This window comes from Acipenser ruthenus, unplaced genomic scaffold (genome assembly GCF_902713425.1).
Source record: "Acipenser ruthenus unplaced genomic scaffold, fAciRut3.2 maternal haplotype, whole genome shotgun sequence".
Classification (NCBI taxonomy): domain Eukaryota; kingdom Metazoa; phylum Chordata; class Actinopteri; order Acipenseriformes; family Acipenseridae; genus Acipenser; species Acipenser ruthenus.
Window position 1 is genome coordinate 1 of NW_026708149.1, and position 131,737 is coordinate 131,737.

Consider the following 131,737-nt stretch of genomic DNA (forward strand, 5'->3'; position numbering starts at 1 on the left):
TAGTAATGAAAATCAATGAAAATTCCTGGCTGTTTATCCCAGCCCCGGCAGCTGCCTCCATTCACGCACCTCCAACAATGACCAGCCGCCCCCCGCTCCCTCCTCCAGGCCCCTGGCCCGGCCTCTCACGCACCTGCCGCTTTGAGCGTCGCTTTTACAGCCATTGGGATTAGGCGATCGGGCGTGACGCTCACAATCGGGTCCTTAATACGGTCTTGTGAAAACTCTTATGCGTGAAAAGAGCACCATTCATTTCCTTTTGTGCGACAGAGTTTTATGAGGCAACATTGGCCATTATGAGGTTTGAGGATTTCCACGGGACTCCATTGAGGGGCTAATCTGTGAAAGTATCGAGGGGTATACAAGTTTAAAAGCGTCTGTTTTCATATTTATTAGCTGGTTAAAGCAGGAGGCGGAGGGCAGCTGAGGGATGAGCTGGGCAGGGGCGAGGTGTCACGGGTAATGGATCCCGAGACAAGGCGATAATAATTACACGCAGATAGAGTTATACAATACAGAGCACACACACACACTGTGAAACACGCACACTGTGACACACACACGCACACACACACAGGCACACACACACACACACAGGCACACGCACACACACACTATATATTGTAAAGCGCTATATATTATAAAGACATGTCAGAGGGCTGGATCGCATCAATATCAGGGTCTAGTGCTATATATTATAAAGACATGTCAGAGGGCTGGATCACATCAATATCAGGGTCTAGTGCTGTATATTATAAAGACATTTCAGAGGGCTGGATCGCATCAATATCAGGGTCTAGTGCTATATATTATAAAGACATGTCAGAGGGCTGGATCACATCAATATCAGGGTCTAGTGCTGTATATTATAAAGACATTTCAGAGGGCTGGATCGCATCAATATCAGGGTCTAGTGCTATATATTATAAAGACATTTCAGAGGGCTGGATCGCATCAATATCAGGGTCTAGTGCTATATATTATAAAGACATTTCAGAGGGCTGGATCGCATCAATATCAGGGTCTAGTGCTATATATTATAAAGACATTTCAGAGGGCTGGATCGCATCAATATCAGGGTCTAGTGCTATATATTATAAAGACATGTCAGAGGGCTGGATCGCATCAATATCAGGGTCTAGTGCTATATATTATAAAGACATTTCAGAGGGCTGGATCGCATCAATATCAGGGTCTAGTGCTGTACATTATAAAGACATGTCAGAGGGCTGGATCGCATCAATATCAGGGTCTAGTGCTATATATTATAAAGACATATGTTGTAATGTCGGGTACAGCAGCGAGGATTCAAGGTTTCTTATTCCTTCTTTCTCTCTCTCTCTGTCTCTCTCTCGCTCTCTCCCTCTCTTCACACAGCCCTCCAGGCCACGCCCCCTCGCTGTCAGAGCCGCTTGTTTCCGCGCTGAGAAGCTGCTCACGGTCAGGGGCATTGTGGACTGGAGGCTGCGCGGCCCTCCTCTGTCACAACGAGTTAGTGCAGCAGAGAGATAGAGAGAGAGGGGGGGAGAGGGAGAGAGAGAGAGAGAGGTTCCTGTAAACTCCCCCCAACACACACACACAGAGATTAGTGACCAACCGCTAAACTGTCCCAAGCTGCAGCAGCACTGCCCCCTAGTGGAGAAAGCGAGCTCTGCAGCGGTCCTGTCATCGCGCTTCACATAGTGAGTGTGTGCTGCTCTGCTCGCCGCATCTTCCCTTAACCCCTTCCTCCCCGGATCCCTTAACCCCTTCCTCCCCGGACCCCTTCACCCCTTCATCCCCAGATCCCTTAACCCCTTCCTCCCCAGACCCCTTAACCCCTTCCTCCTCAGACCCCTTCACCCCTTCCTCCCCGGATCCCTTCACCCCTTCATCCCCAGATCCCTTAACCCCTTCCTCCCCAGACCCCTTAACCCCTTCCTCCCTGGACTCCTTAACCCCTTCCTCCCCGGACCCCTTAACCATTTCCTCCCCGGACCCCCGCCCCCATTGAAATGTGACTCGGATTGAACAAGCCCAGTTTATTGAGTGGCACAGATAAGGAAACACACAGGACTGCGCTACACAACCTGCACACAAGCCTCAACACAAAACACTTGAAAGTAAAAGTTACAATATTTTACATAGCTTTCTTTCATAGACTTTCCATTATATATATTATATACCTATATATCTATATAAATATTATTACAGATAGACGTACTGAACAGGGCAGATATATCCCGGGTCGCTCCAGTGATGTCATCAGTCTCGCACTGACAGCGGGCTCTGTTCTGGTCCTTCAATGCTGCACCTCTCTGTCTCTCACTCAGAGGAGGGTCTGGGACCGCACAGTGCTCTGGGCTCTGTTCTGGTCCTTCAATGCTGCACCTCTCTGTCTCTCACTCAGAGGAGGGTCTGGGACCGCACAGTGCTCTGGGCTCTGTTCTGGTCCTTCAATGCTGTACCTCTCTGTCTCTCACTCAGAGGAGGGTCTGGGACCGCACAGTGCTCTGGGCTCTGTTCTGGTCCTTCAATGCTGCACCTCTCTGTCTCTCACTCAGAGGAGGGTCTGGGACCGCACAGTGCTCTGGGCTCTGTTCTGGTCCTTCAATGCTGCACCTCTCTGACTGTCTCTCACTCAGAGGAGGGTCTGGGACCGCACAGTGCTCTGGGCTCTAGCAGGTTTTCTGGGGTTATGTCATTAGGGTTTTGATAATGTGTTCAGCGTCTGCAGAGTGCAGCTCTTTGGAAGGATACAATAAGCTAGGCTGTCCTGGTTCTAGTGGAGGCAGGTGAAGGAACAGATGATATTCACAGGACTGCTGAACGAGTCGCTCAGGAACCCCCCCCCCCCCCCCCCCCCCCCCGCCCCCTCTCTGCTGCTCACCGGCGCCCCCTGCCTGCCGCAGCGAGCAGCTCCTTGCGGTTCTGCAGGATGATGTCGTAGCTGTGCTGCAGCCGGCCCTGCTGCTCGGAGACGCTCTGCTGCAGGCTGCGCAGCCAGCGGATCAGCGCCAGGCGCCGGTACATGGTGAGCTGGACCTGGTGCCGCTGCTTCTCCTGGGCCTTGAAGCGCTCCTCCTGCTGCAGGGTCCGCACCGCCCCCAGCAGGCCCGGCAGCTCCGCCGCGGGATCCCAGTCCGGCTCCGAGTCCCCCCTGCCCTGCCCCGGCTCCACACTCACAGGGCTGGGGAGCTGTGCCTTGTGAGCCCCTCCGAACACCCTGCCCCAGATACAGCTACCGGCCGCCTCCCCACCATGCCCCGCCCCCTGCTCCTCCCCCTCTCCCTCCCCCTCCCCCTTCCCCTCCCCCTCCCCTCCCGGGCTGTCGATGCTGAGAGACGAGGAGGAGCTGCTGGAGCTGAGCTCGGTGCTGCTCTCCTCCTCCCCCTCCTCCTCCTCCTCTCCTCTCTCGCTTCTCCCCTCCCCCTCCTCCCCCTCCTCCTCCTCCTCTCCTCTCTCGCTCCTCCCCTCCTCAGCTCCCTCTAGGTGGATGCGGGCACACTCCTCCCCTGCCTCGGGCACGGCGGGCAGGCTGGCTCTCAGCAGGGAGGCTCGGAGGAGGAGAGGGTGGCTCTGCCTGGTCCTGGTCTGGTTCAGGTTCTCGTTACTGTCCGAGGGGGAGGGGGAGCAGCGAGGCAGCAGGCTGGGCTCCCCTCCCTCACCATCCAGGAAGTTGAAGTTGCTGTCCTGCTGCATGCACTTCCTGTTGGGCTGGTTGCTGAGACACAGCGAGGACACGGTCCCCCTGTCCATCTCCGCTGGCGACGGCACGGCGAACATCGCTCTCAGCTCAGCTCAGCTCAGCTCAGGTCTCCTGTCAACAAAGGGCACAGTGTAGCTCAGAGTGACGCAGCAGTATGAAACAAACCCACACACACTCGGCTACACAGACTCCCATGTGCAGAGTGGAAAGAAACACACGGGGTACATCTGCATTTTAAACACATATCCGGGACTGCACGGGGAAAAACAAACCGGGGTTTGAGTGAGTTTCACATTTAGTCGCACTTCCTTCCTTGGTCACTAAAGCCGAAGCAGAGATCATGTTTCTAAATGGAAATCCAGCCATTAAACCAGGAGGAATCAGCAGCTCTCCTAGCTGCAAATCCATCTCCTCTGCACACAGCAGAGCAGCGAGGAGGGAGGGAGGCCCTTCAGAGACACGCTCAGGAAATCCTGTGAGGAGAGCGGGGCTGAGCCGCCAGCTGTGTGGGTGAGATAAGCAGCAGGGCTCGGGCTCCACTTATATAACTGACTGTACACTGATCTGCACAATCAGGAGCTGGGTGGGGGGTCCTGTAAAATCACAATCACCCAAAACAATGCTTCCTGCAAATCCAACGCAGCGAGCGGGGGCTCAGCTTTCAGTGCCAGCACCCCGAGGCAGCGGAGCAGCAGCAGGGGCTCAGCTGGAAGGAAGCCTCTTGGACTGAGATGCTCCTGGCTCAGGGCAGCTCACACTTCTCTTATAAGCTCTGTCAGTCTGTGCAAACACGCCGGTGGACAGCATAGTATTGTAATAATGAAGACAAGGACTCCCACGCGTGCAGGTGCGCAGGGAGCTGGAGCGCAGCGCTGATGTTCTACTCGCCGTGTCGTGCGTGACCTGTGACGTACCTGCGCGTCTGTCAGCGAGAGCGGGGCGCTGGTGCTGAAAGGACAGCGACAGTGAGGCGGGCAGCGAGGACTACAGAAGGAGAGGAAGAAGAAGAAGAAGAAGAAGGAGAGGAAGAAGAGGAGGAAGAAGAAGAGGAAGAAGAAGAAGAGGAAGAAGAGGAAGAAGAAGAGGAAGAAGAGGAAGAAGAAGAAGGAGAGGAAGAAGAGGAGGAAGAAGAAGAGGAAGGACATTCGCTGAACTACGAGTTTAGAATCACAGCGCAGTGACGCTATTGTCGCCGCGGTTTGCCAATGATAAAATACCGCGATCAAAACCGTCAAGACCGCCCTGCGTGAGTCCGTGTCTGCCTGCGGGTGCATCGGGGATGCATGCGACAGATTTGAAAACCCAGCCGAGTATAGAAATACAAACACTGCCGGGCCTGTATCGAATAGAAACAGAACAGGACGCGGCTTCCATCGAGATGACAGAAATAACCAGGCTGGACTCTATACGAATCAAACCGGGGCGATTTCACATGAGCAGCGCTATGAAAACACTGACGTCATTCAAATAAACGACCCCTCAACGTCCGCTGTGCCTCTGTACATATCTACCAACGAAAACGATACAAACAGTAAAAAAAACAATTCGCAGAATCAAACTGGATGGCTTACCTCGAAGCGCTCCGTGTTGCTGTGAATCGGATAGAGGCGGCGCCCCCCCCTCTCTCTCTCCCTCCCTCTCTCTCTCTGTCTCTCCCCCCCCCCCCCCTCAGGAAACGACTGCTTTGAAAATACACATCAGGAGTGACGATCCAGTAATTAGGACGAGAGAGGGAAAACAAACGAGAGAGAAAGATCATTGTGATGGTGCCCCTCAAATCAAACCACGGGGCGCCCCCTTATTATGTAAGAGCAGCCTGGCCTCGGGTTGCCCTTCGGGACGCGCTGACGCACACGCAGCCGCACACGGATCCGCTGTGCGGGTAACACGCGCTGTCAAAGTGGCCACGCATTCGAACACGTTGAGATCTTGGTTTAAAGGGCTCCCCCCCCCCCGCACTGAGATTACTTACCTAGGGCACGGTAAGATGTGTGCTATCAATCATTCATCCATCGCTGTGAAACACTCAGCAGCGCTACACTGACAAATGCCAAAACAAACGGAATGCATTCAATGCCTTCCGAATACTGTGTGGGTCTCTAGTGTGCACTTTCGAAAGAACCACATGTTCAAGTGTGTGTAAATAAACCAACACAAACCACGGGCTTAAAGAAAGTTTGCCGTTTGCTTGTGCCTGCCTTGCTCCTTCCAGAGTCCGGTGCTGCTTCACTTCCTGGGTCGGGTGACCCCAGCAGCAGAGCAGCTGAGTGAAGGTCCGCGGGCCGCGTCTCTGTCTGCTCAATACGGTAGGGCTTCACCTCCTTCCTCCGCTGAGCTCTGCCCCCAGGGGTCTGCCTCAGTGGTGTTAGCGGCACGCATCGAAAACACAGAGACGCTTATTGATGCAATCAATCCCCACGCAGTCCCATGCCAGCCTCTCCCCTCACCCCATCACTCACCCCCCACTAAACAAGAAGCAGTCATTGTGTCTCCCAGGCCCGACTCTACATCAAAAATACATCAAACAGCCCTGTGACTGCAGGGCACGCATCACATGAATTATCATCAAGGAATTAAAAAATAAACCTACACTGCATCTTCACAGCCAGAGCACAGGCAGAGAGAAAGAAAGGATGAGAGAGAGAGAGGGGAAAGAGAGAAGGGTTAGGGGGGAGGGGAAGAGAGAAAGGGAGAGGAGAAAGAGAAGAGAGTTAGGGGGAGGGGAGAGAGAAGAGGAGGGGAAGAGAGAAGGGGAGAGGTGAAGGGGAGAGAGAAGGAGGGAGGTGAAGGGGAGAGAGAAGGGGGGAGGTGAAGGGAAGAGAGAAGGGGGGAGGTGCTCACCTCACTGGCCTGTGCATCGCTCTGCATTCTGTGTTACACTCAGTCGTGTGTGTGTGTGTATATATATATAATGTATAGGCATATATAGATTGCACATCACTTTGGATGGACAGTGCTGAATTCTTTCTGTTGTTGTTATTTTCTGGTCTTCTGAGGTATGAAGTATTGAGGTCTCTCTGTACCTGTGCTGGCCCTGCCTGCAGCACACAGTGAATAACGAACCCCGTGTCTCTATGGTCACTTGAGGGTGTTATTTTTAATAACCCTCTGGGCGTCAACGACAGAAACCTCTGTCTCTCAGGAGACATCACATGAGCCCGGTCACCATAGCAACAGCAGTCTCTGTGCGTTGAGAGAGAGGAGGCCCTCGAGTCACAGTGAAGATCGAGGGGGGGGGGTGAAGGGAGTGAGTCTTCATAAACACTGAACCCTGTCTGCTCACTCACACAGCACAGAGGGAGGGCTTGTTATCACTGCACTGAGAAGAGTGTGTGTGTGTGTGTGTGAGAGATCAGTGCGGGACCCTGCCCACAAACTCACACTCAGGGAAGGGCAGAGTGTGAGTGTGTGTGTGTGTGTGTGTGTGTGTGTGTGTGTGTGTGATCAGTGCGGGACCCTGCCCACAAACTCACACTCAGGGCAGAGCAGAGTGTGTGTGTGTGTGTGTGTGTGATCAGTGTGGGACCCTGCCCACAAACTCACACTCAGGGCAGAGCAATGTGTGCGTGATCAGTGTGGGACCCTGCCCACACACACACGAGAGAGGAGCCTCTTCAAAACACAGGGGAGGCTGTGGAAGGGTTGCCTGTAGGAGCTTTGAATCATTGAGATGCTTTAGAATCAATCAGACTTGATAGTTTGAGATCAATAAGCTGCTTGGAGCCAGTGGAGCACCGAGGGGCTGAACATGCTTTCAGGACGAACGCAGGCACGGGCTGCTCAGAGCTGGCTAACCTGCAGGACTGCAGAGGAAGGAGGGCGATATTTCACAAACACACGAGGGGGGGGGCACAGAACCAATAAGAATCTCTTTAATAAGAATTACTACAACAACAACAACAACAACACTGCATTGAACACAACCGGCAATCTGTCAATACAAAACAGTTATTACAATTTACAAAGAAAAATCTTGCTGTATAGAGTTTCAAACTTTCAACGTGGTTTATGTACATTTAAGAAACACAATTCATGAAGACAGACACAGAGACATACATTATAAAAAGTATGCATGAAGACTGAGCAGGATCAGTTCAGGATCTGCCACAGAGATCCTCAAGAGGGCTCGAGCGTCCTGCTGGGGATGCTGGGATAGTGGAGGGTCAATGAGAAACAGAGGTATTACAGGTTTACTGTGGGGGACTTGAATCCTGGAGAGACCCAACTGAAGAGGTCCTGCCCACGGCAGCTTGACCCCGGGGCCCCTCAGCTCTCCAGGAAGCGGAAGATGCTCCTCTGGGGCCCCTCTGCCTCTTTCCTGGGACGCTTTGCTGCGGGGGCGATGACGGCGGCCGGGCGTCTCTTCATTGCCTGGGAGAGACGAGACGGAACAGAGCTGGATTAACATGTTAAACACACGACTGCAGGACGACACTCCAGAAACATCAATGAAAGTGATCCTGTCAATATGAAAAGCAGCGTTCATTACAAGCTGAACCAGGCATTGAGGGAGCAGCAGAACAGACCAGAGAAAGTGGGTCTAGGGCTCCACCTTGTGGCCACGGTCAGAACAGTCCATGCAACACAACTTACAGCAGCCAAAACATTCTAGTAATTTCCAGCTGTGCCCTCGGGTCCTGGCTTCTGCGCTGCGCGTCATAAACTCAGTAATTCTCAGGGTTAACTCTCAGCTCCTTTGTAAGATTTGTAAAAAGCTCTTGGATTCGTTCCTCCCCCCTGGTCTCGTACCTGTGTCTGGGACGGGCTGGGGGGCTCGGAGCCCTTCTCGGGGGACACTGTGTGGAACACGAAGTTCCGAGCGCTGCGCGGCCCGCTGGGGTTCAGCTCAGAGAGAGACGACAACGTCTGCATCAGCTCCTTTGAGCGGCTCAGCAGAGAGCCAGTCTTCACCTGCAGAGAGAGAGAGAGAGAGAGAGAGAGAGAGAGAGAGAGAGAAAGAGAGAGAGAGAGAGAGATTGCATCTGTTAGTCTCACCTGCGGGTCTGTAGGGTTACTAATAGGAACTGTTCATGCAGCTAGATTTCAAATGATCATTTTAACACTATAGTGCATTGTAGGTATTCCCAGAGGCAGGGCTGGGTGCAGTGCAGTGTCACTGCGCGCATGCACAGTGTACCAACCTGAGCTAACGGAGCGGGCTTCTCAAACGGGTTTCGGGTCAGAATCTTCCTCTCCTTCACCGGCACCACTGGGGATTCTGGGAACACCAGGGAGAGAAATGGGGTTACATCACAGGTGTACAGCTGGGCTGAGAGGAGACTTATGTCAATTATGCACCCACGCAAGAGAGCTGCAGCGAGCCCCTCGGGGGTCAGAGCCCACGCAGGAGAGCTGCAGCGAGCCCCTCGGGGTCCTGGCAGACACAGCGAGGGAGTTGCTGCTCCGGATCGGCTTCTGTTGCTGTGCGTGTCGCCTTACCTTTCTTCTGTAGGGCCCGGGCGGCAAATTTCTTGGCCAGTTTCATGAACTGACTGTCCTCTCCAATCTCCTCCTGCTCCTCCTCCACGGTCGCTGCCTCGCCTCCTGTGCTCTGGGACTGCTGGGAGATGGGAAAGAAGGGTTAGACTCAAAGGCAGAAACAGACCACCAGACAGACACCCCCAGCCCCTCTCCTCCCCTCTCCTCTCCTCTCCCCTCTCACCTGCTCTCTCAGCCACTGCTCCCTCTCGTGCCTCTGCCTCCTCCACTGCACCTCCGCCTCGTCCAGCTGCTCCTCTCCCTCCTCCTCCTCCGAGTCTCCGTGGAACAGATCCATCTGAGAGGCCTCGTCTGCAAAGCAGGGGAGGAAAGGGTTAACCAGACACCTGCAGCCAAAACAAACCTGGAGACAGACACACACACAGACACACCACACACAAAGACAGAGACACACAGAGAGACAGCACACACAGACACACCACAGAGACAGAGACACACAGAGAGACAGAGACACACCACACACAAAGACAGAGACACACAGAGAGAGACAGCACACAGAGACACACCACACACAGAGACAGAGACACGCAGAGACAGAACACACACACAGAGTCAGTGCTTCTCTCCTGGGGGGTTGTGCAGTTTCTCAGTATCTCATTTTGGTCTCTCACACACTCAGGGCTTCATTACCGATGTTCTTCCATCTGAACTGGCGGGCCCTCCCTGGCCCCTCGGAGTGCAGGTCCCCGTCAGCCAGGTAGCACTCCTGGTAGAGACGCAGCGCCCGCTTGTCATCGTCCAGCAGCTGCTTCCTGGGAGAGGAGGAGGAAAGGATAACTCGACAGGTCATCAAGAGCTTGAGGAGACTCAAGCTGTCTGATTGGGGCAGCCTCTCTCAACGCGGGGAGGGTCAGCCTCTCTCAGTGTGTAGATACAGTGCAGTGTTGGCTCGTCTCTCACATGTGGATTTTGTTGACCTGGTCCTGCAGCTCCTCGTCCGACGGCAGCTCCTCCTGAATCTCGTCTTCCTCATACTCGTTCCACTCGGCTCCCCCCTCCTCATCCTCGCTGCCCAGCTCGCTGCCAGACAGCTCCGCCTCCTCCTCCAGGAAGTCAGCCATCCGCCTGCCCGAGAGAGAGAGAGAGAGAGAGAGAGAGAGAGAGAGAGAGAGAGAGAGAGAGAGAGAGAGAGAGAGAGAGAGAGGAGACATGACCACTGAGCTCAACTCGTTTCAGATTACGTGCCCCCCTTTACTACATCTGGCGTGTTGATTTAATTCAGAACACAATTTTGAAATATATTTAAATATCCAGCTGCTCTTCTCACATCTTCCTCTTGAACCCAGGCGGTCGGGCTCGGGCCATCGCCTCCTCCTCATCCTCGCTGCAGTCCTCCTCTCCATCTTCACCTCCCTCTCCCTCACTCGCACCATCCTCCTGAACACAGCAGAGACCAGCATTATACAACGATGGAAAGAAGAGTCCCATTGCAAAGCAGTTTGAGCCGTTTCTGGTTTTTAATAAGGCACACCCAGTGACTTACCTACACACTGTGGCTGATCAAGCTCAGATTATTAAAACCTGGAATGGGAGAAACTGCTGTGCAGACCAGGTACATACAAGCACACTGTCGATACTTTACAGAGGCATCTCACACACACACAGACAGTGCAGGGAGCAGACACCGCACTGCGTGCAGAGAGCAGACACCGCACTGCCGTGCAGAGAGCAGACACCGCACTGCCGTGCAGAGAGCAGACACCGCACTGCGTGCAGAGAGCAGACACCGCACTGCGTGCAGAGCAGACAGCGCACTGCGTGCAGAGAGCAGACACCGCACTGCCGTGCAGAGAGCAGACACCGCACTGCCGTGCAGAGAGCAGACACCGCACTGCGTGCAGAGAGCAGACACCGCACTGCCGTGCAGAGAGCAGACACCGCACTGCCGTGCAGAGAGCAGACACCGCACTGCCGTGCAGAGAGCAGACAGGTTTGCTCGCTCTGCCTCACCTCTTCACTGGAGAAGCTCCCCACGTCAGTCATCAGCTGGAACTCACATTCCTCCTCTTCCTCCTGCAGCTCTTCATCCCTGAAACAAACAGACGGCCAGTCACTCTGACATCTAATTAGCCCATGCAGGGTCTGATTTACCTAATGCTGCCTGTAAATACCAAACCCTACCTCCCCGTGCCGAACCCCGCCCGCGCGGACCTCCCCGCGCCGAACCCCCCCGCACCGAACCTCCCTGCGTCGAACCCTGCCTGCACGGACCTCCCTGTGCTGAACGCTGCCGTGAGATTACCTCCGTGTGCTCAGGGCTGCGGCTCCCTTCACTCCGCTCCAGCCCGTCTGCTGTGCTCCCTGTGAGGGGTTCAGTTTGAGGGAGGCGGGGGAGGATCCCTCTACAGACAGGAAATACAAGAGCGCTCATCAGTGATTAAGACAGAGCTACTAACGCCATTTCAAATGAATGCAGTCACAATGATCGCAGCAGAACGAACAGGAAGAGACAGCTTTGAAATTAAATTAACAAATTCCGACAAGATTTACCTGCCGCAGCAAATTTCCCCGAACACAATCCCAGCAGCTCCTCCATGTTCGTCTCAGTGCTGTCCTCCCCACCGCAGCTCTCCGGGGGCTGGAACGCCCCGGAGCAGAGCCCCACAAGCCCCACCATGTTACTGTCCTGGGTGGTACAGTCAGAATCCTTGAAGTTCTGAGTCTGGAACGTCCCGGAGCAGAGCCCCACGAGCTCCCCCATGTTACTGTCCTGGGTGGTACCGTCAGAATCCTTGAGGTTCTGAGTCTGGAACGTCCCGGAGCAGAGCCCCACGAGCTCCCCCATGTTCCCATCCATGGCGTTCTCGTCCAGACTGCCCAGGATCAGCTGCCTCTTGGAGGGCTGGTACTGGCTGGAGCCCCGGGACCCCACGTTGAGGAAGCCGTCTGCATCCAGCAGCCGGCTCTGAGTCTCCTCTTCCAGGGAGAAGCGGAACCGAGACTCCTCGGCTCCCAGCTGGCAGGCCTTGGGCTCAGGAGAGGCCGTGTAGAGGTCCTGGGAGTCCTCCACTGGGAGAGAGGGCTCTGACAGCTTCCCTGAGCTCTGAGAGAGGGAGGGAGGGAGAGGGAGTGAGTGACTGTGTGGGGTTTGAGAGGTCCTGGGAGTCCTCCCCTGTGAGAGCGGGCTCCGACAGCTTCTCTGAGCTCTGAGAGAGGGAGGGAGAGAGAGGGAGTGACTGTGTGGGGTTTGAGAGGTCCTGGGAGTCCTCCACTGGGAGAGCGGGCTCTGACAGCTTCTCTGAGCTCTGAGAGAGGGAGGGAGGGAGAGGGAGTGGGAGTGAGTGACTGTGTGGGGTTTGAGAGGTCCTGGGAGTCCTCCACTGGGAGAGCGGGCTCCAACAGCTTCCCTGAGCTCTAAGAGAGAGGGAGGGAGGGAGAGGGAGTGAGTGACTGTGTGGGGTTTGAGAGGTCCTGGGAGTCCTCCACTGGGAGAGCGGGCTCCGACAGCTTCCCTGAGCTCTAAGAGAGAGGGAGGGAGGGAGAGGGAGTGAGTGACTGTGTGGGGTTTGAGAGGTCCTGGGAGTCCTCCACTGGGACAGCAGGCTCTGACAGAGACAGAGATGCAGGGAAGGAGAGGAGTGCTAGGGGTAGAGGGGACAGCTTCTCCGAGTGAAAAGAAAAGGAGTGTGAGAGTGGATATGAAGACGAATAGGGAGGGATACCACACGCCAGTGACCGTGACACGTGTGAAATAAAAAATGGATAATGAGTTCAGTAATGACACGGCTAAAACATTGGCAGCGATGTCACGTGCTTCCAGACACTCACTCACCTTGGAGGCGGAGCTCAGGAAGCTGGGTTTGAAGAATCCAGGAGACGGGGAGCGAAACCCGGCCGCTCCCACCCCTCTCCCCCCCTGCTTGCTGAAGGGCTGGTAGGACGGGATCATGGAGCCCAGGAGCTCGAAGCTGCTGTTGTGGCTGTTCTCTTTGGGCAGAGACGGGAGAGAAGAATCGTCTTCCTCTGAAACCAGCAAAGTGACGCAGTGAGACACAGAGCCAAGGGAGCAGAGTACCGAACTGGGAGCAGAGAGGACTAGAGTAACATGGTGATCCTTCTCATCTGATACAAAGACATTTCAGATGGCTGTAGCGCATCAATATTGGGGTGCATTATATTTTCTAAGCAGGATGCAGCAGCGAGACCAGCTCTCACCCAGCTTGCTGTCTCCATCGAGGCCGGTCTGCAGGGCTCTCCTCACTCCATCCCCTCCCTGGTCACTGCAGCAAAAACAAAACATGAATACAGCTGCAGCCCCTGAACCTCATCAGCACCCCCTCTTCCATCGCCCCTCCTCGCCCCCCCCCTCTTCCATCGCCCCTCCTCGCCCCTCCCCCCCTCTCCCCCTCTCCCCCTCTCCCCTCTCCCCCTCTCCCCAATACTGTGTCCGCCCCGCCCCGTTCTCACCCGGTCTGTGAGCAGGACCTGCTGAAGAGCATGAGGGTCCCCTCGGAGAGGTGAGGGTCGGCACTGCCAGGACCTCCCAGATTGGAGCTCCCCCCTCTCTCCTCTTCACCCCCCTCTCCCAGAAGGAAGTCAACACCCTGGACAAACAAAAAGCAACTTCATTCAAGTCAATGTGCACACAGGGACGGAAATAAAACCACTCCCAGTTCGATCCATTCCTCGTTTTCACTAGACGTTTAGTAAGACACGGCTCAGCTTGTTACCTGTCAACACACTGCGGCTGATCAAGCTCGTAGTAAAACGTGGACCGGGTGAAACGGCTGTGCAACAGAAGCTTCATGTCCATCCCTGCTGTCTCTAATGGTGCAGGAGGGGTCACGTATTCACGAGATCTCAGAGGGAATGAGGACCGGGCAGCCGAGCATCCCAGTGAATTCAGAGCCAGACACAGTCACCCTTACCTCTTCCTCTCCCTCAGACTCGTCTGTCATCTCCTCCTCTTCCTCCTCCTCCTCCAGGCAGTCCTCATTGTCCAGCCTGTACAGGGCGGCTCGTTTCTGCCTCTCCACCTGCCTGCGCTGAGCCATCGCCTGCTGCAGCTTGGACTTCAATAGGACCAGCTTCTCCCCTGCAATACAGACAGACAGGGAGGGAGACAGAGTCAGACAGACAGACAGGCTCAGGGATTTCCCCAACCCAGAACATTTAAACTAGAATTTCTTAAATGTTTAATACAGGGCAATTTATTAATTACATATTCAAACATCCCCCCTCACCCCCTCACACACACAGTCTATCGCTATAGCAACAGGGTCTCTCGCGATGGCTTCTCCGAGTGCAGCCTCACTCCTCTCCCTCTCAGAGCAGCGTTTCTGCGTGGCTCCTCAGGGGTGTGGACGCTCAGTTGGTCAGTTACCTGGTTTGGTGCAGCCTGGCTCCTCCGCCGGCTCTCCGGACAGGGTCACGGACACGGTGTCGGCTCGGAGCTCCTGCTTCCCATCGGCGCAGGCCTCCTTACGCACCACGCTGAGCTGGAGCGTGTGCGACCCGCGAGGCTTCGCTGGGGGCTGGCTGTGCTTCAGGAACCGCAGCTTCAGAGCCTCCAGCTCTGCAGAGGAGACAGCGTGTTACACCCAGGTCTCTCACACACACACACACTAACCAGCCATTACACCCAGATCTCTCATACACTAACCAGCCATTACACCCAGGTTTCTCACACAGAGGCTCGTACCCCATTCCAAACCCTCGCATCACTCCATGGGGTACCTGTGTTGACGGCAGGGGGGTCCAGGTTGACGAAGGCCCCCTCGTCGGCACACAGCCTGGGCTGCGGAGGCGGGTCGAGGCCCAGCTTCCTCAGCTTTTCCAGCCTGCTGCTCCTGCAGGGTTTGCTGGGAGGGAGGCGGAGAGGTGACTCGGAGGGCTGCGGGTTTGAGGGAGCAGTCTCAGTCTCTACTGCCGCACTGCAGCCTCCCAACTCCACCTCCCCCGGTCCAGGCACTGCCTCAGAGGCAGCGGGGAGCTCGGAGGAGGCCGCCTCAGAATCCAGCTCCGTTTCCACGGGGACAGCCTGCTCAGGATCAGTGGGCAGGTCTTGGGTCTCACTCGGGTTCTGGTTCTGTGCCGGGTCCAGACTCTCCTCAGAGATACACGGCTGGTATTTTGAAGACCTGAGAGACAGAGAGAGGTAACAAGCTCAGGTGTGTCGTATCAAACTCCAAGTAAAAAACAGTGCCATGCTGTCTGTGTGTGTCTCACTAGAGCAGTGCCATGCTGTCTGCGTGTGTGTCTCTCACTAGAGCAGTGCCACGCTGTCTGCGTGTCTCACTAGAGCAGTGCCATGCTGTCTGTGTGTCTCACTAGAGCAGTGCCACGCTGTCTGCGTGTGTGTCTCTCACTAGAGCAGTGCCACGCTGTCTGCGTGTGTGTCTCTCACTAGAGCAGTGCCACGCTGTCTGCGTGTGTGTCTCTCACTAGAGCAGTGCCACGCTGTCTGCGTGTGTGTCTCTCACTAGAGCAGTGCCACGCTGTCTGCGTGTCTCACTTGAGCAGTGCCATGCTGTCTGTCTGTGTGTGTGTGTCTCTCTCACTTGAGCAGTGCCATGCTGTCTGTGTGTGTCTCTCACTAGAGCAGTGCCATGCTGTCTGTGTGTGTCTCTCACTAGAGCAGTGCCATGCTGTCTGTGTGTGTGTGTGTCTCTCACTAGAGCAGTGCCATGCTGTCTGTGTGTGTGTCTCTCACTAGAGCAGTGCCATGCTGTCTGTGTTTCTCTTACTTGAGCAGTGCCATGGCACTCCCCTGGCAGGCTGGTCGCGGGCGCTTCTTGAAGAAGTCGTGGATGGTTTTGGGCTGCGGCAGGTGGTAGGGGAGCCCCAGAGAGGAATCTGAAACAAAACCAGAACACAAGATAAATTCTCTGGAGAGAGAGAGAGAAGGGGTGGTTCAGTTGAAGGCGAGTCCCGGAGCTTCTTACCCCTCACGAGTCTCTGGCTCTCGCTGTGAAGCTGCTTCATCGCCTCCTTGCTGGCGCGGGCCGCCTTCCGCTCCTAACAGAGAGGGACCCAACAGAGACAGGACATGAACGAGACGCACGCTGGAGACACCACCAGCCCAACAGAGACAGGACACGAACGAGACGCACGCTGGAGACACCACCAGCCCAACAGAGACAGGACATGAACGAGACGCACGCTGGAGACACAACCAGCCCAACAGAGACAGGACATGAACGAGACGCACGCTGGAGACACCACCAGCCCAACAGAGACAGGACATGAACGAGACGCACGCTGGAGACACCACCAGCCCAACAGAGACAGGACATGAACGAGACGCACGCTGGAGACACCACCAGCCCAACAGAGACAGGACATGAACGAGACGCACGCTGGAGACACCACCAGCCCAACAGAGACAGGACATGAACGAGACGCACGCTGGAGACACCACCAGCCCAACAGAGACAGGACATGAACGAGACGCACGCTGGAGACACCACCAGCCCAACAGAGACAGGACATGAACGAGACGCACGCTGGAGACACCACCAGCCCAACAGAGACAGGACATGAACGAGACGCACGCTGGAGACACCACCAGCCCAACAGAGACAGGACATGAACGAGACGCACGCTGGAGACACCACCAGCCCAACAGAGACAGGACATGAACGAGACGCACGCTGGAGACATATAGATCCTGTATATAGAGCTCGATCCTGTATATAGAGGTGCAGATAGATATGGAGCTTGGTTTGAGGTCTCTCACCTTCCTCTTCTTTATCCCTTCGCCCCCCTCCTCTTCATCACCCTCACGCTCTTCCTCCTCCTCCTCCTCCTCTTCCAGCTCTGGTGTCATCGGCCTCTCCTGGGGGTAGAAGCATGGAGAACGTCATTAAATACAGATATGAACAGAGCAAGGACAGCAGGGCAGACGAGCACAAAGGGGCTGTTCAGAGAACACAGCAGGGATGGGAATGAGACTCCTCCTGCACAGCAGCTTCACCCAGTCCAGGGTTTACTACCAGCTCGATCAGCATCAGTGTGTACAGAGAACAAGCTCAGGTGTGTCTCATTAAACTCAGTGAAACCAGGAATGGACCAAACTGCTGTGCAATGGGAGTCTTATTTCTATCCCTGCAGAGGTATCTGGAAAAATCAGGGCTTCACTAACAGAAAGCTGCACCAGCATGGTGTGTGTGTTCACTGCTGTATCACTGCAGGCTGGCTGTGATGGGGCTGCCTGGCAGTGCTCTGTGCTGGGGCTGCCTGGCTGTGCTGTGCTCTGTGCTGGGGCTGCCTGGCTGGGCTGTGCTGTGCTTTGTGCTGGGGCTGCCTGGCTGGGCTGTGCTGTGCTGTGCTCTGTGCTGGGGCTGCCTGGCTGTGCTGTGCTGTGCTCTGTGCTGGGGCTGCCTGGCTGTGCTGTGCTGTGCTCTGTGCTGGGGCTGCCTGGCTGTGCTGTGCTGTGCTCTGTGCTGGGGCTGCCTGGCTGTGCTGTGCTCTGTGCTGGGGCTGCCTGGCTGTGCTGTGCTCTGTGCTGGGGCTGCCTGGCTGTGCTGTGCTGTGCTCTGTGCTGGGGCTGCCTGGCTGTGCTGTGCTCTGTGCTGGGGCTGCCTGGCTGTGCTGTGCTCTGTGCTGGGGCTGCCTGGCTGTGCTGTGCTCTGTGCTGGGGCTGCCTGGCTGGGCTGTGCTGTGCTCTGTGCTGGGGCTGCCTGGCTGGGCTGTGCTGTGCTCTGTGCTGGGGCTGCCTGGCTGGGCTGTGCTGTGCTCTGTGCTGGGGCTGCCTGGCTGGGCTGTGCTGTGCTTTGTGCTGTGGCTGCCTGGCTGGGCTGGGCTGTGCTGTGCTCTGTGCTGGGGCTGCCTGGCTGTGCTGTGCTGTGCTCTGTGCTGGGGCTGCCTGGCTGTGCTGTGCTGTGCTCTGTGCTGGGGCTGCCTGGCTGTGCTGTGCTGTGCTCTGTGCTGGGGCTGCCTGGCTGTGCTGTGCTGTGCTGTGCTCTGTGCTGGGGCTGCCTGGCTGTGCTGTGCTCTGTGCTGCTGGGGCTGGCTGGCTCTCACCTGGTGTTTTTTCACTTTGTGTCTCACAGCAGCTCTGATCGCATCCAGAGACTCTTCCTCCTCTTCCTCCTCTCCCAGTCCTGTGTCAAACAGGTCGCTGTCGCCAAGGAGACATCCGCTGTCACTCAAGGTGGGGGGTGCAGAGGACACCTGGAGATGGAAGGAGAGAGAGAGAGAGAAAGAAAGAGAGAGAGAGAGAGATAGAGAGAAGGAGAGAGAGAGAGAGAGAGAGAGAGAATCTTAAACTGAATGATAGATGCTCCGACTACAAGGCTTTTTCATTGTCTCTAAGCAAGCAAGCCTGCCTGCCCCCCCTCTCTCCAGAGCCAGCCTGCCTGCCCCCCCTCTCTCCAGAGCCAGCCTGCCTGCCCCCCCTCTCTCCAGAGCAAGCCTGCCTGCCCCCCCCCCTCTCCAAAGCCAGCCTGCCTGCCCCCCCTCTCTCCAGTAAGCAGCACTGGTTTGTTCCCAGTAGTTACACGCCTCACCTCTTCATCCTGCTGGTTTACTTTCTTCTTCAGCCTCTTCTCATCCTTCTCTTTCCTTCGTCGGGATCGCTCCTTCCCTCTCTCCTCTGTCAGTCTGTAGTGCTGCTTCTGTCTCTTCAGTGGACTCTCTCTCTGGGGGGTCAAAGCTGCCGGGCTGTCCTGTCCATCCCCCTGTCCTGTCTCTGTTTCGCTGTCCTCACTGTCCAGAGCAGCCCTGCTGATCCTGCCTCCTGTCTTCCTCTTCAGCCTCTGCTCCTCCTCCTCGCTGGACTCCGAAAGGACGAGGATGTTAGCTGACTCCGCCTCTTCCTCCCCCTCACTGTCTCTCAGGGCCTTCCTGCAGCGCGACTTCCTGTTCACCAGAATCTCGTCCTCCGAATCTTAAAGCGAAGGACAGCGTCACTCACCATGATCTGCGACTGCATGATCGGTGCAGTTTAAAATGTCATCGCCCCCCGTCCCGTCGCCCATACTGACCTCCTCCGCTCTCTGTGTTCTCAGGCAGCACAGCGCCCCCCTCTGGGTGGATTGGGGACCCCATCCCGCTGTCCGAACCGCTCTCCTCGACAGCAGTGTGAGAGACTGTACCCTCCTCCTGCACTGCTGAACACTGCAATACACACAGAATACCTCCTTACACTGCTCCCGTACCCCTCAAAACACACAGAATACCTCCTTACACTGCTCCCGCACCCCTCAAACCCACCCAACACCTCCTTACACTGCTCCCGCACCCCTCAAAACACACAGAATACCTCCTTACACTGCTCCCGCACCCCTCAAACCCACCCAACACCTCCTTACACTGCTCCTGCACCCCTCAAACACACAGAACACCTCCTTACACTGCTCCCGCACTCCTCAAACACACCCAACACCTCCTTACACTGCTCCCGCACCCCTCAAACCCACCCAACACCTCCTTACACTGCTCCCGCTCCCCGCAAACACACAGAACACCTCCTTACACTGCTCCCGCACCCCTCAAACCCACCCAACACCTCCTTACACTGCTCCCGCTCCCCTCAAACCCACAGAACACCTCCTAACACTGCTCCCGCACCCCTCAAACCCACCCAACACCTCCTTACACTGCTCCCGCACCCCTCAAACCCACCCAACACCTCCTTACACTGCTCCCGCACCCCTCAAACCCACCCAACACCTCCTTACACTGCTCCCGCACCCCTCAAACCCACAGAACACCTCCTTACACTGCTCCCGCACCCCTCAAACCCACCCAACACCTCCTTACACTGCTCCCGCACCCCTCTATCCCACAGAATACCTCCTAACACTGCTCCCGCACCCCTCAAACCCACCCAACACCTCCTTACACTGCTCCCGCACTCCTCAAACCCACCCAACACCTCCTCACACTGCTCCCGCACCCCTCAAACCCACAGAACACCTCCTTACACTGCTCCCGCACCCCTCAAACCCACCCAACACCTCCTTACACTGCTCCCGCACTCCTCAAACCCACCCAACACCTCCTTACACTGCTCCCGCACCCCTCTATCCCACAGAATACCTCCTCACACTGCTCCCGCACCCCTCAAACCCACACAACACCTCCTTACACTGCTCCCGCACCCCTCAAACCCACAGAACACCTCCTTACACTGCTCCCGCACCCCTCAAACCCACCCAACACCTCCTTACACTGCTCCCGCACCCCTCAAACCCACCCAACACCTCCTTACACTGCTCCCGCACCCCTCAAACCCACCCAACACCTCCTTACACTGCTCCCGCACCCCTCAAACACACAGAACACGTCCTTACACTGCTCCCGCACCCCTCAAACACACAGAACACGTCCTTACACTGCTCCCGCACCCCTCAAACCCACCCAACACCTCCTTACACTGCTCCCGCACCCCTCAAACCCACCCAACACCTCCTTACACTGCTCCCGCTCCCCTCAAACACACAGAACACCTCCTTACACTGCTCCCGCTCCCCTCAAACCCACCCAACACCTCCTTACACTGCTCCCGCACCCCTCAAACCCACCTAACACCTCCTTACACTGCTCCCGCACTCCTCAAACACACCCAACACCTCCTTACACTGCTCCCGCACCCCTCAAACCCACAGAACACCTCCTCACACTGCTCCCGCACCCCTCAAACCCACCCAACACCTCCTTACACTGCTCCCGCACTCCTCAAACACACAGAACACGTCCTTACACTGCTCCCGCACCCCTCAAACACACAGAACACGTCCTTACACTGCTCCCGCACCCCTCAAACCCACCCAACACCTCCTTACACTGCTCCCGCACCCCTCAAACCCACAGAACACCTCCTCACACTGCTCCCGCACCCCTCAAACCCACCCAACACCTCCTTACACTGCTCCCGCACTCCTCAAACACACAGAACACGTCCTTACACTGCTCCCGCACCCCTCAAACACACAGAACACGTCCTTACACTGCTCCCGCACCCCTCAAACCCACCCAACACCTCCTTACACTGCTCCCGCACCCCTCTATCCCACAGAATACCTCCTAACACTGCTCCCGCACCCCTCAAACCCACCCAACACGTCCTTACACTGCTCCCGCACCCCTCAAACCCACCCAACACCTCCTTACACTGCTCCCGCACCCGGCCACATCTCTGAATCATTCATAACAGTTGCATGGTTGCAGATCCCCGCTCAGAACCCGCTTCATTCCGCGCCATGATGACGTCAGGAAGCGGTTCAGCTTCCCCGCCGTGCTCCTGTCATGCGACTGCAGATATAAACAGTTTTCATCCTCGCTTGTTGCATCTTATCGCGCTGTATCGCACTATTCATATTTGCACCTGGTGTAAACGACACTGTATTTAAAGAGTGTTTTGCATGGTAACCTTGTGCTGCCTGTGACGCTTGCACGTCGTCTTGGATAAAGGCGTCTCCCAAACAAATAACAAAGCGCGGATACTCTGCTTCTCTGAAAGCAGGGGCGAGTTTCACAAAGCGGCTCCGGGTAGCATTCTGCGAATCCACATTCACCCGTGGATTGCTAGTGAAGCCGGCAGCGCTTTGTGAAGCAGACCTCTGATTTGAAGCCGGCAGGCTGGGAGACACGCCGAGCACTCAGCGAGCTGCCCCGGACACAACAACCTCACAGCCCGCGGCATTTACACACGCCGAGGTGGAGCCGGACAGAAACCCTGCGAGCCCGTCTCTCGAGTCCGACATAATGAAAGGGTTTACCTTATTCAGAAAAACAAAAACACGAACGGGCGCGCAAGCGTGAGCAAAACGAAGCGACATGGCCGCCCCGTGAAGACAGCCTCGCAGCACACGGTGCAGAGCTGCCTCTGAAATCACGTTTCAAATAACCCGCATACCCACGAAACGGGAATCAACTCACAACACACAACTCACAACAACTCACAACTCGCAACTCACAACTCGCAACAACTCGCAACTCACAACAACTCGCAACTCACAACTCACAACAACTCACAACTCACAACAACTCACAACTCACAACAACTCGCAACTCGCAACTCACAACAACTCGCAACTCACAACAACTCGCAACTCACAACTCACAACAACTCACAACTCACAACTCACAACAACTCGCAACTCACAACAACTCACAACTCACAACAACTCGCAACTCACAACTCACAACAACTCACAACTCACAACAACTCACAACTCACAACAACTCGCAACTCGCAACTCACAACAACTCACAACTCACAACTCGCAACTCACAACTCGCAACTCACAACAACTCACAACTCACAACTCACAACTCGCAACTCACAACAACTCACAACTCGCAACTCGCAACAACTCACAACTCGCAACTCACAACAACTCACAACTCACAACTCACAACTCGCAACTCACAACAACTCACAACTCACAACTCGCAACTCACAACAACTCACAACTCGCAACTCACAACAACTCACAACTCGCAACTCGCAACTCGCTACCGCAGCCCGTCTGCAGAGCAACTCCGTTTACAGAAAAAAATGCAAACCTCAACGTCTCTACAGTCAAACACACGAACACAATGTTTAGGTATTGAATATTAACTTGTAATTACCTGCTCGGAGAGGACGAGACTCATTATTATTATTAACTAGCAGCTACGCGAACTTCCACGACCGCGTCTAATCGCTCCAGCCTCGTGTGAATTTCATGTAAACATATATTACACTCACACGAAAAACAATATTTCTATTTTCTGAAAAAGCTGCCGCTGCTGTCTCTCCCGCCACCGCAGCGGACTGAATGAAATTTCAATCTTTGGCGGGCCGAGCGATCCCGCCCACCGTCTGTCAAACACAGCCAGCTCCCGCCCTTCACTGGAAACACTACAACACTATTGGAAGAGACACTTGTCATTCTTTATTTAGATCCCGCCTTCCGTGAGTTTTTGCCAGAATTCATCATTCCATTGGTGCTGCCGTCCTCCTCGGAGCTGTAAACCAATCAAAACGCCACCAAACGCAAGCCCGTACGACTGGATTGGACAGCGCGCGTAAGACCAGGTTGGCTCTCCTGCACAGTAAATACACACTGCCTCCCTGTGGACCCCTCCGCTAAACAACATTTACAGAAAACACATCACTTAATACATCTACAGTAGAGCTGTTTGTAAAATCAAATGTGTGGAAATAGCAAACTAAACCATGCTGCTGCATTGATATTATTGAACAGTGTGATAATAGCAAACTAAACCATGCTGCTGCATTGATATTATTGAACAGTGTGATAATAGCAAACTAAACCATGCTGCTGCATTGATATTATTGAACAGTGTGATAATAGCAAACTAAACCATGCTGCTGCATTGATATTATTGAACAGTGTGATAATAGCAAACTAAACCATGCTGCTGCATTGATATTATTGAACAGTGTGGAAATAGCAAACTAAACAATGCTGCTGCATTGGTATTATTGTACAGTGTGATAATAGCAAACTAAACCAGGCTGCTGCATTGATATTATTGAACAGTGTGATAATAGCAAACTAAACCATGCTGCTGCATTGATATTATTGAACAGTGTGATAATAGCAAACTAAACCAGGCTGCTGCATTGATATTATTGTACAGTGTGATAATAGCAAACTAAACCATGCTGCTGCATTGATATTATTGTACAGTGTGATAATAGCAAACTAAACCATGCTGCTGCATTGATATTATTGTACAGTGTGATAATAGCAAACTAAACCAGGCTGCTGCATTGATATTATTGTACAGTGTGATAATAGCAAACTAAACCATGCTGCTGCATTGATATTATTGAACAGTGTGGAAATAGCAAACTAAACCATGCTGCTGCATTGATATTATTGTACAGTGTGATAATAGCAAACTAAACCAGGCTGCTGCATTGATATTATTGAACAGTGTGGAAATAGCAAACTAAACCATGCTGCTGCATTGATATTATTGAACAGTGTGGAAATAGCAAACTAAACCATGCTGCTGCATTGATATTATTGAACAGTGTGATAATAGCAAACTAAACCAGGCTGCTGCATTGATATTATTGTACAGTGTGATAATAGCAAACTAAACCATGCTGCTGCATTGATATTATTGAACAGTGTGGAAATAGCAAACTAAACCATGCTGCTGCATTGATATTATTGAATAATATGCTCACTGTTTCCCTCTGGTGGATGCTGCCAGGTACTGCAAGAAACACACTGCTCCCTCTAGTGGATGCTGCCGGTACTGCAGACAAGCTCACTGTCTCCATCCAGTGGATGCTGCAGGTACTGCAGGCAAGCTCACTGTCTCCATCCAGTGGATGCTGCAGGTACTGCAGGCAAGCTCACTGTCTCCATCCAGTGGATGCTGCCAGGTACTGCAGGCAAGCTCACTGTCTCCCTCTGGTGGATGCTGCCAGGTACTGCAAGAAAACACACTGCCCCCTCTAGTGGATGCTGCCAGGTACTGCAAGCAAGCTCACTGTTTCCCTCTAGTGGATGCTGCCAGGTACTGCAAGAGAACACACTGCTCCATCCAGCAATATCCACAGAGGGGGCAATGTGCTTTTTGCAGTTTAAATGACCGTCGTCGGATACAGTCTATTTATTAACTTTTTATAAATCACAAAAATCGCGATTAAAATAAAACATATTAGTAATTGAAATGAATACTACTAATAATACTGATGATAACAGCTGTAAACGTAATTAATTCTGCTGGCGTGTTATATCAAGCTTACACTCTGGCTGTAGTATCCGCAAATGTCCACGGGAGGGGGCAGTGAGCCCGTGTCTGCGATATAAGTTAACATTTCATTTGCTGTGGCAGTGACGGTGTTTTACACGTTTCAGTGTCACTGCGGACGATACAGAAAAGACAGACTCAAGATAGAATACACTGACATTTTGACACAACGCTATAGAGTGTTGTATTATATGTCCCATTTCTAGTAGTCCTATTAAATATTTTTTTGTGTTTAAAATACGAGCCCTGCTGTATTTTACAGAGCATTGTTTTCCGTTTGTGTTTTTAGCATTGGTTCTTACAGCAAGCACAGTGCGGCTTGTGTAAAGATCTTTCTTTCTTTCTTTCTTTCTTTCTTTCTTTCTTTCTTTCTTTCTTTATTTTTTAAATCCCCAGCTCACGCTATTTATAATTTAAATCTCCCCAAGTGACACGCCCGGTCGCGCAGGCGCAGTGCTGCACGGACGTTCACAACGCGCATGCGCTCCCCTGCGCTTCAGATCGCCTTTAACTCAAACAGCGAGAGGAGCAACCCGAGTCTTTTAAATTAGTCGCATTCAGCTTCGCGATACCGCCCCCAATATCAGTACCGGTACGGAGCCACCAGGCCGGGACAGAGACGGAGAGCGAGCCCTCGGCCATGGAAGCGCTCGGACCCGGTAAGGAGCGGAACTGTGCGGGCGGGGGAGGCGGTGTGAGGGTGCCCGCTCGCCGGCTAGTCAGAGCACTCGGGAGCGGGGATTCGAAGGCCGCGGCTGTGTTTGTGTTTATTGTCGAAGCAGTGACAGGTTTAATTAAACAGATACATAAATAAATAAGTCAGATACTGTCAAAAACATAGTATAACTAAATATAACCGTTGAAAGGTGAGCTCGGCAGAGTCGGGAAGGGTTTCGAGGGGAATGTAAATATCATAGCCTCGGCGATTCACGTCGCATTTAGCGAAGCTCTTCCGTCGGGACTCGAGTGGTTTGTCGGTGACGGGAAAGTCATTTCAAGCAGCCGCACGACACGGCTGTGCTCCGAGCTCCAGATAAAAGCAAGGCGATGATCTGTGTTTGTTTCCGGAGGTACAGTTGCTTGCTTGCCAGACTCTCGACTTCACCCGCTCGTTAACCCGAGCCCTGCGGCTCTCCTGGATCGCTTCACTGCCTCGATTTCCTGTATGTCGTGTGTGTCGCTGTGTCTCTATGTAAATACAAACTCGGGCCATGATTGTGGTTATTAATATTGGTATGTTTTTCAAAGTAAAAGGCGCTCGCTTGTATTTTAAAGCGCAGTTCAGTTTGAAATGCTGCTGTTTGTTTTTTTGTAGTATGCGCCGTGTCCCAGCAGGTAGGGAGGTCCTGCTGCTGCTGCTGCTGGGAGGGAGCCGATCTTGCCGTATTGTTAATCCGAGGCGGGTGGGAGTCGAAATGCTTGTGTTTCAATCGGGTCTCGATACTACAACGCCTCTGTACAGTTAGGTAGAGACGGTGGTGGATGAGCAGCGCTCTCTGTCTCTCACACACACACGAAGGGAAGGCAGGGTAACAGACTGCAAAGCGATCCAAACGGACCCCGGGGTAGTTATTGCGGAGTGTAACACCCACCAGATTGGTATGTTGCTCAAGGCAGCCCAGAGCGTCTAGATTTACGTGCTAAATTTAGGTTCAAGTGAGTTTGAAAGCCTGTAGTCTGAGGCTGTAAGGGGTCTAGTTGATGTCAGTTTTTGTAGAAGCTGTGATGGAGGTTGTAAGGGGTCTAGTTAAGCTGTCAGTTTTTGTAGAAGCTGTGATGGAGGTTGTAAGGGGTCTAGTTGATGTCAGTTTTTGTAGAAGCTGTGATGGAGGTTGTAAGGGGTCTAGTTAAGCTGTCAGTTTTTGTAGAAGCTGTGATGTAGGCTGTAAGGGGTCTAGTTGATGTCAGTTTTTGTAGAAGCTGTGATGGAGGTTGTAAGGGGTCTAGTTAAGCTGTCAGTTTTTGTAGAAGCTGTGATGGAGGTTGTAAGGGGTCTAGTTGATGTCAGTTTTTGTAGAAGCTGTGATGGAGGTTGTAAGGGGTCTAGTTAAGCTGTCAGTTTTTGTAGAAGCTGTGATGTAGGCTGTAAGGGGTCTAGTTAAGCTGTCAGTTTTTGTAGAAGCTGTGATGGAGGTTGTAAGGGGTCTAGTTAAGCTGTCAGTTTTTGTAGAAGCTGTGATGGAGGTTGTAAGGGGTCTAGTAAAGCTGTCAGTTTTTGTAGAAGCTGTGATGGAGGTTGTAAGGGGTCTAGTTGATGTCAGTTTTTGTAGAGGCTGTAAGGGGTCTAGTAAAGCTGTCAGTTTTTGTAGAAGCTGTGATGGAGGTTGTAAGGGGTCTAGTTGATGTCAGTTTTTGTAGAAGCTGTGATGGAGGTTGTAAGGGGTCTAGTTGATGTCAGTTTTTGTAGAAGCTGTGATGGAGGCTGTAAGGGGTCTAGTAAAGCTGTCAGTTTTTGTAGAAGCTGTGATGTAGGCTGTAAGGGGTCTAGTTGATGTCAGTTTTTGTAGAAGCTGTGATGGAGGTTGTAAGGGGTCTAGTTGATGTCAGTTTTTGTAGAAGCTGTGATGGAGGTTGTAAGGGGTCTAGTTGATGTCAGTTTTTGTAGAAGCTGTGATGGAGGCTGTAAGGGGTCTAGTAAAGCTGTCAGTTTTTGTAGAAGCTGTGATGTAGGCTGTAAGGGGTCTAGTTGATGTCAGTTTTTGTAGAAGCTGTGATGGAGGTTGTAAGGGGTCTAGTTGATGTCAGTTTTTGTAGAAGCTGTGATGTAGGCTGTAAGGGGTCTAGTTAAGCTGTCAGTTTTTGTAGAAGCTGTGATGGAGGCTGTAAGGGGTCTAGTAAAGCTGTCAGTTTTTGTAGAAGCTGTGATGGAGGTTGTAAGGGGTCTAGTTGATGTCAGTTTTTGTAGAAGCTGTGATGGGGGTTGTAAGGGGTCTAGTTGATGTCAGTTTTTGTAGAAGCTGTGATGGAGGTTAAGGGGTCTAGTTAAGCTGTCAGTTTTTGTAGAAGCTGTGATGGAGGTTGTAAGGGGTCTAGTTAAGCTGTCAGTTTTTGTAGAAGCTGTGATGGAGGTTGTAAGGGGTCTAGTTGATGTCAGTTTTTGTAGAAGCTGTGATGGAGGTTGTAAGGGGTCTAGTTGATGTCAGTTTTTGTAGAAGCTGTGATGTAGGCTGTAAGGGGTCTAGTTAAGCTGTCAGTTTTTGTATAGGCAGCTCCTGGTTTTCAGTGCTGGTTTGGTCTGTGCCAGTTGTTCCTCACAGGGAGTCGAATGGCCGCCCCCTGCCCAGCTCAGCCCTGTCACGGCAGCTGGAGTCTGAGGGTTATTTTTAAACCTGGCTTGCCCGGCTCTCTCTGCACCCGAGGCACAGCCAGTGACTGACCGCCTGCTTTAAACACAGTGAGGCAGTGAGTCTCCATTAGAACATGTGGATACAGGGTTACAAACTCACACCAGCCCTGCTGCTGCTGCTGCACCCAGTCCTGGGGTTCAGAGCTCCCCTCAATGAAGTCTATTATATAAATTATCAGGTGTTTGCTAATTAAACCGTTCCTCCCTCCTAGCTTAGTGAACAACAGAAACCAAGCTGTGACTTCATGCTGTGAGGAGTGCGGTCGCTTCAGAGGGGTCTGTTCAGTGACTTCATGCTGTGAGGAGTGCGGTCGCTTCAGAGCGGTCTGTTCAGTGACTTCTTCATGCTGTGAGGAGTGCGGTCGCTTCAGAGCGGTCTGTTCAGTGACTTCTTCATGCTGTGAGGAGTGCGGTCGCTTCAGAGCGGTCTGTTCAGTGACTTCATGCTGTGAGGAGTGCGGTCGCTTCAGAGCGGTCTGTTCAGTGACTTCATGCTGTGAGGAGTGCGGTCACTTCAGAGCGGTCTGTTCATTGACTTCATGCTGTGTGGAGTGCGGTCGCTTCAGAGCGGTCTGTTCAGTGACTTCATGCTGTGAGGAGTGCGGTCGCTTCAGAGCGGTCTGTTCAGTGACTTCATGCTGTGAGGAGTGCGGTCGCTTCAGAGCGGTCTGTTCAGTGACTTCTTCATGCTGTGAGGGATTGGGATTGGATGGCACTGCTTTAGTTTAGCCAGGACAGAATTGGGACTGTGCTCCTTTGTGCTCCCTGTCTGTCTGTCTGTCTGGCCCCTGCGTTCCCCAGTAATCCTTGGAAGTTCACACACAGATTTGCTCCCCTGTCTCGTTCTCTCAGCACAGACGCACCCAGCCTTTGTTTTGTGTTAATTGTGTATGCTGGCATTTTATTGTTCTCAGTAATTAGACCAGCTCCCCCTCCTCTCCAGTCTTTGTGTTGTGTATTGGGGGCCTCTTCCTGTTCCTGACAAAGAGAGAGTGGGAGTGCAGTTTTAAAGCAGAGCTCCTGCTTGGGCTGAAATCCAGTGAAGCAGTATTGTCCCCTGATCAGGATTGCTGGCCTGTGTTATTTGTAACTCTTGTCATGGTTCCTGACCACCTCTCCCTCTCCCTCTCCCTCGCGCAGGACCCCCTCCCGCCCCCAGCTCCCTGTTCCAGCCGCCCCGCAGGCCCGGATTGGGTACGGTTGGGAAGCCGATCCGCCTGCTGGCCAATCACTTCCAGGTGCAGATCCCGAAGATCGACGTCTATCACTATGAGGTGGACATCAAGCCGGAGAAGAGGCCGCGCCGGGTCAACAGGTCAGCCCAGGACACAAACACAGATCTAGGATCGCCAGCTTGCACTGGAGTAACACTCAGCCCTGTGGCATGGCTTCAGACTCTCACTGGCCTTGCTGCACCCAGTCTTGATTAGCCACAGTGTGTGTGGGTAACAGGCTCGGGTGTCTCTTATTAAACTCATAGTGAAACCAGGAATGGGTCAAACTGCTGTGCAACAGGAGTTGTGTTTCCCTGAATAGTCTCTCCCTTGACCCCCTATTAGTAAATTACACAGGGTTGTGGGAGGGAGGGGCTGGCTGGGGTGAGGGGCTGGCTTGGCTGTGGGAGGGAGGGGCTGTCTTGGCTGAGGGAGGGGCTGACTTGGCTGAGGGAGGGGCTGGCTTGGCTGAGGGAGGGGCTGGCTTGGCTGGGTTGTGGGGGGGAGGGGTTGGCTGGGTTGTGGGGGGGAGGGGTTGGCTGGGTTGTGGGGGGGAGGGGCTGGGTTGTGGGAGGGAGGGGTTGGCTGGGTTGTGGGAGGGAGGGGCTGGCTGGGTTGTGGGAGGGAGGGGTTGGCTGGGTTGTGGGAGGGAGGGGCTGGCTGGGTTGTGGGAGGGAGGGGCTGGGTTGTGGGAGGGAGGGGTTGGCTGGGTTGTGGGAGGGAGGGGCTGGCTGGGTTGTGGGAGGGAGGGGCTGGCTGGGTTGTGGGGGGGAGGGGTTGGCTGGGTTGTGGGGGGGAGGGGCTGGGTTGTGGGAGGGAGGGGCTGGCTGGGTTGTGGGAGGGAGGGGCTGGCTGGGTTGTGGGAGGGAGGGGCTGGCTGGGTTGTGGGAGGGAGGGGCTGGCTGGGTTGTGGGAGGGAGGGGCTGGGTTGTGGGAGGGAGGGGCTGGCTGGGTTGTGGGAGGAAGGGGCTGGCTGGGGTGAGGAGCTGACTTGGCTGTGTCCTCACAGACCCCTGTGTTGCTGTGGATTGTATTGAGGGTCCTGTCTGTTTCAGGGAGGTGGTGGACACCATGGTGCGGCACTTCAAGATGCAGATTTTCGGAGACACTCAGCCCGGGTACGACGGGAAGAAGAACATGTACACGGCACAGCCGCTGCCTATCGGCCGGGACAGGGTGAGCACGGGTTCAAATATTAAAAACAACATGTAGCCCTATTGATGGGAGAGGCCCGGGCTGCGGTCAATTCCAATTCATTTTTTTCAATCCATTCCAAGCCGTCGTTGGTCAAAATCTCCGTGGGCAGTATTCTGTTAAAATGAGCTTCTCACAGTGGCAACACGTGACTTCAATTGAAAACACCGTTGGCCAATTCAATTGTCTTCAAATGAAAACAGTTGAACAATCACAACAATTGTGTCTGGAATGTAAATTCGAGTTCCTGTGATGGAGCTGAATTGGGGATGGGAGCTGGGCTGATGGCTGTGCTTGCTGCTTCCAGGTTGATCTGGAGGTGACCCTTCCTGGCGAGGGGAAGGATCAGACCTTCAAGGTGTCGATCCAGTGGGTGTCAGTAGTGAGCCTGCAGATGTTGCTGGAGGCACTGTCGGGGAACCTTGAGGTCCCGGAGGACTCTGTGCAGGCCCTCGACGTCATCACCAGACACCTGCCGTCCATGAGGTAAACTCCCAGTATGAACCACTAACCCTGTATCCCGGTCTGTACTGCCAGTCCAGCACCACGGCTCCTGCTCCCAGTAAGCCAGGCTGTAAGCCCATCACTGACTCCTCCCTTTGCACCTCTGTCTCTGAGCTGCTGGCTCCCAGGGTGGGACTCTCCATGGTTCTTGAATGCATTGTTTTAATGTCTCTCCCCCTCGCAGGTACACTCCAGTGGGGCGCTCCTTCTTCTCCCCTCCCGAGGGGTACTATCACCCGCTGGGCGGGGGCAGGGAGGTGTGGTTTGGGTTCCACCAGTCCGTGCGGCCCGCCATGTGGAATATGATGCTGAACATCGACGGTAAGCAGATCGCTCCCGTTCAAAGAACAGATGACAGTCGGGAGGCATTTCTTTAATGAGATTCACCGAGTAGGGTGCCAGCTCCTAACTTCCTAAAGCCTCTGATGCTGCTTGTGCTCAGGTTTAGCTTGGTTTGTGGTTTTTGCGTGTTTGGTTGTTCTGTAAAGAGCTCGCCCCCCGTGTTCAGAAAACCGCTTCGCTCCAGCTGCTTTTTCTAGCTGGTGTGAACGCTGCTCTCCTTTCTTTGTGTTTCAGTGTCGGCGACGGCTTTCTACCGCGCCCAGCCCGTCATCGAGTTCATGTGTGAAGTGCTGGATATTCAGAACATCAACGAGCAGACCAAGCCACTGACCGACTCTCAGCGCGTCAAGTTCACTAAAGAGATCAGAGGTGAGCGTGCCGGGCTGGGATCCCTGTGCGCTGTCAGAGCTGCTTCAGGGACAGGCGCTGCTACTTTCAAATCCCTCCTGGCCAATCAAAGCACCTGCACTGGCCTTAGAAACATGAGTCAGTAATGTGTAAAAACAAGTGTTAGTAAGGACTGCAACCTGGCTAAGCTGTGCAGCTGAGTTCACAAACGTCCCATTACAAGGAGCGCAGCTGCTTGTTGGTGTTTTAAACGGCTGACGCTAGTCTCTGAATTAGAGAAGTCCTGTTTGTTTTTGTATGTTTCTGATTGGTGTTCTTGTACAAAGCCCAGGCTAGCTGGGCTGGTAGATCTGGTGAAGCGAGCCGTTTCTCTAGCCTGTCTGTTCTGCTTGCTCTGTCCCCAGGCCTGAAGGTGGAGGTGACTCACTGTGGGCAGATGAAGAGGAAATACCGAGTGTGCAACGTGACCCGTCGGCCCGCCAGCCACCAGACGTGAGTGCGCTCTGTACCTGCTGCAAATCCTCAACTGAACAGCAAGACTCTGTCGTGAAGAGTGTGCTTGTGTGAACGCTGCAGTGTCTCCAACTCTCCCCTTATCACTGTTCTCCCCTCAGGTTCCCTTTGCAGCTGGAGAACGGCCAGGCAATGGAGTGCACGGTGGCTCAGTACTTCAAACAGAAGTACAGCCTGCAGCTCAAGTACCCGCACCTGCCCTGCCTGCAGGTGGGCCAGGAGCAGAAGCACACCTACCTGCCCCTGGAGGTAAGACAGACAGACAGGTCATTGCGTAGCCCTGAAGGGAAGCAGCCCGGGCCGAGGAGGGGAACTGATTCTCTTGTACCCTGCAGGTGTGTAACATCGTAGCGGGGCAGCGCTGTATCAAGAAACTGACGGATAATCAGACTTCCACCATGATCAAAGCGACCGCGCGTTCAGCACCCGACAGGCAGGAGGAGATCAGCAGGCTGGTGAGTGTCTGACACACAGAACAGCAGCAACAGTGTTTAACAATGCACTGCTTTATTGACAGGACTAGGTTCTCTCTCTTGGTGTTTAACAGTGTCACAGTACTGCTTTAGTGACAGGACTAGGTTCTCTCTCTCGGTGTTTAACAGTGTCACAGTACTGCTTTAGTGACAGGACTAGGTTCTCTCTCTGTGTTTAACAGTGTCATAGTACTGCTTTAGTGACAGGACTAGGTTCTCTCTCGGTGTTTAACAGTGTCACAGTACTGCTTTAGTGACAGGACTAGGTTCTCTCTCTCGGTGTTTAACAGTGTCACAGTACTGCTTTAGTGACAGGACTAGGTTCTCTCTCTCGGTGTTTAACAGTGTCACAGTACTGCTTTAGTGACAGGACTAGGTTCTCTCTCTCAGTGTTTAACAGTGTCACAGTACTGCTTTAGTGACAGGACTAGGTTCTCTCTCTCAGTGTTTAACAGTGTCACAGTACTGCTTTAGTGACAGGACTAGGTTCTCTCTCTGTGTTTAACAGTGTCATAGTACTGCTTTAGTGACAGGACTAGGTTCTCTCTCTGTGTTTAACAGTGTCATAGTACTGCTTTAGTGACAGGACTAGGTTCTCTCTCTCAGTGTTTAACAGTGTCACAGTACTGCTTTATTGACAGGACTAGGTTCTCTCTCTCTGTGTTTAACAGTGTCACAGTACTGCTTTAGTGACAGGACTAGGTTCTCTCTCTGTGTTTAACAGTGTCATAGTACTGCTTTAGTGACAGGACTAGGTTCTCTCTCTCAGTGTTTAACAGTGTCACAGTACTGCTTTATTGACAGGACTAGGTTCTCTCTCTCAGTGTTTAACAGTGTCACAGTACTGCTTTAGTGACAGGACTAGGTTCTCTCTCTCAGTGTTTAACAGTGTCACAGTACTGCTTTATTGACAGGACTAGGTTCTCTCTCTCGGTGTTTAACAGTGTCACAGTACTGCTTTAGTGACAGGATTAGGTTCTCTCCTCTCAACAGTTTTTGCTCCTTCGCTCTCCTCCGCAGGTGAAGAGTAACAGCATGGTGGGCGGGCCAGACCCCTACCTGAAAGAGTTCGGCATCGTGGTCCACAACGACATGACCGAGGTGACAGGGCGGGTCCTCCCAGCGCCCATGCTGCAGTACGGGGGCCGGGTGAGTACAGAGACTGGGAGGGACTGTGGCAGGGTGAGTACTGGAAGATACTGTGCAGGGTGAGGACGGGGATTGGGTTTGTGCTGTGACTGGGAGTGTGTGTGGGGCAGGCTGCGGGAACTAGTATGGACTGGGATTGTGGATGTCTTTGTACTGGGATTGTGATGGGTCTGGGATTGTGCCAACGCGGGGATGGAAATAAGACTCCTGCTGCATAGCAGTTTCACCCATTCTAGGTTTTACTGGGAGCTTGAGTTGTCACAGTGTACACGTAACAAGCTCAAGTGTGTTCTGTTAAACTGGCTTCGCTGTGTAATGGGAGTCTTGTTTCTTGCAATGTGATACTGAGGCAGGGTGGAGAGGCATGGAAAGACTGGGAGTGTGTGGCTGGATGGGGGTGTGTGTGGGTGGGATGGAGGGAGGGACTGGGAGGGGCTGTGGTGGGTGGGACTGTGAGGGCGGGGCTGGTGGGTGTGTTTAGAATGTGTGTTCAGCTGACTGATCTCAGTATTGTGGGGTTGTCTGCATTAAGGGGTTATGGGGGGTGAATGTTTGTCTCCCTTTAATAGGGAGGGGCACTAAAAAGAGAGTGACTCTTGTTCCTCAGAATAAAACGGTGGCCACACCAAACCAGGGCGTGTGGGACATGCGGGGGAAGCAGTTCTACGCTGGCATCGAGATCAAGGTGTGGGCTGTGGCCTGCTTCGCGCCGCAGAAACAGTGCAGAGAAGACCTGCTCAAGTAAGTGCCGGTCCGACGCGCCTGCCGAGTAACTGATCCAGTTCTGCAGCGCCCCGCCCCCCAGGTCCGAAGCTAGCATTGCTGACGTTTCTGAACTTGGCCCCACTTTCTCAAAGTTGAAATGAATTGTAGTTCTGAAAGACGCTTCTCTTGCCAATGGCAATGCCCTCCTTGTGTGTGTTGATTTTTGCCTCTCCTCTCGGCCCGGGGGTTACTTCCTGACGCCTCTTCCACAGGGCCAGGCAACAGACTCTCTGCAAGGCAGGCTCGGGGCCAGAGTGTCTCTAACATGCACAGAATCCTTTCCATCAATTAGCTTGTGATCTACTGAATGTGTAGATAGACAGGATCCTAAAAGCCCTCTCGTGTGATCCTGTAAATGCATCGTGTCGCTCACACGCCCCGGAGTTTCCTCCCCAATCGCTGCGTTTCTCTCGTTTGCTCGGATCGCTGGTGCTCCTGGGGGCCGAGGGGCTGTTGTGAGGAGGTTGTTTGACTGATTTCTTTCCCCTCTCAGGAGCTTCACTGACCAGCTGCGCAAGATCTCCAAGGACGCGGGGATGCCTATCCAGGGCCAGCCCTGCTTCTGTAAATATGCGCAGGGTGCTGACAGCGTGGAGCCCATGTTCAAGCACTTAAAGATGTCCTACGTGGGCCTGCAGCTGATCGTGGTGATCCTGCCTGGAAAGACTCCAGTCTACGGTATGTGAGGAGGGAGAGAGAGAGAGAGGTGGTGTTTTTAAAAACTGGTTTCTATATCCAGTAACAGGGATGGAAATAAGACTCCTATTGCATAGCAGCTTCACCCGTTCCAGGTTTTAATGTACGCTTGATTTAACAAGCTCAGTTGTCTTATTAAACTCCCAGTAAAACCAGGAATGGATTAAACTGCTATGCAATGGGTCTTACTCCCATCCCTACAGTGATCTTTCTTGTGCTCTAGAAGGTGCTCTTGGCTGTGCTTTTTCACTCTCGCTCTCTGTGTCCCCTCAGCGGAGGTGAAGCGTGTGGGAGACACTCTCCTGGGAATGGCCACTCAGTGTGTTCAGGTGAAGAATGTGGTGAAGACCTCCCCCCAGACCCTCTCCAACCTCTGCCTGAAAATCAACGCCAAGCTGGGGGGCATTAACAACGTCCTGGTCCCGCACCAGCGGTGAGCATCCCACCAAGAATGATCAGGCAAACTGATAGGAGACAGGAAATGGATTTTGCATGGTGGGCTTTCTCTGTGGGTGTGAGGGCTGTAGATTCAAGCCCTAAGCTGACTCCTGCAGTATCACAGGGATGGAAAGAAGATCCATTCCAGGTTTTACTGCTACCAGCTTGAGTAGCCAGTGTGTAGAGGTAACAAGCTCAGGCGAGTTATTAAACTCCTAGTAAAACCAGGAATGGATCAAACTGCTGTGCAGTGGGACTCTTCTTTCCATCCCTGTATTGTATGGGTGGGTGGCAGGGTTCCAGCTGTCCCTGATTTGTAACTCTCCCCTCCCTGTGTGATCCTCCTGGCTGTGCTGATCTTCCTCTCCCTCCCTCTCCGCAGCCCCTCTGTGTTCCAGCAGCCCGTGATCTTCCTGGGGGCGGACGTCACGCACCCCCCTGCTGGCGACGGGAAGAAGCCCTCGATCGCAGCGGTGGTGGGCAGCATGGACGGGCACCCCAGCCGCTACTGCGCCACGGTGAGGGTGCAGACGTCACGGCAGGACCTGTCCCAGGACCAGCTCTTCAGCCAGGAGGTGATCCAGGATCTCACCAACATGGTGCGGGAGCTGCTCATCCAGTTCTACAAGTCGACCCGCTTCAAACCCACCAGGATCATCTACTACCGTGGGGGAGTGTCCGAGGGGCAGATGAAACAGGTGTGCAGGGGGCGAGGGCTGAGGGGCGCGTGTTTCTGAGAATGTGTACATGTTTAGACAGTCTAAACACGTTGATTATTTGGAGAAACCATTCAAGCTCCCATCTGTTCACGCTCTAGTCTTCCTGTCTTCTTGGGCTTGTGATGCTGTGCTTCGCTTTGCTGCTCCAAGAATCCTCATTAATGCACTACTTGTGTTAAAAGGCCACACTTTAAACCGGGTGTGTGTTTAAAAAGACGCTTCTCTCTCTCGGTGCTCCGTGTGCCTGTGTAGGTGGCCTGGCCGGAGCTGATTGCCATTCGGAAAGCCTGCATCAGCCTGGAGGAGGACTACCGGCCTGGCATCACCTACATCGTGGTGCAGAAACGCCACCACACCCGGCTGTTCTGCAGTGACAAGAGCGAGAGGGTGAGACTGTGGACAGGGCTGACTCTGTGTGGGGGTGTGTGGGGTGTGTGCGGGGGTGGTTGTGGGGGGTGTGTGGGGGTGGGGTTGTGTGTGTGTGGGGGTGGGGAGGTGGTGTGTCGGAGGTCCTGGTCTCCAGTTTCTCATTCTCATCTCTATTCAGGTTGGGAAGAGTGGGAACGTTCCCGCTGGCACCACAGTGGACAGCACTATCACCCACCCATCTGAGTTTGACTTCTACTTGTGCAGCCACGCTGGGATTCAGGTAGGGGGCTGGGGGAGAGGGATGGGGGTCGTTCCCAAGGCTTAAAACCTTTTCGTACTTCGTTAGCAGAACATCTGTCTTGGACTTGTGTAACGGCGACGTGCCTCGGAGAGTAACTCTGGTACTCTCCGTGACGAAGGCCACCCTGCACAGACAAGCCCACCTTTGCCTTGTTTGTCACACCTGTTGAGCACAGCCAGTGACTGACCTGGTGTGGAGCTGAACTCCCTGTATCGTGTCTCTCCTCTCAGGGCACCAGCCGCCCCTCTCACTACCACGTGTTGTGGGATGACAACTGCTTCACTGCGGACGAGCTGCAGCTCCTCACCTACCAGCTGTGCCACACGTACGTGCGCTGCACCCGCTCCGTCTCCATCCCCGCGCCCGCTTACTACGCGCGGCTGGTGGCGTTCCGAGCGCGGTACCACCTGGTGGACAAGGACCACGACAGGTGAGAGCCGGGGAGGGAGGTGGGGCACTGGGTCTGTCCAGTCACTGTCCTCAGCATTGAAATACCCCCGTGCAGTGTGACCCCCTGTTTTGTTGGTGCTCGGTGTGACCCCCTGTTTTGTTGGTGCTTGGTGTGACCCCCCTGTTTTGTTGGTGCTCGGTGTGACCCCCTGTTTTGTTGGTGCTCAGTGTGACCCCCTGTTTGTTGGTGCTCGGTGTGACCCCCTGTTTGTTGGTGCTCGGTGTGACCCCCTGTTTTGTTGGTGCTCGGTGTGACCCCCTGTTTGTTGGTGCTCGGTGTGACCCCCTGTTTGTTGGTGCTCGGTGTGACCCCCTGTTTGTTGGTGCTCGTGTGACCCCCTGTTTGTTGGTGCTCGGTGTGACCCCCTGTTTGTTGGTGCTCGGTGTGACCCCCTGTTTTGTTGGTGCTCGGTGTGACCCCCTGTTTGTTGGTGCTCGGTGTGACCCCCTGTTTTGTTGGTGCTCGGTGTGACCCCCCTGTTTGTTGGTGCTCGGTGTGACCCCCTGTTTGTTGGTGCTCAGTGTGACCCCCTGTTTGTTGGTGCTCGGTGTGACCCCCTGTTTGTTGGTGCTCGGTGTGACCCCCTGTTTGTTGGTGCTTGGTGTGACCCCCTGTTTGTTGGTGCTCGGTGTGACCCCCTGTTTGTTGGTGCTCGGTGTGACCCCCTGTTTGTTGGTGCTCAGTGTGACCCCCTGTTTGTTGGTGCTCGGTGTGACCCCCTGTTTTGTTGGTGCTCGGTGTGACCCCCTGTTTGTTGGTGCTCGGTGTGACCCCCTGTTTTGTTGGTGCTTGGTGTGACCCCCTGTTTGTTGGTGCTCGGTGTGACCCCTCTTTGTCTCGTTTGCAGTGCCGAAGGCAGTCATGTTTCTGGACAGAGTAATGGCCGGGACCCCCTGGCCCTGGCGAAGGCTGTGCAGATTCACTACGACACCCAGCACACCATGTACTTCGCCTGAGACCTGCAGCTCAGCCCTCCGGCCAGCAGACGGCGCTGTCTCTCTAGCTCTCCAGCACACCACAGCAGTTCTGACGCCAGCAGACCTGGGCCCCCTGTCCAGTTCAAGCGGGCCGGGCCATATTTTTAAATTTTTTTACAGACCGCTTCCTACCAGCAATCCCAGGATTCCACTGCGGCCGCACTGAGAGCCAGGTTCTAATGCACGGGCACACACTGAGCCACTGGATCTTTACTGGACACTGATCTCCGATCGGAAGCACTAGACAGGACGGACTTTCTCTTCACCGCTACCAGGAGTTTATATTTTTACCTCAAGGCGTGACGGACCCCCGGGTCCTGAGATTTTAAACAAGGGTTTGCATGAAATGTTTTTAATGTCGTCGTTGCGTATTTCAAGTCTCTGCATTTTTAAAATGTCTTTGAACTCTTCCCTTTCTTTGTGTTTGTAAACGAGGTGTCCTTGGTGCGAGTTTCCCTTCCCTTTCTCTCCCATGTTGTTGTGTGAGTGATCGCGTGCGTGTGCGTGCGTGTGCGTGTGCGTGCGTGTGTGTTTTGAGTATAGACATGTTATTACGTCTGTTGCAGGACAGGCTACAGAATCGTAAAGGGAAACGTAAGGAATTGAACTGCTGTAAATGCCTCATGTGTTTTCTCTTTCTTTTATAACTAAGACAATTTTTCCAGGCTTCTTGAAGCCAGCGTTGTGTGTAGCAGTGTCTCTGTTCTGCCCTCGTACCCGAGCCCTTGGCATTCTTTCATTTGGGGTGGATTGGGGGCACTTTCTCTGTTCTCAGGTCAGCCAAAAATATGGCAGGTCCATATAGCAGCCATATAGACTGTGCAGACGCAGCTTTTCAGCATCCCAACGGCACTCTGGCTTCATCCTCCCGAGCGGATTACTCATTTATACAGTCAGGCTTTTAATGTGATTTCAGTTGTCTGATGGATTGTGCAGCTTGGCTGGTGAGGGATAGGGTCAGAGTGAGGGTGAGGGGTGAGGTGAGCGTTTGGGTTTGGGTTTGGGTTTGGGTGAGGGACTCGAGTCCTGTCTGCCCCAGGACTGTATCTTATGATTTTCAGTTGGCTGGTGGATTGTCTCCCAGCCTCATTCTCCAGCTTTGTAATCGCTGTTTCTTACAGGAGATTGCCTCTTCATTGCAGGAGCTTCACAGTTGAACTCTTTCATTAGTTTGATGTTTGTTGTTTAGTCTGTTCATGACATCTGTAACACAGGGCATTGAGGAGAAGCACTCTGGGGCTAATAATACAATTTAGCTTCTCCATCTTTGAAGTAAAATACCCCAAATCTCTTCGGACTTCACTAGAACTGACGGGCCAGGCTGCTGTCGTGTGTGTGTGAGCGAGTGATGGAGTAGCCAGAGCTGCTGTTGAGAGCTCAGCCCTCTTCAGCGGAGGGGCTCGCAGGCCAGGGAGAGGCATGGAGAGAGCAGAGAGGACTAGAACACGGGCTGGGGCTGCAGCATTCAAACCGAGGGCTTAGACTAGGGGGCAAGGACAATCTGCAGGTTAGGGGCAACGAGTTCTTTAATTTGAGACAATGTATAGTATTTATATCAAATATATGTATATACACAGTATGTGTGTCTGTGGTGTGTTTGAAATTATTATAACATCCAGTAAAAAAAAAAAAAAAAAAAAAGCTAAGCACTGCCCCACAGCAGCAGCAGTTACTGAGCGACGCAGCTGCATGCTTTTAACAGGAGCGACTTCATATTCAACCACTGGATAATAAACCGTGTGTGAAGCTGCGGGTTTGAACTGGACCTGTGCGTGCGTGTGTGTGTGTGTGTGTGTGTGTGTGCGCGTGTGCTCGCGCACGCAGGAGAGTCACAGAGGCTCTGGTGGGGATATACATGCAATAAGGAGGATTGTGGATAATTGAGAGTGATTTCAGTAAAGGATGATCTATTTAAATAGGAAAGTGCTGCTGAATTTGCATCCATTTCTCTCTTCTTTTGTGGAGAGCTGTTTGAAAATGCAGTGCTCTAAAGGGTCGTTTAAAACCGGCAGAAAATGGTGTAACAGCGACACCTTGTGGATAAAGTTGGTTAGTACAAGTAAATTCAGCAGCAGAGAATTCTCCTGATTTGAAAACTGCAATACTCAATGAAGCTGAAAGTAGCGATAGAATGGAGGGGGGGGGGGGGTCCATTGTGGGCAATACAACTTTTCCAGTTTTACAGATTTTTATCGTTGCGAAGCAATATTAAAGTAAAATAATGAAGCTATAATTCTTCTCTTGGGAGTGGCTGTTTAAAGGACTCTTGGGTTTTGTGCTGCAGTTGCTTGTTTTGCTCGTATCAATCAGTGGGAAATGTGCATTTTGTAGGAGTAGCTTGTAGGCTTTTCAGAACAAACTCTCTGCTCTCGCATGCCACCATTTTGTTACGTAATAAGTTTTAATCTCACTTTGTAAATGTTTGTTTGTAGTTCACAACTGTTGTAGCCGAGCAATATGAGAAGGTGCTGCAGTTCAGTGATGCAAGGTGCAGCACAAAGGGCAGATCCAGGAGCCAGCAACGGGAAGCTATTCACTGTGGAAAAGCCAGCCTTTTACCAGAGCCAAACGAGGTACTTCAGACGCACTCTGTGACGCTGGGCTTATTTTCTATTAAACGTACGCTGGGTAGCTTCTTGTGGAGCAGTGGCTCCAGTTTCTGCCTGTGTTCCTTCCTGTTTCTTTGTGGCTGGCACCGAATCTGAAACCCTTGACAGAGCCCTGCGCGGGGGAAGCCTCTGACTGCAGAGCCCTGCGCGGGGGAAGCCTCTGACTGCAGAGCCCTGCGCGGGGGGAGCCTCTGACTGCAGAGCCCTGCGCGGGGGGAAGCCTCTGACTGCAGAGCCCTGCGCGGGGGAAGCCTCTGACTGCAGAGCCCTGCGCGGGGGAAGCCTCTGACTGCAGAGTCCTGCGCGGGGGGAGCCTCTGGCTGCAGAGCCCTGCGCGGGGGGAAGCCTCTGACTGCAGAGCCCTGCGCGGGGGAAGCCTCTGACTGCAGAGTCCTGCGCGGGGGGAGCCTCTGGCTGCAGAGCCCTGCATGGGGGGAGCCTCTGACTGCAGAGCCCTGCGCGGGGGAAGCCTCTGACTGCAGAGCCCTGCGCGGGGGAAGCCTCTGACTGCAGAGCCCTGCGCGGGGGAAGCCTCTGACTGCAGAGCCCTGCGCGGGGGGAGCCTCTGACTGCAGAGCCCTGCGCGGGGGAAGCCTCTGACTGTAGAGGGCGTGTCACCTGGTCCACAAGTTTGTGCTGCAAAAGTTCCAAATTCCACAACCTTGCTATTAAATGAGTTAGTTTGCTACATATTTGATAAGTTTCTGTAATTGTATTTGTTCCTATGCTGATGTTTTAGATCTGTATTGTTTCGTAGTGTTCTGAATGGGTTTCTTTGTTTGACTGTGGCTGTGAGTGTGTGTCCAGTAGCAACATGAGGGGCTCTCTGTCCCTGACCCGGTGGGAAGGCGTCACGCCCGCTCACATCAACAAGGGGCCCACCATTGCTGCATTGCTATGTGAATCTCTGTGTTTTTTTCTCTTTTATAGCCTGCAGGGATTATATTTTATTTGTGTTCATGTGAAAGTAATAAAGTGGTATTTTATGCCTCATGTGACACGTCTGTCTTTTTATTTCTGCTGCTGCTCTGTTTGTTTTGATCTATTCAGATGGGTTTTCAGGACGTCAGCCACATTATATTGTCTGGCAGATTTCTAGAAGCTTTGGAGTTGGATGCCTCCTGAGAATCACAGCCGAGCATCGCATCGCATCACATCGCATCGCATCACATTGCATCACATCGCATCACATCACATTGCATCGCATCGCATCACCCCCACAGCCAAGAGTCACATCGCATCACCCCCACAGCCGAGAGTCACATCGCATCGCATCACCCCCACAGCCGAGAGTCACATCGCATCACCCCCACAGCCGAGAGTCACATCGCATCGCATCACCCCCACAGCCGAGAATCGCATCGCATCGCATCACATCAGGGTCTCCAGTGTCGTGTAGAAAAGGGGCTGATTTTAATATTGACACTAAAATGCAACATCTGATGAGTTGAGACAAATTAAAAATGCAGAACTGCAGTTTCAGATTTAAGTAACACACACAAGCTACAACGCGCGTGGGTGCCGTGTAGGCAGTGCCAGCGGAGCTCCCTGTCCGTGCAGTACAGGCTTGGTCCTTGGTAAGCACACGGCTCAGGCTGTCTGCAGCAGCAGTAGCAGCAGCGTGTGGATTTCATAAGAACACACACGCCTGAGAGAAGAGCAGCCGTGGGCTGCACGGTTTTAATTGGGTAGCTTTTTTCTGATGTATTAAAATGACAAACTCCATGCTATTCTCTCCATGCTATTCTCTCGCTTGCAGTTTGCGCTGGTTCTACAGCATGACGGTGGGACTTGGTGCAGTGTAAGCTAATGACATGTAAGTTATATTTCTACAGCAAAGTAGGTCGACCGGCACGGTTCTGTAGAAGTAAACGGCATTGAGTATGATTTGCAATACTTGGCACAGGGGGCGGCAGCGGGAGCCTGCTATTCCGTCTGCGCAGGCAGGGGGCGCTGTGAGGATTCGGTACCGTTTCCAGGCAGCGCAGGAGAGAAGGAGGATTGTTTCGTTGCTCTGTCTTTGTTCAGCAGCTTGGAGGCTCTTGCGCGGAGAGAGACGAGCTGACAAACCCGAGCTGGGAGGCTAGATCTCCGAACAGCAAAGCCATCGAGTCCGAGCAGACGAGACTGCACCGCCGAGCGCAGCAAGACGAGGGGGGCGTGCAGCGAGAGCTGCCGGGCTTGTAGCTGTACGCTCACCGGACACGGGGTCTAGGGGCTCCGAGAGGGGACGGGGGACGGAAAAGGGGGTCTCGCTTGAAGGCGCAGACAGGAGGCGGGGTGCAGTGTTGATGCGATAATATTATTTTATAAAATTCCGAAATTCTCCGGAGCGGCTCAGCGGCAGAGTGTATGGGATGGAACCGGGGACGCCTGGAGCCGGTGAGTATGCAGCGTCCTTCCAGCGGTGATACCGTGATAAATACAGCAGGCAGAGTTTGCAATGGGAGCAGAGCAGCGGGTATTGCTCTCAAGGAGAGGAGGAAGAAGGAAGGCTGTAAGGGGAGCTGGGGTGCAGCGGACCCCCCACTCCAGAGCAGAGACGCTGCCCCAAAGTAATGTAATTGATAGCGCTGCACTGTGCTGTTCAATAGAAATGCTAATCGCGCGGGGTCACAGTCCCAGGCCAGCGGGGTGAAGGAGTCGGGAGAGAGGGCGTGGGAAGAGACTGTCCCTAGTGTGGAGGGGACTGGGCTGACGCAGGCTCTGGAGAGGTGGCCGTTGTTGGCGGTATGGAAGTCTGTTTGAGAGCGATAGGATCAGCTGAAGCAAAGCAGCCGGTCCAGCTGGGAGCTGCTGATCAGAAGCAGGAGTGTGTGTGTGGGGAGGGGGGGGTGACTCTCTCTCTCACTCTCTCACTTCTTCTCCCTCTCTCTCTCTCCCTCTCTCTCTCTATCTCGCTCTGTGAAAGTCACAGCCCCCCCAGCCAGCTGCATGGCTAATCGCTGCTGAATCAATGGCTCTGGCGAAGGCTTTGTCTCCCCTGCTCCCCTCTCCCGGCCCCGGCATTTCCATGACAAAGGGGTGGTAATGTGCCTTCTCCATGGAGAGGAGAGGCATATGGGCCCGCTTACCAGGCATTGAGACTCCCAGCCTGGGGAGGGGGGCCAGGGAATGTCTGTGGGGGGGGGGTCCTGTCCTGTCCTGTCCTGTCCTGTCCTGTCCTGTCCTGTCCTGTTCTGTTCAGTCCGGGCTGTGAGGGATGATGTTAAATATACGTGTGTGTGTCTCAGTGCTCTCTCTCCTCTCGCTGTGTGTCTCGGTGCTCTCTCTCCTCTCGCTGTGTGTCTCGGTGCTCTCTCTCCTCTCGCTGTGTGTCTCGGTGCTCTCTCTCCTCTCTCGCTGTGTGTCTCGGTGCTCTCTCTCCTCTCGCTGTGTGTCTCGGTGCTCTCTCTCCTCTCGCTGTGTGTCTCGGTGCTCTCTCTCCTCTCTCACTGTGTGTCTCGGTGCTCTCTCTCCTCTCTCGCTGTGTGTCTCGGTGCTCTCTCTCCTCTCTTGCTGTGTGTCTCGGTGCTCTCTCTCCTCTCTCGCTGTGTGTCTCGGTGCTCTCTCTCCTCTCTCGCTGTGTGTCTCGGTGCTCTCTCTCCTCTCGCTGTGTGTCTCGGTGCTCTCTCTCCTCTCGCTGTGTGTCTCGGTGCTCTCTCTCCTCTCTCACTGTGTGTCTCGGTGCTCTCTCTCCTCTCACTGTGTGTCTCGGTGCTCTCTCTCCTCTCTCACTGTGTGTCTCGGTGCTCTCTCTCCTCTCTCGCTGTGTGTCTCGGTGCTCTCTCTCCTCTCTCGCTGTGTGTCTCGGTGCTCTCTCTCCTCTCTCGCTGTGTGTCTCGGTGCTCTCTCTCCTCTCTCGCTGTGTGTCTCGGTGCTCTCTCTCCTCTCTCGCTGTGTGTCTCGGTGCTCTCTCTCCTCTCTCGCTGTGTGTCTCGGTGCTCTCTCTCCTCTCTCGCTGTGTGTCTCGGTGCTCTCTCTCCTCTCGCTGTGTGTCTCGGTGCTCTCTCTCCTCTCGCTGTGTGTCTCGGTGCTCTCTCTCCTCTCTCGCTGTGTGTCTCGGTGCTCTCTCTCCTCTCTCGCTGTGTGTCTCGGTGCTCTCTCTCCTCTCTCGCTGTGTGTCTCGGTGCTCTCTCTCCTCTCTCACTGTGTGTCTCGGTGCTCTCTCTCCTCTCTCGCTGTGTGTCTCGGTGCTCTCTCTCCTCTCTCGCTGTGTGTCTCGGTGCTCTCTCTCCTCTCTCGCTGTGTGTCTCGGTGCTCTCTCTCCTCTCTCGCTGTGTGTCTCGGTGTTCTCTCTCCTCTCTCGCTGTGTGTCTCGGTGCTCTCTCTCCTCTCTCGCTGTGTGTCTCGGTGCTCTCTCTCCTCTCTCACTGTGTGTCTCGGTGCTCTCTCTCCTCTCTCACTGTGTGTCTCGGTGCTCTCTCTCCTCTCTCACTGTGTGTCTCGGTGTTCTCTCTCCTCTCTCACTGTGTGTCTCGGTGCTCTCTCTCCTCTCGCTGTGTGTCTCGGTGCTCTCTCTCCTCTCTCACTGTGTGTCTCGGTGCTCTCTCTCCTCTCTCACTGTGTGTCTCGGTGTTCTCTCTCCTCTCTCACTGTGTGTCTCGGTGCTCTCTCTCCTCTCGCTGTGTGTCTCGGTGCTCTCTCTCCTCTCTCACTGTGTGTCTCGGTGCTCTCTCTCCTCTCTCGCTGTGTGTCTCGGTGCTCTCTCTCCTCTCTCGCTGTGTGTCTCGGTGCTCTCTCTCCTCTCTCGCTGTGTGTCTCGGTGCTCTCTCTCCTCTCTCGCTGTGTGTCTCGGTGCTCTCTCTCCTCTCTCGCTGTGTGTCTCGGTGCTCTCTCTCCTCTCTCGCTGTGTGTCTCGGTGCTCTCTCTCCTCTCGCTGTGTGTCTCGGTGCTCTCTCTCCTCTCTCACTGTGTGTCTCGGTGCTCTCTCTCCTCTCGCTGTGTGTCTCGGTGCTCTCTCTCCTCTCGCTGTGTGTCTCGGTGCTCTCTCTCCTCTCTCGCTGTGTGTCTCGGTGCTCTCTCTCCTCTCTCGCTGTGTGTCTCGGTGCTCTCTCTCCTCTCTCGCTGTGTGTCTCGGTGCTCTCTCTCCTCTCTCGCTGTGTGTCTCGGTGTTCTCTCTCCTCTCTCGCTGTGTGTCTCGGTGCTCTCTCTCCTCTCGCTGTGTGTCTCGGTGCTCTCTCTCCTCTCTCACTGTGTGTCTCGGTGCTCTCTCTCCTCTCTCGCTGTGTGTCTCGGTGCTCTCTCTCCTCTCTCGCTGTGTGTCTCGGTGCTCTCTCTCCTCTCTCGCTGTGTGTCTCGGTGCTCTCTCTCCTCTCTCGCTGTGTGTCTCGGTGCTCTCTCTCCTCTCTCGCTGTGTGTCTCGGTGCTCTCTCTCCTCTCTCGCTGTGTGTCTCGGTGTTCTCTCTCCTCTCTCGCTGTGTGTCTCGGTGCTCTCTCTCCTCTCGCTGTGTGTCTCGGTGCTCTCTCTCCTCTCTCACTGTGTGTCTCGGTGCTCTCTCTCCTCTCTCGCTGTGTGTCTCGGTGTTCTCTCTCCTCTCTCGCTGTGTGTCTCGGTGCTCTCTCTCCTCTCTCGCTGTGTGTCTCGGTGCTCTCTCTCCTCTCTCGCTGTGTGTCTCGGTGCTCTCTCTCCTCTCTCGCTGTGTGTCTCGGTGTTCTCTCTCCTCTCTCACTGTGTGTCTCGGTGCTCTCTCTCCTCTCTCGCTGTGTGTCTCGGTGCTCTCTCCTCTCGCTGTGTGTCTCGGTGCTCTCTCCTCTCGCTGTGTGTCTCGGTGCTCTCTCTCCTCTCTCGCTGTGTGTCTCGGTGCTCTCTCTCCTCTCTCGCTGTGTGTCTCGGTGCTCTCTCTCCTCTCGCTGTGTGTCTCGGTGCTCTCTCTCCTCTCGCTGTGTGTCTCGGTGCTCTCTCTCCTCTCTCACTGTGTGTCTCGGTGCTCTCTCTCCTCTCGCTGTGTGTCTCGGTGCTCTCTCTCCTCTCTCGCTGTGTGTCTCGGTGCTCTCTCTCCTCTCTCGCTGTGTGTCTCGGTGCTCTCTCTCCTCTCTCGCTGTGTGTCTCGGTGCTCTCTCTCCTCTCTCGCTGTGTGTCTCGGTGCTCTCTCTCCTCTCTCGCTGTGTGTCTCGGTGCTCTCTCTCCTCTCTCGCTGTGTGTCTCGGTGCTCTCTCTCCTCTCTCGCTGTGTGTCTCGGTGCTCTCTCTCCTCTCTCGCTGTGTGTCTCGGTGCTCTCTCTCCTCTCTCGCTGTGTGTCTCGGTGCTCTCTCTCCTCTCTCGCTGTGTGTCTCGGTGCTCTCTCTCCTCTCTCGCTGTGTGTCTCGGTGCTCTCTCCTCTCTCGCTGTGTGTCTCGGTGCTCTCTCTCCTCTCTCGCTGTGTGTCTCGGTGCTCTCTCTCCTCTCTCGCTGTGTGTCTCGGTGCTCTCTCTCCTCTCGCTGTGTGTCTCGGTGCTCTCTCTCCTCTCTCGCTGTGTGTCTCGGTGCTCTCTCTCCTCTCTCGCTGTGTGTCTCGGTGCTCTCTCTCCTCTCTCGCTGTGTGTCTCGGTGCTCTCTCTCCTCTCTCGCTGTGTGTCTCGGTGCTCTCTCTCCTCTCTCGCTGTGTGTCTCGGTGCTCTCTCTCCTCTCTCGCTGTGTGTCTCGGTGCTCTCTCTCCTCTCTCGCTGTGTGTCTCGGTGCTCTCTCTCCTCTCGCTGTGTGTCTCGGTGCTCTCTCTCCTCTCTCACTGTGTGTCTCGGTGCTCTCTCTCCTCTCTCGCTGTGTGTCTCAGTGCTCTCTCTCCTCTCGCTGTGTGTCTCGGTGCTCTCTCTCCTCTCTCACTGTGTGTCTCGGTGCTCTCTCTCCTCTCTCGCTGTGTGTCTCGGTGCTCTCTCTCCTCTCGCTGTGTGTCTCGGTGCTCTCTCTCCTCTCTCGCTGTGTGTCTCGGTGCTCTCTCTCCTCTCTCGCTGTGTGTCTCGGTGCTCTCCTCTCTCACTGTGTGTCTCGGTGCTCTCTCTCCTCTCTCGCTGTGTGTCTCAGTGCTCTCTCTCCTCTCGCTGTGTGTCTCGGTGCTCTCTCTCCTCTCTCACTGTGTGTCTCGGTGCTCTCTCTCACCCCGCAGGGCTGGCAGGTCCCTTCCTGCCCCAGCAGCTGCAGCAGGTGTTTCAGGCTCCTCGCCGGCCGGGGCTCGGCTCCATCGGGAAGCCCATCAGGCTGCTGGCAAACTACTTCCAGGTGGAGATCCCCAAGATGGACGTGCACCACTACGAGGTGGACATCAAGCCAGAGAAGTGTCCCCGGCGCGTCAACAGGTAACCGGACCAGCGTGACTCTATCTATCTATCTGTTCATCTATCTGTCTACCCATCCATCCATCTATCTATCTCTCTATCTTTCTATCTCTCTCTCTCTGTCGCCCCCTGCAGGGAGGTGGTGGAGTACATGGTGCAGCATCTATCTGTCTCTCTATCTCTCTGTCGCCCCCTGCAGGGAGGTGGTGGAGTACATGGTGCAGCATTTCAAACCCCAGATCTTCGGCGAGAGGAAGCCGGTCTACGATGGAAAGAGGAACATCTACACAGTGACAGCGCTGCCCATCGGCAACGAGCAGGTAGAGGGACTGGAGACTGAGTGTGTGCGTGCGTGCGTGCGTGTGTCAGTGTGTCAGTGTGCGTGTGTTAGTGTGTGTGCGTGTGTCAGTGTGTGTGTGCGTGCGTGTGTGCTGTGTCAGTGAGTGTGTGTGTGCGTGCGTGCGTGCGTCAGTGTGTGCGTCAGTGTGTGTGCGTGAGTGCGTGCGTGTGTCTGTGTGTGCGTGCGTGCGTGCGTCAGTGTGTGTGCGTGCGTGCGTGCGTGCGTGCGTGTGTCAGTGTGTGTGCGTGCGTGCGTGCATCAGTGTGTGTGCGTGCGTGCGTGCGTGCGTGCGTCAGTGTGTGGGTCTCACGCTGCTCTCTGGCAGGTGGATTTCGAGGTGACGATCCCTGGTGAAGGGAAGGACCGGATATTCAAGGTGTCGATAAAGTGGGTGGCGATGGTGAGCTGGCGGCTGCTGCACGACGCCCTGGTCAGTGGCCGGGTCCCAGTCCCGCTGGACTCTGTGCAGGCGCTGGACGTGGCCATGCGGCACCTCTCCTCCATGAGGTAGGTGAGGTTCTGAGGTCCCGATGAGGTTCTGAGGTCCGGGTGAGGTTCTGAGGTCCATGGTTCTTGTTTTAATGCCTCTCCCCCTCGCAGGTACACTCCAGTGGGGCGCTCCTTCTTCTCCCCTCCCGAGGGGTACTATCACCCGCTGGGCGGGGGCAGGGAGGTGTGGTTTGGGTTCCACCAGTCCGTGCGGCCCGCCATGTGGAATATGATGCTGAACATCGACGGTAAGCTAGAATTAATAGAAACACAGAACCTGACACTGAGCTAGCCCTGCACAGCTAGAACGAGAGGAACACCTTATTAACATCAAACTCCTGGCTCCTGATCAGCTCAATATTAATAATAATAATAGACTTCACTGAGGGGAGCTCTGAACCCCAGGACTGGGTGCAGCAGCAGCAGGGCTAGTGTGAGTTTGTAACCCTGCTCAAACTCCTGGCTCCTGATCATCTCAATTTTAATAATAATAATAGACCACTGAGGGGAGCTCTGAACCCCAGGACTGGGTGCAGCAGCAGCAGCAGCAGGGCTAGTGTGTGTGTGTGTGTGTGACTGTGTGAGTGAGTGTGTGTGTGAGTGTGTGTGTGTTAGGGTTAGGGTTATATGAATAACTCGAATCTCAGTTCATGAAGTTCTCTCTCTTTCAGTGTCGGCCACTGCGTTTTACAAAGCCCAGCCTGTGATTGAGTTCATGTGTGAGGTGCTGGATATCCGCAACATCGCCGAGCAGCCCCGATCCCTCAGCGATTCTCAGAGGGTGCGACTCACAAAGGAAATCAAAGGTCTGAGACGCTGCTGGCACTTTCTGCGCTGGTCTTGTCTGGGGCTTGACACGACGGAAACATTTGATTTGATTTATTTTTCCAATTCATGTGGTTTTATGTATTTATGTATTTATTTATTTATGTTCTTATTTTCAAGATAATAAAGTATTGTTTGTATAGTGCAGGCAATTTTATTTCAATGTGTTATTTCTAAATTCAACACTAGGGGGCTGTAAGGAGCTGGTCTCTCTTGAATTTGCACCACGGCAGAAGATATACTTTATCTCATAACAGTGAAACCTCAGTGTTGTAGCTCCCGCCCCCCGCAGTGTCCCCCCCCCCAGCACTGACCCCCCCCTCCGCAGTGTCCCCCCCAGCACTGACCCTCCCCCAGCACTGACCCCCCCCCCGCAGTGTCCTCCCCCAGCACTGACCCCCCCCCAGCACTGACCCCCCCCCGCATTGTCTGTCCCAGCACTGACACCCCCCCCCCGCATTGTCTGTCCCAGCACTGACCCCCCCGCAGTGTCCCCCCAGCACTGACACCCCCCCCGCATTGTCTGTCCCAGCACTGACCCCCCCCGCAGTGTCCCCCCAGCACTGACACCCCCCCCCGCATTGTCTGTCCCAGCACTGACCCCCCCCGCAGTGTCCCCCCAGCACTGCCCCCCCCCGCAGTGTCCCCCCCAGCACTGACCCCCCCCCGCAGTGTCCCCCCAGCACTGACCCCCCCCCGCAGTGTCCTCCCCCAGCACTGCCTCCCCCCCCCACACTGACCCCCCCTCTCTGTCCGCAGGCCTGAAGGTGGAGGTGACTCACTGTGGGCAGATGAAGAGGAAATACCGAGTGTGCAACGTGACCCGTCGGCCCGCCAGCCACCAGACGTGAGTGCGCTCTGTACCTGCTGCAAATCCTCACCTGAACAGCAAGACTCTGTCGTGAAGAGTGTGCTTGTGTGAACGCTGCAGTGTCTCCAACTCTCCCCTTATCACTGTTCTCCCCTCAGGTTCCCTTTGCAGCTGGAGAACGGCCAGGCAATGGAGTGCACGGTGGCTCAGTACTTCAAACAGAAGTACAGCCTGCAGCTCAAGTACCCGCACCTGCCCTGCCTGCAGGTGGGCCAGGAGCAGAAGCACACCTACCTGCCCCTGGAGGTAAGACAGACAGACAGGTCATTGCGTAGCCCTGAAGGGAAGCAGCCCGGGCCGAGGAGGGGAACTGATTCTCTTGTACCCTGCAGGTGTGTAACATCGTAGCGGGGCAGCGCTGTATCAAGAAACTGACGGATAATCAGACTTCCACCATGATCAAAGCGACCGCGCGCTCAGCACCCGACAGGCAGGAGGAGATCAGCAGGCTGGTGAGTGTTTTTCTTCCAGTATTCAATGTCCTGGAATTGTCAAGAGCTCCAGTGGGGGAGGGGGGGGGGAGCTGGTTGGGACTGGGGGGGCTGGGGCTGGCTGGGACTCGGGGAGGTTGGTTGGGACTCGGTGGTTGGGACTGGGGGTGGACTGCGTCTCCCTGGTGCTGGTGCTGGTGCTGCTCTGGCAGGTAATCTGGGTGCTTTGCTCCCCTCTGCTTCTAGATGAAAAATGGCAGCTACAATCTGGACCCGTACATCCAGGAGTTCGGGATCAAGGTGAAGGATGACATGGTGGAGGTGACGGGCAGAGTGCTGCCAGCACCCATCCTGCAGTACGGAGGCAGGGTAAGAGAAGAGGAGGAGGGGAGGGGAAAAGAGGAGGAGGAGGAGGAGGAGGAGGGAGGAGGAGGAGGAGGAGGAGGAGGGTAAGAGAAGAGAGGAGAAGAGAAGAGGAGGAGGAGGAGGAGGAGGAGGGGAGGGGAAGAGAAGAGAAGAGAAGAGAAGAGAAGAGAGGAGGGGAGGGGAGGGAGGGTAAGAGAAGAGGAGGAGGGGAGGGGAAAAGAGGAGGAGGAGGAGGGAGGAGGAGGAGGAGGAGGGGAGGGTAAGAGAAGAGAAGAGAGGAGAGGAGAGGAGGGGAAAAGAGGAGGAAGAGGGGAGGGTAAGAGAAGAGAGGAGAAGAGGAGGAGGAGGAGGGGAGGGGAAGAGAAGAGAAGAGAAGAGAGGAGAAGAGGAGGAGGAGGAGGAGGAGGGGAAGAGAAGAGAAGATAGGAGAGGAGGGGAAAAGAGGAGGAAGAGGGGAGGGAGGGTAAGAGAAGAGGCGGAGGGGAGGGGAAAAGAGGAGGAGGAGGGGGAGGGGAAGAGAAGAGAGGAGGAGGAGGAGGGGAGGGAGGGTAGGTAAGAGAGGAGAAGAGAGGAGGGGTGGGAGGGTAAGAGGAGAGGAGGGGAGGAGGGGTGGGAGGGTAAGAGGAGAGGAGGGGAGGGAGGGGAGGAGGGGTGGGAGGGTAGGAGAGGAGGGGAGGGAGGGTAAGAGAGGAGAGGAGAGGAGGGGTGGGAGGATGCTGATACTCACACTCAGGATCACCTTGAAGTATTTATCAGCAGGTATTAAATAAATCCATTCATTAATGTGTTGGTTTCAAAACAAGAAACGCTGTCCTTCCCTCACCATTACAACCAATCCATGGCAATTCTCTTCCGCGTTGAGTAGGTTTTAAAAGCGACTCTCACCCGGGTCGCTGACATTTCTACCCAGACTGTAAACTGGCAATGGTTTCTGATGAGCTGCACCCGTTCCCTCTGCCTTCAGAACCGAGCCGTCGCCACCCCCAACCAGGGCGTGTGGGACATGCGGGGGAAGCAGTTCTACAATGGCATCGAGATCAAGGTGTGGGCCATCGCCTGCTTCGCTCCGCAGAAACAGTGTCGCGAGGAGGTGCTCAAGTAAGAGGGGGCACGAGGGGTCTGGGGGGCTCCAGAGAAGCACGTCATATAGCACCAGAGCACACTACAAACGTTATCACTGAGCCAGTCGGAGTTCAACTGGGATCGCTTTTGGAATCTCTGATAGGTTGTGTGGGTGTTGCACATGACAAGCAAGCCTTCTGTTTCTCTCCTCCTCTCCTCCCTCCAGGGGCTTCACTGACCAGCTGCGCAAGATCTCCAAGGACGCGGGGATGCCTATCCAGGGCCAGCCCTGCTTCTGTAAATACGCGCAGGGTGCTGACAGCGTGGAGCCCATGTTCCGCCACCTGAAAAACACCTATTCAGGGCTGCAGCTCATCATAGTCATCCTGCCCGGGAAAACGCCCGTCTACGGTAAGCCTGGGGCCCCGAGGTGCTGCCTCGCTGCCTCCGCTCCCACCCCCTCTCACTCTCGCTCTCTGTGTCCCCTCAGCGGAGGTGAAGCGTGTGGGAGACACTCTCCTGGGAATGGCCACTCAGTGCGTTCAGGTGAAGAATGTGGTGAAGACCTCCCCCCAGACCCTCTCCAACCTCTGCCTGAAAATCAACGCCAAGCTGGGGGGCATTAACAACATCCTGGTCCCGCACCAGCGGTGAGCGTGGCGTGTTGATAATAATCTCACCCAGTCTAGGGTTTAATGCAAGCCCCTGACCCCTCCCTCTGGTACCTGACCCCTCCCTCTGGTACCTGACCCCCTCCCCTCGGTCCCTGACCCCTCCCCTCAGTTCCTGACCCCTCCCCTCGGTCCCTGACCCCTCCCCTCAGTTCCTGACCCCTCCCCTCAGTTCCTGACCCCTCCCCTGGTGCCTGACCCCTCCCCTCAGTTCCTGACCCCTCCCCTCTCGTTGCAGCTCTGCAGTGTTCCAGCAGCCTGTGATCTTCCTGGGCGCTGATGTCACGCACCCCCCTGCAGGCGACGGCAAGAAGCCCTCGATTACTGCGGTGAGAGAACGGAGCGCTGCCTGGACCTGACGGGACTCCCCCACATTACATCAGCCATGGGAATAACACTCCCAGCGCACAGCAGTGTGATCCCTTCATGCTTTCACTAGAAGTTTAGTAAGACACACCTGAGCTTGTTACCTGGGCACACTCTGGCTAATGAAGCTGGCAGCAGCTTGTGCGGTGTTGTGTCCCGTGCATTGTGTGCTGCGTGTGAAAGGCTGCCCAGCTGTGCTGTGTGAGTGCAGGAGCAGCTTCAGGACGCCTCCCTCACTCTCGGGTGACTCACCGTCCCCGGCCCCCTGGTGGTGACTCAGTGACGTCGGCCTCTGCTTCCTCATACACTTGCACTGCCAGTATCTCACGCTGCCCCAGGCACTCGCTGAGTCACTGCCCAGCACTAGCAGCCGTGACGACAGCCTGACTCACAGCGAGGGCAGCTTCCTGGAGAACAGGCTGCGATTGTTCAGTGGGGACCGTGCCAGGGGAGCAACTGCACATCGAGGGAGGGGAGAGCATGGATGCTGTGCGTGTGCGTGTGTGTGTGTGTTTGGATGGGTGGTGAAGGGGTAGTGAAGGAGTCTTGTCTCTGCAGGTGGATGGGTGGGTGGTGAAGGGGTAGTGAAGGAGTCTTGTCTCTGCAGGTGGATGGGTGGCTGGTGAAGGGGTAGTGAAGGAGTCTTGTCTCTGCAGGTGGATGGGTGGGTGGTGAAGGGGTAGTGAAGGAGTCTGGTCTCTGCAGGTGGATGGGTGGGTGGTGAAGGGGTAGTGAAGGAGTCTTGTCTCTGCAGGTGGATGGGTGGGTGGTGAAGGGGTAGTGAAGGAGTCTTGTCTCTGCAGGTGGATGGGTGGCTGGTGAAGGGGTAGTGAAGGAGTCTTGTCTCTGCAGGTGGATGGGTGGGTGGTGAAGGAGTCTGGTCTCTGCAGGTGGATGGGTGGGTGGTGAAGGGGTAGTGAAGGAGTCTGGTCTCTGCAGGTGGATGGGTGGGTGGTGAAGGGGTAGTGAAGGAGTCTGGTCTCTGCAGGTGGATGGGTGGGTGGTGAAGGGGTAGTGAAGGAGTCTGGTCTCTGCAGGTGGATGGGTGGGTGGTGAAGGGGTAGTGAAGGAGTCTGGTCTCTGCAGGTGGATGGGTGGGTGGTGAAGGGGTAGTGAAGGAGTCTAGTCTCTGCAGTTGGAAGGGTGTCTGGTGAAGGGGTAGTGAAGGAGTCTTGTCTCTGCAGGTGGATGGGTGGCTGGTGAAGGGGTAGTGAAGGAGTCTTGTCTCTGCAGGTGGTGGGGAGCATGGACGCTCACCCCAGCCGATACTGTGCCACGGTGAGAGTACAGCGCCCCCGGCAGGAGATCATCCAGGACCTGGCCTCCATGGTGCGGGAGCTGCTCATCCAGTTCTACAAGTCGACCCGCTACAAGCCCACCAGGATCATCTTCTACAGAGACGGGGTGCCGGAGGGGCAGCTCCCACAGGTACAGCAACACACCTGGAACTTCGTTTGGTCCAAAGAAGTAATTCAGGGTACAGATGGATGAAAGCCCTGTGGGATGGGATGGGAAGGGTATGGGAACCAGTTTGAATTGCTGTGACCCCTGTGCTCTCTCTCCCTCTCCCCCTCCCTCTCTCCCTCTTCCTCTCCCTCTCCTCCCTCCCTCTCCCTCTCTCTCTCTCTCTCTCTCTCTCTCTCAGATCCTGCACTATGAGCTGCTTGCTATCAGAGATGCCTGCATCAAGCTGGAGGAGGAGTACCAGCCTGGCATCACCTACATCGTGGTGCAGAAGCGCCACCACACCCGGCTCTTCTGTGCCGACCGGAGCGAGAGGGTAAAGCATCTGCACCTCGCTTCTCATTGAGCTCCAGTCTGCCCGGGACAGAGCCGCTCAGCTACGTTCTGCTCCTCTTTTCAGATTGGGAAAAGTGGGAATATACCAGCGGGAACGACAGTGGACACCAGCATCACACACCCGTTTGAGTTTGACTTCTACCTGTGCAGCCATGCAGGGATACAGGTGAGCAGCGTGACTTGTACCTGTGCGGCCATGCAGGGATACAGGTGAGCAGCGTGACTTGTACCTGTGCGGCCATGCAGGGATACAGGTGAGCAGAGTGACTTGTACCTGTGCGGCCATGCAGGGATACAGGTGAGCAGCGTGACTTGTACCTGTGCGGCCATGCAGGGATACAGGTGAGCAGAGTGACTTGTACCTGTGCGGCCATGCAGGGATACAGGTGAGCAGCGTGACTTGTACCTGTGCAGCCATGCAGGGATACAGGTGAGTAGAGTGACTTGTACCTGTGCAGCCATGCAGGGATACAGGTGAGCAGCGTGACTTGTACCTGTGCAGCCATGCAGGGATACAGGTGAGCAGCGTGACTTGTACCTGTGCGGCCATGCAGGGATACAGGTGAGCAGCGTGACTTGTACCTGTGCAGCCATGCAGGGATACAGGTGAGCAGCGTGACTTGTACCTGTGCAGCCATGCAGGGATGCAGGTGAGCAGCGTGACTTGTACCTGTGCGGCCATGCAGGGATACAGGTGAGCAGCGTGACTTGTACCTGTGCGGCCATGCAGGGATACAGGTGAGCAGCGTGACTTGTACCTGTGCGGCCATGCAGGGATACAGGTGAGCAGCGTGACTTGTACCTGTGCGGCCATGCAGGGATACAGGTGAGCAGAGTGACTTGTACCTGTGCGGCCATGCAGGGATACAGGTGAGCAGCGTGACTTGTACCTGTGCGGCCATGCAGGGATACAGGTGTGCAGCGTGACTTGTACCTGTGCGGCCATGCAGGGATACAGGTGAGCAGAGTGACTTGTACCTGTGCGGCCATGCAGGGATACAGGTGAGCAGCGTGACTTGTACCTGTGCGGCCATGCAGGGATACAGGTGAGCAGAGTGACTTGTACCTGTGCGGCCATGCAGGGATACAGGTGAGCAGCGTGACTTGTACCTGTGCGGCCATGCAGGGATACAGGTGAGCAGCGTGACTTGTACCTGTGCGGCCATGCAGGGATACAGGTGAGCAGAGTGACTTGTACCTGTGCGGCCATGCAGGGATACAGGTGAGCAGAGTGACTTGTACCTGTGCGGCCATGCAGGGATACAGGTGAGCAGAGTGACTTGTACCTGTGCGGCCATGCAGGGATACAGGTGAGCAGCGTGACTTGTACCTGTGCAGCCATGCAGGGATACAGGTGAGCAGCGTGACTTGTACCTGTGCGGCCTTGCAGGGATACAGGTGAGCAGCGTGACTTGTACCTGTGCGGCCATGCAGGGATACAGGTGAGCAGCGTGACTTGTACCTGTGCGGCCATGCAGGGATACAGGTGAGCAGAGTGACTTGTACCTGTGCAGCCATGCAGGGATACAGGTGAGCAGCGTGACTTGTACCTGTGCGGCCATGCAGGGATACAGGTGAGCAGCGTGACTTGTACCTGTGCAGCCATGCAGGGATACAGGTGAGCAGAGTGACTTGTACCTGTGCGGCCATGCAGGGATACAGGTGAGCAGCGCCCCGCCTCTCTGTTTAGCCAAACCTCCCTCTGAGTTTCTTCTCCTCTCTCAGGGCACCAGCCGCCCCTCTCACTACCACGTGTTGTGGGATGACAACTGCTTCACTGCGGACGAGCTGCAGCTCCTCACCTACCAGCTGTGCCACACGTACGTGCGCTGCACCCGCTCCGTCTCCATCCCCGCGCCCGCTTACTACGCGAGGCTGGTGGCGTTCCGAGCGCGGTACCACCTGGTGGACAAGGACCACGACAGGTGAGAGCCGGGCCGTGTCTGACCCGAAGTCATAACTGACCACCAGCCGCTCCCTCCTGCTCTGTATGAAGCGGGGGGGCGAGGGGGGGGGGCTGTTCATTCACAACTAAAAGCCTCTACCTGTACATGTAATCGTGGCTGGGATAAGAATCTGTGTTCTGTGATTCAGGGGTACATGAGGAACCCCAGTTTACCCTGTAGTGACTGGAGGAATGCTCGGAGCGCACTGTTCTGTGATTCAGGGGTACATGAGGAACCCCAGTTTACCCTGTAGTGACTGGAGGAATGCTCGGAGCGCACTGTTCTGTGATTCAGGGGTACATGAGGAACCCCAGTTTACCCTGTAGTGACTGGAGGAATGCTCGGAGCGCACTGTTCTGTGATTCAGGGGTACATGAGGAACCCCAGTTTACCCTGTAGTGACTGGAGGAATGCTCGGAGCGCACTGTTCTGTGATTCAGGGGTACATGAGGAACCCCAGTTTACCCTGTAGTGACTGTAGGAATGCTCGGAGCGCATTGTTCTGTGATTCAGGGGTACATGAGGAACCCCCGTTTACCCTGTAGTGACTGGAGGAATGCTCGGAGCGCACTGTTCTGTGATTCAGGGGTACATGAGGAACCCCAGTTTACCCTGTAGTGACTGGAGGAATGCTCGGAGCGCACTGTTCTGTGATTCAGGGGTACATGAGGAACCCCAGTGTACCCTGTAGTGACTGGAGGAATGCTCGGAGCACACTGTTCTGTGATTCAGGGGTACATGAGGAACCCCAGTTTACCCTGTAGTGACTGGAGGAATGCTCGGAGCGCACTGTTCTGTGATTCAGGGGTACATGAGGAACCCCAGTTTACCCTGTAGTGACTGGAGGAATGCTCGGAGCAGACTGACTCTTTGTTTTCTCTCACAGTGGGGAAGGCAGCCACATCTCAGGGCAGAGTAACGTCCGAGACCCCCAGGCTCTAGCCAAGGCAGTGCAGGTGCACCAGGACACGCTGCGGACCATGTACTTCGCCTGAACGGAGCCCCTTCCCTCACACAGAGCCCCAGAGGCCTGTCCCTGTCCCTCCACAGCCAGGGGGCTGCCTCTGTACAGACAGCAAGGATCCAGGGAGCGGGATCGTCTTCCAAGAGAACAAGCAAAACCTTTTCATCATTCAGCTACTTCTGTTGTTTTATATTTCCACACGAGTCTGTATGCAATATTGAAGAAAGGAGTCCTTGACTGTCGACGCACGCACACACACACATACACAATGACACACGCACACACACACACTGACACACACACACACACACACACACACACACACTGACACACACACACACACAGGGTCTCGACCACAGACTGCGTTCTCTTCTCTGGTGAGCTTCGGGAACATTTTAACGCAGCACTTTCCTTTAGATGTAGCTGTTAAGTGTTGTTGTTGATATTTTATTGTAGCTCTGGTGTGAGGCCCAAGAGCGTGTAGGGTAGAAGTAGCCTCCGGAGGGGGGAGGGAGGAGGGAGGGAGGGAGGGAGGGAGGGGAGTGAGGAGTGAGGGGAGTGAGGAGGGAGGGAGGGGGGGAGGGAGGGGAGTGAGGAGGGAGGAGTGCAGATTTGGATCGGGTAGATTTGCAGAGTGCCTTACTGTAGTGTCGCAGTCCACTGCCTTGCTGGTTATTGAGGACCGGGAGTCTCTTCCAGGGAGCAGTACGCTGGCCGTGTGCCACACAGCCAATGTTTTACGACAATGCGAGGGTCTGCAAGGTCAGCAGAAAACGCTTTGAAACGAGTCTGTACAATAAACAGCCTTTGCAACGCTGCCTTCAGCTGTGGTGTTGCCATGGCTACAGGGGTCACATTTTTATCAAGTTTTCTATTTTGTTCGGTACTTCCTGTGTCCTTGTGTACGAAGCATTTTGAATTCCCTTCCTCCATGCTTTCTGATTGGACCAGTACACTTCCTCTGTGAGGCTGCCTGTCTCCACACAGGACAGCGTGTCCCTCCCCCAGCGTCCAGGCTGCCTGTCTCCACACAGCACAGCATGTCCCTCCCCCAGTGTCCAGGCTACTTGTCTCCACACAGCACAGCGTGTCCCTCCCCCAGCGTCCAGGCTGCCTGTCTCCACACAGCACAGCGTGTCCCTCCCCCAGTGTCCAGGCTGCCTGTCTCCACACAGCACAGCACAGCTTCCCTCAGCATCACACACACAGGGCAGCGTTGCATTCCACTCCCTGTGCAAAGACAAGCACTGCCCACACCTGGCATTGCAGGAGCAGATCGACACACACCCACATACCTGCGTGGATTCAGAGAGATAGGCAGGGTTGAAAGGCACATTCCCAACACGATACACACCCGGCTTCACATCGAGATCTTCATCGAGAAGTGATCCCTCCACCCACCCACGCAGAATACATCCCATACCACCCCTCCGAGTCACACCAGCACAGTTACTGAGTGCCTGCAGTCACAGAGAGGGGAGGATCCTGGTGATTCTCTCTGGACTCGCTGGGTTGAGTCCTCAGTGCAGTATATCAAACTCCACCCCACAATCCCAGTGTCTGAGGAGCCTGTGCAGGGCAGCACAGCATTACACAGCACTCCCCTGAATGTATGGGACTCCATCATTACAGCACTCGCTGCTCAGAGCAGCAGCAGCAGCTTTGCACATGCGGAGCGGGGTCTCAGCCACAGGCTCGTGGGGAGACGAGTGTAGCGTCTGCAGATCTCTCTTTATTTTGCCCTGTTATCTCATCCAACCCTTGCTGTGCGTCTCCTCTGAGGGCACGTCAGGTTGCATTGCCCCTGGCAGCTCTGAATGGAAATGCAGAGGAGAGGGATTTCACAGCAATACTGTCACAGGACACCTAGTGGACTTCACATCGATAGCACTTGGAAATAGAAATAGAAAGAATATGGAAGCTAGTTCTCATTGTTCTGTATTAAAAAATGGTTATTTTTTAATTAAAATGTTGTTTTATTAAAAGCGTGCTTGCTGTGTTTATTTGTAGCCCTGCCTGTGCTGCGCTCTGCCGGGTTATTGTTACAGGAACGGCCCTTTAGGAAATGGAGCGTCTTGTGTGGCTTCAACTCATCACAGCGCCGCTCTGGATGAAAAGAGGAGAGGACTGGACCCGGCGTGCTGGAGGGAGCAGCGCCGCTCTGAATGAAGAGAGGACTGGACCCGGCGTGCGGGAGGGAGCAGCGCCGCTCTGAATGAAGAGAGGACTGGACCCGGTGTGCGGGAGGGAGCAGCGCCGCTCTGAATGAAGAGAGGACTGGACCCGGCGTGCGGGAGGGAGCAGCGCCGCTCTGAATGAAGAGAGGACTGGACCCGGCGTGCGGGAGGGAGCAGCACCGCTCTGAATGAAGAGAGGACTGGACCCGGCGTGCAGGAGGGAGCAGCACCGCTCTGAATGAAGAGAGGACTGGACCCGGCGTGCAGGAGGGAGCAGCACCGCTCTGAATGAAGAGAGGACTGGACCCGGCGTGCGGGAGGGAGCAGCGCCGCTCTGAATGAAGAGAGGACTGGACCCGGCGTGCGGGAGGGAGCAGCACCGCTCTGAATGAAGAGAGGACTGGACCCGGCGTGCGGGAGGGAGCAGCGCCGCTCTGAATGAAGAGAGGACTGGACCCGGCGTGCAGGAGAGAGCAGCACCGCTCTGAATGAAGAGAGGACTGGACCCGGCATGCAGGAGGGAGCAGCACCGCTCTGAATGAAGAGAGGACTGGACCCGGCGTGCGGGAGGGAGCAGCACCGCTCTGAATGAAGAGAGGACTGGACCCGGCGTGCGGGAGGGAGCAGCACCGCTCTGAATGAAGAGAGGACTGGACCCGGCGTGCGGGAGGGAGCAGCGCCGCTCTGAATGAAGAGAGGACTGGACCCGGCGTGCGGGAGGGAGCAGCACCGCTCTGAATGAAGAGAGGACTGGACCCGGCGTGCGGGAGGGAGCAGCACCGCTCTGAATGAAGAGAGGACTGGACCCGGCGTGCAGGAGACACGTTACTAAGCCACAGGTTTACAAGAGCGTGCTACACGTACATTTAGGTTTGACAGTAGAAAATAAAGAGCAAACCCGAATTCAGGCGATATATCTTAAAGAACAATTTCTAATAAAAATAATAATAATAATTCAGCCTGGAAAGCGGTGCTGAATCTGACCACTCGGAGTGGAGGCGCACTCCAATAAAAAAACTACAAATAAAAACAAACTTGCCATCAATTTACACGACGTTTGCACACTCATATTTGAGAAAGGCGGTGTTTATAATTCGGTGAATACAAGATCCCGGCGGCTTGCTCCGCGCCGGACGGAGGCTGCATGAATAACCGCATCGCCTCATGAATTAAACAGCAGGGACTCTGACGTCATGAACGAGCAGGCGCATGAAGAATGATATCCGGAAGTGACGGCACTTCCTGCAGTCAGTTACAGAGGCAGTGTTTCCTGTCAGGGTTTCCCCGAGACGAGAGTAACTTACCGGGCAGAGACTCAGGATTGTCCCTGGGAGATAGGCTTGCCGGGCGGGGAAACGCGATTAGTTAGAACACGGGGTCGGATTACACCGGTTTGAGATTCGGGATATAATACTGGGCAGAGAAACTGCAATCTGCGGGAAACTCTGAACGAAACCCGGGGAGAAGATAGAGACAGATCCGAGGGAGATCCCGACACAGTGTTACAGAACCGGAGAGATCCCTTCGGACCCCCGGGAGGTGACGGGTTCAGTGGAGTGCCTTCCCGGGCAGAGAAACAGCACTACCACCGGCAGACAGAGCCCAAGTGCCGGGGAAGGGGGCCTTACAGCCAGCGAGAGAGCCGGGAGGGGGCACGAGTGCCAGCTGGGCACAGAGACAGTCTGGAGTTATCTGTCTGTCTGATATAAACAGCGCGGGTCGGGCGAGACAGGGCCAGACCGGGACGGACCTGGTTTTTGACATTTAGGAGCCGGGAAAGAGCCGGATCGAGACCTCATGAATGGAAATCGGAACTACAGGTAAAGCAGAGGCATTTCTTATTAACTAATCTCCCAAAAAAGAAATACTAGTGACCCACTTGTACGTCACTTGAGTTAGTTTTGCTGCCCCAGTGCATCGCTCTGTGACAGTGGGCTGTTTGTGTCCTGGACCGCTTAACTTACCCGCTGCTCGGCGCTCTCCCTTCCAGACATACTCACTGTACCGGTTTGCAGTGCGTGTTGCCGCCTCTGTAAACTTATCATTGTAGAAACTACGGAATCATCCAGTCATCAAAGGACATCTGTGGCTGCTTGCGGAGCCTCCGCCTCTGTGGGTTAGTCATCCACGCCACTCGGTTAAACTGGGTGTCGTGTGCAGGGTTCTGGAAATGGCTGCCTTGGTTAGGGAAGCAGTAGTGCTGAACACAGCCCCTGTGTAACTGCTGCAGGTGAGATGTCTGAGAGGGACCGCCCGTCCGCTTCCTATTGCAGAGCAGGAGCTGGCCTGGGTAGAGTGCTTCAGAGAATCATATGAGTGGCAGGAATCCTTGTAGCTCTCCTGAGCCTCCCTCCCTCCCTGCGTTCACCTGAGAGCTTCACTCATGAAGCAGAGCTCTCCTTTTAGCTCTCCTGAGCCTCCCTCCCTCCCTGCGTTCACCTGAGAGCTTCACTCATGAAGCAGTGCTCTCCTTTTAGCTCTCCTGAACCTCCCTCCCTCCCTGTGTTCACCTGAGAGCTTCACTCATGAAGCAGTGCTCTCCTTGTAGCTCTCCTGAGCCTCCCTCCCTCCCTGCGTTCACCTGAGAGCTTCACTCATGAAGCAGTGCTCTCCTTGTAGCTCTCCTGAGCCTCCCTCCCTCCCTGCGTTCACCTGAGAGCTTCACTCATGAAGCAGTGCTCTCCTTTTAGCTCTCCTGAACCTCCCTCCCTCCCTGCGTTCACCTGAGAGCTTCACTCATGAAGCAGTGCTCTCCTTTTAGCTCTCCTGAGCCTCCCTCCCTCCCTGCGTTCACCTGAGAGCTTCACTCATGAAGCAGAGCTCTGTGGAAGCCTGCGTTCCTCTCTGGTATATTTCAAGGCAGCATGACCACAGTTCGCTTTGCTTGACTCAAGTGAAGCTCCCCCTTCCAGAGAGCGGGGGGTTTGAATGTGGATCTCTGGAGAATTGTCCCAGCGCTTCCCTGCCATGCATCAATAGAGCGCTCCGAGTCCCGGCGCGCCGCCCTCTCTATTCAGCCAGGCGCTTGCGGCTGGTTTCTATGGAGAGTGCAACGTGCTGCTCTCTGGGGTCAGGGGCGGCTCACACATCCCTATTGTTGTGCTGAGATGGAGGGAGGGAGGGAGGGAGGGCTGTGAAAGAACTCTGTGTCACACTGTGCAGAGAGGGAGAAAGCCACGGATGTGAGGAGAGCAGCCTAGAACGATCTGTGCAGGAGTGTGCCTGTCTGCCTGCCTGTCTGTCTGTCTGTCTGTCTGTGAAAGGCACTCTGCTGTGTGGAGGGCTGTGCTTTGCTCTAGGGCACAGTGAAAGGTTTTTGCTCTGGAATCGAGGGGAGCAGCTCTGTGTGTTTGTTCTGAGAGCAGGGGGGCCCATGAAGGGTGCTGACGATCTGTGAGGGGTAATAAAAGGGTGTGTGTGTGTGGGGGAGTGAAAGAGAGGGAATCAGACTAGTTGTAGTGGCTGATTTGAATTGGATGCGAGGGGGAGAGAAGCAGTGATATTTGTATTGTGAGAGATGTGGGAGGTGGAAACATGAAGAGGTCAGACACTCTTCCATACGCGCCAAAGACGTGCTTCATGTGATTGGAGGTGCTGAACAATGCAGTGTCCTAGTGGCTGCTTAGCAAGCCAATGGTGTCTGTCCTGTCTAGATGTAATGGTCAGCAGACGCAGCACTGTGCTGTGAATGGTGAACAGCACGCTCTGCTCACAGCCCCCTTAGCTGCAGTGCTGGAGCAGGGTTCAAGTTGCCATGGCGACTTGGTGAGCGGTGAGAGAGAGCCTGTCTCTGACAGTAATCTCCCAGTCTGCCACTTCATTGACAGTCCCGAGACTCTAACAGATGCCAGTGTCACCGCAGTGATGCCCCTCCTGTCTGCTCAACCTGCCCTGGAGAGTGCAGTGTGGTTACCTGTACCTGTGCACTGTATCTGTGCATCAGCAGCGACGTGACGTGACTGTATCTGTGCATCAGCAGAGACGTGACGGGACTGTATCTGTGCATCAGCAGAGACGTGACGTGACTGTATCTGTGCATCAGCAGAGATGTGACGGGACTGTATCTGTGCATCAGCAGAGACGTGACGGGACTGTATCTGTGCATCAGCAGAGACGTGACGGGACTGTATCTGTGCATCAGCAGTGATGTGACGGGACTGTATCTGTGCATCAGCAGTGACGTGACGGGACTGTATCTGTGCATCAGCAGAGACGTGACGGGACTGTATCTGTGCATCAGCAGAGACGTGACGTGACTGTATCTGTGCATCAGCAGAGACGTGACGTGACTGTATCTGTGCATCAGCAGAGACGTGACGTGACTGTATCTGTGCATCAGCAGTGATGTGACGGGACTGTATCTGTGCATCAGCAGAGACGTGACGTGACTGTATCTGTGCATCAGCAGCGACGTGACGGGACTGTATCTGTGCATCAGCAGAGACGTGACGGGACTGTATCTGTGCATCAGAGTTGTGTGAAAGGGGGCGACTGTCACTTGGGTAGCTGACACAGACGGACTCCCTCACAACACTGGACACGTTGTATGAGGGTGGGGAGAGTGGAGAGACAGTGTGGGGGCTGCCCAGGCTGCTGTAGGATCTTTACTCCTAAGTCTTTATTTAGTGAGCAGTACGCTGGCCGTTCACTCTGGCTTTCCTGTGTCGAGCTGGAGCCCCCTGTTTCCTGCAGTCCTGGACATGAGAGCCTGTTGACTTACAGAGGCTCAGGGACACTGCAATACACAGAGCGCAGGGCTGGAAATGAGACTGCCATTGCACGGCGCTTTGATCCACTCCAGGTTGCACTGTGAGTTTGTTACCTGTACACACTGTGGCTAATCCAGCTCGGATTTAAACCTGGAATGGGTGAGACTGCTGTGCAATAGGAGTCTTGTCTCCATCCCTGGAGCGATCAGAGTTTCGATTGGGTTACCTAGCCATGTTGTTGATGCTGAATCGCTAGGATCCTTTAAGACCCGACTTGACAAAGTTTTGAGATCAGTCCGCTGCTCGAATCCTCTCGTGGGGCGTTCTTCTGTTCTCTTGACAGTCGCTGCTGCTCTGACTATCCGTTTCCTCCCCAGGAGCCGTTGGGGCCCAGCCCCTGTTCTCGGTGCCCAGGCGCCCGGGCTATGGCACCATGGGGAAGCCCATCAAGCTGCTGGCCAACTGCTTCCAGGTGGAGATCCCCAAGATGGACGTGTACCTCTATGAGGTGGACATCAAGCCGGAGAAGTGTCCCCGGCGCGTCAACAGGTACGAAGCCGCTCCACTGAGCCCTGCTGCCCGTCTCCTAGCCAGGGAGGGTCGGGGTGCAGAGAGACGCAGTGTGGTTGGGGGGTGCAGAGAGACACAGTGTGGTCAGGGGGTGCAGAGAGACGCAGTGTGGCGGGGTGCAGAGAGACGCAGTGTGGTCGGGGGGTGCAGAGAGACGCAGTGTGGTCGGGGGGTGCAGAGAGACGCAGTGTGGTCGGGGGGTGCAGAGAGACGCAGTGTGGTCGGGGGGTGCAGAGAGACGCAGTGTGGCGGGGTGCAGAGAGACGCAGTGTGGTCGGGGGGTGCAGAGCAGTTGAAGGTTTTGAGGTTTTAAGCTGCGTCCTTGAGTTCTGAAGTGTGTGTGTGTGTGTGTGTGTGTGTGTCTGTGTCTGTGTTTCAGGGAGGTGGTGGACTCCATGGTGCAGCACTTCAAGGTGACGATATTCGGGGATCGGAGGCCGGTGTACGATGGGAAGAAGAGTCTGTACACAGCGAACCCGCTGCCTGTCGCCACTGCAGGGGTAAGAAGAGCTCTCCCTGTGGCTCGCTGTTCGTTTCTCAGGGGGGGTTGTGTATCTGCTCTGGGTGTTTTGTCTCTGTGCTCCAGTGTGCTGAGCCTCTCTCTCTCTCTCTCTCTCTCTCTCTCTTTCGCAGGTGGACCTGGACGTGACTCTGCCGGGTGAGGGGGGGAAGGACCGCCCCTTCAAAGTGACGATCAAGTTTGTGTCGCGGGTGAGCTGGCACCTCCTGCACGAGGTCCTGACGGGCCGCAGCGTGGCAGAACCACTGGAGCTGGACAAGCCCATCAGTACCAACCCTGTGCACGCTGTCGACGTGGTGCTGAGACACCTGCCCTCCATGAAGTAAGAGTCCGATCTCCCCTCTCCCCTGACTGGCTCCCCGCTGCATCCCAGTGTTCATGCTGTTCCTTGCTTGGTGCTGTGTGGTTCCTTCTCACTCTCTCCCCCTGGTGTCAGTGCTGTGTGCCCCCCTCTCACTCTCTCCCCCTGGTGTCAGTGCTGTGTGCCCCCCTCTCACTCTCTCCCCCTGGTGTCAGTGCTGTGTGCCCCCCTCTCACTCTCTCTCCCTGGTGTCAGTGCTGTGTGCCCCCCTCTCACTCTCTCTTCCTGGTGTCAGTGCTGTGTGCCCCCCTCTCACTCTCTCCCCCTGGTGTCAGTGCTGTGTGCCCCCCTCTCACTCTCTCCCCCTGGTGTCAGTGCTGTGTGCCCCCCTCTCACTCTCTCTCCCTGGTGTCAGTGCTGTGTGCCCCCCTCTCACTCTCTCCCCCTGGTGTCAGTGCTGTGTGCCCCCCTCTCACTCTCTCCCCCTGGTGTCAGTGCTGTGTGCCCCCCTCTCACTCTCCCCCTCTCCCCCTCGCAGGTACACTCCAGTGGGGCGCTCCTTCTTCTCGGCCCCCGAGGGCTATGATCACCCGCTGGGCGGGGGCAGGGAGGTGTGGTTTGGGTTCCACCAGTCCGTGCGGCCCGCCATGTGGAAGATGATGCTGAATATTGATGGTAAGCAGGCTGCAGCGCAGTGCGGTGTGGAGGGAACGGCAGCCCTGTGGAAAGCAGGACATCTTCCCATCCTTTCCATTTCCACTCTCATTTAGAACCTTTTTATATGAGCGTCGTCCCTTAGAGGCGGAGAAGAGATACAGTCAAACACGTCTTAGCAAAGCATGTGACATGTACAAAAAGCAGCTGTGCGAGAGAGAAGCGCTGTGTCTGAATGTGTGAGATCTACAGGATCACAGCGCTGTGTCTGAATGTGTCAGATCTACAGGATCACAGCGCTGGGTCTGAATGTGTCACATCTACAGGATCACAGCGCTGTGTCTGAATGTGTCAGATCTACAGGATCACAGCGCTGTGTCTGAAGTTGTCAGATCTACAGGATCACAGCGCTGTGTCTGAATGTGTCAGATCTACAGGATCACAGCACTGTGTCTGAATGTGTCAGATCTACAGGATCACAGCGCTGTGTCTGAATGTGTCAGATCTACAGGATCACAGAGCTGTGTCTGAATGTGTCAGATCTACAGGATCACAGCGCTGTGTCTGAATGTGTCAGATCTACAGGATCACAGCGCTGTGTCTGAATGTGTCAGATCTACAGGATCACAGCGCTGTGTCTGAATGAATGTGTCAGATCTACAGGATCACAGCGCTGTGTCTGAATGTGTCAGATCTACAGGATCACAGCGCTGTGTCTGAATGTGTCAGATCTACAGGATCACAGCGCTGTGTCTGAATGTGTCAGATCTACAGGATCACAGCGCTGTGTCTGAATGTGTCAGATCTACAGGATCACAGCGCTGTGTCTGAAGTTGTCAGATCTACAGGATCACAGCGCTGTGTCTGAATGTGTCAGATCTACAGGATCACAGAGCTGTGTCTGAATGTGTCAGATCTACAGGATCACAGCGCTGGGTCTGAATGTGTCAGATCTACAGGATCACAGCGCTGTGTCTGAATGTGTCAGATCTACAGGATCACAGCGCTGTGTCTGAATGTGTCAGATCTACAGGATCACAGCGCTCTGAATGTGTCCGATCTACAGGATCACAGCGCTCTGAATGTGTTAGATCTACAGGAGGTGCAGGGATCAGCGGGGCTTGTGACTCCAAAGAGAAATGTTTGCCAGCAAATTCCTTTTTGTTCCCGTGCTGTCAGTGCAGTTGAAGCGAGTCTCAGTGCTGCTGTGTGAAGCTCTCTGCTTATCCTTCCCAGCCCCGCCCAGTGAGCTGGCTGGTTACCGTGGTGACAGGAAGCAGGCTGTGGGAGGGGCGGGCTCAAGTGCAGTGGGCGTCGGCCTGTTGTGTGTGAGCAGCGTGGGGGCGGGCTCTCTCGCACTGACTGACACACCAGCCTGGAATGTGTCGGTGGTTTTGAAGCTGAGAGCTGAGAGGGAGCCGGCTGCTTTTGTTTGGACAGCGATCTCCTTGCAATGACAGCCCTGCTGCTCCCCCTCGTGTGGAGTTTCCATCTCCTTGCATTGCCAGCCCTGCTGCTCCCCCTCGTGTGGAGTTTCCATCTCCTTGCATTGCCAGCCCTGCTGCTCCCCCTCGTGTGGAGTTTCCATCTCCCTCCATTGCCAGCCCTGCTGCTCCCCTCTCATGTGGAGTTTCCATCTCCCTGCATTGCCAGCCCTGCTGCTCCCTCTCGTGTGGAGTTTCCATCTCCCTGCATTGCCAGCCCTGCTGCTCCCCCTCGTGTGGAGTTTCTGCAGATTTGCTGTACAGCTGCACAGTGTGATTCAGCTGAAAACAGACAAAACATCAGACAAATACAATAACCAACTTTCACTTAGCTGCTTTAGACCCACAAACAGCTCTGTGTTGAATCTCTGCTTTAGACCCACAAACAGCTCTGTGTTGAATCTCTGCTTTAGACCCACAAACAGCACTGTGTTGAATCTCTGCTTTAGACCCACAAACAGCTCTGTGTTGAATCTCTGCTTTACTATTTCACTGCAGCTTTTTATTTCTTGGAATTGTTAAACTTGCTTAACAAACCAGTCCGTTGTGTTTCCCTTGTGACAGTGTCAGCCACGGCCTTTTACAAAGCCCAGCCTGTGATCCAGTTCATGTGCGAGGTCCTCGACATTCACAACATCGATGAACAACCACGACCTCTCACCGATTCTCACCGGGTCAAATTCACCAAAGAGATTAAAGGTGAGCGGAGCTGCTTCTGTGAACAGCACAGTGCACACGCTGCCCCCTGCTGGCGGCTCTGTATGTGAAGTCTCAGGACAGCTGGTGTCGGGTTCGCTTTGTGCTGTACAGTACTGGGGGGTTGGCGGTGTGCTGTGATCAGTCTCGTGCTCCACTAACACTTTGTGCCTTTCTCTTTGAAAGGTCTGAAGGTTGAGGTGACGCACTGTGGAACGATGAGGAGAAAGTACCGCGTGTGCAACGTGACTCGGAGACCAGCGAGCCACCAAACGTGAGGCCACTTCTTATTTATTGTCATGATCGCGATGCCTTGCTTGTGCAGTAAAGATGTCAGAGTGGCGCATCCAGTCAAGGTGCTCCGCGTGGAGTGCAGGATGCGCCCTGTAGCCTGGAGATCGCAGGTTCGAATCCAGGCTATGTCATGCCGACCGTGACCGGGGGTTCCTAGGGGTAGGGAGGGATTAGGTCTGCAGGGGAATCCACGGTTCAGCCCCCTGTGGCTGATGGGGCGCCTGCGGGTCTGCAGTGGAGCTGTTCAGATCTGTGTTGTCCTCCGGCACTATAGGTGTGGATGTGGATCCGCAGTGTGAGAAACGACGGCTTGGCAGGAACACGTTTCGGAGGACGGGGGTTTGCAGCGGTGAACCGGGATGTAATAATCAATAAAGAAAGATGATGTCATTGTTCATGCTGGTTGTGTCTCTGCTTCTGACGTTCTGTCACCTGCGTCAGAATTGCGCTGTCTCATTAAGTACAGGGCGTCTGCTCTGCAGGTTGAAATGTGTTTTGAGAGTGTGCTGCCAGGTGGATTATTAACGTCCTTCTGCACAGGTACCCTGACATTAATACTCATCAATTTAACTGCAGGTTTCCTTTGCAACTGGAGAACGGTCAGACAGTGGAGCGCACGGTGGCGCAGTACTTCAGAGAGAAGTACAGCCTGCAGCTCAAGTACCCGCACCTGCCCTGCCTGCAGGTGGGCCAGGAGCAGAAGCACACCTACCTGCCCCTGGAGGTAAGACAGACAGACAGGTCACTGCGTAGCCCTGAAGGGAAGCAGCCCGGGCCGAGGAGGGGAACTGATTCTCTTGTACCCTGCAGGTGTGTAACATCGTAGCGGGGCAGCGCTGTATCAAGAAACTGACGGATAATCAGACTTCCACCATGATCAAAGCGACCGCGCGCTCAGCACCCGACAGGCAGGAGGAGATCAGCAGGCTGGTGAGTGTCTGACACACAGAACAGCTGCAACAGTGTTTAACAATGCACTGCTTTAGTGACTGCTGTGACTAGGTTCTCTCCCCCTGTGTTTGCAGTGCCGCGGTACACACTGAAAGCAGCAGGTCCTCAGTTTGTTCTGGCTCTGCTGTGACTAGGTTCTCTCCCCCTGTGTTTGCAGTGCCGCGGTACACACTGAAAGCAGCAGGTCCTCAGTTTGTTCTGGCTCTGCTGTGACTAGGTTCTCTCCCCCTGTGTTTGCAGTGCCGCGGTACACACTGAAAGCAGCAGGTCCTCAGTTTGTTCTGGCTCTGCTGTGACTAGGTTCTCTCCCCCTGTGTTTGCAGTGCCGCGGTACACACTGAAAGCAGCAGGTCCTCAGTTTGTTCTGGCTCTGCTGTGACTAGGTTCTCTCCCCCTGTGTTTGCAGTGCCGCGGTACACACTGAAAGCAGCAGGTCCTCAGTTTGTTCCGGCTCTGCTGTGACTAGGTTCTCTCCCCCTGTGTTTGCAGTGCCGCGGTACACACTGAAAGCAGCAGGTCCTCAGTTTGTTCTGGCTCTGCTGTGACTAGGTTCTCTCCCCCTGTGTTTGCAGTGCCGCGGTACACACTGAAAGCAGCAGGTCCTCAGTTTGTTCCGGCTCTGCTGTGACTAGGTTCTCTCCCCCTGTGTTTGCAGTGCCGCGGTACACACTGAAAGCAGCAGGTCCTCAGTTTGTTCTGGCTCTGCTGTGACTAGGTTCTCTCCCCCTGTGTTTGCAGTGCCGCGGTACACACTGAAAGCAGCAGGTCCTCAGTTTGTTCTGGCTCTGCTGTGACTAGGTTCTCTCCCCCTGTGTTTGCAGTGCCGCGGTACACACTGAAAGCAGCAGGTCCTCAGTTTGTTCTGGCTCTGCTGTGACTAGGTTCTCTCCCCCTGTGTTTGCAGTGCCGCGGTACACACTGAAAGCAGCAGGTCCTCAGTTTGTTCTGGCTCTGCTGTGACTAGGTTCTCTCCCCCTGTGTTTGCAGTGCCGCGGTACACACTGAAAGCAGCAGGTCCTCAGTTTGTTCTGGCTCTGCTGTGACTAGGTTCTCTCCCCCTGTGTTTGCAGTGCCGCGGTACACACTGAAAGCAGCAGGTCCTCAGTTTGTTCTGGCTCTGCTGTGACTAGGTTCTCTCCCCCTGTGTTTGCAGTGCCGCGGTACACACTGAAAGCAGCAGGTCCTCAGTTTGTTCTGGCTCTGCTGTGACTAGGTTCTCTCCCCCTGTGTTTGCAGTGCCGCGGTACACACTGAAAGCAGCAGGTCCTCAGTTTGTTCTGGCTCTGCTGTGACTAGGTTCTCTCCCCCTGTGTTTGCAGTGCCACGGTACACACTGAAAGCAGCAGGTCCTCAGTTTGTTCTGGCTCTGCTGTGACTAGGTTCTCTCCCCCTGTGTTTGCAGTGCCGCGGTACACACTGAAAGCAGCAGGTCCTCAGTTTGTTCTGGCTCTGCTGTGACTAGGTTCTCTCCCCCTGTGTTTGCAGTGCCGCGGTACACACTGAAAGCAGCAGGTCCTCAGTTTGTTCTGGCTCTGCTGTGACTAGGTTCTCTCCCCCTGTGTTTGCAGTGCCGCGGTACACACTGAAAGCAGCAGGTCCTCAGTTTGTTCTGGCTCTGCTGTGACTAGGTTCTCTCCCCCTGTGTTTGCAGTGCCGCGGTACACACTGAAAGCAGCAGGTCCTCAGTTTGTTCTGGCTCTGCTGTGACTAGGTTCTCTCCCCCTGTGTTTGCAGTGCCGCGGTACACACTGAAAGCAGCAGGTCCTCAGTTTGTTCTGGCTCTTGTTTCAGGTGCGGAGTGCGAACTACGATGCTGACCCCTTCGTGCAGGAGTTCCAGTTCAAGGTGCGGGACGAGATGGCCCATGTGACGGGGCGCGTGTTACCTGCGCCCATGCTGCAGTACGGGGGCAGGGTGAGCACAGAACACTTTATGGTACCCTTCTTTTAAATCTTGATGCTTTGATGTATTTTTATGTGTGTATTTTTTTTATTTTTATTGTTACAATTTTTTTTTCCAACTTGTCTAGTGCATTATTTGTGGAAAGTTCTGGCAGTGTGTGAATGTCCTGGAGTTGACTAGCTGACCACTCAACCTGTCCTGGGGTAGGGGAGGAGAGGGACGGAGGGGTCGGGGGTCTGTCCTGGGCTAGGGGAGGAGAGGGACGGAGGGGTCGGGGGTCTGTCCTGGGCTAGGGGAGGAGAGGGACGGAGGGGTCGGGGGTCTGTCCTGGGCTAGGGGAGGAGAGGGACGGAGGGGTCTGGGGTCTGTCCTGGGCTAGGGGAGGAGAGGGACGGAGGGGTCTGGGGTCTGTCCTGGGCTAGGGGAGGAGAGGGACGGAGGGGTCTGGGGTCTGTCCTGGGCTAGGGGAGGAGAGGGACGGAGGGGTCTGGGGTCTGTCCTGGGCTAGGGGAGGAGAGGGACGGAGGGGTCGGGGGTCTGTCTGTGTCAGTAGACATGTGTCCGGACTGTCTGTGTGAGTTTTGTGATTAAGTTGTGTGCTCCGAGGGTGCGTCCCAACGCTGAGCTCTGTTTCAGAACCGGACAGTGGCCACACCCAGCCACGGGGTGTGGGACATGCGGGGGAAGCAGTTCCACACAGGAGTGGAGATCAAGATGTGGGCGATCGCCTGCTTCGCCACGCAGAGACAGTGCCGAGAGGAGATACTGAAGTAAGGACTGTGCCTTAATCTTAACAGAGTGTTGTATCCAAGACCAGAAGAGACTGACTGGATAGCAGCTTGTATCAGAGACTACAGTAGAGCAGAGATCCTGAGACCTGCAGTTAAAGTGAATCTCCTTGTATCCACACAGGGGCTTCACTGACCAGCTGCGCAAGATCTCCAAGGACGCGGGGATGCCTATCCAGGGCCAGCCCTGCTTCTGTAAATACGCGCAGGGTGCTGACAGCGTGGAGCCCATGTTCCGCCACCTGAAAAACACCTATTCAGGGCTGCAGCTCATCATAGTCATCCTGCCCGGGAAAACGCCCGTCTACGGTAAGCCTGGGGCCCCGAGGTGCTGCCTCGCTGCCTCCGCTCCCACCCCCTCTCACTCTCGCTCTCTGTGTCCCCTCAGCGGAGGTGAAGCGTGTGGGAGACACTCTCCTGGGAATGGCCACTCAGTGCGTTCAGGTGAAGAATGTGGTGAAGACCTCCCCCCAGACCCTCTCCAACCTCTGCCTGAAAATCAACGTCAAGCTGGGGGGAATTAACAACATCCTGGTCCCGCACCAGCGGTGAGGCTTCTGAATGTTCGCATTCGTTTTGACAATGAGATTTGTTTCATTGCTCAGCCTCAGCTTCCCCTCCTACCACTAAAAGCTTGCGTCCTGAATGTACTCCCTGTGTGCTCCTCGTGAACCCGTCCTCTCCCTGGCTGTGCTGATCTTCCTCTCCCTCCCTCTCCGCAGCCCCTCTGTGTTCCAGCAGCCCGTGATCTTCCTGGGGGCGGACGTCACGCACCCCCCTGCTGGCGACGGGAAGAAGCCCTCGATCGCAGCGGTGAGTCGGAGCTTCGGGAACGGGCCTGACCCAGCTCTCATGCGCTTTACTTGAGAGCGAGTCTCTCCTGAGTGTTATAAGATACAGTCCCAGTCACTACACAGGCCAGACTAAGCACAGGTGCTGCGTGTGTGTGTGCGTGCGTGTGTGTGGATGGGTGGTGAAGGGGTAGTGAAGGAGTCTGGTCTCTGCAGGTGGATGGGTGGGTGGTGAAGGGGTAGTGAAGGAGTCTGGTCTCTGCAGGTGGATGGGTGGGTGGTGAAGGGGTAGTGAAGGAGTCTGGTCTCTGCAGGTGGATGGGTGGGTGGTGAAGGGGTAGTGAAGGAGTCTGGTCTCTGCAGGTGGATGGGTGGGTCGTGAAGGGGTAGTGAAGGAGTCTGGTCTCTGCAGGTGGATGGGTGGGTGGTGAAGGGGTAGTGAAGGAGTCTGGTCTCTGCAGGTGGATGGGTGGGTGGTGAAGGGGTAGTGAAGGAGTCTTGTCTCTGCAGGTGGTGGGGAGCATGGACGCTCACCCCAGCCGATACTGTGCCACGGTGAGAGTACAGCGCCCCCGGCAGGAGATCATCCAGGACCTGGCCTCCATGGTGCGGGAGCTGCTCATCCAGTTCTACAAGTCGACCCGCTACAAGCCCACCAGGATCATCTTCTACAGAGACGGGGTGTCGGAGGGGCAGTTCAGACAGGTCAGCCCAGCCCTCCTATCTGCTCTATCCTCCTGTCTCCTAGCCTTGCTGTTGAATGTAGTTTAATGTGTGTAAGTGGAGCTCCTCTTCGGTCCTGAGCACTCTGCTGTCTGTTAGATCAGTGACATGCTGTAAATGTGCCCTGTGTTGTGGTGTGTCTGCAGGTGCTGTACTATGAGCTGCTTGCAATCCGGGAGGCCTGTATCAGCCTGGAGAAGGAGTACCAGCCTGGCATCACCTACATCGTGGTGCAGAAGCGCCACCACACCCGGCTCTTCTGTGCCGACCGGAACGAGAGGGTCAGTACCCCGAGAACAGTCGTGCCTGTCTGATCAAACCAGCCTTCATGATTCGTGCCTGTCTGATCAAACCAGCCTTCATGATTCGTGCCTGTCTGATCAAACCAGCCTTCTTGATGTGAACAGGATAGCAGGTTTCATTTAGGAATGTTATTTGAAGTAGTTTTTATACTCGGATATCTACAGATAAGATGGAAACCTCAAGGTCCAGGCTATCTGGACCTATCCATTTTATTATCATTTTTTAGCTCCCAGTTGAGATGGTTGCAGCCTCATAAGCTGCTCTGTTTCTCTTTGTCCTCTGCAGGTTGGTAGAAGTGGGAACATTCCTGCTGGAACCACTGTGGACACGGACATCACTCACCCTTACGAGTTCGACTTCTACCTGTGCAGCCACGCTGGAATCCAGGTACTGCTGCCCTGTGTCTGAGAGGCGTGCGAGCGCCGTGCGAGCGCCAGAGAGCGCCCTGAGAGCGCCGTGCGAGCGCCGTGAGAGCGCCGTGCGAGCGCCCTGAGAGCGCCCTGATAGTGCCGTACGAGCGTCTGAGAGCTCCTCCTGCTCACTGTCTCTCCCTCCTCAGGGCACCAGCCGCCCCTCTCACTATCACGTGTTGTGGGATGACAACTGCTTCACTGCGGACGAGTTCCAGCTCCTCACCTACCAGCTGTGCCACACGTACGTGCGCTGCACCCGCTCCGTCTCCATCCCCGCGCCCGCTTACTACGCGCATCTGGTGGCGTTCCGAGCGCGGTACCACCTGGTGGACAAGGAGCACGACAGGTGAGTGAAAAACACTGTTTGTTGGTGCTCGGTGTGACCCCCTGTTTTGTTGGTGCTTGGTGTGACCCCCTGTTGTTTGGTGCTCGGTGTGACCCCCTGTTTGTTGGTGCTCGTGTGACCCCCTGTTTGTTGGTGCTCGGTGTGACCCCCTGTTTGTTGGTGCTCGGTGTGACCCCCTGTTTGTTGGTGCTCGGTGTGACCCCCTGTTTGTTGGTGCTCGTGTGACCCCCTGTTTGTTGGTGCTCGTGTGACCCCCTGTTTGTTGGTGCTCGGTGTGACCCCCTGTTTGTTGGTGCTCGGTGTGACCCCCTGTTTGTTGGTGCTCGGTGTGACCCCCTGTTTGTTGGTGCTCGTGTGACCCCCTGTTTGTTGGTGCTCGTGTGACCCCCTGTTTGTTGGTGCTCGTGTGACCCCCTGTTTGTTGGTGCTCAGTGTGACCCCCTGTTTGTTGGTGCTCGGTGTGACCCCCTGTTTGTTGGTGCTCGGTGTGACTCCTCTTTGTCTCGTTCGCAGTGCCGAAGGCAGTCATGTTTCTGGACAGAGTAATGGCCGGGACCCCCAGGCTCTTGCCAAGGCTGTGCAGATTCACCACGACACCTTACGCACCATGTACTTCGCCTGAGAGAGAGAACGAGAGCGCAAAGGGGGCCACAAGCCATCGCAGGAACCCAAAAACAAGCCACACACAAGCCTCTGTTTCCAGGAGGGTCGGTTTAAGGGGTCGCCTCACCGTCGCTGTGCAGAGTAGTGGAGATGAGCGCACTGCCTCTGAAAAGGAACTCCGCACTATTATGCAATATAAAACCAGCCAGCCGCTGGCAGCACTCCCCTCTCCTCCGTGTCTCTGTCTGCAGGGGGCGCCGCTCCTCCTCCTGTCTGACTTGTGCTTTTTTATTTTGTTTGTTTGTCTTCTTCCTTTCTTTTTGCCTTTACCTCAAGTTGTTTGGCAGCACGACTTTCTCTGAAAAGAAAGGAAGGAAAGATGACGAGGTTTCAGAACCGTGGAGGCTGCAGGTTGCTGTTTGTTTTTCTAGCAGAGGAACGCGAATGCTGGGGCTGCAGCACTCAGATAACAATAGAGAAAGTGTCTTGAATTGATTGCTGCGCTGTGCTCCTCACAGCAGCCTGCACGGGACAGTAAGAATCCCAAACCCACAGTGTAACGGCGCTGCTGTACCCCTCTCCTGCTCTGTGCTCCTCACAGCAGCCTGCACGGGACAGTAAGAATCCCAACCCCACAGTGTAACGGCACTGCTGTACCCCTCTCCTGCGCTGTGCTCCTCACAGCAGCCTGCACGGGACAGTAAGAATCCCAAACCCACAGTGTAACGGCACTGCTGTACCCCTCTCCTGCTCTGTGCTCCTCACAGCAGCCTGCACGGGACAGTAAGAATCCCAACCCCACAGTGTAACGGCACTGCTGTACCCCTCTCCTGCTCTGTGCTCCTCACAGCAGCCTGCACGGGACAGTAAGAATCCCAAACCCACAGTGTAACGGCGCTGCTGTACCCCTCTCCTGCGCTGTGCTCCTCACAGCAGCCTGCACGGGACAGTAAGAATCCCAAACCCACAGTGTAACGGCGCTGCTGTACCCCTCTCCTGCGCTGTGCTCCTCACAGCAGCCTGCACGGGACAGTAAGAATCCTAACCCCACAGTGTAACGGCACTGCTGTACCCCTCTCCTGCGCTGTGCTCCTCACAGCAGCCTGCACGGGACAGTAAGAATCCTAACCCCACAGTGTAACGGCGCTGCTGTACCCCTCTCCTGCTCTGTGCTCTGCTCCAGCGTTACACCTCAAGCTTTGTTTGGTTGTCTGTTTTGTAGGCAGCGGTGACTTACTGTTTGAAATGAGAGCGCCGCTCTGTGTGTCGATCACAGCACACCTCGAAGGAGTCGAGCTGGGCTTCTGACAAGGTTCCCGATTGTATTATTGGGAGCACAGTGCCACCCGCAGGCCACCAGTATGTAAGTGCTCTTGATAATAGCCACTGAAGCGTTTGTGTGAAGCTAAGCCGTGGCTGGTTGACGGGCAGAACGCTTTCTCCAGTTCTGCTTTGTCGGACGGCAGCGTTTCCACTCGCTGGGAGCTTTCATCTTCAAGGCAACGGGATTCCTGTTTTAAGTGTATTGATGTTTTAAGCTTTCTTTTGTTTTTCTTTGTATTTATTAGAATTGTTAAGCCTAATAATTTAATAATAATAATAGTTAGCAACGACTCGTTTTTGTTATTTTATTTTCATTTTCTGGATATTGTTCTCCAGTGTTCACTAAACTGACAGCTTGTGTTGTTGCTTTATTTAGTGCAATAAATTAATGTTCAGATTCCATCCATGGAGGGCCCTGACTGGACGGCGATGTCCACAGCGAGCCCTGACTGGACGGCGATGTCCACAGCGAGCCCTGACTGGACGGCGATGTCCACAGCGAGCCCTGATTGGACGGCGATGTCCACAGCGAGCCCTGATTGGACAGCGCTGTTTGTCCACAGCGAGCCCTGATTGGACGGCGCTGTTTGTCCACAGCGAGCCCTGATTGGACGGCGATGTCCACAGCGAGCCCTGATTGGACAGCGCTGTTTGTTCACAGCGAGCCCTGATTGGACGGCGATGTCCACAGCGAGCCCTGATTGGACGGCGCTGTTTGTTCACAGCAGGCCTCTCTGCTAACAGAAAGGGAACGACAGCCAGTCCAAAGACAGCCAGCATAACGAGGGGATTGCCGGATTGCAGAGGTTCAAACTGTGCCACTTTATTCCAGAGGAGGGCTTGATTTGGTAACTTTGTCTCGGAGCGTTATCGGAGTGGAGCTCCGAGCCGTTCCAGTGGCAGTGTTTAAGAGGCTCTGGTCATTCACAGGGAAGGATTGTTCCAGATATCAAGTGCCTGGCAGTGTGAGAGGGACTGATCGTTCAGGGCGGTGGCTGGCCCTTTAGAACAGGAGGGACTGCTGTCTTTAATGAAATCCATCAGAATAATTGGAATCCAAGTCAATGAGAATGGCAGGGCTGGGACTTGGTTTTGTAGATTGAAATGAAATGTCTGTGCCGGAGAGCTTCGCTTGTGCGCTGCCTCTCTCCGCACAGTCGCTGGCCTCTCTCTTCTCTTCTGTATGAATTGGTGTTCAGGTTGCTTTGGCACACAGTGAGAGGATGCAGACTGTCTTTCAGAGATGGGCATTGCGTTAGTCCCAGCCCTGCTTCACCGGGAGGATTTCTGAACCCAGCCAGAGCTGCCGCTGCCCTTGCAGATCAGTTAGAGAGCCACGTTGTTCTGTGGGGTGTGTTTGACGCCCCTGAGCTTGTGTGCGCTGTGACTAATCAAGATCACAGTTAAACCAGCTCAGCCCAAACTGCTGTACAATGGGAGTCTAATTCCATCTGTGCTGCTTGTAAACTGTGACAGGGCACTGATGCACACGCACACTAATACACACACACACTGATACACACGCACACTAATACACACACACACACACACACACTGATACACACATGCACGCACACACACTGATATACACACACACTGATCCACACACACTGATCCACACACACACTAATACACACACACACACTGATACACACACACTGATCCACACACACACTAATACACACACACACACTGATACACACACACTGATACACACACTGATCCACACGCACACTAATACACACGCACACACACATGGATACACAGCTCTTTGATCTTGGATGAAGCTCAGTGCTCTCCCCTGTGTTGATGCCCACACTGTTTGTTTGCCCGGGGGCTGCAGTGAAGCCCCCCAGCCCCCCTCTCTCTCTGTGGAGAGGACCCTTCGTTTGTCTGTGAGTGGCTGTGCTGTTGTCTATGGATTCTGCAAAGCCACGTAAAATGGATTCGCTGCTACTATTTTTCTATATTAAAGTCTGACGATGTCACTACAGGATCCCAGATTGGGGTGGAAGGCAGGCTTGGTGCTCCGAGGTGCGGGTCCCAGCGCTGGCAGAGGCAGCGAGGAGTTCCTGGAGGTTTCAGTGGCTTTTACAGTGGGGTCCTCTTTACAAAGGGGATGCTGCACCTGTTCTGTCAGGTCGTTCCAGTGAACTCTGCAGGGTCCAGCTGTGACGTTTCAGGGGATTGGTGCTCCAGAGACAGCCCTTTTGGTGCAGGTCTGCACTCCTCGTGCTTCTGCAGAGCTCTGCTCCACACACATGTGCTGTGTGTGTTTCAGCTGCCAGCTCCGTATTAGAATTATTCTTGTTCTTCATATTATTGTAGAGAAGCTGCTTTATCTGATTCGCTCTTGTTGTAAAGCAGGGGTGCACGACCCCAGAATCCGTGCTGCTGTTCTGAGAGGGACTCTTTCTGATGCAATGTGTGCTTTGCAGCATTAAGCTTCCACTGTAGAACAGAGTTGGGCAATTGAAATCGAATTTACTAGCTGTGTTAACGAGGGTGGAGGGTGGAGTGGAGAGGCATGCTAAAAAAACAAAAGGAAACTTTAGATAATGCAATAGACTTGTTTTGGAGAGAGGATGCATTTATCAGCACTGAGGTCCAGTCCAGGCGGGTCCAGCAGTGGTTCTGATTCTGGTTAAGTTCCAGTCCAGGCTGACCCACTTTCCTGTGTGGAGGTTTTCAGTCACAATGGGAGATTGTTGTTGGCAGCTGTTTAAAATAATAATAATAATAATAATAATAATTATTATTATTATTATTATTATTATTATTATTATTATTATTATTATTATTATTGTATTTGTCAATCTGTGGCGCTGCGCCTGGACTGGTGTGAATTCAGGCTGTTGTATCTTTGCTGCGTGAGGAGAGGAGGGATAGTGTGGAGTCTGCAGTGTGTGGCTGCTCTCTCTGGTGCAGGAGAGGAGGGTTAGTGTGGAGTCTGCAGTGTGTGGCTGCTCTCTCTCATAGAGGAGAGGAGGGTTAGTGTGGAGTCTGCAGTGTGTGGCTGCTCTCTCTGGTGCAGGAGAGGAGGGTTAGTGTGGAGTCTGCAGTGTGTGGCTGCTCTCTCTGGTAGAGGAGAGGAGGGATAGTGTGGAGTCTGCAGTGTGTGGCTGCTCTCTCTGGTGCAGGAGAGGAGGGTTAGTGTGGAGTCTGCAGTGTGTGGCTGCTCTCTCTGGGAGAGGAGAGGAGGGTTAGTGTGGAGTCTGCAGTGTGTGGCTGCTCTCTGGTAGAGGAGAGGAGGGTTAGTGTGGAGTCTGCAGTGTGTGGCTGCTCTCTCTGGTAGAGGAGAGGAGGGTTAGTGTGGAGTCTGCAGTGTGTGGCTGCTCTCTCTCATAGAGGAGAGGAGGGTTAGTGTGGAGTCTGCAGTGTGTGGCTGCTCTCTCTGGTAGAGGAGAGGAGGGTTAGTGTGGAGTCTGCAGTGTGTGGCTGCTCTCTCTGGTAGAGGAGAGGAGGGTTAGTGTGGAGTCTGCAGTGTGAGGCTGCTCTCTCTGGTAGAGGAGAGGAGGGTTAGTGTGGAGTCTGCAGTGTGTGGCTGCTCTCTCTGGTGCAGGAGAGGAGGGTTAGTGTGGAGTCTGCAGTGTGTGGCTGCTCTCTCTGGGAGAGGAGAGGAGGGTTAGTGTGGAGTCTGCAGTGTGTGGCTGCTCTCTCTGGTAGAGGAGAGGAGGGTTAGTGTGGAGTCTGCAGTGTGTGGCTGCTCTCTCTGGTGCAGGAGAGGAGGGTTAGTGTGGAGTCTGCAGTGTGTGGCTGCTCTCTCTCATAGAGGAGAGGAGGGTTAGTGTGGAGTCTGCAGTGTGTGGCTGCTCTCTCTGGTAGAGGAGAGGAGGGTTAGTGTGGAGTCTGCAGTGTGTGGCTGCTCTCTCTGGTAGAGGAGAGGAGGGTTAGTGTGGAGTCTGCAGTGTGTGGCTGCTCTCTCTGGTAGAGGAGAGGAGGGTTAGTGTGGAGTCTGCAGTGTGTGGCTGCTCTCTCTGGGAGAGGAGGGTTAGTGTGGAGTCTGCAGTGTGTGGCTGCTCTCTCTGGGAGAGGAGGGTTAGTGTGGAGTCTGCAGTGTGAGGCTGCTCTCTCTGGGAGAGGAGGGTTAGTGTGGAGTCTGCAGTGTGTGGCTGCTCTCTCTGGGAGAGGAGGGTTAGTGTGGAGTCTGCAGTGTGTGGCTGCTCTCTCTGGTAGAGGAGAGGAGGGTTAGTGTGGAGTCTGCAGTGTGTGGCTGCTCTCTCTCATAGAGGAGAGGAGGGTTAGTGTGGAGTCTGCAGTGTGTGGCTGCTCTCTCTGGTAGAGGAGAGGAGGGTTAGTGTGGAGTCTGCAGTGTGTGGCTGCTCTCTCTGGTGCAGGAGAGGAGGGTTAGTGTGGAGTCTGCAGTGTGTGGCTGCTCTCTCTGGTAGAGGAGAGGAGGGTTAGTGTGGAGTCTGCAGTGTGTGGCTGCTCTCTCTCATAGAGGAGAGGAGGGTTAGTGTGGAGTCTGCAGTGTGTGGCTGCTCTCTCTGGTAGAGGAGAGGAGGGTTAGTGTGGAGTCTGCAGTGTGTGGCTGCTCTCTGGTAGAGGAGAGGAGGGTTAGTGTGGAGTCTGCAGTGTGTGGCTGCTCTCTGGGAGAGGAGGGTTAGTGTGGAGTCTGCAGTGTGAGGCTGCTCTCTCTGGTAGAGGAGAGGAGGGTTAGTGTGGAGTCTGCAGTGTGTGGCTGCTCTCTCTGATAGAGGAGAGGAGGGTTAGTGTGGAGTCTGCAGTGTGAGGCTGCTCTCTCTGGTAGAGGAGAGGAGGGTTAGTGTGGAGTCTGCAGTGTGTGGCTGCTCTCTCTGGTAGAGGAGAGGAGGGTTAGTGTGGAGTCTGCAGTGTGTGGCTGCTCTCTGGGAGAGGAGGGTTAGTGTGGAGTCTGCAGTGTGAGGCTGCTCTCTCTGGTGCAGGAGAGGAGGGTTAGTGTGGAGTCTGCAGTGTGTGGCTGCTCTCTCTGGTAGAGGAGAGGAGGGTTAGTGTGGAGTCTGCAGTGTGTGGCTGCTCTCTCTGGTAGAGGAGAGGAGGGTTAGTGTGGAGTCTGCAGTGTGTGGCTGCTCTCTCTGGTAGAGGAGAGGAGGGTTAGTGTGGAGTCTGCAGTGTGAGGCTGCTCTCTGGGAGAGGAGGGTTAGTGTGGAGTCTGCAGTGTGTGGCTGCTCTCTGGGAGAGGAGGGTTAGTGTGGAGTCTGCAGTGTGTGGCTGCTCTCTCTGGTAGAGGAGAGGAGGGTTAGTGTGGAGTCTGCAGTGTGTGGCTGCTCTCTCTCATAGAGGAGAGGAGGGTTAGTGTGGAGTCTGCAGTGTGTGGCTGCTCTCTCTGGTAGAGGAGAGGAGGGTTAGTGTGGAGTCTGCAGTGTGTGGCTGCTCTCTCTGGTAGAGGAGAGGAGGGTTAGTGTGGAGTCTGCAGTGTGTGGCTGCTCTCTGGGAGAGGAGGGTTAGTGTGGAGTCTGCAGTGTGTGGCTGCTCTCTCTGGTAGAGGAGAGGAGGGTTAGTGTGGAGTCTGCAGTGTGTGGCTGCTCTCTGGGAGAGGAGGGTTAGTGTGGAGTCTGCAGTGTGTGGCTGCTCTCTCTGGTAGAGGAGAGGAGGGTTAGTGTGGAGTCTGCAGTGTGTGGCTGCTCTCTCTGGTAGAGGAGAGGAGGGTTAGTGTGGAGTCTGCAGTGTGTGGCTGCTCTCTCTCATAGAGGAGAGGAGGGTTAGTGTGGAGTCTGCAGTGTGTGGCTGCTCTCTCTGGTAGAGGAGAGGAGGGTTAGTGTGGAGTCTGCAGTGTGTGGCTGCTCTCTCTGGTAGAGGAGAGGAGGGTTAGTGTGGAGTCTGCAGTGTGTGGCTGCTCTCTGGGAGAGGAGGGTTAGTGTGGAGTCTGCAGTGTGTGGCTGCTCTCTCTGGTAGAGGAGAGGAGGGTTAGTGTGGAGTCTGCAGTGTGTGGCTGCTCTCTCTGGGAGAGGAGAGGAGGGTTAGTGTGGAGTCTGCAGTGTGAGGCTGCTCTCTCTGGTGCAGGAGAGGAGGGTTAGTGTGGAGTCTGCAGTGTGAGGCTGCTCTCTCTCATAGAGGAGAGGAGGGTTAGTGTGGAGTCTGCAGTGTGTGGCTGCTCTCTCTGGTAGAGGAGAGGAGGGTTAGTGTGGAGTCTGCAGTGTGAGGCTGCTCTCTCTGGTAGAGGAGAGGAGGGTTAGTGTGGAGTCTGCAGTGTGTGGCTGCTCTCTCTGGTAGAGGAGAGGAGGGTTAGTGTGGAGTCTGCAGTGTGTGGCTGCTCTCTCTGGTAGAGGAGAGGAGGGTTAGTGTGGAGTCTGCAGTGTGTGGCTGCTCTCTCTCATAGAGGAGAGGAGGGTTAGTGTGGAGTCTGCAGTGTGTGGCTGCTCTCTCTCATAGAGGAGAGGAGGGTTAGTGTGGAGTCTGCAGTGTGTGGCTGCTCTCTCTGGTAGAGGAGAGGAGGGTTAGTGTGGAGTCTGCAGTGTGTGGCTGCTCTCTCTGGTAGAGGAGAGGAGGGTTAGTGTGGAGTCTGCAGTGTGTGGCTGCTCTCTCTGGTGCAGGGAGTAGCAGTGCTGCTCATGAAGAGAGTTCAGAAGAAACCTTTAGTCTTTACTTTCCAAGAGTATAAACTTCACAGAACAGTCCACAGAAAGTGCCTTTCCTGAAGATGGTGCTGCAGAAAACAAATACAATAACTCAGATTTTCAAAATCTTCAGTGGCTGGAATATAGAAAGTGATGTTTTGTAAATGCCAATAGTGTGACAGTTCAGGATGATTGAGCGAGCGCTTCGGGTGTGTTTCTCAAAGCGTGCAGGATTCTCCCAAACACAGCTTTGACATGGCGGGGCCAGAGACTGCTCTAGACTGAAGGCTGCTTGATGCTGTGCTCGGATCAGGCAGTGTTCAGTGGGTCAGTGCTTTGAGGGCAGGCCTGTCTTCTCCACGCGGGGTTGGGGGTTGGGTTGGGTTGGGTTGGGTTGGGTTGGGGCTCCTGCTCTAGCCTGAAGGCTGCTTGATGCTGTGCTCGGATCAGGCAGTGTTCAGTGGGTCAGTGCTTTGAAGGCAGGCCTCTCTTCTGTTCGCTGTGTTTGGTGAGGGGTCCCGAATTAAGAGGAATAGTTTAGATTGCAAACACTGCACCTCAGTAACCTTGGTATGCTGCATATAGTTTGAAATAATAAACCTGAAATATTACTTTGGTTACAGGATCATGTGCTGGATATGCCTAATAAATATACTTTAATCTGTGTTAGAAGAATAATAAATCATTCAAAGATATCATGTCTTAACACTTAACTGACTCGAATTTCTTTCTAAGATGAGCCTTTATTTTATATTACATTGTATTGTATTTTGTCTTGTATTTCTTGAAATGTTTTGAGAGCCTCCTGGCATCAAGTTAAACACCATGGAAGTGTGTCACTGCATTGCTGTGCATGGAGAGAGAGAGTGGCACTGCATTGCTGTGCACGGAGAGAGAGAGAGAGTGGCACTGCATTGCTGTGCACGGAGAGAGAGAGTGGCACTGCATTGCTGTGCACGGAGAGAGTGGCACTGCATTGCTGTGCACGGAGAGAGAGAGTGGCACTGCATTGCTGTGCACGGAGAGAGAGAGTGGCACTGCATTGCTGTGCACGGAGAGAGAGAGTGGCACTGCATTGCTGTGCACGGAGAGAGAGTGGCACTGCATTGCTGTGCACGGAGAGAGAGTGGCACTGCATTGCTGTGCACGGAGAGAGAGAGTGGCACTGCATTGCTGTGCACGGAGAGAGAGAGAGTGGCACTGCATTGCTGTGCACGGAGAGAGAGAGAGAGTGGCACTGCATTGCTGTGCACGGATAGAGAGAGAGTGGCACTGCATTGCTGTGCACGGAGAGAGAGAGAGTGTGGCACTGCATTGCTGTGCACGGAGAGAGAGAGAGAGTGGCACTGCATTGCTGTGCACGGAGAGAGAGTGGCACTGCATTGCTGTGCACGGATAGAGAGAGAGTGGCACTGCATTGCTGTGCACGGAGATAGAGAGTGGCACTGCATTGCTGTGCACGGAGAGAGAGTGGCACTGCATTGCAGTGAGATCTCGTTGATGCCGGCTCAGTCTCTTCAGTGAGATCTCAGTGATGCATGCTCGGTCTCTTCAGTGAGATCTCAGTGATGCAGGCTCACTCTCTTCAGTGAGATCTCATTGATGCAGGCTCAGTCTCTTGAGATCTCTGCTCCAATGTTATTTTTTTTTATTTCAGTTTCATTCTTCATGAGAATCCTTGTTCCGATCAGGAAGAGCCTCAGCCTTCACATGTGTGATGAAAGTACACTCCAGTCCTCCATGACTGTCCCTATCTTAACTATTTACAAACTAGACTCCAAGCTCTCAGCTTTGTAAGTTCTTAACCAATTAACAGCTCAATTCATTGCAATGACTTGGTATGAAAGGGCATTGTTTTGATTGCTTGTTCTTGAGCTCTCCAGAGTACCGGTCAGGCATTGCTGAGCTCAATGCGACGGCAGCTATGAGTCCCAGAACATCTCCAGAGCTCGTTTCCACTGACCCTGTTCACACTGATGTCTAGCTCTGTCAGTATGTGCTGTTCCTGGTAAATGTTTTAGCGGGTAATATATACAGCCCTTCTCAAACAGCTTCAGCATGACTTTCAAATGTCTCCATCTGTTTATAGCAGGTAGACACAGGTATCCAAGTCTTAGACAGTTTGTTGAAGTAGAGCATTGAGATACATTGTTTCAGAGGAACAGGTAGAAGAGAATTGCTGTGAACTCGACCTTCCCATCCCCTTCTGTTACACCAACAAGCGCTGCCCAGGGCCGCCTGCAGGGTGCTTGCAGTCTGGCAGGGAGAGTCTTCATCAAACATTGCGTTTCTTTACTTTGCTTTAGTTTGATTGCTTTAGTGTTGTTTTGCTTCACTTTGAAGTGTAACTTTCACCAATATACTTGCAATAAAAATTGTTGTTTATTATTGGTGTGTGTCTGTGTGTGTGTTTGTATTCAATGTATTTAATAATCAAACTATACCTCTTGAACACCTAAACAAACACAGGCTGTCTCGGGTGTGTAATTCACCCAGTTTCACGAGGACTCGCGCAGTGTCTCGGGTGTGTAATTCATCCAGTTTCACGAGGACTCGCGCAGTGTCTCGGGTGTGTAATTCAACCAGTTTCACGAGGACTCGCGCAGTGTCTCGGGTGTGTAATTCACCCAGTTTCACGAGGACTCGCGCAGTGTCTCGGGTGTGTAATTCACCCAGTTTCACGAGGACTCGCGCAGTGTCTCGGGTGTGTAATTCACCCAGTTTCACGAGGACTCGCGCAGTGTGTCGGGTGTGTAATTCACCCAGTTTCACGAGGACTCGCGCAGTGTCTCGGGTGTGTAATTCACCCAGTTTCACGAGGACTCGAGCAGTGTCTCGGGTGTGTAATTCATCCAGTTTCACGAGGACTCGCGCAGTGTCTCGGGTGTGTAATTCATCCAGTTTCACGAGGACTCGCGCAGTGTCTCGGGTGTGTAATTCACCCAGTTTCACGAGGACTCGCGCAGTGTTTCGGGTGTGTAATTCATCCAGTTTCACGAGGACTCGAGCAGTGTCTCGGGTGTGTAATTCATCCAGTTTCACGAGGACTCGCGCAGTGTCTCGGGTGTGTAATTCACCCAGTTTCACGCGGACTCGCGCAGTGTTTCGGGTGTGTAATTCATCCAGTTTCACGAGGACTCGCGCAGTGTCTCGGGTGTGTAATTCATCCAGTTTCACGAGGACTCGCGCAGTGTCTCGGGTGTGTAATTCACCCAGTTTCACGAGGACTCACGCAGAGTCTAGGGTGTGTAATTCATCCAGTTTCACGAGGACTCGCGCAGTGTCTCGGGTGTGTAATTCATCCAGTTTCACGAGGACTCGCGCAGTGTCTCGGGTGTGTAATTCACCCAGTTTCACGAGGACTCGCGCAGTGTTTCGGGTGTGTAATTCATCCAGTTTCACGAGGACTCGCGCAGTGTCTCGGGTGTGTAATTCATCCAGTTTCACGAGGACTCGCGCAGTGTCTCGGGTGTGTAATTCACCCAGTTTCACGAGGACTCACGCAGAGTCTAGGGTGTGTAATTCATCCAGTTTCACGAGGACTCGCGCAGTGTCTCGGGTGTGTAATTCATCCAGTTTCACGAGGACTCGCGCAGTGTCTCGGGTGTGTAATTCACCCAGTTTCACGAGGACTCGCGCAGTGTCTCGGGTGTGTAATTCACCCAGTTTCACGAGGACTCGCGCAGTGTCTCGGGTGTGTAATTCACCCAGTTTCACGAGGACTCGCGCAGTGTCTCGGGTGTGTAATTCATCCAGTTTCACGAGGACTCGCGCAGTGTGTCGGGTGTGTAATTCACCCAGTTTCACGAGGACTCGCGCAGTGTCTCGGGTGTGTAATTCATCCAGTTTCACGAGGATGGTTCTGAAAAGGGGTCAAAGCCGAGATCTGCCCATTTCATTGAACTGTGTTTGCTAGCTGACCATCCATGACATCTCCACCCAGGAAGCACAGATCTGATTCATTATTCCTTAGAGTCTGAAATGCACCAGGACCGTGTGTTTGTATTTTATTTAATGTCAGTATAAAATGTATAGCAAGTCAAACACACACAACTCATTACACTCAATAATGCAAATGCAGACAGGGTATTTTAAGAGCCAGGCCTTGAGCTGTAAGATCAAATAAAAATGTTAAACCACAATAAAAAGAAAAGAAAGAGCATTCGTGTCTGTATTGTGTTTATGCAGCGTCCCGCTGCCTTCATTAAACCGGGCTCGTGTTGCTTTGTTGTGTTTGCGGTTGCTATGACATTACATTATAATGGGCGCAGTCTCTTATTGGCTGAGGCGACGCCGGTTACCTGGAGACGAGCCGCGTGCCTGGTATCACCTGCAAACACTCGGGAAGCGCAGCGAGTAGAACACTGGACACGGAGCAGAAGATCAGAAGCGATAAGACCGCTGGGTAAGTCACAGAATAATCATTTGAAAAAGCGCAACATGAAATGAACACGAGCTCGTTCAGTAAAGAAACAGTTTTGAGACAGACCGCGTTGTTTGGTATGTACAGCTAGTCCTGTAACCAGCGATCTTTAAGTCATAATCATCTGAGCTATCGCGCAGGATAATACATTAAACTGGTGTAGATTCTTAACTATCTTATTCTTTCAGCAAAGTCTGCGCAATGAAATTCAGCTGCACACAGTTTAATCAGGCTGCAGTAACCTGCAGTAACCTGCAGTAACCAGGTTCTAGTGGAAAATAGCAATTCCTTATTGAATGTGTGCTGCTGTGCATTATTTGAAATGTGCATTTTCCTCTGTGTGCATTGCATCAGACAGCAAATGCATATGCAGTTTATAATGCAGTCCAGTAAACAGTATAGCCCTGGTAATATAACAGCATGAGGCAGCAGCCTCATCCACAGTGTTGCAGTTTGAAGCCCTTCTCTCTGTTTTATTCAGATGAGTGAAGATGGCGTCTCTCAGAGTGAAGCCAGGGCAGAGGCTGACGGTGTCGGACTGGCACTCCAACAGCCACCAGATCTCCAGCAACGCAGAGAGGCAGCGCTGGGGCTCGCACTGCACCCGTCAGGAGGCACGGGGACTGCGCAGTGAGACCAGCAACAAGGTGCAGCTGCGTTATTACCAGCCCTGTGCTGTGTTAATGCCCCCAGACACAGGGCTGTCCCATACACTCCGCCTTCACAGCGCTGCAGGGCAGAGACTTTATAAAGACTGCTCTCTGTGTGTTTCTCACAGCGCTGCAGTTTATAAAGACTCTGCTCTCTGTGTGTTTCTCACAGCGCTGCAGTTTATAAAGACTCTGCTCTCTGTGTGTTTCTCACAGCGCTGCAGTTTATAAAGACTCTGCTCTCTGTGTGTTTCTCTCAGCGCTGCAGTTTATAAAGACTCTGCTCTCTGTGTGTTTCTCACAGCGCTGCAGTTTATAAAGACTCTGCTCTCTGTGTGTTTCTCACAGCGCTGCAGTTTATAAAGACTCTGCTCTCTGTGTGTTTCTCACAGCGCTGCAGTTTATAAAGACTCTGCTCTGTGTGTGTTTCTCTCAGCGCTGCAGTTTATAAAGACTCTGCTCTCTGTGTGTTTCTCACAGCGCTGCAGTTTATAAAGACTCTGCTCTCTGTCTCTCTCTTGCTCTCTGTCTCTCAGACTAAGTGGGACGAGCAGGACACCTGCACACGTCTGTCTGACAGGATTGACGAGGTGACCAAGTGGAAGGACAGTTTGCTAAAGTGTTTAGAAGACGTGGACACAGAAATCAAGGCTCTGACTACAGTAAGTCTGCTCAGCGCTAATTTCAGCTTCCTACACTCGGGACCCTGATCAAGCAGAGGGTTGGTGCTGCTTTGTATTGCTGTGACCGTGCACTCCTCTGTGCTGCGTAGGTGAAAGAGAGCACAGAAAAGGCTCTGGCAGCGACATCACTTCCTCTGGACGTGGCGATCGAGTGCCTGACGCTGCGCGAGGGTCGTCGTGGTAACGACCTGGTGAGAGACCCTGTGGAGGCGGAGCTACACAAAGAGGTGGAGGTGATTGACAGGGCCCGGAAGGTGCTACAGCAGAAAGTGAGCCAAGCCTTCGAACAGCTCTGGTGAGCCCTGACCCTTGACCCCTGACCCTGAAACCCGTTCCTCAGGAATCCCGGGTCGGGAATGTGAAGTGAGCGTGTGTTCCTCGCTGTGCTGATGTGAAGTGAGCGTGTGTTCCTCGCTGTGCTGATGTGAAGTGAGCGTGTGTTCCTCGCTGTGCTGATGTGAAGTGAGCGTGTGTTCCTCGCTGTGCTGATGTGAAGTGAGCGTGTGTTCCTCGCTGTGCTGATGTGAAGTGAGCGTGTGTTCCTCACAGTGCTGATGTGAAGTGAGCGTGTGTTCCTCGCTGTGCTGATGTGAAGTGAGCGTGTGTTCCTCGCTGTGCTGATGTGAAGTGAGCGTGTGTTCCTCGCTGTGCTGATGTGAAGTGAGCGTGTGTTCCTCACAGTGCTGATGTGAAGTGAGCGTGTGTTCCTCGCTGTGCTGATGTGAAGTGAGCGTGTGTTCCTCGCTGTGCTGATGTGAAGTGAGCGTGTGTTCCTCGCTGTGCTGATGTGAAGTGAGCGTGTGTACCTCCCTGTGCTGATGTGAAGTGAGCGTGTGTACCTCGCTGTGCTGATGTGAAGTGAGCGTGTGTTCCTCGCTGTGCTGATGTGAAGTGAGCGTGTGTTCCTCGCTGTGCTGATGTGAAGTGAGCGTGTGTTCCTCGCTGTGCTGATGTGAAGTGAGCGTGTGTTCCTCGCTGTGCTGATGTGAAGTGAGCGTCTGTACCTCCCTGTGCTGATGTGAAGTGAGCGTGTGTACCTCGCTGTGCTGATGGGGCTGAGCTAACTGGTTTTCTCTGCTCAGTTTACTGCAGGAGGTCCGGCAGCAACTGACCTTTGACCTGCGGCACAAGATTGAGGCTTTGGATGTTGATCGAAGCTGCCTGTCACTCAACGTGAACTCTGCAGGACTGTCTCTGAAGCTGAGCCCCTCTCGTGTGCCTCCAGGGTGAGTCACTGTGCCTTCCTCCTGTCTGTCTGCACAGAGTCACACCACCAAGGGGAGTCACTGCACCCTCCTCCTGTCTGTTTGTGCAGAGTCACACCACCAAGGGGAGTCACTGCACCCTCCTCCTGTGTGTCTGCACAGAGTCACACCACCAAGGGGAGTCACTGCACCCTCCTCCTGTCTGTCTGCACAGAGTCACACCACCAAGGGGAGTCACTGCACCCTCCTCCTGTCTGTTTGTGCAGAGTCACACCACCAAGGGGAGTCACTGCACCCTCCTCCTGTCTGTTTGTGCAGAGTCACACCACCAAGGGGAGTCACCAGTATTGATTGATGGGGTGTGTGATTGCAGTGGCGCAGTGTGCTGGTATTGATTGATGGGGTGTGTGATTGCAGTGGTGCAGTGTGCTGGTATTGATTGATGGTGTGTGTGATTGCAGTGGCGCAGTGTGCTGGTATTGATTGATGGTGTGTGTGATTGCAGTGGCGCAGTGTGCTGGTATTGATTGATGGGGTGTGTGATTGCAGTGGCGCAGTGTGCTGGTATTGATTGATGGGGTGTGTGATTGCAGTGGTGCAGTGTGCTGGTATTGATTGATGGGGTGTGTGATTGCAGTGGTGCAGTGTGCTGGTATTGATTGATGGGGTGTGTGATTGCAGTAGCGCAGTGTGTTGGTATTGATTGATGGGGTGTGTGATTGCAGTGGTGCAGTGTGCTTGTATTGATTGATGGGGTGTGTGATTGCAGTGGTGCAGTGTGCTGGTATTGATTGATGGGGTGTGTGATTGCAGTGGCGCAGTGTGCTGGTATTGATTGATGGGGTGTGTGATTGCAGTGGCGCAGTGTGCTGGTATTGATTGATGGGGTGTGTGATTGCAGTGGCGCAGTGTGCTGGTATTGATTGATGGGGTGTGTGATTGCAGTGGCGCAGTGTGCTGGTATTGATTGATGGTGTGTGTGATTGCAGTGGCGCAGTGTGCTTGTATTGATTGATGGTGTGTGTGATTGCAGTGGCACAGTGTGCTGGTATTGATTGATGGTGTGTGTGATTGCAGTGGTGCAGTGTGCTGGTATTGATTGATGGTGTGTGTGATTGCAGTGGCGCAGTGTGCTGGTATTGATTGATGGTGTGTGTGATTGCAGTGGCACAGTGTGCTGGTATTGATTGATGGTGTGTGTGATTGCAGTGGTGCAGTGTGCTTGTATTGATTGATGGTGTGTGTGATTGCAGTGGCGCAGTGTGCTGGTATTGATTGATGGGGTGTGTGATTGCAGTGGTGCAGTGTGCTGGTATTGATTGATGGTGTGTGTGATTGCAGGAGCGCAGTGTGCTGGTATTGATTGATGGGGTGTGTGATTGCAGTGGCGCAGTGTGCTGGTATTGATTGATGGGGTGTGTGATTGCAGTGGCGCAGTGTGCTGGTATTGATTGATGGGGTGTGTGATTGCAGTGGCGCAGTGTGCTGGTATTGATTGATGGGGTGTGTGATTGCAGTGGTGCAGTGTGCTGGTATTGATTGATGGTGTGTGTGATTGCAGTGGCGCAGTGTGCTGGTATTGATTGATGGGGTGTGTGATTGCAGTGGCGCAGTGTGCTGGTATTGATTGATGGTGTGTGTGATTGCAGTGGCGCAGTGTGCTGGTATTGATTGATGGGGTGTGTGATTGCAGTGGCACAGTGTGTTGGTATTGATTGATAGTGTGTGTGATTGCAGTGGCGCAGTGTGCTGGTATTGATTGATGGTGTGTGTGATTGCAGTGGCACAGTGTGTTGGTATTGATTGATGGTGTGTGTGATTGCAGTGGCGCAGTGTGCTGGTATTGATTGATGGGGTGTGTGATTGCAGTGGTGCAGTGTGCTGGTATTGATTGATGGGGTGTGTGATTGCAGTGGTGCAGTGTGCTGGTATTGATTGATGGGGTGTGTGATTGCAGTAGCGCAGTGTGTTGGTATTGATTGATGGGGTGTGTGATTGCAGTGGTGCAGTGTGCTGGTATTGATTGATGGGGTGTGTGATTGCAGTGGTGCAGTGTGCTGGTATTGATTGATGGGGTGTGTGATTGCAGTAGCGCAGTGTGTTGGTATTGATTGATGGTGTGTGTGATTGCAGTGGCGCAGTGTGCTGGTATTGATTGATGGGGTGTGTGATTGCAGTGGCACAGTGTGTTGGTATTGATTGATAGTGTGTGTGATTGCAGTGGCGCAGTGTGCTGGTATTGATTGATGGTGTGTGTGATTGCAGTGGCACAGTGTGTTGGTATTGATTGATGGTGTGTGTGATTGCAGTGGCGCAGTGTGCTGGTATTGATTGATGGGGTGTGTGATTGCAGTGGCGCAGTGTGCTGGTATTGATTGATGGGGTGTGTGATTGCAGTGGCGCAGTGTGCTGGTATTGATTGATGGTGTGTGTGATTGCAGTGGCGCAGTGTGCTGGTATTGATTGATGGGGTGTGTGATTGCAGTGGTGCAGTGTGCTTGTATTGATTGATGGGGTGTGTGATTGCAGTGGTGCATTGTGCTGGTATTGATTGATGGGGTGTGTGATTGCAGTGGCGCAGTGTGCTGGTATTGATTGATGGTGTGTGTGATTGCAGTGGCGCAGTGTGCTGGTATTGATTGATGGGGTGTGTGATTGCAGTGGCGCAGTGTGCTGGTATTGATTGATGGGGTGTGTGATTGCAGTGGCGCAGTGTGCTGGTATTGATTGATGGTGTGTGTGATTGCAGTGGCGCAGTGTGCTGGTATTGATTGATGGGGTGTGTGATTGCAGTAGCGCAGTGTGCTGGTATTGATTGATGGGGTGTTTTGCTTCACGCTCCCTGTGGCTCACATGCTGCTGTTGCTCTTGCTGCAGTTCCACCGACCCCCAGCAGTGGGAGAAGTTCAGTCACTACAACTGTAACCGTGCCCAGGAAGAGATGAAGGCCTCCACACAGCTACGGGAAGCCATGAGGGTCATAATGGGCCAGGTGCGTGTGCGCGTGTGTGTCTGTATATGAATGTGTGTGTGTCTGCATGAGTGTGTGTGTCTGTATATGAATGTGTGCGTGTGAGTGTGTGTGTGTGTCTGCATGAGTGTGTGTGTCTGTGTATAAATGTGTGTGTGTGTGTGTGTCTGCATGAGTGTGTGTGTCTGTGTATGAATGTGTGTGTGTGTGTGTGTGTCTGCATGAGTGTGTGTGTCTGTGTATGAATGTGTGTGTGTGTGTGTGTGTCTGCATGAGTGTGTGTGTCTGTGTATGAATGTGTGTGTGTGTGTGTGTGTGTATGAATGTGTGCGTGTGAGTGTGTCTGCATGAGTGTGTGTGTCTGTGTATGAATGTGTGTGTGTGTGTGTGTTGCTCTAGAGGGGGTGGTGGAGTTTAGTATACTATACTGCAGTGCATTTGTAGTGAGCTCACTGGCTGGCTGTGCTGGTTTATCTTCTCTCCCTCTCTCTCCCTCTCTCTCCCTCTCTCTCTCTCTCCCTCTCTCTCCCTCTCTCCCTCTCTCTCTCTCTCTCTCAGACCCACAATGAGCTGGAGGCCCAGCGTGTTGCGTGTGACTTTGCCCTCCGGAAACGACATCGCGAGCTGGAGAGAGCCCGGGACGAGCTCCACTGGCAGCAAAGCAGCGTGAGACACGTCTGTGTTCAAACACCTTGTGCATGTTCTACAGCTCGTGTGAGGGCCGAGTGAAGAAGACGTGCAGACCAGTTCAGACGCACACTCAAGCTCTGCCTCTCATCAAGGACATCGTGATTGTATTTGAAAGCGCGTGTGCGTTCCTTGTGTTTCAGATGAAAGAAGAAATCCAGGAGATGGAGAACGATCTCCGAGGCTTAGAGGACGATCTCCAGGCCAAGACGGCTCCTTTGAAACTGGCACACACCCGACTGGAGACCAGAACCTACCGCCCCGGAGCGGACCTGTGCCGGGACCAGGTACCAGCCTCACAAAAACTGGGTCAGGCCCAGTGGCTATCGGAGACAGAGAATCATCAGCAGCGACAGCACAGCCAAGGGGCAGACTCAGCACTTTGTATTCTAACACCTCATCTGAATTGTAGCATTTTATCATGTTTCTCACATGTAAAAATGTTGCATTTAATTCATTGAATTTTTTTAATGAGGATGTTAGTGTAAGCTGGGTTGGTGTCCTTGCCCTCCCCTCTCCCCTCCCCCCTCTCCCCTCTCATCTCTCCTCTCCTCTCTCTTGTCGTCCCTCTCCCCTCTCCCCTCTCCCCTTTCCCCTCCACTCTCATCTCCCCTCTCCCCTCTCCCCTCTCATCTCCCCTCTCATCTCTCCTCTCCCCTCTCTTGTCATCCCTCTCCCCTCTCCCCTCCACTCTCATCTCCCCTCTCCCCTCTCCCCTCTCATCTCTCCTCTCCCCTCTCCCCTCTCTTGTCGTCCCTCTCCCCTCTCCCCTCTCATCTCCCCTCTCATCTCTCCTCTCCCCTCTCTTGTCGTCCCTCTCCCCTCTCCCCTTTCCCCTCCACTCTCATCTCCCCTCTCCCCTCTCCCCTCTCCTCTCCACTCTCATCTCCCCTCTCCCCTCTCCCCTCTCATCTCTCCTCTCCCCTCTCTCATCTCCCCTCTCATCTCCCCTCTCCCCTCTCCCCTCTCCTCTCCACTCTCATCTCCCCTCTCCCCTCCACTCTCATCTCCCCTCTCATCTCTCCTCTCCCCTCTCTTGTCGTCCCTCTCCCCTCTCCCCTCTCCCCTCTCCCCTCTCCACTCTCCACTCTCATCTCCCCTCTCCCCTCTCCTCTCCACTCTCATCTCCCCTCTCCTCTTGCCCCTCGCTGTGTGTTTCTGAAGCTGTTTCTTTGCTCTCGATATTAACCCCGTCCTGACTGTCTCATGCAGGTGCAGCACGGGCTGACAGATGAGGTTCAGCAGCTGGAAGGCACCATGACTGCTCTGAAGCAGAAACGTGCCCAATCACAGTGAGTCTCTCCCCCCAGCACCCTCTTCCCCTCCTCCCCCTCCCTCTCCTCCCCTCGCTGTGTGTTTCTGAAGAAGAAACATGCCCAATCACAGTGAGTCAGTCTTTGTCAGTCTGCAGTGAGGCTGGTTCAGTGTTGCTCTGGGATTAATGTCCATTTCCTCTCCAGGGACGTCCTGCATGCTCTGTCCCAGCAGCTGACTCGTATCGAGGAGGACATCGCCTGCAAGACCAGCTCCCTGTCCCTGGAGAGACGCAGCCTGGACACACGGAGCAAACTGATCGTCCCACCAGAGAAACACGTCCCTGAAACTGACACCTTCAACCGCACCCTGAGCCCTGTCAAGAGCCGCCAGCTGGAGCTCGCTTGACAGCTCCGCCTCCCCATGAAATAAAGAAAGAGATCAATAAATATTTGTTCTGTAAAATCATGCTTGTTCAGCACTGGGACTCTGTAATGAATGCACTAAAGTACATTTGTTAGAGTTTTAAATATTATGAATCTGTGTCATACACTGTGATCACGTTAAGTGTTAATAGAGGCTGACATCACACACAATCCATCTGTCTTATAAATGACATCACACACAATCTGTCTGCCTTATAAATGACATCACATACAATCCGTCTTATAAATGACATCACACACAATCCGTCTGTCTTATAAATGACATCACACACAATCCGTCAATCGTACGTTGTTATTGCCTTTTAGCTCGAGTATAATAATCTCAATCCCGTTTGAAATGACACTAAGTGCATTTGCATGGTGCAGATGAGGGATGTCGCTTCACTCGAGGCTTGTGTACTGATGAAGATGCAGTTTCAGTGTTTAATGGTTATCCCCTCACTGTGTGACTGTGTGTGTGTGTGTGTGTGTGTTCTTGTCTCTCGCCTGTCCTGTGAGGATGAAGATGTAGTTTCAGTGTTTAATGCTCATCCCCTCACTGTGTGTGTTCTTGTCTCTCGCCTGTCCTGTGAGGATGAAGATGTAGTTTCAGTGTTTAATGCTCATCCCCTCACTGTGTGTGTTCTTGTCTCTCGCCTGTCCTGTGAGGATGAAGATGTAGTTTCAGTGTTTAATGCTCATCCCCTCACTGTGTGTGTTCTTGTCTCTCGTCTGTCCTGTGAGGATGAAGATGTAGTTTCAGTGTTTAATGCTCATCCCCTCAGTGTGTGTCTGTGTGTTCTTGTCTCTTGACAGGTCTGTGAGGTGTTAATACAATTCCATTATTGATTGAATCTGCTTTTCAAATGCTTGGTGTTTCAAACCGGCTTTAAAATAACCTTCAACAATCATTTAAAACATGAGGCTCTTTCACAAATCACTGTGAGTGCAATGAGAAAGTGAATACGAAACTACCATGAAACTCCTCCACTAAATAAACACATTACAAAACAGAAACAAATAGACGTGCGCATTGAAAACAGAAGGACTCGCTTTCTTCATCTGACGTGAAAGCGCACAACGGGTCTCTTTATAGACCTGGCAGCGGTGACGTCATAAGAACACCACCCACCTCCCCTCATGTGATAGGCTGCTTCTGTTCTGCTTTTCAGCCAATCGGCCATGCAGGGCGTCTTTCCCCCGAGTTAACATCGTGACTGTGAAATTGTGTGTGCCTTTGTGTGTTCATGTTATTCTGTGTTCATGTCAGTCCCTCGTCTCTGTAAGCGCTCAGTCCCGTCCTCATTGTCTAAAACAAGCAACGGTACATCGCATCTCCTCTTCAGTCACTGCGTGTAAACTGGAGCACGTGAAGCGTCCTGTCTGCAACGCCATAGAGTTCACACAAACTGTCTGCAAATTAAAAAAAAAACTGTTATATTAAAACAACCCTCTGTGAAGCACTGACACGAACGATTCTTTGTGTTAAACTTAATGCAATTCCATCAGCTACACTCGTTCATCTGCAATTCAAATGTTTGCTGACTTCAAAACAATACACGCGTCCAAATTCAGATTTCAAAATACATTTTAAAAAAGGTTTTTGAGTGGGTGCGGAGCCAAAGCGCAGGCAAGCAGGCAGTGAGGCACACTGCCCCCTCCCGTGGACACACACCGGTACTACAGCCAGAGGGGAATGTGACGCTTGGAGTCCTAGCAACACTGCAGCCGAATTAATGACGTGTATTATTATTAATATTATTATTATTATTATGATGATGATGATGTTTGTAGGAATCACGATTTCTGTGATTTATGACTCATGCTGTGTAGGGCGTCTCGTATTTTTATCAGAGCGATGTCATTTTTCACAGTTTTGGTCGCTCAGCTTTCACGGGCAGTTTCCCTTCCCAAGCTCCAGAGGTTCACAGTGAAAACTGCGAACGCTATCTTCACAAACAGCGACAGACGGGCCAATCGGGGCGGGGACGTCACAAACGCGCTCGAGTCATGCGGAGCCGCCGCCACGGAGGCGCTCGGCTCCCTCCAGTGGACACGCAGCGGTACTGCAGGCGGGAGGCGCTGGAAGATTATTTGATGAATTCCTTACCGATGCGGCTATCTCGTGGAGAGAAAGTGGAACGGTTACGTCATGTCCTAAACAATCTGATTGGATAAAAGACAAGTCACAAATTAAGTGACTTCTGATTGGCGAACGCAGGTAGCGAATCAAAAGTTAGAAATGCGTTACCTAATTTGTATAGACCCTATGGCTGTCCAAGGTGCGCACCTGTTTAAAAATATACATTTATTATTAATAAAACATTTTTTAGTACACGTGTCCACGTCAGTATTTTAATAATATTATATTTTCATGCTTTTAGTGAAGAATTGTTTTACTATCAGTCATATTTTAAAACGGGAGGTTTCGAAATAACCAAAGAAAACAACGATTCTAAACCGGAACGTGCCTGAAGGAATGAACTGTAGTTCTCTTTTATAGCGGTTTAAAATGTATCTAAAAGTATATACGGGTGTTTGCAATAATTTAATCTCAGACGTAGAAATATAACCAAGATTCATGACGACCATTGTATTGATAGAGCAGTTGTTTAAATAAAAGAGCAGCGTCAGTTTTGGAAATGTCACATTTTATATTTGTGTCAGTTTTTAGTTAAGTAAATTGGAAAACTACAAGCGGTGTGTATTTCAGTATGCTAACGTGACGTTTTTCAGCAGGTTTCATTTGATTTTATGAAGCAGAATTAGTTAACACTCAAATCAACCCCTCGACAGCAGTTCTACTAAATGTCCACACGAGGGCAGCATTGGATAGGAAATGAAAGCTAAAGCCTCGTCTGTCTCCCTGAAGTTCGCTACCAATTGTAAAGAGCAGAGGACAGCTCAGCCGGAGGCGTGTGTCTGTGTGAAACGACTTTATTTCATGTGATAAGTTTGTGGAAGAAGGACGCCATGTGAGGAGGCGTTTGCTCTTGTTTTACACAGACTACGAGGGACAGCGCTCGTTAAACCAGGTGAGTGCATCTCGTTTACTTTGTTTATTATTCAGTGCAGTGGTTGTTTTTGAATCCCGCATTTTTAATAACAAATGGCCGTCCGGACCCGCTTGTGACTGTTTGCCGAGTGGCTTTCAATAATGTGTTTGTCTTTGTGAGCTCTGATCAGCAGGGTGCGGTTTGATGGGGGTGTGATTCCCCGGCTATATTGACTGGGGGTCATCTTTATTGTTTATAATCGTACGTTGTTATTGCCTTTTAGCTCATGATCATAATAATCTCAATCCCGTTTGAAATTACACTAAGTGCATTTGCATGGTGGCAGATGAGGGATGTCGCTTCACTCGAGGCTTGTGTACTGATGAAGATGTAGTTTCAGTGTTTAATGGTTATCCCCTCACTGTGTGTGTGTGTGTGTGTGTGTGTGTGTTTGTGTGTGCTTGTCTCTCGCCTGTCCTGTGAGGATGAAGATGTAGTTTCAGTGTTTAATGCTCATCCCCTCAGTGTGTGTCTGTATGTTCTTGTCTCTTGACAGGTCTGTGAGGATGAGAAGGTCTCCACAGTCTGGAGTCTGGTCTCTGACAGGCTCAACATACCTGTCAATCAACAGGGACTCCTCTACAAAGGCAAGGCGCTGGCAGGTAGGCTGAACAGCACAGCACAGCACAGCACAGCTCACCCCTCCTCTCACCCCTCGCCTCACCCCTCCTCTCACTCCTCGCCTCACCCCGGGTCAGTGTGGCACAGCCTGCCTGCTCTTCTGAACAAACACTTCAGCCCTGCCGACGCAATGAGAGTCTGGAGCAGCAACACGAGGTAACCTGAACACAAACACACACACTGCTATACACACACACACACAGACACACACAAACACACACACAGTGAGAGGCTGGAGCAGCTACACAAGGTAAATTGAACACAATAAACACGGCTACACACACAATCCTAGCTGCAGCAGATGTACAATGTTATACAGACACACACAGACACAGCTGTACAGTGACACAGAGACGCACACACAATCACAGCTGCAGCATACACACTCTGAAATGCAGGTGTAGAGCAGCGTGTAGTTGTGACTCTGTGTCTCTCTCCTCCCCCTCTCCTCTCCTCTCCTTACTTTGTTTAAAAGAATAGAAGCACACCCAGTGAGCAAGGCATTGAGCAGCCCCACATCCCGCTTCACAATACCGCTACATATTGACTGACTGTTCGCATTGTGTGTGTTTGGTAAGACAAACCACATTTTCTACTTCTACTTTCTACGATTGGGCAAGTCAGCGGTTGTTTGATAACAGAACATAAAACATTACAGAGTGGGTTGAACTGCATTGCTGCAAATCAAGGCCCTTTAAAATGTGTACCTTCCCAGCTCAGGTATTGCTGAGGTAAAGAGACACTTCCTACAGGAGGACAGGACGTTGTCAAGGAGGGGATGTCGTCACGTGTCCTGAGGGCTTTCTTAAAAACATTGTTTTATTATTTCTAAGCGTACGTTGTTATTGCCTTTTAGCTCTTGAGCATAATAATCTCAATCCCGTTTGAAATTACACTAAGTGCATTTGCATGGTGGCAGATGAGGGATGTCACTTCACTCGAGGCGTGCGTACTGATGAAGATGTAGTTTCAGTGTTTAATGCTCATCCCCTCACTGTGTGTCTGTGTGTGTCTGTGTGTGTGTGTGTGTGTGTGTTTGTGTGTTCTTGTCTCTCGCCTGTCCTGTGAGGATGAAGATGTAGTTTCAGTGTTTAATGCTCATCCCCTCACTGTGTGTCTGTGTGTTCTTGTCTCTTGACAGGTCTGTGAGGATGAGAAGGTCTCCACAGTCTGGAGTCTGGTCTCTGACAGGCTCAACATACCTGTCAATCAACAGGGACTCCTCTACAAAGGCAAGGCGCTGGCAGGTAGGCTGAACAGCACAGCACAGCACAGCACAGCACAGAACAGCTCACCCCTCCTCAGTGTGGCACAGCCTGCCTGCTCTTCTGAACAAACACTTCAGCCCTGCCGACACAGTGAGAGTCTGGAGCAGCAACACAAGGTAACCTGAACACAAACACACACACTGCTATACACACACACACAGACACACAGTGAGAGTCTGGAGCAGCTACACAAGGTAACCTGAACAAAATAAACACACACACTGCTATACACACACACACAGACAGAGACGCACACACAATCACAGCTGCAGCACACACACTCTGAAATGCAGGTGTAGAGCAGCGTGTAGTTGTGACTCTGTGTCTCTCCCTCTGCCTCTCTCTCAGGATTACGAGCGGAGGCTGCGCTTGTTGAGCCTGGATGATATGGAGCGGCTTGCGACCCGCATGCTTCACCCTGAGGCTGTGGAGTGCATGGAGCTGTCCTTCCTGGACTGAGGAATACTGCTGCTGCCCTCTCCTCTCCCCCTCTCCCCTCTCCTCTCCACCTCTCCCCTCTCTTCTCCCCTCTCCCCTCTCTCCTCTCCTCTGTACTCTCTCCTCCCCCTGTCCTCTTCTCTCCTTAGTTTGTTTAAAAGAATAGAAGCACACCCAGTGAGCAAGGCATTGAGCAGCCCCACATCCCGCTTCACAATACCGCTACATATTGACTGACTGTTCGCATTGTGTGTGTTTGGTAAGACAAACCACATTTTCTACTTCTACTTTCTACGATTGGGCAAGTCAGCGGTTGTTTGATAACAGAACATAAAACATCACAGAGCGGGTTGAACTGCATTGCTGCAAATCAAGGCCCTTTCAAATGTGTACCTTCCCAGCTCAGGTATTGCTGAGGTAAAGAGACACTTCCTACAGGAGGACAGGACGTTGTCAAGGAGGGGATGTCGTCACGTGTCCTGAGGGCTTTCTTAAAAACATTGTTTTATTATTTCTAAGCGTACGTTGTTACTGCCTTTTAGCTCTTGAGCATAATAATCTCAATCCCGTTTGAAATGACACTAAGTGCATTTGCATGGTGCAGATGAGGGATGTCGCTTCACTCGAGGCTTGTGTACTGATGAAGATGTAGTTTCAGTGTTTAATGGTTATCCCCTCACTGTGTGTGTGTGTGTGTGTGTGTGTGTGTGTGTGTGTGTGTGTTCTTGTCTCTCGCCTGTCCAGTGAGGATGAAGATGTAGTTTCAGTGTTTAATGCTCATCCCCTCACTGTGTGTTTGTGTGTTCTTGTCTCTTGACAGGTCTGTGAGGATGAGAAGGTCTCCACAGTCTGGAGTCTGGTCTCTGACAGGCTCAACATACCTGTCAATCAACAGGGACTCCTCTACAAAGGCAAGGCGCTGGCAGGTAGGCTGAACAGCACAGCACAGCACAGCACAGCTCAGCACTCGGTTAAAAAGGATGCATGTTATTCTACATATATCTATTAACAGTAACACCTGCAAACAAAGTGTTTTCAATCTTTTATCATCTTTGAGTTGCATGAAGTGTTTTAACCCTATGCTGCCTACGGGGAATAAACATATCCGGTCATAAACATGATGCCTTTCTGTTTAAACACTTGTAGTTTTGGAACCTTAAATCAGAAATGAAAACCCAATACACCTACAGAAAGGCATTAAGTAGATCTTTCCATTGATGTAATTTATTTTGTTGTGGGGTGATTTTATTTTTATTTTCATATGAGCTACACCTCCCCAAAAATTATCGAAATATGAAAAATAATAAATAATATTTTTAAAAATTGGTCAATTTCAACCTCTTTCCAAGAGTTATATATATATATAAAAAAAACTAGAGTATATTGTAGCTGCACAATTTTCCAAGGAATTCAAATCTGAAATCAGAATTGAAATATCTTGCACAGTTGCAGAGCTAGATAAGGTTTTGCAATGCCTAGTATTTTACAAAAATCAACCTCCGAAATGGCAAAGGCAGACCAGGATTAAAACTTGGCAAAAAGTGAGACTGGAAACACTGTTGCCCTGTTTGAGATACAATTATATTTCAGTATAAAAATAAAGAAACAACACACAAGTTATCAAGTAAAATGTTTAATTTTTTTATTTGGAAAAAAAAGTATATTACAAATAAAACTTTGAAATTAAGAATTTTATTTGGGAGGGAGGGAGACAAAAAAAATAAAACGTTCCATATTGTGCTGTATATATTTATTATCAAAACTACCCTGCAGTTGAAGTGCTGGACTGGGGCTCCTCCAGATCACTCTCCTCCTCCTCCTCATCCTCCTGCAGCAGCTCTTCATCAGGGAGGTCCTCCTCCATGGCGTACATGCCCTCGATCTCTTCCTCAGTCAGGGCCCTCCTCCTCTTCAGTGACTGAACCACATGCTGGAGCTGATTGTCTGCATCCATTTTCTGGCTTACACACACCCACATAAAACATTAAAATAAATACCAATTAATAATAATAATATTAATACTAATATTAATATTCTGCTCCATCCTTTTTCACACACATAAAAAAGTAAACAAGTAATAAAATACATGGCTAAATAATAATAGTGACAACAGCTAAATAATGTTTTCTGTTTACACACAGTAAACGAGTAATAAAATACATGGCTAAATAATAACTACAGCTAAATGTCTTTGTTTTTTACATAGGCTACATACACAACGTAAAAATAAAAACTAAACAAGGTATTTTCCTCATTCTTTTACACATCGAATAAAAAGTTAAAAAATAATAGATGCATAATTAATTAATAATAACGACTACAGAGAAATAATGAATCGACTAGAAAAAGTAAAACACAGACGTACACAAACGCCTAACTTTGCATCACATGCGATAGACCTGTTAGTTTTGCCTTCTCTCCTGAGGAAAAACAAGTCTAAAATAAAAACGTATGTGAAACTAACTATAAGAAAGATGTTTAACAAAACAAACAAACAAAACAAAACGTGGTGTTGGTACAGTAGCTCCTCTCGTCTACAGCAGTCATGAAGTTAGCCCTGCCCAGCAAGCAAGCAAGCACGCACACGAGAGACACAGCGAAAACAAAACAAAACAAAAATAAACACTGCAGATGTACTCAGCACAAAAAAACAATATCAAGTTGAAAAAAACAACAACAACAGTATGGTTAATTAGCCCAAGTACCTCCCGTTTAGATGCTATGTAGATTAGCACTCTTGGGATTGTAAAACTGGAGATACAGAGCTTCGACTCTGCTGTGCACTCAGTCACAATGGCGCCAGCAGAGACTTGCCCTTGTAATCAAAATATTATATGTCCCGCCCACCCTAGCCCTAAACCAATGGTATCATGACAAGCCCCGTAGTCATGGCTATGACTCATACTTTAAAAAAACAAAATTGCTGATTGGACGGCAGAGATATGACGTGTTTTGTCATCGTAACAAAAGTTATGAAATTACACCGCGTCGGCAGCTAAGGGTTAATCTACCTGGTCTTGAATCTCTCCTGTTTCTCCCCCTCCCTCTCTCTCTCTCTCAGATGAACACAGACTGTCACACGACTCCATCGCTCCCGATTCCAAGCTGAACTCGTTGTGACGCCCCCAACAGAGAAAGTGTCACCCTCCCAAGAACAGCACTCCCTGTGTCACCCCTCCTCTCAGACCTCACCCCTCACCCTCGCCTCACCCCTCCTGTCACACCTCACCCCTCGCCACACCCCTCCTCTCACACCTCACCCCTCCTCTCACCCATCGCCTCAACCCTCCTGTCACCCCTCGTCCCTCCTCTCACCCCTCGCCTAACCCCTCCTCTCACGCCTCGCCTCACCCCAGGTCAGTGTGGCACAGCCTGCCTGCTCTTCTGAACAAACACTTCAGCCCTGCCGACGCAGTGAGAGTCTGGAGCAGCAACACAAGGTAACCTGAACACAATAAACACACACACTGCTATACACACACACACACACACACACACACAGACACAGTGAGAGTCTGGAGCAGCTACACAAGGTAACCTGAACACAATAAACACTGCTACACACACAATCCTAGCTGCAGCACATGCACAGTGTTATACAGACACACACAGACACAGCTGTACAGTGACACAGAGACGCACACACAATCACAGCTGCAGCATACACACTCTGAAATGCAGGTGTAGAGCAGCGTGTAGTTGTGACTGTGTCTCTCCCTCTGCCTCTCTCTCAGGATTACGAGCGGAGGCTGCGCTTGTTGAGCCTGGATGATATGGAGCGGCTGGCGACCCGCATGCTTCACCCTGAGGCTGTGGAGTGCATGGAGCTGTCCTTCCTAGACTGAGGAATACTGCTGCTGCCCTCTCCACCTCTCCCCACTCTTCTCCCCTCTCCCCTCTCTCCTCTCCTCTTTACTCTCTCCTCCCCCTCTCCTCTCCTCTCCTTACTTTGTTTAAAAGAATAGAAGCACACCCAGTGAGCAAGGCATTGAGCAGCCCCACATCCCGCTTCACAATACCGCTACATATTGACTGACTGTTTGCATTGTGTGTGTTTGGTAAGACAAACCACATTTTCTACTTTCTGCTATTTTAAAAGGAGCCCAGTTTGGTGCAGGAGGCTTGTGGGTAACAGAGTTGTTTTTGCTGGGGACTGCAGCCCTTCCATTACCATTGCTCGTAGAGGGGAGATTGTTTTACTTTCAAGCCTTTTTCTTTAATAAATCCGGACGTTTGGAAATACATACTGTGTGGGCGTTTCCCTTCTTCATGGCTCCATGCAGCATCCTGTCACACAACAAGCCCTGAAAGGGGATCTATACATATTTATTCTCAATCACCAGGCAGTAATCGCAGCTACAATACAGACACACAACGTGTCACTTTTATTGGCTGAAACTTTAAACTACGACTAGAAGCCTCTGAAGCCTTTTCATGGCCCTCCACCTGTCCTTGATCAGAATGCTGTCCTTCCTCTAAGGGGTCGCTTTCCATGCTAATCTTCCGTTTCCTCTGCAGAAAGGACAGGACAGTGTTCACAGAGCTCCCTTCACTCCCGCAAAGCCAAGCCATCCAGGCTCTTGTGCTGCTTTGCTCCCCAGCGCCCGAGTGCTTGCTGGCAGTGCTGAGGCACGCTCACCCTGAACAGCAGCGCTAGCTTTGCCTATTGAGGAAGGCTTGGCGCTCCCGTTGGTTCATCAGTAATAATGATTTAGTGGAGACAGTACAGTGCTCGGGGGGGATGAAAGTTTACATCAGAATAGAAACTTTGCACAAAGTCAACCTGCTGGAAGTGGAATCATTTCTGCTGCGCAGCTTCAGATTCCACAGCTTGACGAGGAACACAATATAAAAAACACATGTTCCTCTGGAAGCCACACAGTTATTATATATATGATTAGTGTTAACACTCATAGCATTGACCTGGTATCCCTGGTATTTACCTCCGAGCCCTGCTGTGTAACAGGGGTGTTTCATAATCCCTCCTCTCTTCATTATTATTATTATTATTATTTATTTCTTAGCAGACGCCCTTATCCAGGGCGACTTACAATTGTTACAACATATCACATTATACATTATTTCACTTTTTTTTTTTACAGATATCGCATTATTTTTACATACAATTACCCATTTATACAGTTGGGTTATTACTGGAGCAATCTAGGTAAAGTACCTTGCTGAAGGGTACAACAGCAGTGTCCCCCACTGGGGATTGAACCCACAACCCTCGAGTCAAGAGTCCAGAGCCCTAACCACTACTCCACACTGCTGCCCTTCAGTGGCATGAAAGACTGCAACTGTGCAGTCAGCGCCAGGATTCTCAACTCCTGCAGTGCGACCTCTGACAAGGGAAGTGAACCTCATATAAAGGTTAGACAACAAGGCAGTCACAAGCAGACAGGTGGTGCAGTGGGCTAGTTCACTAGCATGCTGTGCTGCTTACCTTGGGGGACTGAGTTCAAATCCAGGTGAGTTCCTCCTTTGTTTTCAAAGACTTGGTTAATTTCTTATATAAGACAATGAAAAAGCAGACTACTCCGTGGAAGTAAGATGGACTGGGTTCAAATCCAGGCGAGTTCTTTGCTTGTTTCAAAGAATGTGTTAATTGAGCTCATATATAGTGTGAACCAAAGCATTCCTGTGGGAGCTGGTGGCGCAGTGGCTATGCTGATGGCCTTCTCTCCCTGAAGACGGTGGTTCGAATCCTGGTCCCGGAGGCGAGTTCCTGAGGTAAGTAATGCTGTTGGTTGTGAGTCATGGTGGTGGTTGTAAATCTGGGTGTTGACTGTAAGTAATAATGCAGGTTGTAACTAACGATGTTGGTTGTGTCTCCACAGACGGAGGAGGGCCGTGTGCCCTGAAGAGGAGCCGGAAGAGGATGAAGAGGGGGCTTGGGCCCCCGGCCGCGGGGGGAGTGGAAGATGGGGGTGTTGGTACCATGGGGGGAGGAAAAGCAGGAGGTGTAAACATGGGGGAGCAGGCAGGGCTGTTACCTTGCCTTTTGCCCTGCAATGGGCCCGATCAGCTGAGCTCTAGAGATGATTATAGGACAGAAGATATCTTTAACGCTCCCTGTCAGATGGCAGGGCAAAAGGAATATCCCTGCCTGCTCCCCCATGTTTACACCACCACCTCCACCTCCTTCTTCTTTTCCTCCTCTCTGGTACCAACACCCCTGTCTTCCACTCCCCCCGCGGCCGGGGGCCCCAGCCCCCTCTTCATCCTCTTCCGGCTCCTCTTCAGGGCACACTGCCCTCCTCCATCTGTGGAGACACAACCAACATTGTTAGTTACAACCTGCATCATTACTTACAGTCAACACCCAGATTTACAACCACCACCACGACTCACAACCAACAGCATTACTTACCTCAGGAACTCGCCTCCGGGACCAGGATTCGAACCACCGTCTTCAGGGAGAGGAGGCTAGCAGCATAGCCACTGCGCCACCAGCTCCCACAGGAAAGCTTTGGTTCACACTATATATAAGCTCAATTAACACATTCTTTGAAACAAGCAAAGAACTCGCCTGGATTTGAACCCAGTCCATCTTACTTCCACGGAGTAGTCTGCTTTTTCATTGTCTTATATAAAGAAATTAACCAAGTCTTTGACAACAAACAAGGAACTCACCGGGATTTGATCCCAGTCCCCCAATGTGAACAGCACAGCATGCTAGTGAACAAGCCCACTGCACCACCTGTCTGCTCGTGACAACCCAGCTTTGCACAGAAGCCCTTATATCATCCTCTTTATATTATTTGTATGCTTAGACCACTGACCCCTTGTCCTGTTACGTAAACACAAGTCTATCAAAATAGGTAAAGTGTTTGAAAATGAAAAGGAAACACCTGCCCCGGGTTTGAACCCGCTACCCAGGGAATCACGGGTCTCTGCTCTACCAACAGAGCTATCCAGCCGACTGGTGCTGATGTTGTTTGAAACACATTATTACATTGTGTGGTGAGGACCTGGGGGCTAAGAGGTGATTCTTAGCTTTGTTTAATTTGTGATGAACTGGATTCAAAACCAAACCTTATAAACAGGTAAGTTTAACAATATTTTTGAAATCAAAAGATTAACACTTGTGCTTCACATGTGACTTGAACCAACAACCTTGGAAGTCAGAATCCAGTGCTCTACCAACTGTGCTAGCCAGAGAGCTACTCTCTCCTGCTGCCAAATGACCTCCAGTACATAACTAATGATTTGTACAAAATGTATATCACTCCATTGGAAATATCCAATAAAAGAGTCACTTCTATCATGTCTTTGACAGATTCAAACTACAAGGTGCTGTGAAAACAGACGATTTCAATCTGCAGCCTGGATTTGATCCCAGTCTCTCAAGGTAAACAGCATTTAAGCACAGGGACCAACCCCACTGCGACACCTAGCAGCTGTCCTTGATGTTAGTTTTACATTGCCTACAAGGCAAATTAACCAACTTGAAAAAAAAACAAACCAGAAAAACAGGCATTGTGAATGGGGTTTGGACCACCAACCCTGGGAATCAGGGCCCTGTGCTCTCCCAACTGAGCCATCCTACCAGCTGTACTGCTGCAGTCATTTGTGACTTGAACTGGACTAATGATCTGTACAACATGGAGGTGATTACTGCCTTGAAAATATCCAATAAAAGAGTCACTTCTGTTGTATCTGACAGATTCAAACAAACAGACGCCGTGGAGAAACAAAACAAGCACACAACACAAGACTTCAAACACAACGCTGGTGTTTATTTATCAATTCTTTTTTAAGTCTCTTAATCATAGAACACCAGTCATGCTGTGCCATTGAATTGTGGGTCTGGTTTTAAACTCAGTTCATTTGTCCTGTGAACTGGCTTTGAACCCAGACCTCCAAGGTGAAAGGCAGGCAAAGCTAGTGAACTAGCCCACTCCACCACCTGGCTGCTTGTGACAAACCAGCACTCTAACCTGGTATATGAGATTCACTTCCCTTGTCAGAGACTGCACACGCATGCTGAGTTGCATGCCACTGAAGAGAGGAGGGATTATCAAACCCAACCCTATTATACGGCAGCTCTATAAGGTAAATGAAACAATATTTCTGAAAATGAGGGGAAAAAAACATAACGTGTGTTTCATGTGGGACTTGAAACAGCTGTTAAGAGAATCTGAAGCCGATACGCTACCAACTACACCAATCAGAAAGCTCTCAAAGCACCTCAGATGCTCCCCAGTATTTGAATTCTTCATGAGTGCAGCTGAGGGGTTGCAAGGATGCTGAAATAGACCAGCAGCACAGACCCCCTGCTGAGTTTACCTTTAACATTACATCAAAGATTCTGGAACAATAAATGTAAAAAACAAGGCATTTAACATCACATTGCATTTTTCTGCCAAGGTTTGAACCCTGTCCACCAATAATCACATTGATGCAAACCTAGCCAACCAGACTCCTGTGCTATCTATCGGCTTAAGGTGGGATTGTGTGTGACATTGTCTATAAGGTTCACTCTTTAAAAATGAAAGTACAGCACAGTGAACAGTGCACCAAGTGTAACCCACACAAGAGAAGCATGCAATTCCTCGTTATTCCACTGGTCGGCGTGTTTTTTAACTTTTTTTTTAAATGTAAATGTTTTTCATGAAAATATCACTTTGTTTTTTGACAAAAAAAAAATACAACATTGAAACGCACTAGGATGTAAACAGTGGACTAATAAACCAATAACTCGAACATTTAATAATACAAAATAATAAAATCAGTGTGAAATGAATGAAAAACGACTTAGGCATACTTGCAGCAGTAGGAGGTTATGGATTCTGAAATCTCATGACCTCCTACTGATGAATGTATGCTCAAGACTCCACCCAGCGACGGAAAGAGGTAATGCACGTCCAAAACCATACTGAGCCAGCCAGAGTGCTGAGAATCACACAAAAACCAGACGCGCTCAAAGGCCCAGGCGGGGTGCCTGAATCCAAACCATACCGAGCGAGCCAGCCAGAGAGCTGCCGAACACCACACTGAGCTGCACAGCACGGCTTCAATTCATATACCGAGCGAGCCAGCCAGAGAGCTGCCGAACACCACGCTGAGCTGCACAGCACGCTTCAATTCATATACCCAGAGAGCCAGCCAGAGAGCTGCCGAACACCACGCTGAGCTGCACAGCACGGCTTCAATTCATATACCGAGCGAGCCAGCCAGAGAGCTGCCGAACACCACGCTGAGCTGCACAGCACGGCTTCAATCCATTCTGTGTACAATAAATACATTGGGGCTCATTTCCTGCATTTGAGGACACCAGATCAGACAACTGGACCACCTTGCCCGCTTTCGTGGCACTTGCTTTATCAATAAGGAGAACATTTTTGAAGAGAAAAAGAGGAATATACACATGCAATCAACACCTGGTGGGTTTGAACCCAGAATTCTAGGAAACAGAATCCCACACTCTACAGGTGAGCTATCCAGCCTGCTTATGAAGGGGCCTGGTCAAAGCATTATTACATGTTGTGATGTAGACCTGGGGAGCCATAAACAGCTTGAGAGAGACTTGTGACAAAATGGATTTAAAACCAAGCTCACAAAAGGTCAAAATGAATTTATATGAAGAAGAATATACATGCGGGACTTGAACCCGCTACCGTGGGAATCACAGTCCCCTGCTTTACTGACAGAGCTATACAGCTGACTGGTTCTCCTACTGCGTGAAACACATTATTATATTGTGTTAATTTGATTCACAGCTTCGGTTCATTTGTGACTTGAAATGGATTCCAACCCATCTCACTTCCACGGAGTAGTCTGCTTTTTCATTGCCTTATATAAGAAATTAACCAAGTCTTTGAAAACAAAGGAAAAATGCACCTGGATTTGAACCCAGTCCCCCACAGCAACCAACACAGCATACCAGTGAACTAGCCCACTGCACCACCTGTCTGCTTGTGACAAGCCGGCATTGCAGAGAAGCCCTTATATCACCCTCATTATATTATTTGTAAGAAACGATGTCCTGTTATGTAAACCCAAGTCTATCAAAATGGGCAAAGTGTTTGAAATGAAAATGAAACACATACCCTTAGCAAGGGTTTCATCCCGCTACCATGGGAATCACAGTCCCCTGCTCTACCAACAGAGCTATCCAGCTGACTGGCTCTCCTGCTGCTCTACCAACAGAGCTATCCAGCTGACTGGCTCTCCTGCTGCTCTACCAACAGAGCTATCCAGCTGACTGGCTCTCCTGCTGCTCTACCAACAGAGCTATCCAGCTGACTGGCTCTCCTGCTGCTCTACCAACAGAGCTATCCAGCTGACTGGCTCTCCTGCTGCGTGAAACACATTATTACATTGTGTGGTGTGGACCTGGGGGCTAAGGGGATTCTCAGCTTCGTTTCATTTGTGACTTAAACTGGATTCAAAGCCAAACCTTATAAACCTGATAAAAAGGTAAATTTAACAATATTTTTTAAATCGACAGATTAACCAACAACCCTGGAAATCAGAGTCCAGTGCTCTACCAATTGAGGCAGCCAGACAACTGCTCTCTCCTGCTGTCAAATGACCTCCAGTACATTAACTAATGATTTGTACAAAATGCAGATCATTGGAAATATCCAATAAAAGAGTCACTTCTATCGTGTCTTTAACAGATTCAAACTCCAAGGTGCTGTGAAAACAGACGATTTCAATCTGCAGCCTGGATTTGATCCCAGTCTCTCAAGGTAAACAGCATTTAAGCACAGGGACCAACCCCACTGCGACACCTAGCAGCTGTCCTTGATGTTAGTTTTACATTGCCTACAAGGCAAATTAACCAACTTGAAAAAAAAACAAACCAGAAAAACAGGCATTGTGAATGGGGTTTGGACCACCAACCCTGGGAATCAGGGCCCTGTGCTCTACCAACTGAGCCATCCTACCAGCTGTACCACTACACTCATTTGTGACTTGAACTGGACTAATGATTTGTACAACATGGAGGTGATTACTGCCTTGAAAATAGCTAAAATAAAAGAGTCACTTCTATTGTATCTTTGACAGAGTCAAACAAATACGGGCAGTAGTGTGGAGTAGTGGTTAGGGCTCTGGACTCTTGACCGGAAGGTTGTGGGTTCAATCCTAGGTGGGGGGGGACACTGCTGCTGTACCCTTGAGCAAGGTACTTTACCTAGATTGCTCCAGAAAAAAACTCAACTATATAAATGGGGAATTGTATGTAAAAAATAATGTGATATCTTATAACAATTGTAAGTCGCGCTGGATAAGGGCACATGCTAAGAAAATAATAATAAATAGACACACCCCCACCCCCAGTGAGCTGATTAATTCAGCATGGCTTTGTCAAGCAGGTTACAACAATGGGCAAAGCAGGCAGTGCACTTTATGAAGACAGGCAGAACGAAGCTCTTGCTATTCCTTATTCAATGCTGCCATCGTGTGGCCATTTAGTAGAACTGTTGATTTTAATAAAGATAATTTTCTTTAATTTAAAAAAAAAAAAGTTTTATCTTAACACAGCTCAGTTGCCCATTGTAATGACTCGGACTAACCTTACCACTGTGCAAAAACAAAGACATTTCCGATACATTCTTAAAATCATAATAATAATCACAATAAATAAAACACAAAAAATAATGACAATGTACAGGAAATAGACTTTATATCACAGTGCAGAGCTGTGACAAGATGAAGGGAGCTTGAGGTTGTTCAGTCTAAAGCACTTCCCATTGTAGATAAAAAAAAAAAAAAATCAATCTCACGCCAGGCTGAGAACGGAGCTGCTTTTGTTTTGTTTAATTCCTTGTTTGTTGGTAACGCAAAAGCTCACAGCCAGACAAGTACAGCAGCAGACTTCATTAAAACACACACAATAAACGGTACAGTACATGCTGTAGTTACGGACTCTAGAGCTGTGTGTTTAAGATGCAGTGATTTGCGGTTCCAAACCCCCATAAGAGGCTGTGTGCTCCAGTGGGCAAAGAAAAGGGCTTGCAGGGAAATAGGCATCACACATGCTTTCATTTTTTAATTGTTATTTGTCAAATAGCGAGTTAGAGATCATGTACATTTCCTTTACTTGTTTTTTTAAACACAACTTCACCGTCAAAAAGTACATTTTCCAACACAGATTCTCAAATAAATAAAGTCCATCATTATTGCAGGGAAGACTGCAAGACAAACTTGCAGGTCCTCTTCAAAGATTAACAAATGGCTAAAACACACAAGTCCATTGTCCCAGCCCCAAACAAACTTCTGCAGCAGTGAGCTGGACAGCTGACCAGGGGATGCACATGGATGCAAATGCATGCACATGGATTAGGGAGTGGTAAACATGTAGAAAACAGAAAGTACTGCTTAGAGGAGAAACCTCAAAATGGAGCAAGGTAACCAGTGGTGTACCACAGGGATCAGTATTGGGTCCTCTGCTATTCCTAATCTACATTAATTATTTAGATTCTGGTATAGTAAGCAAACTTGTTAAATCTGCAGACGACACAAAAATAGGAGTGGCAAACACTGTTGCAGCAGCAAAGGTCATTCAAAATGATCTAGACAGCATTCAGACCTGGGCAGACACATGACAAATGAAATTTAATAGAGAAAAGTGTAAAGTATTGCATGCAGGCAATAAAAACGTGCATTACAAATATCATATGGGAGATACTGAAATTGAAGAAGGGAACTATGAAAAAGACCTAGGAGTTTATGTTGACTCAGAAATGTCTTCCTCTAGACAATGTGGGGAAGCTATAAAAAAAATGCCAACAAGATGCTTGGATATATTGTGAGGAGTGTTGAATGTAAATCAAGGGAAGTAATGTTAAAATTTTACAATGAATTAGTAAGACCTCACCTAGAATATTGTGTTCAGTTCTGGTCACCTTGTTACAAAAAGGATATTGCTGCTCTAGAAAGAGTGCAAAGAAGAGCAACCAGAATTATCCCGGGTTTAAAAGGCATGTCATATGCAGACAGGCTAAAAGAATTGAATCTATTCAGTCTTGAACAAAGACGACTACAGGGCGATCTGATTCAAACATTCAAAATCCTAAAAGGTAGACAATGTCGACCCAGGGGACTTCTTTGACCTGAAAAAAGAAACAAGGACCAGGGGTCACAAATGGAGATTAGATAAAGGGGCATTCAGAACAGAAAATAGGAGGCACTTTTTTACACAGAGAATTGTGAGGGTCTGGAACCAACTCCCCAGTAATGTTGTTGAAGCTGACACCCTGGGATCCTTCAAGAAGCTGCTTGATGAGATTCTGGAATCAATAAGCTACTAACAACCAAACAAGCAAAGATGGGCTGAATGGCCTCCTCTCATTTGTAAACTTTCTTATGTTCATATGTTCTAAAAGTAGACAAAAGTAAGGCAGGGCTACAGTTTGATTAAAGGGGAGGTTCACTGCATGGCTTTTTATTTTGATCTGCCCGTGTATTATGTTGGTGCGTGTTCGTGCCACTGTCTTTTCGTATGAACTTTAAAATGTGTGATCGACGACTGTTTCAATGGTAAACTGTTTTAAACCCCTGTCTTTTTATGTTTCTATAACATCGATGTCAATCTGATGTAGTTTATGTGTGATCGCGGAGATTTATTTATATATTAAATGATTTTACATGTCAAAATGTTGTCAATCTTTAATCAAACTTAAAATGTTTCAGTAATATAATGACATGCTGCATCCATAATATTATTAGCAGGGCAAGTCATTTTATACATTTTAATATTAGTATAGCTAATATTTTAAATCGTGATAATTCACTTTAATTCAATATACTGTATCTCTTTCTCGTTACATGTCTTATTGGTTGTTGCACTACAGGGATTTACCATTTTAAAATGATGCTGATATATAGTAGCCTGCATATACTGTATGATCTCTCTCACAACACAAAATCATGGTTGGTATTGAACTACAGGTATTTACCACGGTTTAGCAAAGACGTTAACTCTTTAGATTTTAATTAATGAATGTATTGTTTCTTCCCAAACTTGTAATTGAAACACATGCACTATGATAACCAGTTTCCTGTTCATTTTCTGTCTTTTATTATACAAAATACTGTATGTAAAATAAATGAAAGAACAAATATCAAATAATAATACTGTATTAGCAACGTTTTTCAAGTACATCCTGTGATTGATGTGCTCCGTGGCCTAGTTAGTGATCGCAGCATGGAGCTTAATGTTTTCCATGATTGAAACTCATGCTTTAACTTTTGGACAATCGCTCGCATACCTGCTGTCCAAACTGTAGTGCTTCCCAAAACAAAAACACCTCCAGAAATGCAAAATAACGTCAATACGCAACACGTTTTGCTAGTTAACGTTTGTTACACAAACAGAAATACACAATCAGAAATGTACAATCGTACAATTCATTTTAAATGATTTATTTGCTGCTAATATATATTACAGCGATATTCACATTCCCTTATCTAGCGTAATGCTGTCGAATGTATCCGATCTACATGTTAATGTAAATTATACGTACAAAAGTCATTTTAAATTATGCATTTTTGTTAGGCTAATATATCGGATCTAAAGCGATATTCACATCATCTTATCAAGCAGCATACTGATGAATAAATCCGATCTACTAATTGATATAAATTATACCTACAAAATGAATTTTAAATTATTTATTTTTCATTAACATATCCGATCAACTTATTTCCTGGCTCGATCAACTTATTTCCTAGCCTAGGCTCGGTTACATTAGAAACAATGGAACCTCCCCTTTAAATTCTAGAGCTTGATCAACTTATTTCCTGAGACAACGGCAACAGCAGACTCCAAACTGGGCTCTCATCTCATGCATCGATTCAACAATATGTAATCGCAGCTCGGGAAATTTAAGGGCAGAGGATGGATAAATGGATTGATTGTTGCTCCACTACTCCTCACTGTCTGCTACAGCACTGCGCACACTGGATACATGAGGAACTGACAATGTTGATGAACCTGTGCAAGCTGTGACCTGCAGGTTACTGTAGTCATGAATTAACCAGCTGACACTCGCAATGCAAGATGAGCACGTCCACACTGTCAGCTACATGTGAACTAACATGCTGAACTACATAAAGAAATGCTCCAGCCAGCATCCCATTCGTCACGAGAAGCTAGTCCTGATTCTCAGGTACAAACGCCCTCACACAATGTCAAGGGCAGACAGGCAGACTCTGCAGGACACTGTCCCTTAAAAGCGGCTCCAGGGCTCAGAGTCACAGGAGCGAGCCACACTGACCCTGACACTCACCACTACAAGGCACCTCTCCTCAAGAAAGAACCAGAATTGAAACGACTTCTCTTAAGTTCTGGATGTCACTCAGGCACACAGCCACACACTCCAGGAATCTGTCAAAGACAACAATAACGACCAAGCGAATGACATTCTATCAACTGCAGAGCAAACACTGGTCATGGAACGACCTTCAAAAGCATATCAAACTATCTCATTATTAACAGATTAAAAAAAATCAGGGGGGAAATTTTATTTCTGATAAATGTACTTGTTTTAATTAATTTTAAAGTTGCAAATAATCCAATGGAATGTCCTGATTAATTACTGTTTCATGGTATTATTATTTTTGAAATGTTTCTGTTAATCTGTTAATGTGTGTGATTGTTTCTGTATTGCTGCCTGTGGCAATGTGCCCCGCCCCTGTGTGCATATTATGTGTTGTATGTTGTGTGCGTGTGTTAATGTTGGTGTATAGTCATTGGTACACGGGATATAAACGGGTCTGTGTTTCACGTGTAGCTAAAAATGTAGATTTATATTTAGGCACGAGGAGGGCACAAATCACTTCACGTGCTGGTTAAATGTAATATGTGAGCACGGGGTTGCACGTAATTAATTCACGTGCTGGGATTCAAGTGAATAATTAATTAGTAATTGAATCCCAGCACAACAGTATATATAGACACATTTTCCTTCACTCGGGGTTGGGTGTTCGAGAGTGGAGAACGGGTGAGAGAGAAGGAGAACGTAAAAGTGAAGTCAAATAATAATCTAGAAGTGTTTGTACTCACCGTGTTTGTTTGTCTCTCTGTGCACCGTTTGTTAAGTGTTTAGTACGTTTTGTTTGTCTATTTATTTTGGCGCAAGTGCCGTGTCCTGTTTTGTGTTTAAAACCTTTTATTTTCTGTTCTGTTTATTAAATGCTGAGCAAAGCATTCGCTCAGCTTCACCAAACCACACATCTCTGTCTGTTTATTTCATGCTTCTGGTCTGACGCCACCCACTCTGGCCGTCTTTGTGACACTGCCCTATTGGTCAGATCTGTCTCCAAAAAGAGATTTTGAATCTTAAAAAGACTTCCTGGTTAAATAAAGGTTTTAAAAAAAACAAAAAAACATGATCCAAAATACAGTGACCCTGTGTGGCAGTGACCCTGTGTGGCAGTGACCCACAGTGCAGCACAAACACCCCTCATGACAGATCAGTGACCCACAGTGCAGCATAAACACCCCTCATGACAGATCAGTGACCCACAGTGTAGCACAAACACCCCTCATGACAGATCAGTGACCCACAATGCAGCACAAACACCCCACATGACAGATCAGTGCAGCACAAACACCCCACATGACAGATCAGTGACCCACAGTGCAGCACAAACACCCCTCATGACAGATCAGTGACCCACAGTGCAGCACAAACAACCCTCATGACAGATCAGTGACCCACAGTGCAGCACAAACACCCCTCATGACAGATCAGTGACCCACAGTGCAGCACAAACACCCCACATGTCAGATCAGTGACCCACAGTGCAGCACAAACACCCCACATGACAGATCAGTGACCCACAGTGCAGCACAAACACCCCTCATGACAGATCAGTGACCCACAGTGCAGCACAAACACCCCACATGGCAGATCAGTGACCCACAGTGCAGCACAAACACCCCACATGACAGATCAGTGACCCACAGTGCAGCACAAACACCCCTCATGCCAGATCAGTGACCCACAGTGCAGCACAAACACCCCTCATGCCAGATCAGTGACCCACAGTGCAGCACAAACACCCCTCATGCCAGATCAGTGACCCACAGTGCAGCACAAACACCCCTCATGCCAGATCAGTGACCCACAGTGCAGCACAAACACCCCTCATGACAGATCAGTGACCCACAGTGCAGCACAAACACCCCTCATGACAGATCAGTGACCCACAATGCAGCACAAACACCCCACATGACAGATCAGTGCAGCACAAACACCCCACATGACAGATCAGTGAAACACAGTGCAGCACAAACACCCCTCATGACAGATCAGTGACCCACAATGCAGCACAAACACCCCACATGACAGATCAGTGACCCACAGTGCAGCACAAACACCCCTCATGACAGATCAGTGCAGCACAAACACCCCACATGACAGATCAGTGAAACACAGTGCAGCACAAACACCCCTCATGACAGATCAGTGACCCACAATGCAGCACAAACACCCCTCATGACAGATCAGTGCAGCACAAACACCCCACATGACAGATCAGTGAAACACAGTGCAGCACAAACACCCCTCATGACAGATCAGTGACCCACAATGCAGCACAAACACCCCACATGACAGATCAGTGCAGCACAAACACCCCACATGACAGATGAGTGACCCACAGTGCAGCACAAACACCCCACATGACAGATCAGTGACCCACAGTGCAGCACAAACACCCCTCATGACAGATCAGTGACCCTCAGTGCAGCACAAACACCCCTCATGCCAGATCAGTGACCCACAGTGCAGCACAAACACCCCTCATGACAGATCAGTGACCCACAATGCAGCTCAAACACCCCACATGACAGATGAGTGAAACACAAACACCCCACATGACAGATCAGTGACCCACAGTGCAGCACAAACACCCCTCATGACAGATCAGTGACCCTCAGTGCAGCAGAAACACCCCTCATGACAGATCAGTGACCCACAGTGCAGCACAAACACCCCACATGACAGATCAGTGACCCACAGTGCAGCACAAACACCCCACATGACAGATCAGTGACCCACAGTGCAGCACAAACACCCCACATGACAGATCAGTGACCCACAGTGCAGCACAAACACCCCACATGTCAGATCAGTGACCCACAGTGCAGCACAAACACCCCACATGACAGATCAGTGACCCACAGTGCAGCACAAACACCCCTCATGACAGATCAGTGACCCACAGTGCAGCACAAACACCCCACATGGCAGATCAGTGACCCACAGTGCAGCACAAACACCCCACATGCCAGATCAGTGACCCACAGTGCAGCACAAACACCCCTCATGCCAGATCAGTGACCCACAGTGCAGCACAAACACCCCTCATGCCAGATCAGTGACCCACAGTGCAGCACAAACACCCCTCATGCCAGATCAGTGACCCACAGTGCAGCACAAACACCCCTCATGACAGATCAGTGACCCACAGTGCAGCACAAACACCCCTCATGACAGATCAGTGACCCACAATGCAGCACAAACACCCCACATGACAGATCAGTGCAGCACAAACACCCCACATGACAGATCAGTGAAACACAGTGCAGCACAAACACCCCTCATGACAGATCAGTGACCCACAATGCAGCACAAACACCCCACATGACAGATCAGTGACCCACAGTGCAGCACAAACACCCCTCATGACAGATCAGTGCAGCACAAACACCCCACATGACAGATCAGTGAAACACAGTGCAGCACAAACACCCCTCATGACAGATCAGTGACCCACAATGCAGCACAAACACCCCTCATGACAGATCAGTGCAGCACAAACACCCCACATGACAGATCAGTGAAACACAGTGCAGCACAAACACCCCTCATGACAGATCAGTGACCCACAATGCAGCACAAACACCCCACATGACAGATCAGTGCAGCACAAACACCCCACATGACAGATGAGTGACCCACAGTGCAGCACAAACACCCCACATGACAGATCAGTGACCCACAGTGCAGCACAAACACCCCTCATGACAGATCAGTGACCCTCAGTGCAGCACAAACACCCCTCATGCCAGATCAGTGACCCACAGTGCAGCACAAACACCCCTCATGACAGATCAGTGACCCACAATGCAGCTCAAACACCCCACATGACAGATGAGTGAAACACAAACACCCCACATGACAGATCAGTGACCCACAGTGCAGCACAAACACCCCTCATGACAGATCAGTGACCCTCAGTGCAGCAGAAACACCCCTCATGACAGATCAGTGACCCACAGTGCAGCACAAACACCCCACATGACAGATCAGTGACCCACAGTGCAGCACAAACACCCCACATGACAGATCAGTGACCCACAGTGCAGCACAAACACCCCACATGACAGATCAGTGACCCGCAGTGCAGCACAAACACCACTCATGACAGATCAGTGACCCACAGTGAAACACAAACACCCCTCATGACAGATCAGTGACCCACACTGCAGCACAAACACCCCTCATGACAGATCAGTGACCCACAGTGCAGCACAAACACCCCTCATGACAGATCAGTGACCCTCAGTGCAGCACAAACACCCCTCATGACAGATCAGTGAAACACATAAAATACTTTCAATTACTCAGCATTTCCAATTACTAGCATTGACTATTGCTAAGGCCAAAACTGTTCTACCACGACACTAGATAAGAACACATATATACATGTATTGATATATACATACATTATACATATACATATATATATATATATATATATATATATATATATATATATATATATATATATATATATATATATATATGTGTGTGTGTGTGTGCAGATGTTGTGGTAAAGTAATTCAAGGGAGGTTTGAGAATAAAAATAGCATTATTCCCTCACATGGTGCATCTTGACCACTAGAGGTCTCCTGAAACATGGTCAGACAGGATAATGAATGTTCAAGTCATTGTTTATGGAGTAATGGGTGGTTTTGTTGTCTAATTAAATCCACCTGTATTATCAAATCATGCAAACTAAACTATTTACATTATGAAAAGTGGAGTTCATTATCTTAAGCCAAGTCTTCCAACTTGATGCATTCAAAACTTCACCTGAAAATAAGATACAAGATCACTGTGCAAACATCCCACAGCAGCATGCTTTAAATGAACAAGCATGCCCTGTGAATGCCAGTGGTGTCTCCCCTACAGTGCAGCGTGCTTTAAATGAACAAGCATGCCCTGTGAATGCCAGCGGTCTCTCCCCTGCAGTGCAGCGTGCTTTAAATGAACAAGCATGCCCTGTGAATGCCAGCGGTCTCTCCCCTGCAGTGCAGCGTGCTTTAAATGAACAAGCATGCCCTGTGAATGCCAGCGGTCTCTCCCCTGCAGTGCAGCGTGCTTTAAATGAACAAGCATGCCCTGTGAATGCCAGCGGTCTCTCCCCTGCAGTGCAGCGTGTTTTAAATGAACAAGCATGCCCTGTGAATGCCAGCGGTGTCTCCCCTGCAGTGCAGCGTGCTTTAAATGAACAAGCATGCCCTGTGAATGCCAGCGGTCTCTCCCCTGCAGTGCAGCATGCGTACAGCCAGTGGCATCACAGTACAGTAGATCACTCACATTACAAGACAAATCCACAAACAGCAGCCTTCAGAGAGTCCCTCCACTGCGATGACTTTGTTATTTCACATGCAGACACGGTGCTGTCTCCCACACCTGCTCACAACGGCAAAACCAAAACCACATGAAAAGGATACTTCTCTCATCAGGCCCCATATTCAAAGTGTCACTTCATCACCTAAAATATAAAAAAAAAAATTAAGCAATCTATAAATCCTTTCAGCCTAGTTGGACATTATATACAACTTTACCTGTCCCACAAGTGTCACCCAAAAAATACATAGCATGCACCCCAAGTTGAAAGAGGCAGCATTAATCCTTACAATAGTTGCAGGGAAGAACAACTTCTGCGTTAATTAACTGCATTGAAATCAAGACAATCACGGATATAAAGAATCATTAAATACAATCACAAGTGTTACTAACTACCTTAACAAACAGTTACTCCGGGTTCAAATACAGTCAGCACTCTTTATTGCCACTCAATATTATTTTGAAAATATCACCTGCCAAAAGAGACGACATGTGGCACTGTAATACAGAACATACTTTTAAATCCGGTGTGCATTGTAGCAGTGTGTGTGTGTGTGTGTGTGTGTGTATATATAGTAGTGTGTGTGTTTATTGTGTTCAGGTTACCTTGTGTAGCTGCTCCAGACTCTCACTGTGTGTGTGTGTAGCAGTGTGTGTGTTTATTGTGTTCAGGTTACCTTGTGTAGCTGCTCCAGACTCTCACTCTGTGTGTGTGTGTGTGTGTGTAGCAGTGTGTGTGTTTATTGTGTTCAATTTACCTTGTGTAGCTGCTGCAGACTCTCACTGTGTGTGTGTGTGTGTGTGTATAGCAGTGTGTGTGTTTATTGTGTTCAGGTTACCTTGTGTAGCTGCTGCAGACTCTCACTGTGTGTGTGTGTGTGTGTGTGTGTGTGTGTGTTTATTGTGTTCAGGTTACCTTGTGTAGCTGCTACAGCCTCTCACTGTGTGTGTGTTTGTGTGTGTTTGTGTTCAGGTTACCTCGTGTTGCTGCTCCAGACTCTCACTGCGTCGGCAGGGCTGAAGTGTTTGTTTAGAAGAGCAGGCAGGCTGTGCCACACTGACCCGGGGTGAGGCGAGGAGTGAGAGGAGGGATGAGGCGAGGGGTGAGAGGAGGGGTGAGCTGTGCTGTGCTGTGCTGTGCTGTTCAGCCTACCTGCCAGCGCCTTGCCTTTGTAGAGGAGTCCCTGTTGATTGACAGGTATGTTGAGGCTGTCAGAGATCAGACTCCAGACTGTGGAGACCTTCTCATCCTCACAGACCTGTCAAGAGACAAGAACACACAGACACACAGTGAGGGGATGAGCATTAAACACTGAAACTACATCTTCATCCTCACAGGACAGGCGAGAGACAAGAACACACACAGTGAGGGGATGAGCATTAAACACTGAAACTACATCTTCATCAGTACGCAAGCCTCGAGTGAAGCGACATCCCTCATCTGCCACCATGCAAATGCACTTAGTGTCATTTCAAACGGGATTGAGATTATTATGCTCAAGAGCTAAAAGGCAATAACAACGTACGCTTAGAAATAATAAAACAATGTTTTTAAGAAAGCCCTCAGGACACGTGACGACATCCCCTCCTTGACAACGTCCTGTCCTCCTGTAGGAAGTGTCTCTTTACCTCAGCAATACCTGAGCTGGGAAGGTACACATTTTAAAGGGCCTTGATTTCCAGCAATGCAGTTCAACCCACTCTGTGATGTTTTATGTTCTGTTATCAAACAACCGCTGACTTGCCCAATCGTAGAAAGTAGAAGTAGAAAATGTGGTTTGTCTTACCAAACACACACAATGCGAACCGTCAGTCAATATGTAGCGGTATTGTGAAGCGGGATGTGGGGCTGCTCAATGCCTTGCTCACTGGGTGTGCTTCTATTCTTTTAAACAAAGTAAGGAGAGGAGAGGAGAGGGGGAGGAGAGAGACACAGAGTCACAACTACACGCTGCTCTACACCTGCATTTCAGAGTGTGTATGCTGCAGCTGTGATTGTGTGTGCGTCTCTGTGTCACTGTACAGCTGTGTCTGTGTGTGTCTGTATAACATTGCACATCTGCTGCAGCTAGGATTGTGTGTGTAGCCGTGTTTATTGTGTTCAATTTACCTTGTGTAGCTGCTCCAGCCTCTCACTGTGTGTGTGTTTGTGTGTGTCTGTGTGTGTGTGTGTGTTTGTGTTCAGGTTACCTTGTGTTGCTGCTCCAGACTCTCACTGCGTCGGCAGGGCTGAAGTGTTTGTTCAGAAGAGCAGGCAGGCTGTGCCACACTGACCCGGGGTGAGGCGAGGAGTGAGAGGAGGGATGAGGCGAGGGGTGAGAGGAGGGGTGAGCTGTGCTGTGCTGTGCTGTGCTGTGCTGTGCTGTGCTGTTCAGCCTACCTGCCAGCACCTTGCCTTTGTAGAGGAGTCCCTGTTGATTGACAGGTATGTTGAGCCTGTCAGAGACCAGACTCCAGACTGTGGAGACCTTCTCATCCTCACAGACCTGTCAAGAGACAAGAACATACAGACACACACTGAGGGGATGAGCATTAAACACTGAAACTACATCTTCATCCTCACCGGACAGGCGAGAGACAAGAACACACACACACACACACACAGACACAGACACAGACACAGACACAGACACAGACACAGACACAGACACAGACACAGACACAGACACACACACAGACACACAGTATCAGAGCAATCTAGCGAGGGGACGGTCGAGTATTGTCAAGAGCAAAAACACACTTTCATAAAAACTGCTGCTTTTGTATTATTATGGTCTGTATGTGTGGCATGCTATAGAAATGTATTGTGTTTTTTTCTTTTTTTGTGCTCTGTACTGTACAGTGCTTTGTGAAACGCTTGTACAAAAATCGCTATATAAATGCAATAAATAAATAAATAAATAAATAAATACACTGGAAGTGCTTCACATTGTCACAGAACAGTATTATGAATTTTCTCTTGGTCTACAGACATAATATTGTCTGAGAATTATTTCTCAGTCTCACAGATGAAGCGACATTTAATACAAGTGCAGAAAAAAATGTGTCAATTTAAACACAATAGCAACACTGAGGTGAAGAGACAAGCCCAACACATTTCTCTTAGAGGTAGTCGAGCAAAGCAAGAGGCGAGGACGGACACATCTGCTGGAAACGCATGGATTTGAATTTGTTACCAGGTTCAGTATTCCCCTCACGTGTGCAGGAGTGATGGCAGGCGCAAGAACGCTGTGTGTTGTGTGTGGAGAGAGTTCGGGTGCGTTCACGACACGCAGACTCGTGTCATTCTGCGCAGAATCCGCACAGAATCGGAGCAAGTAGCCAAGGAATTTTCAGAATCTGCGCAGACTTAGCAAAGTCTGCCTCTCGTGAACGCACCCCCTGTAGTCTGAAATCGTGGGTCACGTGATTACGAGGCACACACTGACAAACCCCACACATTGTGTGTTTTCAGTTTATATCTTGTTAAAACAGAAAACTATATTAATTAAAACAATAAACTCCACACAAATACATAAACAACACAGTGAATTCTAATCAGAAATTACAGTTTAAGTGACTAATGTAATCAACCACCATGGATCCCAAAATGATAGATACAGATTGGCTAACATTTCAATGCTGCAGGGAACAAGAACAACAATATAAACAGCGACGCCACTCCTTCACAACTCGAACACCCAACAATAAAAAGAAATTAACACACACCCGGTGATATTAAAACCATGAAGAGGCAACAACCTCGTGTGTGCACAATAAGCATTAGCGGGGGCAATCAGATAAATCATCCATAGCAAAAAACAACACAGCAACATTAATTTGCGGTCCATTGTCGGACTGGGTCCGACATTGCAATTATTCCTCACAGGTCCTTTGTCGGACTGGGTCCGACATCATTATAGCAACGCAATAAACGCGTGTTTAGTCGTTTTTTCTCCGGAAAAAGCCGAGACAACCATTCAATTGCCGAGTGCGAGCGACAGGAGCCGAAACAAGTCGAGAAAAAAAAAAAAGGCGTATCTCATGAATATGGTATCAGGTATCAGATAACGGGGCGTTCATAGTAAACAAGCTGGCTGAGTGCGTCAGCGCACTGAGACTATCATGGACATTTGTAGAGCTTTTTTCAGATGTTATAGTAATAAAATAATGACTTGGATCGCATTATTGAGGAGTTTGGTGATAAAACGAGTGATCCAGAGATGATCGATCGGTATGTACGACTATTATTATTACTATTATTATTATTATGATTATTATTATGATTATTATTATTATTATTTATTTCTTACATAGGTAAACGCTATAGCAAACGAAAGGGTGGGGCGGGGCTGGAGATTCCTAGTGAGTGCTTTGTTGATATGCAGGGCCATTTAAACCCGTTTGACTGTGAAAAAAAATTCTTTTAAACAGCGCGTATAAAATGAACTGCGCGTGTGAAAACCTGACGTGCCTGTTGCGCACTTAATAAATGGACTGCAAAGGGTTAAAACAAACACAGAAAACGGAGGCTGGCGCGCTTTCGATTATGACAAACAAAAAGGATGAGATGAAGCCGTACAGCCAAAAAACAAGCCCCTTAAACAGGTATAAATAACAATACGGTTTTGTTTTACCTGAGGAGAATCCTCCTATTGCGATGTGAAACTCCAGGCAAGCATGGGGGCGGACATTCTGTGAAGCGCACATGCTGACGTAGGCTTTGTTATGACCGTGAACGCGCCTGATAGAAGTCTGTGGGGACCCTGGTTTCACTGCTCGTGCTGTGCCCTGTAGCTCAATATGCAGGGGTTATTTTTTTTATATAAAAAAGCCGTTTTGTGGCTTTCCAAAGACGTATCATGCGTCTGGATCGGATGTTCGTAGACAAAATGATAATTGTTTACATTTGGTCAAATACAAGATTGCATGCAGTTTCCGAACATCTCCCCCTGGTGGTTAATTGCGGTGTTTACGGCAGAATAATTCAATGGGTTTCTCCATATCCCGTATATTTTCATATTACCCATAATTCAATTTGTGACACTTAACTGGAAAGGTACATATATTTAAATTAAATATATATTTTTAATAATTAAAATTGTATAAAACATTGAACATATATTATCCACAAACGCCGTTTTGGTAACAATATAATATTTGAACTTATTTTAATATATAAATTAATGAGTAATAACCCTAAATTGAATTTTACGTAGTTATACGAATTATAAATAGCTATTGGAATGATGTAATTAGCATATATCCCAAATATCCTGAATTGTAAAATTACTGATTTGTGAGGAATAAATCAAAAGTTATGTGTGATATATATTTTTTTATTTTAAAGAATTAAATTGTATAAAACATTAACCATGTAATCCTCAATGACCAATATAATATTTTTTTATCATTTTAAGATAGAAATATACTGTAATAAAACCAAACCACAAATAGACTTTGGACTAATTATATGAGTTATAAATAACAATTGAACTCTTTATATATTATATAGCAAGAGCTGTGTGGCTTGAGCTAGTGGATTGTGCTTGGTATGAGTGAAGTGGCTGAGATGAACGTGTGTGAGTAAATAAAGTGCTGAGAAAGAAGGCTGGTTGGAGAGAGAGAGATGGGAGCCCCCCCGGAAAGGAAAGTGGGGGGGTGGAGAGATGGGAGGAACAGAGAGGGACAGAGAGGGACAATGGGGAGGGGCGCGGAGGATGAAGAGAGGCAAAGACGAGCCACGCGCGTCAAAAAGTCCAGCGCGCGCTGGACTTTTTGACACGCGTGGCTCGTCTTTGCCTCTCTTCATCCTCCGCGCCCCTCCCCATTGGACATAGACCACCACCACCCCCCCCCCCCCCCCCCCCCCGACCCGACCACTGACTCTTGACCCATGACCATTCACTTATGAGCCCTTCAACCTTTTAGGATATACATTTTATTTTCTTTTATATATTTTAACCCTTTAGACCCCTGAATAATTAAAGAACCCTTTTGGAGATTCCTTGAAATTTTGGCAAAAAACAGATTTCACTTGACTTATTGAAATAACTGTCTTGGAAATTCTATTGAAAGGAAGAGAGACTGTAGATTCTCAAACAGCAAGCTTTATTAAGATTTGCAAACCTGGAGCCTGTCACAACACTCAGTGCAGAGTCAGTTTGAGAACAAGCCCACATAACACTGCCAAACTTGTGACAGTTGGGCATGTAGCAACTTGAGCAAAACTCTTGCATACAGAGGAGACAGAGACCATATTTTTAGTAGAACAGACAGTCAAAAGGGTGGCTCAGAATTATCTTCATGACTCATAACTTCTACTTTTGCAATTGGTTGCCACATTGTAACGGTTTGAAACTAAAAGCTTCAGCCAACAGCGAATAAAACCAAAAAAAACGAGGGTCCTCAATTAACAAATTTAATGCCACACACACCAGTAAACTACACACAAGTGAATTGCAAATGATTTAAGACAAGCCCACAAATAGTAGAGGGTAAAGCAACAAACAATTTTAAAGTCAGGCAAGGAAATAAAGATATGAAATAGCCAATTACTAATATAGTAAAAAAAACTTATAAATGCATATATATATATATATTATATATATTACAAAAATTATCACACACATAGCACTCATGCAAAACAATGTCTCGAACAAATCAAGTCCAAAAAATAATCCAAGTAATCCAACCAAGCAAAAAAGAAACACATGCAAAAAATGGAAACAACCCCAGAATGTTCTCACCCGACTGTTTGTTTGTTTGTTTGTTGATGCTTATTCTGTAGTTCCAGTGGCAGTCCAACAGCAACAAGTTGTCCAAGAGATGCTCCAAGGTAGGTATAGTTCTTATTTAATATAATTTTCTTGTAAATAAAATCCTGAAAGCCAACTGGAACCCATTCAGAACCTGCACACAAACCACACCACCATACACAAAATGGAGGAACCCAGAACACAAAACCTGCCTCCCTTCCACCCTCTACCTGTTTAAAAAAGAACAAAGGCTCATGGGAGTTCAGCCTTCTTAAAGGGGAATCCTTAATTAAATAGATACAATAATTAAGAAGTTACCTGGCCAGGCATTTTAACTAAAGGGAGTGTTTATTTAAACACTTGTGTGGCTAGGGCAGCAGTGTGGAGTAGTGGTTAGGGCTCTGGACTCTTGACTGTAGGGTCGTGGGTTCAATCCCCGGTTGGGGACACTGTTGCTGTACTCTTGAGCAAGGTACTTTACCTAGATTGCTCCAGTAAAAACCCAACTGTATAATGGGCAATTGCATGTAAAAATAATGTAATTGGATGTAAAAATAATGTGATATCTTGTAACAATTGTAAGTTGCCCTGGATAAGGGTGTCTGCTAAGAAATAAATAATAATAATAAAATATGTGTTCTTAACATTGTTTAGAATACCTTGTTTTGTGAATTTTCTACCACATAACCATAAATGAAAAACTATGACAAATCTTTCACTACACATTTTCTTTGTTTTGAACAGGTCAAATTATTGTTTCAAATAACACAAAATTGAAAGTTTTCTAAAATAAAACCTGTTGTTTTACTGCAACAAATTTAAGCCGATATAAAGAAATGCAAGAAAAAAAACCTGTTTAACACTAAAATTGGACAACATACAACCACTGAAGCTGCAAAATATGTGTCTCTATTTTAAAATGGTTTCACTACAAAAATGACAAACAAACAGATCAAACTTATTTTTATATACAGTTTCAGAGCAGAAAACACACCAGTAAACTACACACAAGTGAATCGCAAATGATTTAAGACAAGCCCACAAATAGTAGAGGGTAAAGCAGCAAACAATTTTAAAGTCAGGCAAGGAAATAAAGATATGAAATAGCCAATTACTAATATAGTAAAAAAAAACTTATAAATGCATATATATATATATATATATATATATATATATATATATATATATATATTACAAAAATTATCACACACATAGCACTCATGCAAAACAATGTCTCGAACAAATCAAGTCTAAAAAACAATCCAAGTAATCCAACCAAGCAAAAAAGAAACAAATGCAAAAAATGGAAACAACCCCAGAATGATCTCACCCGACTGTTTGTTTGTTTGTTTGTTGATGCTTATTCTGTAGTTCCAGTGGCAGTCCAACAGCAACAAGTTGTCCAAGAGATGCTCCAAGGTAGTACAGTTCTTATTTAATATAATTTTCTTGTAAATAAAATCCTGAAAGCCAACTGGAACCCATTCAGAACCTGCACACAAACCACACCGCCATACACAAAATGGAGGAACCCAGAACACAAAACCTGCCTCCCTTCAACCCTCTACCTGTTTAAAAAAGAACAAAGGCTCATGGGAGTTCAGCCTTCTTAAAGGGGAATCCTTAATTAAATAGATACAATAATTAAGAAGTTACCTGGCCAGGCATTTTAACTAAAGGGAGTGTTTATTTAAACACTTGTGTGGCTAGTGCCACAACATGTCAGCGTTCACATTTAGAAGACAGGATGCTTGGTGCTATCTGGGGATACCCCTCTTGCTTACAGCGGCATTATTGTGCACACAGCTATTTGTTGCAAACAAGATACAGGTAGAAAATTACAAACAGTTACAGAGTGGTACAATACAAGTTATTACATTAAAATATGTGTTCTTAACATTGTCTAGAATACATTGTTTTGTGAATATTCTACCACATAACCATAAATGAAAAACTATGACAAATCTTTTCTTTGTTTTGAACAGGTTAGGGTTAGGGTTAGGGTTA

General features: G+C 51.3%; 7 protein-coding genes and 1 long non-coding RNA gene across 16 annotated transcripts; 5 read left to right on the forward strand and 3 right to left on the reverse strand.

Annotated features, from left to right (window-relative positions):
• Positions 1-2,843: 2,843 nt before the first annotated feature.
• Positions 2,844-3,765, reverse strand: LOC117413646 (UPF0500 protein C1orf216 homolog). Its single transcript, XM_059020047.1, has 2 exons — positions 3,499-3,765; positions 2,844-3,276 (listed from the first exon to the last, which is right to left on the reverse strand). The coding sequence occupies exons 1-2, from the start codon at positions 3,763-3,765 to the stop codon at positions 2,866-2,868; spliced, it is 678 nt and encodes a 225-aa protein (XP_058876030.1). The 3' UTR covers positions 2,844-2,865.
• A 3,779-nt stretch (positions 3,766-7,544) lies between these two features.
• Positions 7,545-22,918, reverse strand: LOC117971565 (claspin-like). 3 transcript variants are annotated; one of them, XM_059020046.1, is made up of 24 exons: positions 22,827-22,918; positions 19,114-19,246; positions 18,637-19,016; positions 18,152-18,301; positions 16,866-16,964; positions 16,072-16,144; positions 15,874-15,982; positions 14,864-15,267; positions 14,511-14,702; positions 14,056-14,222; positions 13,595-13,731; positions 13,343-13,407; positions 12,960-13,150; positions 11,678-12,230; positions 11,430-11,529; positions 11,138-11,216; positions 10,455-10,564; positions 10,088-10,252; positions 9,818-9,939; positions 9,351-9,478; positions 9,128-9,248; positions 8,830-8,906; positions 8,438-8,599; positions 7,545-8,059 (listed from the first exon to the last, which is right to left on the reverse strand). In XM_059020046.1, exons 2-24 carry the CDS (start codon positions 19,175-19,177, stop codon positions 7,955-7,957), a joined length of 3,753 nt encoding a protein of 1,250 aa, XP_058876029.1. In that variant the 5' UTR covers positions 19,178-19,246; positions 22,827-22,918; the 3' UTR covers positions 7,545-7,954. The 3 variants fall into 3 exon arrangements, with proteins under 3 accessions (XP_058876029.1, XP_058876028.1, XP_058876027.1); XM_059020045.1 differs by having other exon boundaries at positions 9,128-9,245; positions 22,709-22,917; XM_059020044.1 differs by having other exon boundaries at positions 22,709-22,917.
• Positions 22,919-25,281: 2,363 nt separating this feature from the next.
• LOC117413873 (protein argonaute-4) lies at positions 25,282-40,296 on the forward strand. 2 transcript variants are annotated; one of them, XM_059020037.1, is made up of 18 exons: positions 25,282-25,515; positions 29,343-29,517; positions 30,472-30,592; positions 30,918-31,096; positions 31,299-31,435; positions 31,691-31,825; positions 32,209-32,296; positions 32,419-32,566; positions 32,653-32,772; positions 33,811-33,972; positions 34,547-34,680; positions 35,198-35,382; positions 35,674-35,833; positions 36,221-36,536; positions 36,810-36,944; positions 37,105-37,206; positions 37,458-37,657; positions 38,526-40,296. In XM_059020037.1, exons 1-18 carry the CDS (start codon positions 25,497-25,499, stop codon positions 38,632-38,634), a joined length of 2,625 nt encoding a protein of 874 aa, XP_058876020.1. In that variant the 5' UTR covers positions 25,282-25,496; the 3' UTR covers positions 38,635-40,296. The 2 variants fall into 2 exon arrangements, with proteins under 2 accessions (XP_058876020.1, XP_058876021.1); XM_059020038.1 differs by having other exon boundaries at positions 33,811-33,939.
• Positions 40,297-43,210: 2,914 nt separating this feature from the next.
• LOC117968115 (protein argonaute-1) lies at positions 43,211-59,136 on the forward strand. Of its 3 annotated transcripts, none has more exons than XM_059020039.1 (19): positions 43,211-43,646; positions 48,326-48,515; positions 48,630-48,814; positions 49,160-49,341; positions 49,435-49,571; positions 49,995-50,129; positions 50,908-50,995; positions 51,118-51,265; positions 51,352-51,471; positions 51,697-51,819; positions 52,781-52,914; positions 53,105-53,289; positions 53,369-53,528; positions 53,788-53,878; positions 55,149-55,343; positions 55,561-55,695; positions 55,780-55,881; positions 57,441-57,640; positions 58,548-59,136. In XM_059020039.1, the coding sequence occupies exons 1-19, from the start codon at positions 43,617-43,619 to the stop codon at positions 58,654-58,656; spliced, it is 2,649 nt and encodes an 882-aa protein (XP_058876022.1). In that variant the 5' UTR covers positions 43,211-43,616; the 3' UTR covers positions 58,657-59,136. The 3 variants fall into 3 exon arrangements, with proteins under 3 accessions (XP_058876022.1, XP_058876023.1, XP_058876024.1); XM_059020040.1 differs by having other exon boundaries at positions 43,212-43,646; positions 48,694-48,814; XM_059020041.1 differs by lacking the exon at positions 57,441-57,640 and having other exon boundaries at positions 43,212-43,646.
• Positions 59,137-61,988: 2,852 nt separating this feature from the next.
• Positions 61,989-84,059, forward strand: LOC117413875 (protein argonaute-3). Of its 2 annotated transcripts, none has more exons than XM_059020043.1 (19): positions 61,989-62,622; positions 65,889-66,060; positions 66,461-66,581; positions 66,715-66,923; positions 67,441-67,577; positions 69,605-69,739; positions 69,923-70,010; positions 70,607-70,754; positions 70,841-70,960; positions 72,773-72,895; positions 73,520-73,653; positions 73,796-73,980; positions 74,060-74,219; positions 74,394-74,484; positions 74,973-75,167; positions 75,332-75,466; positions 75,774-75,875; positions 76,048-76,247; positions 76,761-84,059. In XM_059020043.1, the coding sequence occupies exons 1-19, from the start codon at positions 62,604-62,606 to the stop codon at positions 76,867-76,869; spliced, it is 2,583 nt and encodes an 860-aa protein (XP_058876026.1). In that variant the 5' UTR covers positions 61,989-62,603; the 3' UTR covers positions 76,870-84,059. The 2 variants fall into 2 exon arrangements, with proteins under 2 accessions (XP_058876026.1, XP_058876025.1); XM_059020042.1 differs by having other exon boundaries at positions 61,990-62,622; positions 72,773-72,916.
• A 4,933-nt stretch (positions 84,060-88,992) lies between these two features.
• On the forward strand, positions 88,993-97,050 carry LOC117413590 (tektin-2). Its single transcript, XM_059020051.1, has 10 exons — positions 88,993-89,114; positions 89,614-89,779; positions 90,319-90,444; positions 90,555-90,760; positions 91,548-91,691; positions 94,548-94,662; positions 95,200-95,307; positions 95,472-95,615; positions 96,541-96,620; positions 96,789-97,050. Exons 2-10 carry the CDS (start codon positions 89,624-89,626, stop codon positions 96,988-96,990), a joined length of 1,281 nt encoding a protein of 426 aa, XP_058876034.1. The 5' UTR covers positions 88,993-89,114; positions 89,614-89,623; the 3' UTR covers positions 96,991-97,050.
• A 3,490-nt stretch (positions 97,051-100,540) lies between these two features.
• Positions 100,541-106,634, forward strand: LOC131729835 (ubiquitin-like protein 4A). Of its 3 annotated transcripts, XM_059020049.1 has the most exons (5): positions 100,541-102,068; positions 102,301-102,649; positions 103,211-103,316; positions 105,747-105,830; positions 106,125-106,634. In XM_059020049.1, the coding sequence occupies exons 3-5, from the start codon at positions 103,221-103,223 to the stop codon at positions 106,233-106,235; spliced, it is 291 nt and encodes a 96-aa protein (XP_058876032.1). In that variant the 5' UTR covers positions 100,541-102,068; positions 102,301-102,649; positions 103,211-103,220; the 3' UTR covers positions 106,236-106,634. The 3 variants fall into 3 exon arrangements, 2 of the variants coding, with proteins under 2 accessions (XP_058876032.1, XP_058876031.1); XR_009323748.1 differs by having other exon boundaries at positions 102,301-103,316; positions 105,452-105,830; XM_059020048.1 differs by having other exon boundaries at positions 102,301-103,316.
• A 16,201-nt stretch (positions 106,635-122,835) lies between these two features.
• On the reverse strand, positions 122,836-130,315 carry LOC131729836 (uncharacterized). Its single transcript, XR_009323749.1, has 4 exons — positions 129,722-130,315; positions 125,184-125,479; positions 123,972-124,252; positions 122,836-123,138 (listed from the first exon to the last, which is right to left on the reverse strand). It is a non-coding gene; the product is annotated as an uncharacterized LOC131729836 (long non-coding RNA).
• Positions 130,316-131,737: the final 1,422 nt, after the last annotated feature.

Excerpts from the sequence above, each read along its gene's own strand:
- LOC117413646 (XM_059020047.1), bottom strand. The coding sequence starts at position 3,765 with ATGTTCGCCGTGCCGTCGCCAGCGGAGATGGACAGGGGGACCGTGTCC. Across the intron at positions 3,277-3,498 it reads GCCTGCCCGCCGTGCCCGAG|GGGGAGGGAGAGGGGGAGGA; the intron begins GCAGGGGAGGAG and ends GGGAAGGGGGAG.
- LOC117971565 (XM_059020044.1), bottom strand. The coding sequence starts at position 22,732 with ATGAGTCTCGTCCTCTCCGAGCAG. Across the intron at positions 8,907-9,127 it reads CCGGGCCCTACAGAAGAAAG|AATCCCCAGTGGTGCCGGTG; the intron begins GTAAGGCGACAC and ends TGGTGTTCCCAG. Across the intron at positions 8,060-8,437 it reads CCAGCCCGTCCCAGACACAG|GCAATGAAGAGACGCCCGGC; the intron begins GTACGAGACCAG and ends CGTCTCTCCCAG.
- LOC117413873 (XM_059020037.1), top strand. Across the intron at positions 29,518-30,471 it reads AGGCCGCGCCGGGTCAACAG|GGAGGTGGTGGACACCATGG; the intron begins GTCAGCCCAGGA and ends TGTCTGTTTCAG. Across the intron at positions 36,945-37,104 it reads GCAGTGACAAGAGCGAGAGG|GTTGGGAAGAGTGGGAACGT; the intron begins GTGAGACTGTGG and ends ATCTCTATTCAG.
- LOC117968115 (XM_059020039.1), top strand. The coding sequence starts at position 43,617 with ATGGGATGGAACCGGGGACGCCTGGAGCCG. Across the intron at positions 48,516-48,629 it reads TGTCCCCGGCGCGTCAACAG|GGAGGTGGTGGAGTACATGG; the intron begins GTAACCGGACCA and ends CGCCCCCTGCAG. Across the intron at positions 55,696-55,779 it reads GTGCCGACCGGAGCGAGAGG|ATTGGGAAAAGTGGGAATAT; the intron begins GTAAAGCATCTG and ends TCCTCTTTTCAG.
- LOC117413875 (XM_059020042.1), top strand. Across the intron at positions 72,917-73,519 it reads TGAGCACAGAACACTTTATG|AACCGGACAGTGGCCACACC; the intron begins GTACCCTTCTTT and ends GCTCTGTTTCAG. Across the intron at positions 75,467-75,773 it reads GTGCCGACCGGAACGAGAGG|GTTGGTAGAAGTGGGAACAT; the intron begins GTCAGTACCCCG and ends TGTCCTCTGCAG.
- LOC117413590 (XM_059020051.1), top strand. The coding sequence starts at position 89,624 with ATGGCGTCTCTCAGAGTGAAGCCAGGGCAGAGGCTGACGGTGTCGGAC. Across the intron at positions 94,663-95,199 it reads TGAGGGTCATAATGGGCCAG|ACCCACAATGAGCTGGAGGC; the intron begins GTGCGTGTGCGC and ends TCTCTCTCTCAG. Across the intron at positions 96,621-96,788 it reads CAGAAACGTGCCCAATCACA|GGACGTCCTGCATGCTCTGT; the intron begins GTGAGTCTCTCC and ends TTTCCTCTCCAG.
- LOC131729835 (XM_059020048.1), top strand. The coding sequence starts at position 103,164 with ATGCTCATCCCCTCACTGTGTGTTTGTGTGTTCTTGTCTCTTGACAGG. Across the intron at positions 103,317-105,746 it reads CAAAGGCAAGGCGCTGGCAG|GTCAGTGTGGCACAGCCTGC; the intron begins GTAGGCTGAACA and ends GCCTCACCCCAG. Across the intron at positions 105,831-106,124 it reads GTCTGGAGCAGCAACACAAG|GATTACGAGCGGAGGCTGCG; the intron begins GTAACCTGAACA and ends CCTCTCTCTCAG.